General features: G+C 42.7%; 1 protein-coding gene across 3 annotated transcripts; it reads right to left on the bottom strand.

Moving 5' to 3' along the window:
• Window positions 1–15,805: 15,805 nt before the first annotated feature.
• pof1b (POF1B actin binding protein) lies at window positions 15,806–111,026 on the bottom strand. 3 transcript variants are annotated; one of them, XM_067996901.1, is made up of 17 exons: window positions 110,584–111,026; window positions 91,763–91,882; window positions 81,218–81,310; window positions 79,004–79,126; window positions 77,848–77,955; window positions 76,816–76,965; window positions 59,487–59,629; window positions 47,764–47,797; window positions 45,327–45,407; window positions 39,307–39,399; window positions 37,054–37,167; window positions 35,729–35,881; window positions 27,053–27,175; window positions 24,621–24,749; window positions 19,794–19,864; window positions 17,942–18,050; window positions 15,806–16,257 (listed from the first exon to the last, which is right to left on the bottom strand). In XM_067996901.1, the coding sequence occupies exons 1-16, from the start codon at window positions 110,785–110,787 to the stop codon at window positions 17,948–17,950; spliced, it is 1,842 nt and encodes a 613-aa protein (XP_067853002.1). In that variant the 5' UTR covers window positions 110,788–111,026; the 3' UTR covers window positions 15,806–16,257; window positions 17,942–17,947. The 3 variants fall into 3 exon arrangements, with proteins under 3 accessions (XP_067853002.1, XP_067853001.1, XP_067853003.1); XM_067996900.1 differs by having other exon boundaries at window positions 15,806–17,699; window positions 110,584–111,023; XM_067996902.1 differs by lacking the exon at window positions 91,763–91,882 and having other exon boundaries at window positions 15,806–17,699; window positions 110,584–111,014.
• Window positions 111,027–121,363: the final 10,337 nt, after the last annotated feature.

Genomic DNA, 121,363 nt, shown 5'->3' with positions numbered 1-121,363 from the left:
AGGAGTTCATTAGGGCAGTGTCCTAGGCCCAACCATCTTCAACTGCTTCATCAATGACCTTCCCACCATGATAAGGTCAGAAGTGGAGATGTTCGCTGATGATTGCACATTCTCATTATCTTTATTATCTGAGGGGTTCCATTCGCAACCCCCCAGCTAATGAAGCATTCCATATCCGCATGCAGCAAGACCTGGACAACATCCAGGCTTGGGCTGATAAGCGGCAAGTAACATTGCCAGGCAATGACCATCTCCAACATGAGAGTGTCTAACCACTTCCGCTTGACATTCAATGGCATTACCATTGCCAAATCCCACACCATCAACATCCTGGGTGTCACCATTGACCAGAAACTTAACTAGACCAGCCACATAAATACTATGGCTATAAGAGCAGGTCAGAGACTGGGAATTATGCAGCGAGTGACTCACCTCCTGACTCCCCAAAGCCTTTCCACCACCTACAAGGCACAAGTCAGGAGTGTGATGGAATACTCTCCACTTGCCTGGATGCGTGCAGCTCCAACAACACTCAAGAAGCTTGACACCATCCAGGACAAAGCAGACTGCTTGATTGGCACCCCATCCACCACCTTAAACATTCACTCTCTCTACCACCAGCGCACTGTGGCTGCAATGTGTACCATCTACAAGATGCACTGCAGCAACTCGCCAAGGCTTCTTCAACAGCATCTCCCAAACCCGTAACCTCTACTACCTAGAAGGACAAGGGCCGCAGGCGCATGGGAACACCACCACCTACATGTTCCCCTCCAAGTCACACACCATCCTGACTTGGAAATATACCACTGTTCCTTCATCATCGCTGGGTCAAAATCCTGGAAGCCCCTTCCTAACAGCACTGTGGGAGTACCTTCAACACACGGACTGCAGTGGTTCTGGAAGGCGGCTCACCACCACTTTCTCAAGGGCAATTAGGGATAGGCAATGAATGCAGGCCTTGCCATCGACGCCCACATCCCATGAATGAATAAAAAAAATAGGATTAAGCTGCAGCTCAGAGGGCCGGCCTGGCTATATTTTGCAATGCTAGTCACTTCTCCCTTCCACCCCGCCCCCCCCCCCCCCCCCCACTGCAATTTGAATACCTCCCAGCACACGAAAAATATGCTGTAGCACAGTGCCTGGGGCAGAAAGTCTGACAAGACAGCACCTTTTAAAGGGTTGCACCTCACTGTTAAAAGGTGGCAGAAAAGCTGAGTAATTGTTCATAGAATGTACAGCACAGAAACAGGCCATTTGGCCCAACAGGTCTATGCCATAGTTTATGCTCCACACGAGCCTCCTCCCTCCCTACTTCATCTAACCCCATCAAAATATCCAATGATGAGGTTCAGCATATTTCATTATCGCTACATTTCCAGTGGCACGACATAGCAGGAGCCCCGAAAATCCATTGTCTTCTTAGTGGACACTAAGGGAATCAAGGGATATGGTGATAGGGCAGGAAAGTGGAGTTGAGGTAGATGATCAGCCATGATCTTACTGAATGGCAGAGCAGGCTCGAGGGACTGTATGACCTACTCCTGCTCCAATTTCTTATGTTCTTATGTACTGATTTGAGGCAAGATCAGGATGGACAGGAGTGTGTCTTTGGGCAGGATCATTTTATGAGCATGGAACTGCTACTGCGGATTATTTTTCAACAAACATGCCCTGGATAAATTGTCAACTCTTCAGGCTCACCTTCAACCTTGCTCCTAGACATGTTGACATGCACAATCCGCCAGTGGCTATCAGTCACCACTGCTTTGCACTTTTTTTTTTGTTAAAGAATGTTTCCAGGCTGCCACTGGTAATATCTCTAATATCAGCCTGGATGTTGTGTACTACTGCATCCGTCAGTAATGGGTCATCTCTTCTGGAGAGCTGCAATTCATAAATTTTGGGATAACAGCAGGAGGAGAAGGCAGTTGGATTCTTTACTGTTGCACGTTTTCCCCAAGGTTCAGGGTGCTGTAGATGGGACTCATGTTGCCATTCAGGCTCCATCCAAGGGACCCATAAATTTCTTGAATAGGAAGGGATGCCACATTTTTAATGTGCCTCAGTGCATTTTGCAGCTGAATGTCTGTTATATTGGCTCCTTTCATCTTATGGCTCTCCAGTGTCCCAGCTCTTTTTCAGAAGGCTGGAAAGTGTTGGGAAGAATCCTTAGAGATGATGATTACCCATTTATGCCATGGATTAAGGCAACTTTGTAAGTAGCCGCCTCACCAGCAGAACAACAGATACATGCAAGGGATGTTTCTGCTGATTGGGAGCCTTCCAACAAACAAAAAGACAAACAAACACTTGCATTTATATTGTGCCTTTAACATAGCAAAGCATCCCAAGGTGCTTCACAGAAGCGTTATCAAACAAAATTTGACACCTAGCCACATAAGAAGGTAGAAGTAGGCGGTCTCGGTGATGAAGCGGGTATGTGGTTGGAAGTTCATCCCAGGGTCAAATAGGATGCCATGGTTGCGAACGTTCTGGTTCAGCCTCAGCCTTAGGTGGCCAGGGAGAGCGATGGAATTGGTGGCGAGGGAACGGAGTTTGCAGCGGGGACCAAGGACAATGGCTTCGGTCTTCCCAATATTTAGTTGGAGGAAATTTTTGCTCATCCAGTACTGGATGTCAGTCAAGGACTGTGACAAATGAGAGCCAGTGAAGGTGGTGGTGGGGTAGAGCTGGGTGTCGTCAGTATACATGTGGAATCTGACATGTTTTTGGATGATGTCGCCAGGGGCAGCATGTAGATGAGAAATAGAAATAGAAAGGATCTCCTGCATTGTGTTGGCTTGTTGTGTCTTGCACAACTTTGTCCTGCAGCAAGGATTTCAAATGGAGATATCAAAGGAGAAAGTCCAACATTGTGTCGAGGAAGATCAAGGAACCCAAGAACATAATGAGCAAGAGGACCTTGATGAGCCAGCAATAGCAGCAGCATGAAAAATGAACAATTATAACATTTAGTCAGTCCATGCATTTAATAATGGGGAACAAACTGTTTGGTGTGACGGAGAACATTTGTAGGAAAGGCATTAAATTTCAGTAATGTTGACTGTGAACTCAGGTAGGTTCAAGGAGAGGACTCACCAGGCAACCAGGGATCGGCAATAAATGCAGCCTTGCACATCCCGAGAACAAAGAAAAAACAGTGGACCCTTTTTCATACAACCAATGTGCCATGCAACTACTTTGTCTGCGGATCAGATTTATTGGTTTGTTTACAGGGTGTGCACATATTCAGAATTTCACTCCCAATCACTTGTGTATTTTTCATGTTACTTTCAATAGAGTGATGACACTTATGTCAGACTCCTTGTGTAAACTGTACAAAGGCACTGAAAAGCACCCTTTACATTATACTATCATGATTATCTGTACAATAGAAACATTTGTCACTTTCTCAGCACAAGCATATTTTGAATTGCAAGATGTATATTGAGGTCTGAATTTTCAATAAGTTACAATATTTAAGAGTTCAATGTTATTAGAATTATTAAACATATTTCTAATAATTTGCACTTAAAAGATTGAGGATGCTGGGGATGCCCCCAAACAAAATCGTTGCAGCTGTTGATGCATCATATGTACTTCTGGCACATAAAAAAACTCTGTTACAGACCACCTTTCTCCTAGTTCTTTAGATCTTGTTGATTTTTTTTCTGTCACATCCTGTGTCTCCTGTCTCATGGAGGGTGTGGTATTGCCTCTAAGATTCTAAAGTCTCCTCTTAACCTAAACATTTATGTAACAGAATCTGAGTTCATTAATTTTTCTGAGGTAGAGGTCTCTTCACCTCCTGTCCTGGATTCACAGACATCATGGCATGGAAGTGGGTCATTTGGGCTAGCTCTTCAACTGGAATTATCTACTTGACTCCCACTTTCCTACCCTTCTCCCCTCCTTTTATATTCTTTCTTAAGTGCTCATTCTTGGTAAATTTTCATTGTACCCTTTCTATGGCTCTAATATTCTTCCAAAATGGAGTGTCCAGAACTGCATGCTGTACTGCATCTGTGGCCTAACCAACGTCTGGTACATATTTAACATTACTTCCTTAATTTATATTCAATACCCTGATGTACAAATCCCAGAATCCCATTTGCCATTTTTATGGCCTTTTGCTATCTGGACTCCCACCTTCAACAATCTATGTATCTATAACCCTCTCTGTTTCATCATTCTTAAGACTCTTACCATTGGGAGTTGGTCAACCTCGGGTACCTCACCCATGGCCAGCAGGCTGTTCCTACCATGGTCCTACCATGTCACAGCTGAGTCCTATCCTGTCATCACTAGAAGATGCATACTTCCAGGAAGGATTGCTGGATAGTGATCAGGATTGGGAATCCTGGACAAATTACCCAGAGGTACCCATACTACCACTCCGGTTAAGATCAATTTACTCAGTACAGACCAAAGGTCGAAACTGGGACCTTCCTGTTCAACTACTCACTGGATAAACTCACTAAACCATTGAGGAGTGAGGTTTTCTTTTCTATGGCTTTGTAAAATTGTTGTTAAAGTGATGACAGAGCCTAGGTGGCCCATAAAAGTAGTGTGTCAGTAAAAGTGAAGACTTGTCACCTTAAAAATCACTTCATCCGAGAAAAATACATAAAACATTCTACCTCTTCTGCAAGAGAAACAAAAGTCTCAGAGTCTTTTCTGATGACGTATTTTCATTTTTGCTATTTTATGTCATTTACTAAATAAAATAAGGCAAAAATATGTTGATTACTATGTCATGCATATCAAAAACATAATGTATGGTTGACAAAAGCACCAAATATAACATTCATAGTCCAAAGAATCCTGGAAAGCTTTTTATGTAAAAATTAGTTCATTGGTATGATACAATCTTGATTTTAAAGAAAACCTTCTACAATAATGAAAAGTTTAAAGTAGCATCTTCATTGAACTTCACTTCATATTTTCTCAGGTAATTCTTCCACACTTCCACCTTTTGTATCCTTGCCAGAAAATGCATTGCTTAGCATAACCAGGGTGGTGACAATGATGATGAAACCAGGGAAAATGTGCTTTATCTTCTTGGACATTTTACCAACAGTTCACCTCTTTTGGGAGATAAGGTACATTATGTGGAGCATGTAACAGGGCAAATTAGATTTGGTCTGTTGAAAGGAGCAAGCAAAACAAGCTGAGCAGCTTTTTCTTGTTAAATGTTTTATTGGCATTCTTTTGTATCACATAACTTGGGCAAGTGAATTGTTGTGGATTTATCACTCAGGTACTGGCATTATCACTGCCTCCAGGACTTTTTCTGGCAAAACAGTAGAACCTCAACCAGAGGAAACCATGAGCAAACGGTACAGTGCTCTGGTCAGACCACACCTTGAGTAGTGTGTCCAGTTCACGTCACTGAGTTACAAGGGATACAATGATTTGGACTTGAATGTGGGGGGGCTTGATCAAGAAGTTTGCAGATGGTACAAAAATTGGCTGTGTGGTTGATAGTGAGGAGGAAAGCTGTATACTGCAGGAAGATATCAATGGATTGGTCAGGTGGGCAGAAAAGTGGTAAATGGAATTCAATCCAGAGAAGTGTGAGGTAATGCATTTGGGGAGTGCAAACAAGGCAAGAGAATACACAATAAATGGGAGGATACTGAGAGGTGCAGAGGAACAAAGGAACCTTGGAGTGCAGGTCCACAGATCCCTGAAGGTAGCAGGACAGGTAGATCAGGTGGTTAAAAAGGCACACGGGATATTTTCCTTTATTAGCCGAGGCATAGAATATAAGAGCAGGGAGGTTATTCTAGAGACATTGGTTAGGCCACAGCTTGAGTACTGCGTACAGTTCAGGTCACCACATTACGGGAAAGATGTGACTGCACTAGAGAGGGTACAGAGGAGATTTACAAGGATAAAATTATGACGGAACTAGATAGAGTGGATAGGGAGGACCTATTTTCCTTAACAGAGGGGTTAGTGACTAGGGGGCATAGATTTAAAGTTATTGGTAGAAGGAGGGGAGCAGAGGAGAATTTTTTTCACCCAGAGGGTGGTGGGGATCTGGAACTTACTGCCTGAAAGGGTGGTGGAGGCAGAAACCCTCAACTCATTTAAAAAGTACTTGGATGTGCACTTGAAGTGCTGTAACCTACAGGGTTACGGGCCAAGTGTTGGAAAGTGGGATTAAGCTGAATAGACCGGCACGGACACAATGAGCCGAATGGCCGCCTTCTGTGCCATAACTTTCTATGATCCTAAGGGAAACGTTCAAATGCTGGAGACAGTACAGAGAAGAGCCACAAGCCTGATCCCTAGTGTCAAGGATCTGAGTCATGAAGAAAGACTGGAGAAATAGGGGACTAGAAAGAAGCCATCCGAGAGGTGAACTTAGAGGTACAATGGAAAGGATAAATTTGGAACATTACTTTAAATTAAATTGTGAGAATAGAAAAAATAGACAGAGGTTTAAACTTAGGACTGATATCATGAAGTTGTGCTTCACACAGTGGCCAACACCTGGAATGGACTTCCAGATAGAGTGGTGGTGTAAACCCTGGAATCATTTAAGAAACAATTGGATGCTGCAGTGGAAAACTTTAGGATCTCTCTAGATGGATGAATTGAGTTGGGTTGAATGGCCTTCATCATTCATAATTATTTTGTGATCGTGTGAAAATTGCAGTACTCAGGCAAAAAATCATACTAATGGCAGTAAGTGGCTGGGATTGTTCTCCTTAGAATAGAGAAGGTTAGGGGGAGATTTAATAGAGGTATTCAAAATCATAAGGGGTTTTCATAAGAGTAAATAGGGAGAAACTGTTTCCACTGGCAGGAGGGTCAGTAACTAGAGGACATAGATTTACAGTAATTAGCAAAAGAACCAGCGGCGAGATGAGGAGAATTTTTTTTTACGGAGCGAGTTATGATGATCTGGAATGCACTGCCTGAAAGGGTGGTGGAAGCAGATTTAATTGAAACGTTCCAAAGAGAATTTGAAATATACTTGGAGGAAAAAACTGCAGGGCTATGGGGAAACAGCAGGACAGTGGGACACATTGGATAGCTTTTTCAAAGAGCTGGCACAGGCATGATGGGCTGAATGGCCTCTTTCTGTGTTGTATGATCCAATGATTCTAAGTTGGAATTTGCAGGATTTGTCATGGATTGTTGTGCCATGCCAAATCACTTCCTTGCACCTAATTCAAGTAAATTGGCTAACATTAGCCAAGCAAGTTAGCTCTCTCCACGAGCCCAAAAATTTGACATGCCTACTTCACTGGCAGACGTGCAGCAGAGCGGGCTGTAAGTATAATCAATGTCTGTGGTCCTGGAGCCTATCTAAAATTGAGGGTTCGGGGTCATTTGTGTAGTTAGAGTGGCCGCCCACGTTTTGTAAGAGTGCATTAGAGATACTTAGACCAATCTGCCAGTGCATGATGGAGCAACCCAAAGCTGATCCCTACACCCTTCCTCGACCGAAGATACAATCAGATTTTTTAAATTCTTCAGTTCCTAAGGCAGCCTTTAATTGTAAAAATAAAGGTAATCAATCTTGCCTTTTATGAAACTCATGCCAGCTCTCATTTGAGGCCTAACAAGTCTGTACTGGGCAGAGTTCCCAGGGTATCCCAGGAACTCCACAAGACACATCGCTTTGACATGAGGGGATGGTGGAAGATTTGCCCCCTCAGTTCCAGTCCCTGTCTGTAGATCCGCCCTCTCTCCGCCATTGGGCCCAAATAGAATTTCAGGCCCCATCTGCTGATCATATGTTTCCACAGCTAGCTTTGTTCTGAGCTCCAAGTCCTCTGATGACAATTCCAGTAAGATTGGTGGAATGGCCTTGAGTGCCACTACAGCTGATGTGCTGCCTCATTTAGATGATCCTGTGGAGGATCTTCTTAATGTATCATTCTCTCAAATTCTGTTACCAGTACTTTTAAAAATTATGTAAAATTTTGACCAATAATTTAAAAAAAATTATTCTCCAGTATTGTCCATTTTTCTCAGTCCATTATCATTTTATTTCTTAAAAAAAACAAATATTTTTCATACTCTTGCACAGGTAGTGCTTTTTATCCTCTGGATCCTGATTTGTTTAATATTTGCATTTAGAAATTGTTTTGTCTTGTGCTATATGTATTTGTGTAGAATGAAATTTGCAATGACACAACCGTCTATAGATTATGCTATCATTTAATGTGACAATAGGTGCTGGTACACGTGTCTTAAGTTGAATTACAAGCGTGACTGTTTTTCAATATCTCTCATACATTGCTTACTTTGAAATACTTTGTAGGCATTCTCCACTGGAAGAGCCATGATCTTATATACCTGTTAACCATCTGTTTCACTTCCAGGGTTTTGATTATTTTAATTAAGTTAAATACTGCTACTGTATGCTACTGATTGAAAATACTTTTGCAAGGGAATTCGCTCTGCAGTTACCTTGATAATTGCATCCTTGTAACTTCTTGCTGATTTTCTCAATTAGTAACTTATTGTGATGAAGAATAGGAAGGCCTAAAGTTTTAATGTTAGTGCTTAATTTTGCATAGTTATGTGTTGCTTTGATAGCACACTAATATATGTACATGTTTAAATCACACCAATTACTTAAATAAGCTCACTTCAGATTGTGCATGTTTTCCAAATAATCCAAAAACAGCAGCTACTTTTTGAGGAATGTTGAAAAAGGGGTAACTTGGTAGCTGAAACATTAGAGCATTAGAATCTACTTGGAGTATTTCTATTTCAATTCTATTCTTAACTGGCATTTATACTTGGACTTCCTTATCAGGTGCGTTTGCCAGTTTTGATTGGGCTAGCTTGAAAAGAGATGGGCAAAAACATGAATTAGGAAGCTTCCCTTCCACCACTTAGGTATGTACTTGTCCTATTTCTCGAAGTCCAGGTGACGGAACCTGCTGCATTCAGCTAAGTCTTGTTTATCAGGAAGAACATTCACTTGCAGCCGAACCAGACATGGGAGTGGCAAAATTAACCTGTGGATCACCGTTGGGGAGACAGAGATATATTAAAGTAACAAGAGCTTTATTATAAGAGCAAAAGCATTGAAACATCCAGAATATAGTGCACAACTGACAGTGCAATGGTTATGGTGAGTGAATAGTTTGACATGCCCCTCTAAGGAATCTTCAAAAAGGCAAGTTCTTCTAATCTTCCCTTTGAATTTTCAAAATTTTAAAGTTAAATGCTCATAAGATTGTTCCATTTTATCAGATATTTTGTTTTGTGTAAAGGTATGTAACCTTCAGAAGAAAACCATGTTTACTCATCATGGGACTAGTTATCATCAAGAGTTGAACAACGTCAAAAGAAACCACGTTAAAAGTTGTTACTTGTTACGTTAGGCAAGCCTGAACACCAGCTTTATTCTGAATAATTTTTTTTCAGCCTATTAATTTTGCAATTTTAAACAAACACAATTTTCAGTAATTTGAGTTCTGCAGAAATCTTTGTGTAATAATTTAAAAAAAAAAGTTTTGTAACATTACGGTGAACCTTGACTCAAATCACCAAAGGGAAATGTAGTTTAAAAACAATGTATTTTTACTTATCCTACTCACAAACGAATAAAAGGTTAAGGGCTGCGTTTGTTAATTTGCAGAATGTAAATTTGAAGAGTGCACAGCAGAACTTGCTCCAAGTACAAGGTACAGGATCTTGAAGGCCTTTTGGAAATGGTTGCTATATCATCTGTGGTTACTTATTTTGTGACTATAATTGTTTAAAACATAACATTTTTACAACAATTTGGGGAGGGGGAAAGGAGGTTTTTTTTATATTCGTTCGTGGGATGTGGGCGTCGCTGGCCAGGCCGGCATTTATTTCCCATCCCTAATTATCCTCGAGAAGGTGGTGGTGAGCCGCCTTCTTGAACCGCTGCAGGCCGTGTGGTGAAGGTTCTCCCGCAGTGCTGTTAGGGAGTTCCAGGATTTTGACCCAGCGACCATGAAGGAACGGCGATATATTTCCAAGTCGGGATGGTGTGTGACTTGGAGGGGAACGTGCAGGTGGTGGTGTTCCCACGTGCCTGCTGCTCTTGTCCTTCTAGGTGGTAGAGGTCACGGGTTTGGGAGGTGCTGTCGAAGAAGCCTTGGCGAGTTGCTGCTGTGCATCCTGTGGATGGTACACACTGCAGCCACTGTCCGCCGGTAGTGAACGTTTAGGGTGGTGGATGGGGTGCCAATCAAGCGGGCTGCTTTGTTCTCGATAGTGTCGAGCTTCTTGAGTGTTGTTGGAGCTGCACTCATCCAGGCAAGTGGAGAGTATTCCATCACACTCCTGACTTGTGCCTTGTAGATGGTGGAAAGGCTTTGGGGCGTCAGGAGGTGAGTCACTTGCCACAGAATACTCAGCCTCTGACCTGCTCTTGTAGCCACAGTATTTATATGGCTGGTCCAGTTAAGTTTCTGGTCAATGGTGACCCCCAGGCTGTTGATGGTGGGGTTTCAGCGATGGTAATGCTGTTGAATGTCAAGAGAAGGTGGTTAGACTCTCTCTTGTTGGAGATAGTCATTGCCTGGCACTTGTCTGGCGCGAATGTTACTTGCCACTTATGAGCCCAAGCCTGGATGTTGTCCAGGGTCTTGCTGCATGCGGGCTTGGGCTGCTTCATTATTTGAGGTGTTGTGAATGGAACTGAACAATGTGCAATCATCAGCGAACATCCCCATTTCTGACCTTATGATGGAGGGAAGGTCATTGATGAAGCAGCTGAAGATGGTTGGGCCTAGGACACTGCCCTGAGGATCTCCTGCAGCAATGTCCTGGGGCTGTGATGATTGGCCTCCAACAACCACTACCATCTTCCTTTGTGCTAGGTATGACTCCAGCCACTGGAGAGTTTCCCCCCTGATTCCCATTGACTTCAGTTTTACTAGGGCTCCTTGGTGCCACACTCGGTCAAATGCTGCCTTGATGTCAAGGGCAGTCACTCTCACCTCACCTCTGGAATTCAGCACTTTTGTCCATGTTTGGACCAAGGCTGTAATGAGGTCTGGAGCCGAGTGGTCCTGGCGGAACCCAAACTGAGCATCTGTGAGCAGGTTATTGGTGAGTAAGTGCCGCTTGATAGCACTGTCGACGGCACCTTCCATCACTTTGCTGATGATTGAGAGTAGACTGATGGGGCGGTAATTGGCCGGATTGGATTTGTCCTGCTTTTTGTGGCCAGGACTATAACTGGGCAATTTTCTACATTGTCGGGTATATGCCAGTGTTGTAGCTGTACTGGAACAGCTTGGCTAGTTCTGGAGCACAAGTCTTCAGTACTACAGCCGGGTTGTTGTCGGGGCCCATAGCCTTTGCTGTATCCAGTGCACTCAGCCGTTTCTTGATATCGCGTGGAGTGAATCAAATTGGCTGAAGACTGGCTTCTGTGGTGGTGGGGATCTCGGGAGGAGGCCGAGATAGATCATCCACTCGGCACTTCTGGCTGAAGATGGACTCTACCATCATTAGGTGACCACTTTCCTGAACATTTCCGTTTTGTCCAACGTGTGACCCTGACCTCGCCATACTAACTCCTCCCATTCTCACTGACATCTCCATCTTTCGCCTTCTACACTGTCTTCCAGGCTGAATGCAAGTGTCAGGTACAGAAGGGTTGATTCTGTGATTGGGTGCTTCCAGTACACAATGGTACTCTCAGTATTGAGTGTTGCTCAGGGAGAGCACAGGTCAGGAAATTGTGGACCTGCAGCCTGCAATGTTTCCTTCTATTACAATTAATTACAGGCTGTGGGCCTGTGAAGCAGCCCTAGTATCTTATCTGTCTTTCTTGGCCACTGTGCAGCCCTTTGGTCTGAACATTGACTTTAGACATTAGTAACCTTAGACATTAGCTATATCCTCCATTACAGCAAGCGCTGATGGGTCAGGTGGGTGGGCCTGTCGGTGTTTGGAGGAAAGAAACACAGTTTGATTTTCTCGGGGTGGGGGATGGTGGTCAATGCCCTTGGTGTTGGCCTTTTTTTTTAAAACCGCATTTCAGATTTCTTTAAGATTTGTATCTGCAGGTCTTGTGTATTCATTTTCCAATTTCCCTAATTTTTTCACCTATTTCTTGGGTGAATCACACTGTTTCAGTTTTTAAAAAATTATCTTTCCCTTTCCTCAGAGATGCGAGGTTTCGGGTCATTAAACTCATTAACTTCCTCTCCATGACTGGAGGATCTGTAGTTTTCCCCATCACTCTACTAAAATTGTTATTTATCTTTCAGTTGAGTTACGAAAAAGGGTTCCACGCAGAAGAGATGGTGACTGACCTCCTCTGCATTTCAAGCATTTTCTGTTTTTATTTCAGTTTTTACATTTAAAAAAAATGTTTAGTGGCACCCAGCCCAGTCAGTGTGCTGCACTACTCGGTAAGCCCCATGGGTGTAAGACATTAATACTGGAGTTGGGACTCTTCACAGTAACATTCCCGTTCAAGAGTATCCTGAGGGATTGGTAGTTCCCCTTGAATTTTGCATTTTTTGATCGAATACACGTCTCCCCAAGAAAATAGTTACAAATCTGAATTGTGGCACATCTGCCTGTTAGAAATAACCATGAAATATCAGTGATGTGGAGATGCCGGTGATGGACTGGGGTTGACAAATGTAAAGAATCTTACAACACCAGGTTGTAGTCCAACAATTTTATTTGAAAATCACAAGCTTTCGGAGATTATCTCCTTCGTCAGGTGAACGTGGGAATCCTTGAACGTTTCGCATTTATAGTCAGAGAACAATACCTGGTGATTACAGATAATCTTTCCAACTGCCTGTTGTCAAGGCAATCAAAGTGTTCAGACAGAGAGGTGTTACCTACAGGACCACCGAATATAGAAACAGCCAGAACACAAGACAGAGAGAGGGAGAAACATCCGAAAGAAAGAGAAAGACAGAGAATGACCTGTTGTATTAAAAACATAACTTTTATTCGCTGGTGGGGTTACGTGCAACGGGACATGAACAAAATCCCGGTTGAGGCCGTCCTCATGGGTGCGGAACTTGGCTATCAATTTCTGCAGCAAACCCAATGAGACAATCAACGATCCGGAACAGCAGACAGAGGGATCCGTGGTACAGCAACCGAAGAAGAAAGAGTCAAACTGGACTCCTCCGGAGGGTCGCTGCCCTAAGCTTGACATGTATGCTCAAGCTGTCAGGAAATGCGTCAATGCCAGATTCATCAGCCGCACTCAAGACAGTCCAGAATGTCACCCGAGCACAACGCAACGCCATCGATGCTCTCAAGACCAACCGCAACATAGTCATCAAACCAGCGGACAAAGGAGGAGCCATCGTCATACAGAACAGAACGGACTATTGCAAAGAAGCAGACCGACAACTGGACAACCAGGAACACTACAGACGGTTACCCGCAGATCCGACCAAAAGAACACACCCACCAGCTCAACAAACTGATCAAGACCTTCGATCCAGACCTTCAAAGCATCCTACGCGCTCTCATCCCACGTACTCCCCGCGTGGGAGACTTCTACTGCCTCCCAAAGATACACAAAGCCAACACACCCGGACGTCCTATCGTATCAGGCAACGGAACCCTGTGTGAGAACCTCTCTGGATACATCGAGGGCATCCTGAAACCCATCGTACAGGGAACCCCCAGCTTCTGTCGCGACACGACAGACTTCCTACAAAAACTCAGCACCCACGGACCAGTTGAACCAGGAACACTTCTCACCACGATGGACGTCTCGGCACTCTACACCAGTATCCCCCACGATGACGGCATCGCTGCAACAGCATCAATACTCAACACCAACAACAGACAATCTCCAGACGCTATCCTACAACTCAACCGCTTCATCCTGGATCACAATGGCTTCACCTTCGATAACCAGTTCTTTACCCAAACACACGGAACAGCCATGGGGACCAAATTCGCACCCCAACACGCCAACATTTTCATGCACAAGTTCGAGCAGGACTTCTTCACTGCACAGGACCTCCAACCAACGCTATACACCAGATACATCGACGACATTTTCTTTCTATGGACCCATGGCAAAGAATCACTAAAGAGACTACACGATAACATCAACAAGTTCCATCCCACCATCAAGCTCACCATGGACTACTCCTCAGAATCGGTTTCTTTCTTGGACGCACGAATCTCCATCAAAGTCGGGCACCTCAGCACCTCACTCTACCGCAAGCCCACGGACAACCTTACGATGCTCCACTTTTCCAGCTTCCACCCTAACCACGTCAAAGAGGCCATCCCCTATGGACAGGCCCTGCGAATACAAAGGATCTGCTCAGACGAGGAGGAACGCGATGGCCACCTACAGACGCTGAAAGACGCCCTCGTAAGAACGGGATATGACGCTCGACTCGTCGATCGACAGTTCTGACAGGCCACAGCGAAAAATCGCACAGACCTCCTCAGAAGACTAACACGGGACGCAACCAACAGAGTACCCTTCGTCGTCCAGTACTTCCCCGGAGCGGAGAAACTACGCTATGCTCTCCGCAGCCTTCAACATGTCATCGATGACGACGAGCACCTCGCTAAGGCCATCCCCACGCCTCCACTACTCGCCTTTAAACAGCCACCCAACCTCAAACAGACCATCGTTCGCAGCAAATTACCCAGCTTTCAGGAGAACAGCGTCCACGACACCACACAACTCTGCCACGGCAACCTCTGCAAGACATGCCAGATCATCGACACAGATACCACCATCACACGAGAGGACACCACCCACCAGGTACATGGTTCATACTCCTGTGACTCGGCCAACGTTGTCTACCTCATACGTTGCAGGAAAGGATGCCCCGGAGCATGGTTCATTGGCGAGACCATGCAGACGCTGTGACAACGGATGAACGGACACCGCGCAACAATCGCCAGACAGGAGGGTTCCCTCCCAGTCGTGGAACACTTCAGCAGTCAAGGACATTCAGCCACCGATCTTCGGGTAAGCGTTCTCCAAGGCGGCCTTCGAGACACACAACGCAAAATCGTTGAGCAGAAATTGATAGCCAGGTTCTGCACCCATGAGGACGGCCTCAACCGGATCGTGGGTTCATGTCACGCTACACGTAACCCCACCAGCGAATAAAAGTTATCTGTTTTTAATACAACGGGTCTTTCTCTTCCTTTCGGATGTTTCTCCCTCTCTCTGTCTTGTGTTCTGGCCGTTTGCATATTCGGTGGTCCTGTAGGTAACACCTCTCTGTCTGAACATTTTGATTGCCTTGACAACGGGCAGTTGGAAAGATTATCTGTAATCACCAGGTATTGTTCTCTGACTATCCATGCGAAACGTTCAAGGATTCCCACATTCACCTGACGAAGGAGATAATCTCCGAAAGCTTGTGATTTTCAAATAAAATTGTTGGACTATAACCTGGGGTGTTGTAAGATTCTTTACATGAAATATCAGGCCATAGAATTTATAGAATCATACAGCACAGAAAGAGGCTATTTGGCTCATTGTGCCTGCACCGGCTCTTTGAAACAGCTTTCCAATTAGTCCCATATCCTTGCAAATTTTTCCTTTTCAAGTATATATCCATTTTTAAAAATCTGCCAGTGTTTGGCATTCGAACATTAAACAGATGTGGAAAGCCGTCATTTTAGAATTACAAATTAGTGCTATTTTGCAATTAGTTTCAAATTACAGGTATGAGTAGGATGAAACAGTGACGGCAGATGTGCTTTGGAAGCCAGTCTTGGTTAATTTGGTTTTAAAACAATGGTGAGTGCACTGAAGTCCACACCTAAAATGTAAAACACGTAACCACAGAACAAGTAACAGAGTCAAAAGGCATTTTTCTATCTAACATTTTTATTTTCTGAATTCCACAGATACATTTAGTTTCATACAGTTAATGGGCTGTGGCCCTGGTTACCTACTGATTGGACAGGCAGCTTGGAAAAGCATCTAAGCAGAGAATTGGAAGGATTATCAAGTGATATAGAAATTCACCTATTTATATCAACTCAGAACAGAGCATTTTACTTTTCACTTATTAAATTGTACAAAACTCCAAGAGGGAATAATGGAGCTAACGTGCAGAGCTTGATGAATATAAAAGGCAGATACATGTAAAATGCATGTGATATGCCATTGGCTACTGAATCTGTGCAGTATTTTGTTTAGAAAACACAGGCTGAGTCTCATCATCCATCAAGTAAGAGACTTGGGACTTGGTTAGTTTTTTTTAATTATTGGGGATGAAGTGTACATCTACTTCTGATACGTCAAAGTTGCTTTTTGCACTATAAAAAAAATCAAATTATTTGAATTAATCAATGTAAATAACAGCAAAATGGGAATTTAGGACCAAAAAAATCAAAAATACAACTTAACACCTTTGAGTTAAGAGCAGACTGTATATAGAAAATAATTTCTACAGCCATAAAAGGGTAAACACAATGCCCAATTTACATTTCAATGCTCAGTTTGATTCTTTTGAAATCAGATTAGTTTCACTCAATATAAACAATTATTATTTTGAACAACTACAGAGGTTTGAGTAGAACAAATTGATGACAGTTTCTACAATCTTTCTACTCAAACCTACAATATTGGTCAAAGTAGGATGGTTGAAATCATCTTGGATATTATACATTAAGATGCATGAATTTTCAGGAGAGCATTGTTTAGTCCTTAACTGACATGTCATTTTCTTAAATATAAAAAGAATTTAATTAATCTTCTGAATAATTTTGCTCTGGATCACCAAGAAATTTTATACTTTTTTAAAAAGTAATATTTCTTAGGCGAATAAACCTCAGTCGTGCACATCGCTCCTCACTATACTAGAATTCTTAACCAAAAATGCCAACATTCTTTGAACAAAGTCCATCCATTTTTATAGAACACCTGATTCAGTCATTGGGTCATTGGCAATGATTCCATTCTTTGTCAAATATACTTATTATTCTAAATTCCACAAAAAAGGAACAATCACAAATGAAAAGTAATGCTGTCCTCTGCAACGCTACTTCTAAATCAGTGTTGTCCAATAGAAAGTGGTGACTAGCCACATGCACTAATTTTAATAGAAAGCGCCTTACATACACTTATACAATACAGGTAAATTTACTTCATATGTGTATATCTACTTAACAATCATCTACCACCATTCAATAACAAGGGAGTAAAGCACTCGCATGCTCTGTTCTTTGTCCAACCCTTTTGTGCGTTCATTGGTAAAGTACACATGCGTATGCCTTGCGAACATGATGATCACATGCTCAATGATGTGAAATACAATTAGCTGCTTATGGACTCCCAATTAGCCACATGTGGCTAGTGGCTCATGTATTGAACAACACTGTTCTAATTCATACCCTACCACTCTGGTTCTTATTGCAGTTTACATGCTTAAGTCTTTACACCATACACCAAACTCCTATTTAACTCCAGTGTGAAATCTTATTTCATTCTTACATTGCAAGATAAAAAGCAAACCCTCACACCCAAAACCTCCAACATTTCCAGTAAACAGCAGTAAAAATAAACGGGATTGACTAAAATAAACTGACATAAACCCATAAAATAAACGTTCAAGACATTTCACTATTTTAACCTTTTAATCACAGGGTAAGAAAGGACATCATAAAATGGAGAAAATAGTGAGTAACTTCTGTTTCAAAATAGTAAACACTGGCTACTCGAAGTTTTCAGTAAGTCTTCAATTTCACAAAACGTATTCCTAATGTGAAAACAAAAAAAAATGAATTTTATAAAAATTATTCTGCAGAACAGGCCTTGTCTTCTGTGCAAATATATAACCAGTCACCTGTATTTTCAGCATTAAGAAGTTTAAACGCTTTCGCATTTCAGTCATATTTTCCTCCCAAAAGCCTCTAAGAAAGAATCACATAGTGCACCAGCATTGTGTTGGTTATTTAAAGGGTGAAAGAACTAACTGAAGATAATATATTATTAATGTACCTGTTTTTACACTCTTCCAGTCTTTTCAATGACAACAGTCTGCATTCCTTTACCAGATGAAGTAATTTTACTATCTTTCAAAAGCCCCAGTATTGGATAGTCAAGGTACCTATTTTTTTTAAAAAAGAAAGTCAAGTTATCCTTCAAGAGCCTGAGATTGCAAATCATATCTTAATTAAACAAACACAAAGGAATTTGGAAAGCAATGATATGTTAAAATGTATATTCTTAGCTCTTATTTCATACAAATCTTGGTGGGTTCATTGGAACTATAACGGCAGCTATTACTCTGATGAGAAATGTGCAGTAATGTTCCTTGAGGCCATCAAACTCTTCATTTGTTAGTAATTTTAAATAGAATTACACACAATGTTCTTTAGGCTGCAATCATATCACTGTATACATAAAGTGCAACATGATGAGCTAGCTACTCACCTACCTATTGCTCTTATCCTGCTTAGTCTAATAAATAAAGACAGATTTGCATGCTGATTTGCTAATTCTGACAACTTTTTGAGATGCTAAATCATCCAAAAACCACAGAGACGCTGAGCTACCCCATACATACCTCAGATCTTACTCTGACACCAAAACCACGTTAAAATAATGGCACATACTGATGTACTGGCTTCAAAGCCACATCCTACATGACTAAACAAACATGGCTATCATTCACACCACTCTTTTCTGGCCACTCAATGCCAACTTGCACTCCTAAGTTTTGTTTGTTCCTCCAATTTATGGAAAAAATATATGTGCAAACATTGCATCTAATATAATGGGGTATTAGATTGAAGAAGGGTACTGATGAGTTCAGAACAAAATACAAACCCTGAACTGGGACCTCACCTTTTCCCTTCCTACATCAAACTTAGGATCAGTTACCAAGATCAACTCTTCTGCACTGAAGCACTTTTATTTTGTAAAATGTATAAGAAGCCTCTAGAAATGATCCACCCAAAGACAGTATTATTAGTTAGTAAAATCCTACAGCCAGATACCACACATTCTTTTAATGTAGCGTCAACAAGCATGAACTGAATGAAGATGTCATTTTTTTGCTACTTAGTTTTTGATGGGCCTCTAAGAGTCAAAGGCATCAGACATCGTTCAAGATTTCAAATTCAGATCATAATAAGCATCGGTTGCAGAAAAAGTGAAGCCTGTGATGCCAAAACGCCAGCTTGATGCACTGGGAGCCCTCATGTTCTGCTGCTGTACCAGTAGCGAGTGCTTTTCCTAGCCTGTACGATACCTCTTCTATCATTGAAAAATTGGCAGGGAAAGTACACTTTTTAAAAAATATATAAAAGGCTGTAAAATGCTTGCACATGCCTGTGCTTTTTTTTAAAAATTGAACCCTCCCTCCCATGCCCCCCAAAAAACTTCACACCGTTGCAGGTAGGTAATGCAACCACAGCTCCATATTCGCACCACTCTTGAAATACTCAGTGCTGCACCGGTAGCTGCAGTGTTAAGTCAGAGTCATTTCTGTCATGGTGATAGATACTGATGATGAAGCTGCATTACTAACATATAAACAACCACTATGGGTTATCTATGCATCAGTAACACTGCCTCGTCAGTACAATATCCCATGCGTGCTTCATTTGATTGCTAAGTGACAATTTGCGTCAGTGATTTTTTTATAAACTCCACAGAGGTCATAATTATTTTGGCTACAAATGGTACCAAATTCATACAAATTGTACGTTTGATTAGTTTTTACAAAATGCAGTTCAACAATTTGAAATAGACTGATTTTCCCAACTGTCAGCAATCCGTCAGTGACAGGGTGGTAATAACCCAAATAATCTTGTACTTTCTAAGCAATGTTAATAACATGGATTACCGCTTCGTGATGATTGTATGCGTCACATTCTTGTCTGTCCCACGTGAAGAAGATTTCAGTCTCATGATTTCCTAGAAAAGAGATTAAAGGGATCAAAGTTATCAGATTCAGTCTAGGCTTTGAATCACGATCATTTACACCTGAGCACTTTTAATGCTGTCTCAATGTTCAGAAGAGCACGTTCTCCTCAGAGTGAGAATTGCTATCACCACCCCTTCTGAGGAAGGTTTGCCTTTGACTTCCTGCCATAGGTACCCCTTCTAAAGAATGTTATTTCTTTTAAAAAGGAGAGCCTGGCATTTGTTCCCCTTCCAAAGAAAGAGCCTCATCATCGCACGATTTTGTTTAAATTAAGCAGCCCGTGCCAGCCTACAACAGGACTTGGATAACGTCCAGGCTTGGGCTGACAAGTGTCAGGTAACACTTGCACCTCATAAGTGTCGGGTAGTGAACATTTCCAAAAGCAGAAGGCCCAGTCATCTCTCCTGACCTTCAATGACACCGCCATCGCAGAGTCCCCCACCATCAATGTCTTGGGTTTAACATAGAAAATTTATAGCACAGAAGGAGCAATTTGGCCCATCGTGTCCACGCTGGCTGAAAATGAGCCACCTGGCCTAATCCCACTTTCCAGCATTTGGTCCGTAGCCTTGTAGGTTATGGCTCTTCAGATGCATATCCAGGTACTTTTTAAATATGTTGAGGGTTTCTGCCTCTACCACCCTTTCAGGCAGTGAGTTCCAGACTCCCAACAACCTCTGGGTGAAAACATTTTTCCTCTGCTCCCCTTTTATCCTTCTACCAATCACTTTAAATCTATGCCTGCTGGTTATTTGACCTCTCTGCGAAGGGAAATAGGTCCTTCCTACCCACTGTGTCGAGGCCCTTCATAATTTTGTACACCTCAATTAAATCACCCCTCAGCCTTCTCTGTTCCAAAGAAAACAACACCAGCCTATCCAATCTTTCCTCATAGCTAAAATCCTCCAGTCCTGGCAACATCCTCGTAAATCTCCTCTGTACCGTCTCTATTGCAATTACATCCTTCCTGCAATGTGGTGACCAGAACTGTAATCAGTACTCAAGCTGTGGCCTAACTAGTGTTTTATTCAGTTTTAACATAACCTCCCTGCTCTTATTTTCTGCGCCTCGGCTAATGAAGTAAAGTTTCCCGTATGCCTTCTTAACCACCTTATCTAGCTGTCCTGCTACCTTCAGGAATCTGTGGACATGCACTCCAAGGTCCCTCACTTCCTCTTCAGCTCTCAGTATCCTCCCACTTATTGTGTATTCCCTTGCCTTGTTTGCCCTCCCCAAATGCATCACCTAAAACTTCTCCGGATTGAATTCCATTTACCACTTTTCTGCCCACTTGACCAGTCCATTGATATCTTTCTGCAGTCTACAGCTTTCCTCCTCACTATCAACCACACGGCCAATTTTTGTATCATCTGCAAACATCTTAATCATGCCCCCTACACTTAAGTCCAAATCATTAATATGTACCACAAAAAGCTAGGGACCTAGTACTGAGCCCTGCAGAACCCCAATGGAAACAGCCTTCCAGTCACAAAAACACCCGTCGACTATTACCCTTTGCTTCCTGCCACTGAGTCAATTTTGGATCCAACTTGCCACTTTCTCTCTGGTCCCATGGGCTTGTACTTTTTTGACTAGTCTGCCATGTGGGACCTTGTCAAAAGCCTTGCTAAAATCTACGTAGACTACATCAAATGCACTACCCTCATCGACCCTCCTTGTTACCTCCTCAAAAAATTCAATCAAGTTAGTCAGACACAACCTTCCCTTAACAAATCCATGCTGACTGTCCTTGATTAACCAGTGCCTTTCTAAGTGACGGTTTATCCTGTCCCTCAGAATTGATTCCAATAATTTGCCCACCACCGAGGTTAGACTGACTGGCCTGTAATTACTCTGTCTACTCCTCTCTCCCTTTTTAAACAACGGAACAACATTGACCAGAAGTTTAACTGGACCATCCATATCAACACGGACCATCTACATCAACACTGTGGTTGCAAGAGGAGTGTAAAGGCTTGGTACTGTGATGAGTGGCTCACCTCCTGACTCCTCAAAGCCGCTCTACTATCTACGAGGCTCGTCAGGAGTGTGATGGAATACTCAACCACTTACCTAGATGGGTGCAACAATAAGCACATTCAAGAAGCTTGACAGAGCAGAGCATTTCACTTGATTGATACGTCTGCTATCCCCTCCATCAGCAGTGCAATGTGGCTACAGTATTTATAATCTACAGGATGCACTGCAGTAACTTACCAGGCTTACTTTGACAGCACCTCCCTCGGCTCTGACCTCTACCACTGAGGAGGACAAAAGCAGCAAGGCTGTGGGAATATTATCACCTCCTAACTTGGATATTTATCATTCATTCCTTCATGGTTGCTGGGTCAATATCTTGGAATTCCCTACCTAACTCTATTATGGGAGGGCCATCACCATGTGGACTGCAGCAGTTCAAGGAGAAGGCTCACCACCACCTTCTCGGGACAACTGGGATGGGCAATAAGTTCAGCCTGGTCAGCAATGCAGACATTCCAAGAACAAATAAAAAAAAGGAGGTACCATTTCGAACGAGGAGATCCTGGCATTAGCACCCCTTTTAAGAGAAGTTACTGGCATTGGTGCCTCTTCCAAAGCATAAGTCCTGCCATCTATCCACTTAATAACGTGAAAATCCTGGCATAGGAGCAGGCCAAAATACTATGGTAATTGAAGTAATGCAGAATGGCATCGGCATGCTGAATCCTGAGTCCAGCATTCCGCTGACTTGTTTTAAAATTCTTCATGAAATGCTTGCTGGACTATTCCTTTAATTAAATTAATTCTTTGACCCTGACTAACCTATTTTGAAGATGCCTGACGTCACATCTTTATTCTGTTTTTATTACTTTTCCTCTCAGTGCATCTGCTTGACTTTTAAAAAAAATTATATTCATTTTAGTACTGTTCCACTCTTTTTCAGTTGTCCACTTATGATTCTAAGTCTGGCTGACAAATGGAGTCTGATTATAAAAAAGTATCACGCACTTGCCTGGCAGGTGCACGGATAAGCTAGGTCACTCTGTTACCTGCTGAATGCTGCCTGAAATTATGCCCTCAGTCTGTAGGACAGTACTCATTAATAAATTAACAATCACACTGCATCAAGGCAGCTTTCTGGTTTTAGATGTAGCCAACTTCAACTGACGCCTATAAGGTTGTCAGTCCCTGCAATTACTACTGCTGCATTCAGCTCCCTCCGATTTAGTGTCATCATACACTGCTAAATTACAAGCTCCCCTGATCCTTGATGTTAGCAGACTACCAAGTTACCTAGTAATTATTCATCAATGACATTAGAATTTCTTTTAACCCTTTGAGGACAGGAGGCTCACCTCACAAAACCTCACAACTATAAATGCTGTTGCAAATCTCTAACAAACTTTTTCCTCCATCTTGGCAGAAGCTACACTGAGGGCAGGACCTCAAATCTTAGTCAGATGGACCTCAATTAAAAATAATATTTCCCATCCAAGTAAGGTTGAATTATAGTTTTAATCACAGTCAATTTATTAAAGTCCTGGTGGTACTGTTGGTTGGCAGCTTCCCAGTATTTCAAAAGATGTAGCCAATCTCTGATTACAAATATAGACGATGTCTATAAGATTAGCAATCCCAGGAATCACAGCTGCTGCCTTCCACTCCCATAAAATGCAGGGTGCAGCATTAGTAACATCACTGCCTTAACTGCACATCGATGGTAGGTCAAAGCTTCATACCAACAATGTTTCACACTGCAAAGGACTCATGCGATGTGCCCAGCCACTTCCCCAGCCTGACTGGTTTGAAAGAATGATCAGATTAGTCCTTTTCATCTCATGACCAGTTGTAGGGAGGTATGCAGTGGTCTGTGCACAGATTGTAGACACTCTCCCCCAACTCGGAGGTGGTGGATAGCGCGAAGAGACCTAAAGAAGAGGAAGCTAACGTACAAAATTGGAAGGGAAAAAACTCAAATGAAATTTTGATTTAAAAAAATAAATAAAATCAGAACACATTATAGATATTTTCCTGGAATTTCCACAGTGATTCTCCTGATCTCCCTTCTTAGCTTCAGGGGACATCCCAAAAGAAATGGCGTTAACAGCTGTTTACATCATTTCTGCAAAGTTTCTCCCAATCTTCTGCTAGAATCACGCGGGAGATCAGGAAAACTCAGGAGAAATTGTACCCATTTGAACAGCAAGAACTACACTTCTGCTTTGAAAATTAGTAAGGAAATCCAGTACTGAGAGGATTAAGAATTACATGTGAAGGAGAGGAAATTGAATTGGGGATAATGGGTTAAAACGCCACATTTATGTTTGCAATCTTCTCCAGGTACAGAGGTAGAAACACAGTAAAAATATAGCAGTTCCACTTATACTGTTCCTCACAGTAGGGGCAGTGGCACTAGTTAGAATTTATAGTTAGTGACACAAAGCATTGGCAAAGCTTAGACTGATGCCAGCAGGATGATGTCAGGCACATTTGATTGTACCTTGTTAGCAGTCTGTTGCCAAGCAATCACAATGTTTTGGTTGGTGATTCTACAACCAGATGCAGGAGATGCTAAATTTTGTCTTTGGTCCCGAGCTGCGTGGGGAAACTGCACAATCCCCAGCATTCACTCCATGGAACACTACAATGCTAATCCAGAGCCACAATACTGGGTATTGCTCCACAGCTGACTCTGTACTGGATTCATTCTTGCATCAATATGACAGTGTCAATGAAATCAAAGAGAAGCCACGTGATCTTACTCACCTCATTCTTCTGATTGATGATGGCATCCTTCTCACTCAGGCTATTATTGTATTGCATCAATTTCATTTTCAAGCTGCTGGAACTGTCTTGCTTTGATGATATTTCACGATTCATATCGCTGATTTGTGACTAAAAGAGACCAGTAAGTTATAAAAAAAAGTTAGATCCAGTGCTCACAGCTGAATATTGAACCCTCTCTCTAGCAGGAACTTTCGCACATAACAGCACCAGTTAACTTCAGTGTTTGCTCATTTTTACAGTATGACAGATAGCCAAATTATTACTGTTCCTGGAAGCCCTAATAATTAGATGAACTTTTTTTTATTCCAATTTCTTTACACATTTCGATCCCCAGTCCTTTACCTGCATCAATCTACCTTCAAGCAAGAGCAGAGGACAGACTGGGCTGGATAATAATCATCAACAACCTGCATTTATATAGCACATTTAACAGAAAAATGTCCCAAAGCACTTCAGGGGTGTAATAAAAAAAAAATGGAATCTGAGCCAAAGAAGTAAATATTAGGAGGGGTGTCAAAAAGTTTGGTCAGAGGTATCTTAAAAGAGGAGAAAATTGTGGAGAGGCAGAGCAGTTTAGAGAGTGAATTTCAGAGTGTGGGGCTTTGGCTGCTGAAGGCAGGCTGCCTATGGTGGGGCGATGGTATAATGGTATGCAGGTTACACAAGAGTCAAAGGAATGGAGAGTTTGTGGTGGGGGCATTGTAGGACTGGAGGAGGTTATAGAGATAGGGAGGGATAACGCCATTAAGGGATTTAAACATAAGGTTGAGAATTTTCAATTTGAGGCACTTTGGGACTGGGAGACAATGTAGGTCAGTGAGACAGGGGTGATGGGTGAGCAGGACTTGGTGTGGTAGTTGACAAGCACAGAGGGGTCAGAAGTGTTTTTTTTTGAGGCAGCGGCTAATGATGGTGGTCTTGAAAGAAAAGGGCACAGCACCTGGGAAGAAGGAACCATTTACAATGTCAGATAACAGAGGCCAGGAGCGGAAGTTGGGTGGTCTGCACTTTAGTGGGAATGGGGTTAAGGAAGCAGGAGATGGGTCTCATGGACAAGAAATGTGTACTGAATATGTGTGTGCTATAAGATGCAAAGCTGAATATTCCAAAACACAGGCTGACTTTGCATTTTTAATAAGCTTCTCCCCAAATTTCCACTTCCTTGTGGCAGTGAGTTGAGTTGTAATTCATTATTAATTAAAAAAAAGTACATTTTTAAATGTACTTTCTGGTTTATTTTCCCTATTCCATATTAACTAAGGGCACAGTTATAATGACAAAAGTGGTAATATAAATCTGGAGTTGGGTCCTAATCTGACTGCAGAAGGGAATGGTGTGAGAACTCCTGGAGAAGTAAATTTAGAACTCCAGTGCAATATCAAACCAGTTTATAAAGTTACTCATGAATTTCTGTTGGACTTCCAAGGCATTTTATAATCTTAAGCAGAGTTTATTTAAATATATTGACCGTGGAATACTGGCTCACCAAAATTAGCAAGCAAATTAGATGTTTGCAGCATGGGTGGGAGAGGGGAGGAGAGATGAGAGACGAAGGGACATTAAAACCAATGTCTATTACCCCATGAAAAAGTAATCCATGTGAAACTGTTTTACAGACTTCATATCCGTTAAGTTGTCTAATACCAAACTTCATATACACAATATGATGTGATGTATAAACAGGTGTCATGGCACCATGATCAAGGAACAGTCCTGCTGCTCACAGTGCACTATGGAACACGTAATGCAATTCAGTAGCAAAGACTCTTTATAAAGCCTCAATTGAATTTATCTTTCTAAAAGTAAGTAATAAAGCTGGTATGTACAAGTGTTGTTCATTTTTATTCATAAATATAAACCATATTCACTGTTTACACAATTACTGTTAAAGGAATCAGCTATGCATTCATTGAATAGCTGCAGGCCTGCTCTAGCAGTTAGTGAGTGGCAGTAAATCTTCATTAACTCAATGAATGGAGTACAAAACATGTGTATGCTGAACCATTAAGAGTGAATCAGTTAATTGTTAAGTGAGAGTGAGTCATTCTGGTTGGCCAGTGAATTATATAACTGAAAAATAAAATCAAGGCCATTCATTGTGTTTTGTTGTTATGATCTGGAATGCACTGCCTGAAAGGGTGGTGGAAGCAAATTCAATAGTAACTTTCAAAAGTGAATTGGATATATACTTGAAAAGGAAAAATTTGCAGGGCTATGGGGAAAGAGCAGGGGAGTGGGACTAATTGGATAGCTCTATCAAAGAGCCGGCACAGACATGATGGGCCGAATGAACTCCTTTCTGTGCTGTAAGATTATATGATTAGTATTTACAATTTGTAACGTGAGCTTACAAAAAGCATAGTGATCATGCTATATTGTAAACAGTAACAGCAAGAGAAGAATTTCCGTACCCTCAAAGAACTGATCTCCTTATCCTTTTCTTCACGCAGCTTGTTGACCATTTCATAGTAATTATTTGAGATTTCCATACTAAATATCGAACTGGAGGATTGACTTGATGGGCTCTTGGACAGCTGTAAACAGCAAATATTGTAATCAGTGTTAAACAACAGTTGTCGGAATGGATTGTTCTGTGCCAATTCGACCAGATTCATTTAGTATCAAACATCTGAATTAACACGAGCCAGGCTTTATTCTTCTGCAATACATTTTGTGCATGTTACATGCATAGTTTAAAGTGATAATACTGCCACAGGAAGTGCTTGGCAAACGTTTTCGGTTTGTGTATGTATAACAAAAATGATATCTTCAACTCACTGATGTAATTCGTATCATTCATCCTGTGCCAGCAGACTCCATTTCAATCCGCCACATTGGGTTTATTTTCACCAGTTTTGCCAGTGACTTCTTACCTCTCCCCTTCAGCCTTGGCAAAGGCTGCCAATGGGTACAATGCATTTTGTGTTTTTCCAAATGCGGCAAGAACTTTTGGCCCCCCTATTTTGTCACTTGTCTTTAACTGTCCACAGCCCTTTAAATTTCACCTGAATTGCAATTTTCCAGACCCGCTGGGTTATCTCCCCGCACCGGAAGTCAACGGAAAAATAAAAATCGGGCGGAATGTAAAGTGGACGGTCGATTCGCTATCGCCCATTTTTTGCCCGGTGATAAAAGTTATACTGCCCCCCTTCTGGGCAGCTTTGTGCTCGATTCTGGCCATGCATGGTTAAACGGCATCCTTACTGCAAATTCTAGGCTCGTGTGCTTTTGTTACAAAAAAGATTAAGATATATTAAAGCAACATAGCTACATGAAATTTACAAATAACAACAATGTACCTGTGGCCGTTTCGGAAGCACTGTGGTTCCACTAACAGGCTGTTGCAATAATTCCTTAATTTTTAGTGAGACAAATAATCTTACTGAAGTTGCTAAACTGCAATACTAATCCATTAATGAAGGCCAGAGTTAATCATCGGATATCAGAGGATCAGGGAATACTGAATTTGTATTTTAAATAATGTTGTTTCAACATGAAATATTCTCCAATTTATTTTTTTTTTAAAACCATAAAAGGTACAGACAGAGACACCTGTAACAAGGGCTGACATCTCCAATTTGCCCTTAGGAATAACTCTGAGAGGTACCAAGAATCTCATTGATGGTGCAAAGGATGGGCTCCAGCATGTCCATTGATTTGCATGACTTTGGGCCATGCTAAGTTTTTGCACAAGAGATAGAGTTTTCCTGCAGGCTGTCAATAAAGCTCTCATATTCTAACATTGGGTAGATTTGGGTGGATCACTGCCAACAAAAAAACATTAAAAATATCAGAGCAGGAATAGACCATACAGCGCCTCGCGCCTGCTCCACCATTCAATAAGGGCTGATATTCGACCACAACTCCACTTTCCCACCCGATCCCCACATCCCTTGATTCCCCAGAGTCCAAAAATCTACCTATCTCAGCCTTGAATATACTCAATGACTCAACATCCACAGCCCTATGGGGTAGAGAATTCCAAAGATTCACAACCCTCTGAGTGAAGAAGTTCCTCCTCATCCCAGTCTTAAATGGCCCACCCCTTATCCCTCAACTATGTCCCCTAGTTCTAGACTCTCCAGCCATGGGAGCAGCCTCTCAGCATCTACCCTGTCAAGCCCCCTCAGAATCTTATATGTTTCAATGAGATCACCTCTTATTCTTCTAAAGTCCAGAGAGTATAGGCCCATTCTACTCAATCTCTCCTCATAGGAATCAATCTGGTGAACCTTTGTTGTACCACCTCTAAAGCAAGTATTTATTTCCTTAGATAAGGAGACCAAAACTGTACACAGTACTGCAGGTGTAGTCTCACCAAAGCCCTGTAATTTGTAGTAAGATTTCCCTACTCTTGTACTCCAACCCTCTTGCAATAAAGGCCATTATGCCATTTGCCTTCCTAATTGCTTGCTGTATCTGCATGGTAACTTTTTGTGTTTCTTGTGCGAGCAGACCCAAGTTTCTCTGAACACCAACGTTTAATAGTTAATAGTTTCTCACCATTTAAAAAATATTCAGTTTTTCTATTCTTCCTACCAAAGTGAATAACCTCACATTTCCCCACATTATAGCCCATCTGCCCCTTTTTTGCCCGCTCACTTAACCTGCGGACTCTTTGGGCAGAATGTTAACAGTGAAAAAGAGATGGGTTGGGGACGGGAGGGCATTGAAAATCACATCAATTTCAAACCTGCCCCCAACCGCCCATTTTCAGTTTTCACTGGGGCAGGACGAGGAGTGGGTGACCAACCCACTACCAGGAGGCGGGTTGGTCACTAAAACCTCTCAAGGAGGCTGTGGGCCTCCATTTTGAAAGGTTTTGCGATTTCAACCCCTGGGGGCGGGATTCCTGGGCCTTCTCCTTCACGTCATGCAAAAGGAGGCGAGAAGGTCCGAAACTGCAGGCAAGTGCCTTTCTGGCACAGCTTGTGGGCCCGGAGGAGCAGGAGTGCTTCCCCCAGGCCCCAACAAGCCTACCTGCAGTGATCCCCCAACAATCACGAACCCCTCCCCCGCTCGCACAAATGATCGTTGTCCCCCGATCACCCCCAACGGTTGAGGACCACCGCGATGACCCCCGATCCCTCCCCCCATGACTGACTCCTTCGATGACTGACTTCCCCCCCACCCACACCAGTGACCCCCATGCCCATTAATGCTCCCAGGTGCCCCCATGCCCATCAGTGTCTCCCAACCACCCCCATCCATACCAAGACTTATCTATTCATGTACTCTTCCTTGCTCCGCTCCCGTCCAACTGAGGCCAATCTGTCAATCAAGCCGGTCAGTCGGACGGCAAACCAATCAAAAAAAACATCCTTACATCAAAATCGTAAGGACGTCCGGGAAACCTGTACTTCCGGGTTTCCCGTCTGCAATTCGATCCCCCCGCCCCCTTCCTGCCTTGGGGTCAAAATCCTGGCCTTTGTGTCCTCCTCACAACTTACTTTCCCACCTAGCTTTGTATCATCAGCAAACTTGGATACATTACATTTGGTCCCTTCATCCAAGTCATTAATATAGATTGTAAACACATTAGTTACAGCCTGCCAACCTGAAAATGACCCGTTTATTCCTACTCTCTGTTTTCTGTCCGTTAACCAATCCTTTATCCATGCTAATTTATTACCCCCAACTCATGAGCCCTTATCTTGTGTAACAACCTTTTATGCGGCACCTTACCGAATGCCTTTTGAAAATCCAAATATACTACATCCACTGGTTCCCCTTTATCTACCTTGCTAGTTACATCCTCAAAAAACGGTCATAAATTTATCAAACACGTTTTCCCTTTCATAATACCATGTTAACTCTGCCTAATCATATTATGATTTTCTAAGTGGCCTGTTATCACTTCCTTAATAATGGATTTCAGCATTTTCCCGACGACTAATGTGAGGCTAACTGACTTGTGGTTCCCTGTTTTCTCTTTCCCTTCTTTCTTGAATACCAGGGTAACATTTGCTACCTTTCAATCTGCTGGGACCATTCTAGAATCTAGGAAATTTTGGAAGATCAAAACCAATGTATCCACTATCTCTGCAGCCACCTCTTTTAGAACCCTAGGGTGTAGGCCATCAGGTCCAAGGGATTTATCAGCTTTTATTCCAACTAGTTTCTCAAGTACTTTTACTTTACTAATTTTAATTACTTTAAGTTCCTCACTCTCATTAGCCCCTTTGTTCCCCACTATTTCTGGTATGCTTTTTGTGTCTTCTACTGTGAAGACAGATACAAAATATTTGTTTAACATCTCTGCCATTTCCTTATTCCCCATTATAATTTCTCCTGTCTCAGCCTCTAAGGGACCAACATTTACTTTTGATAGAGAACTAACCTCTCAGAAGATGGTGATGTCATCGACAGAGATCATTATTTCTGATAATGAAAAAGAAAGGGATCAAGTGTACTTTCCCAAGAGCCTCTTGTGTGGGGTGTCACAAATTGGTATTTTAAGCTGTGTTTTTGGTTCAACAGCTCATTAAATGCACCACAAAAGGTCACCTTCTCAATGGGGCGGAGTATCATATAATATTGAAAGTTTAACCAGTTTTCAGTGGTTATCACATTAAATACACTGATAAATTTTAATGAGACACGGCAGTATTCCTTAGAAGTTTAATTGTTTTTAACATGTAAAATTAATTGCGTTGCTCATGATCTTCAATTCTTTGTTTAAATGAGCTCTACAACAGAGATTTACCAATTGATTCTCCTCTTCTGAATTGATAGAATCCTCAATCCATTGTAATCCCAATGCCTTATGTTCTTCAGGATTTGAGTACACCGAGTAGAGTAGTCTAAAAAAGGGACCAATATACTCCAAAAATGACCTTGATTTATATTTGACCTTTAATTCAGAAACAGACTGAGGGGAGGGGAGCATTCAGTAGGTTCTCATATTCTCCAGACAGCAGGATATAATGCATTTACAGACAAACTGTACCATCAAACAATGTATAGAATGTATAGCACAGAAACAGACCATTCGGCCCAACTGGTCTATGCCGGTGTTTATGCTCCACATGAGTCTCCTCTCTCCCTACTTCATCTAACCCTATCAGTATATCCTTCTATTCCTTTCTCCCTCATGTGTTTATCTAACTTCCCTTTAAATGCGTTTATGCTAGTCGCCACAACTACTCTTTGTGGTAGCGAATTCCACATTCTGTGGGTAAAGAATTCCCTATTAGATTTATTTTGACTATCTTATACTTATGGCCCCCAGTTCTGGTCTCCCCCGCAAGTGGAAACATCTTCTCCATGTCTACCCTATCAATCCCTTTCATAATCTTAAAGACCTCTATCAGATCACCCCTCAGTCTGCTCTTTTCCAGAGAAAAAAGCCCCAGCCTGCTCAATCTTTCCTGATACATATATAACCGCTCAGTTCTGCTATCATCCTAGTAAATCTTTTTTGCACCTTCTCCAGTGCCTCCATATCCTTTTTATAACCAGAATGGCTCACAGTACTCTAAGTGTGATCTAACCAAGATTCTATACAGGTTTAACATAACTACTCTGCTGTTGAATTCTATCCTTTTAGAAATGAACCCCAGTGCTTGGTTTGCTTTTTTAATGGCCTTATTAACCTGCATCACTAGTTTTAATGACTTGTGTATCTGTACCCCCAGATCCCTCTGCTCCTCTACCCCATTTAGACTCTTATTTTCCAAGGAGTATGTGGCCTCCTTATTCTTCCTACCAAAATTTAATACCTCACACTTAGCTATACTGAAATTCATTTGCCAATTACATGCCGATTCTGCAAGTTTATTAATGTCTTCCTGTATTTTGTCGCAGTCCTCCTCAGTATTAACTATATCCCCCAATTTAGTGTCATCTGCAAATTTTGAAATTGTATTTCCGATTCCCAAGTCTAAATCGTTTATGTAAAAGGTGAACAACAGTGGTCCCAGCACTGATTCTTGTGGAACACCACTTCCCATCTTTTGCTATTCTGAGTAACTACCTTTAACCCATACTGTCTGTTTTCAGTTTTGTAGCCAGCTTGCTATCCAGTCTGCGACCTATCCTTTGACTTCACATGCTTTAACCTTAGTCATGGGTCTACTATACAGTAGTACCTTATCGATGGCCTTTTGAAAATCCAAATATATTATATCTACTGCATTACTTTTGCCTACCCTTTCTATTACTTCTTCAAAGAATTTAATAGGGTTGGCTAAGCACGACCTTCCCTTTTGAAATCCATGCTGATTATTCTTTATGATATTTTTGGTTTCTAGATGTTTTTCTATTACATCTTGAATACTTTGTGTCTGTCTTCACAAAAGAGGGGGACGTGCAGACATTGTAGTTAAGGAGGAGTGTGAAATATTGGATGGGATAAACATAGTGAGAGAGGAAATATTAAGAGGTTTAGCATCCTTGAAAGGAGATAAATCACTAGGCCCAGATGAGATGTATCCCAGGCTGTTAGAAGAAGCAAAGGAGGAAATAGCATAGGCTCTGACCATCATTTTCCAATCTCTCTGGCTACAGGTATGGTACTGGAGGACTGCTAACATTATACCATTGTTCAAAAAGGGAGAAAGGGATAGACCAAGTAATTACAGGCCAGTCAGCCTAACCTCGGTGGTGGGCAAATTATTGGAAACAATTCTGAGGGACAGTATTAGTCATCATGTAGAAAGGCACAGATTGATCAAGGACAGTCAGCAATGGATTTGTTAAGGGAAGGTCATGTCTGACTAACTTGATTGAATTTTTTGAGGAGGTAACAAGGCTTTTGACAAGGTCCCACATGGCAGACTGGTCAGAAAAGTAAAAGCCCATAGGATCCAAGGGAAAGTGGCAAGTTGGATCCAGAATTGGCTCAGTGGCAGGAAGCAAAGGGTTATGGTCGACGGGTGTTTCTGTGACTAGAAGGCTGTTCCACAGGGCTCGGTACTAGGTCCCTTGCTTTTTGAAGTATATATCAATGATTTAGACTTAAATGTAGGGGGCATGATTAAGAAGTTTGTAGATGAAACAAAAGTTGGCCGTGTGGTTTATAGTGAGGAAGAAAGCTGTAGACTGCAGGAAGATATCAACGGACTGGTCAGGTGGGCAGAAAAATGGCAAATGGAATTCAATCCAGAGAAGTGAGGTAATGCATTTGGGGAGGGCAAACAAGGCAAGGGAATACACAATAAATGGTAGAATACTGAGAAGCGTAAAGGAACAGAGGGACCTTGGAGTACATATCCACAGATCCCTGAAGGTAGCAGGACAGATAGATAAGGTGGTTAAGAAGGCATACGGGATACTTTCCTTTATTAGCCCAGGCATAGAATGTAAGAACAGGGAGGTTAAGCTAGAACTGTATAAAACACTAGTTAGGCCACAGCTTGAGTACTGTGTACAGTTCTGGTCTCCACATTACTGGAAAGATGTGATTGCACGAGAGAGGGTACACAGGAGATTTACGAGGATGTTGCCAGGACTGGAGAATTTTAGCTGTGAGGAAAGATTGGATAGGCTGGGGTTGTTTTCTTTGGAACAGAGGAAGCTGAGGGGTGATTTAATTGAGGTGTATAAAATTATGAGGGGCCTAGATAGAGTGGATAGGAAGGACCGATTTCTCTTAGCAGAGGAGTCAATAACCAGGGGGCATAGATTTAAAGTAATTGGTAGAACGATTAGAGGGGAGTTGAGGAGAAATTTTTTCACCCAGAGGGTGGTGGGGGTCTGGAACTCACTGCCTGAAAGGGTGGCGGAGGCAGAAACCCTCATCACATTTAAAAAGTACTTGAAGTGCCGCAACCTACAGGGCTATGGACCAAGAGCTGGAAAGTGGAATTAGGCTGGATGGCTCTTTTTCGGCTAGCATAGACACGATGGGCCGAACGGCCACCTTCTGTGCTGTAAATTTCTATGATTCTATGAGTAAGAATTCTATTATCTTTCCTACCACCGACGTTAAGCTAATTGGTCTATAGTTCCCTGGACTGGTTCTATCTCCCTTTTTAAATATAGGAATTACATTAGCTGTCTCCGCCAGTCCTCTGGCACTATTACCTTTTCTAATAAATTTTTATATATATGTAACAGTGCCTCTACTAACTCTTCCCTAACTTCTTTTAATATGCGTGGGTGAAATCCATCCGGACCAGGGATTTTATCCTCTCTAAGTTTGATTAGTTTATTATCTCTCCCCTTTCCATCTTAAATGTCTTTATATCTTTTTTGATCTCTTCTTCTAATGTCATGCCCACCATGTTAGTCTCCCTGGTGAATAATGAGGCAAAGTAATTATTTAATATTTCTGCCAATTCGCTATCATTACCTGTGAGTTTATCATGTGCATCCCTTACTGGCCCGATCTCTATCCTCATTTTTCTTTTGTTATTTACGTATCTGTAGAATACTTTACTATTTCTTTTTATATTCCTTGATAATTTAATTTTGTAGTTTCTCTTTGCCATCCTAATTGCTTTTTTGGCTTCTTTCCTTACCCTTTCGTATTCCCTTTTGTCATCCTCTCTTTTGTTGTCTATGCACTTAGTGCATGCCTTTTTCTTTAGTTTCAATTTTGCCCTTATCTCTTTATTCATCCATGGTGTATCATTACTGGCTAGTTTGTTCTTGCTTTTTAGTGGGATATATTTCTCCTTGACTCTATTGATCACCATTTTAATTTTTTCCCACTGCTGTTCTATTTCTGTGTTTATCAGTAATCTACTTGTGTTAGGGATTCAGGGAATTTCTGTCAGGAAACCCAGTAAATGTTAAGATAGGCCTGTACATGGTCCAAACAGCTCAGAAAGAAAACATTTTGTTATAGAACCAGAAGAGATACAAGCACATTTCCAACGGTTAAGAGGATAACAACATATACTGAAGCAGGACTTTTCAAATGTTTTTAATCTAGATTATTTTAACAAGTTCTCTTTCACACATGGCCATTCTCCTGAATTAATGTTAAACAGGTATTGAAATGGACATGTAGAAAGGAAATCCTGTTAAAGTGGAAGAAAGTCTATTCTGCTCCAATTTTTGAATAGGTTTCATTCTCTCAATTTTACTTGAAAAATATTTAAATGCTTAGATATGTGGAAGGGATAGTGTCTGTTACTTACCTGTTGTCGGAGTGCCTCATTTTCTTGTTCCAGAGCTCGCTTGCTGTATTCCAACTCTTTCACACGGAACTCCTTATCAGCCTCGGAGTTCTTCAGAGTTAAGATCAAATCCTCAAGAGATCGGTTACTTGAACCGCTCTCCTTAATGGTACTCTAAACCAAAACACCAAAAAAAGACAAGCTAAGAGAGTATACCCTTTACTTGTCCTTTTGCCCCATCTATCCCCTCCCCCACACTGTTTCATAATACTGACACAATATGCTCATTTAACAAACACTGCATGAATTATTAAACTGTACACTATGCTATGTTAATGCAGCTGCAGTATTCTTCATGTGAAAATTGTCAGCTTGACTGTTATTGTATAACACCACTAAGTGCTCAGCATTCTTTTCACCAAAAGATGTCAAGAGAAAAAAAAAGTGATTTTCACTGCTCAGTTCATTTATTGACTAATAAATGAACAGATAATGAGGTATGATGTTTCATGGCACGGATGGAGAGGAAGATACAGCACTTATGATCCCAACCATTACAACGTAACAGCAATATTATGCTATTTTCTAGATAACACTGCCATTCTGCCTCTAGGTATACAGGATGAAGAGATAGTATTTTACAAGTCAATAAGATACAGGGGTTGAGATGTCATATGAGCCAAAAATTGTGTAACTGCTAGGAATAGCAGATTCTGTTTAATATATAGAAAAGTCTGTTACTGATGCCCCTACCAGCAAAAAAAGAAATGAAATATAGAAAGTAATCACTATGGGGGTCAAAATTATATTGTGCGATATTGGCAACAAATACGTTAACACACTTGTATGAAATTCTGCAGTCTGCTATTTTCATGGGTCAACACCTTTGTTAAAATAGCAGGTAGATGTTGACAAATGTGTTACCAGTATCACAAAGTGATTTTAACCCCCATTGTGATTACTTTCGGTATTCTATTTCCTTTTTCTTTACTGGTATGGGCATCAATGACAGATGTGTGCAATTGAACCGTATGAATTGATAAACAGCGATATTATACTTGATTTCACAGCTATAACTTTCTGAAATACGTCATTGCCTCAGTTGTCTGAAACGTGATGAAAATGATACAGAACACTTCTGGCTCCCCAAATAACAAAGGTTTTCAAAGACTTTTTAAGCGAGCGGATTAGACTATAAAAAGGGAATGATTCGGGGCCTAAAAAATGAATATCCTCATGAGAAGGTTCCTGATTAGTCATCAGCTGCTGTTGCTGAGTGTCCCCTGCTTTACTTAATAACATAAGAACTGAGTGCACTAGTCACAATCACTGTGGTACTGCTCTACCTGCAACTGACGGTTGTTCTCTCGCACAGACTCCAAGAGCTGCAAGTATTCTGCCAGCTGCTGAGATTTAAAACCCAGGTCTCTTTCCAGCATCTCCTTGTCTATTGTAAGTTTCTGTGGAAATATAAAAGGTAAACATTCCCTCAAATTAAAAAATGTCATATTTGTAGTTCTGCTCATCAGTTGACACCATAATGTCAATTTGTTTTAATAGCTTAAAAATATTTTCCAGCTGCAACATTAAGGTAGCATAATTTACTACAAATAAATAAATATATATATATATATATATATATATATATATATAACATATGATGCTGCCTGCAAAATCTAAATAACTTGAAATTAGCAATAGGTCTCTCCAGTTGTCAGATTCAACTCCACAATTTGTGCCTCAAATTGTTTGTATAAAATGTCCATTACTAAACAAAAGCAGAGCAATCTGACACATTAATATTCAAACTGAATGCTGACCTCGCTTTCTCCAACAGAAAACAGCATGGTTTCAACCAACCCCCCTATCTGAAGAGAAAAGTAATGGCACAAGACAAAGAGTATTTCAGAATTTGTGATCCAAGACCTGAAGATATTTATGGATCATGTGACAAGACTAGCAGTGGGGAGATGTAGGAATATTCACTCTCCATAGCAGTATAATATGTTCAAATATTTCTACAAGCATCCCTGTGCTATTAAACCAGTGTATCCGATTACTTCTATGGGTCCCTGCACCATTATGCTGGTACAACGAAGAGTTGCTGTGATGGGGATGGAGTAATTTTTTTTTAAACTTACTCTTGTGAATTGCAAAGATACAGTTTGTGCTAAACTGCTTGCTTTCTGAATTTCTCAAATTGGATCCAATATGAGGTTAGACAGATGAGGCTTTTCATGTCATTTGTTATCCTGTCTCCTTATTCCATGCAACTTTATTTTGCTTTAGACTCAAACCTGGCAGTTCTCCCAACGGCTCAGTTGATAAGTGCACGATATAACTGGCAGTGGGAATCGGGAGGGTGGGTGGCAAGGCGAGCGCCAAACCCCCCCGACCTCAGCAGCATGAGACCTGAGCGATTTTAACGCCTGGGCCTTATTTTGCATGCCGGTCAGCTGCCTGTCCAAAATGGATGGGAAGCACCAGCTGGCCGGTGGGCAAGAGCAGGCTCGAGGGCAGCAGGACCCTGCTGGCTGGCACCGTTGCAGGGAGTGGGTTTTGGGAAGGTCTGACAGGAGGAATTGAGGTTGGGGGGGTGGGGGGAGCCCCAGGCAGGGGAGGCACTCCTGCTCCTCCTGGCCCCACAACGAAAGTTCACAAAATACTAAATCTTACCTGTTTGGGCCTCGTCTGGCTCTGGCTCTTCCCGTCAGGTGAAGACATCAGGAAGGCCACAAGGGCCACCAGTTAAAATTGCAGGCGGGGCCTGATGATATCATCAAACTCTGATCTGCATATTTAAAGAAGGACACTGCCAGCTTCAGGCAGGTGGGTAGGGTTAAAATCACCCCTATGATGAAAATCGCACTGAGTCATACAGGATAGCTTATCCTGGGTTTGACCTCTAGTTTGTGCTGAATTAGCTGATGCTGCAATTGGCCTTAGGGTCCCTGGCCAATGGAGAAGGGGAAAAAAGCAAGGGTTTCTATTGCTGATCTCTATCCAGATACCTATCCTGGAAAGTGAGGTGAAGTCAAGGCTGGGTTGGCTGTTATGACCCTCTGGTCAAATAGCCTGCCAACTTTCATTATCTTGGCTCACACATGAAGAATGTGGATTTTGTTGAGGTATGGAAGGCTTTTCTGATGCCTGGAGGGCCATACTCTAGTACGAGTCAGTCCCTTCAGAGGAGGTGGTAAAAAAGAGATTCAAGTTTGAAGAAAAAAAATTACATTTAAATATCAAATATAATGCTGCTTTTTTTGAAATAGTGGAACAATTTGTTTCTAAAAGAATTTATACAGATTGGTACTTTTATAGTTCCCTCAATATTCAGTTCAAACATGACTATATATTTAATACACAACCTCTAATGTCTTACTTTCTTTGAGCTCAAATTTGTTAATATAGTACAAACATATTCATAATATAGTTGAGATTTGTAACCACAAATACTCAATGGGTTTAATTTTGACATATACAGGCCAACAACTTATAGTGATCATCCTCAATGTTAGGTGCACTTAAGCAAACAGTTAAGATTTAAGAAATAAATATTTCATTCCAAACACTGAATTGTTGCAAACCCTTGAACATACATTCAGGTCATCTTGCAGATGGAGCAGGTCTTCGCGTAGGCTGTTGAATGTGGCCAAGAGTAGCCGTAAGGACTTGTCCACAGTAATTCTTGTCTTTAAAAAAAATACACAAAAACGTCAGTTCAGCCATCTGTAATATTTTATGACCGAGATACAGGTTTCTTCAAGCCTAGTCACTGAACTGAAAACATCACAACTGCAGAAACCTGACAACTAACCTCGAAACAACCAATGGTAGATGTGGCAGTTTTTGTCCTATGGCTGCTCAGTAGCTAACAGAGCATAGTGACAACTGTACCGATTAACACACTGAAAGCAGTGCTAATGGATTTTCTGTAAAAATTAATAATTTACGATACTAATTATCTTCCTTTAACCTATTGCTGCAAGACAACAGTGATGATTGTTTGGAAGCTGTCTCTGTGAAATATTGACTGTTGACCTGTAATGATGATAATGTAAAATTAGCACCACTTTCAAGGGGAGAGCAAAGAACTACCTTTTCTAAAAAGTCTTCCAGCTAGGCTCTCCCACTGGCTCTGAGTTTATCCAGCAATTAGCTGAGTCATACAGACCAGCAAAGTCCCAAATTCAATCTCCAGCCTGTGATGAGTTAACTGATCTCAGCCAGGACAGTGGCTGGAGCACTATGATTGACCTTTACACTCTTGGAACAGAGCGGTAGAAATCGGCCATGGTTCTTGCTCCTATCCACTGAACAGTTCTAGAAATGTTCGTGTGAATGTCAGATGAAGAAAGGATCAAGCTTGGCCAGGATACATGATATAGTTGAATAACCTGCTACCACATGAATAATGACCACTTGGAGGAAACACAGGAGAAAAGGAGTCAATGCCTTGAGAAGGGCAGAAGAAGAGTAGGTAGAAAATTGACTGTAAATGGAAGAGGAAATAAACTTCATATTCAACTGCATTCCAGTAATGTGGAGAATTTGTGATTTGTTATTACTTTCTTCAAATGTTTGATCTATTTGCATGGGATCTTTTCAAACATTTCGCATGAGCTAGTCAAGAACCAATTAATTCTGTTGGTTTATTTATTTACGTACTGGATTGTGCTGCACCAGATACCTTCTGTCCAGCATCCACATCTGGCCCAGATGACAATCTCTAAGAGCTGCTTAGTGACTGGTCTTGTTGCTGGTGTCAGCAAACTGGCTACTTTTAAAGAAGAATGACATGAAATGATGGGTTCCTTGGGAAAAGGGAGTGTTGTTAGGGGAAGCAGATTAAAGCTGTGAAGATAGCCAACCAGTTAGGAGTTTCAAATGATTATGTGTCACAGAACCCAGCTTGTGGAGCAGAAGGGAGAGCTTTTTACATTGAAAGAACTCCCTTTTACAGTAATGATCCTGTTTCAGTACATATACAAATGGAAGCTATCAGGTACTGTAAAATAAGTACCAGTGAGTGAAGAATTCTCAGGGTGGAATTTCCTGGGTATTTGCACCTAGAGACATGTGTGATTGGGGTGTAAAACAAATACTCGCCGTAAAAGATCAAGGAAACTTGAGTGCAAGTGTGTTATGCGCATAAGTATATCATGTCAAAACTTCCTTGCTCTTTTACACCCATCTATCGATCCCTGCCCCTAAACACATCTTCGCTCATTATAATGGCTCTGTCCCTAGGCTAAAGAGCTGTGCATGAAAATTTCCTGGCATTACACTGATTTTAAACGGGTGTAAAATTAAGCTCCGAATTTTAGGTGCAGCAGGACAGTCATTTTTCTGGTATTTTGTGATGTTTTAAAAAAAAATTATCCTCCAAGATCCACACTGTAGTTTCCACTGCTTTGAGTGCCTTTCTATGAGGTGACCACCAAAAAAGATTCCTGTGGCGCAGCACTGTGTTGTGGAGCTGCAAGTGGCGGAAGTGCATGCCTTGCCTGGCGAGGCTGGTGATGTTGCTTGTCCTCGGATGTAGTGGTGAATGCAGCCATGATGCTCCCATCCTGATGATGTGAGTTTGAGGGGGTCTGAAAAGTTGTTAAATATGTGTGAACAGAAGAATTGAGTGGAAAGTTAGAATTTTCAGTGAAAAACACAAAGATCTTGCAGCCATGCTGTGGGAAACACTCCATGTTCTACCAGATGTGTTTCAGCCAGCAGCCAGTTGGACAGATGGGGAGAAAAGGTGAGTTCTTGCTGCAGGGCACTCAGTTCTTTCACACAAACTTTTGGCTGCGAGATCTTTGTGTTTTCACTGAAAATTCTAACTTTCCACTCACAATTCTTCTGTTCACACATATTTAACAACTTTTCGGACCCCCTCAAACTCACATCATCAGGATGGGAGCATCATGGCTGCATTCACCACTACATCCGAGGACGAGCAACATCACCAGCCTCGCCAGGCAAGGCATGCACTTCCGCCACTTGCAGCTCCACAACACAGTGCTGCGCCACAGGCACTTGCACAAAAGCACAGAGGGCAACAACAGAGAGAGCGACGTCGCAGAAGGCACTACCCTCGCCATAGGGTCTACAGACTGAGGCTCAGCTTCCTGGACCTCTCTGAGGAGCAGTGCATATGGAGGCTCAGAGTGAATCGTCAGCTGGACGCAGACATCTGCAGCCTCCTTCATACCGAGCTGCTCCTGGCTGTTCATCTCATTACCCATCGCTGTTGAAGTCACCACTGCCCTCAATTTCTTCGCCTCCGGATCATTCCAAGGTGCCACCGGAGACATCGCCGTGGTCTCTCAGTCATCTGCACACGTGCATAAGGCAGGTCACCAACGGCTTGTTTCAGAGAGCCTCACAGTACGTCAACTTCCCCATGGACGACCTCAGCCAGACAGAGAGGGCAGTGGGATTCCACTCTGTGGCTGGCTTCCCACGGGTGCAGGATGTAATCGATTGCACCCATATAGCAATACGAGCACCTCCACAAGAGCCAGGACTGTTCATCAACACAAAGGGGTATCACTCCATCGACACTCAGCTCGTTTGTGACCACCAAAAAAGATTCCTTCACGTGTGCGCCAGATTCCCTGGCAGCTGCCATGATTCCTTCATTCTGAGGGAATTCAACATCCCGCCCCTCTTCCACGCACCGAACACCCTTAAGGGCTGGCTACTCGGCGACAAGGGATACCCCATGACACCTCTGAGGAACCCCATCACTGAGCAACAGCGTCAGTATAACGATAGCCACATTGCCACTAGGTCTACAATTGAGCATGCTATAGGGCTGCTCAAGATGAGATTTAGTTGCCTTGATCATTCTGGGGGAGCACTTCAATACGCACCAGGCAGAGTGGGACGCATTACAATAGTGTGTTGTGCCCTGCACAACATGGCACAACAGAGGGGTGCCACTTGAGGACTCCCCATCCACACTGAAGAGGAGGAGGTGGAACCCATGGGCAGAGCAGCGGCTCACATGGCTGCTCGTGAGGCCAGGGAATCACTGATACGTGAACAGTTCTCCTAACATCAGAAAGTATGAACAGTCCAGTTCTCAGACCACCTGGAAAAAGCAGCACCCACACCAGGTCGCCCACCCCTCCCTGCACAAAACAGTCCTGCAACTACATATACACCCGCTGTAAAGTGACCCAATGGGTGGCATCAAGTGTCGCCATTCATGGAGAACCTCATGAAAGGGCCCTATCACAAAAGCCAGTCAAGAATGGGCAAGATGTGGCAATAGTGGTGACAATCAGAACATTTAATGTGACTTAAACAAAAAGCAAATATAAATAGAAAAACATGACCATCGGTCAAACACCCTTGTGCATACCCTTCGTGCTCACAAAACCTTCACCCTTCTCTCCCAACTACTTCTACGTGGTGCAACCCCTGTGGCTGCAGCAGAGGTAGTGGCAGGTTGCTCATGTTTATGCCCTGACTGCTTAGATGCTTTGGGCCTACGCCCTCTGGGTTTCGGAGCCCGTGAGGGGCCCGCCAAAGACTGCTCCACCTGCAGGGGCAGACTCGGCCACCTGGAGAGGAGGCAGCATTGCGGGTACTGGTTGAGAGGGGGGCAACGGGTGAGACGTGGGAGCGCTTTGAGAGGTGTCCCCACTTCCATGTCCCTTTTTGGCATCAACCCGCCCCTGGGCACATCACTCCTATCACTCTGCTGGACAGCAGTTTGGAGGACATGTGTGATGCCTTGTTAGGCCAGTGCTAGTGCATCTGTCTGTCTGTCTAAGTCGGCAGAATGTTGTTCACCCTGAGTCCAAATAGCCATTGTCAGGGCCTCAACGGACTCATTTGTGAGCCGTGCTTGAAGCTCAATGGAGGCTAGCCTTTTCTCCATCGCAGACATTCCCGCACCTGTGACACTATCTCAGACAGTTGTTCACGTACCTGTGACGGTATCTCAGAGATTCCCTCCCATACCTGTGCCACCATTCCACTCATACAGGAGTTGGACTCCTCCATCCTCTGCGCTATTGTGGAGAGTGCGCATGGCACCTGTTCCAGTACCTCGCAAATGTGCTGCTGTCCCTCGATCATTCTCTTTTAAAGGATGGCCCTCGGGGTTCAGCATCTGCGTCCAACTGAGCAGAGCCTGGACAGGACTGCTCCCATTGACGCGGACTCTCCACAGCTTCCCCTGCCACCAGTGTCTGCTCGTGCTCACTTGTGTGTGGTAATTCACCTGGTGCCAACTCAACTAACTGAGTACTAGAACCAACCGAGGTATGAATATCTGCGCTGGTGGATGGCTCACTAAGATATGAAGGTGCGCCCTCAGAGGCCGGCATGTCCTCCGAGGAATTGCCCTCTGCCATCACAGTGGTCGCTGAAGGCCCTGTAAGATAACAGAAGGCGATATTAAGCATCATCACAGATGTGTCATGTTGCGATGAGCATACTGAGGTGTTGAAGATGGCAAGCATTGTTAACATCAATTTATTTTGTGTGTGATGAATGTTAAAGTTGTGTCAGCAGATGTTTCTGGGGTGCCCGTCTCGGTGTCCCCAACGGACAGGCACTCGAGGGTGCGGCTAAGCTCCAACGCCGCCTGCGCGCGTCTGTGAGGACCACTACTTGTTGTGGCCCCCCTCCAGTCCTCGCCCTCTCACGTGCATTTTGCGCTCTCTTCTCCTAGAAGGGGAGAAAGAACAGATGTGCGAGTGAGTGATGGTGAAGTGGCCAACCGATGAATGCATTGGTTTGGGTGTGGCTGACCGTGAAAGAGGTGCATCAGAGGGTGAGTATGAGTTAGAGCCATCACATTGGATGAGGATTAGGGTGAGTGGTAGTGGTGGGGTGACTAATGGGGAGGTGAGGAAGTGCTGAGGAAGTGCAGGTAAGTTGAGGATGAGCCTTAAATGGGTGTGAGGAGTGATGTGATGGAGTCGTCTTGGCAGTGCAGAATGAGTTGGGGGTGTGGGGGGTGTGATGTGGAATACGGAATGCAGGAGAATCAGTACGTGTACTCTCTTTTCCTGACCTAGTTAGGTTATTGAAGCGCTTCCTGCACTGGATCCAGGGATACGTTGCTGCTGCTAGTCAGGCCTTCTTGGTGGCAGAGGCAGGGCACTTCCTCCCGTCCGCAGGGTAAAACACTTCCCTCCTCCTCCTCACCCCATCCAGTAGCACCTGGAGTGAGACATCGTTGAACCTTGGAGCAGTCTTGCCTCTGTGCTGCTCCATTGGATCTTTGCTCCAGCAAAAACCTTTGGTGCAATGGCCCTTTAAATAGAGCTCCTCCAGCTGACCGTCTGTGATGCGGGTGCGCAGTCTGCCCACTGCGCAGCTTTCCGACGGCAAACCCGGAAGCCACATTAAGTGGCACCAATTCAATTGCGATCGCGTGGGACAGGTCATTTTTTTATTGGTCTGGTTACTCACGCGCCCATTCAACCCTCCGCTGCCATCCCGCCTCCCTTCTGATATCAGGGCCATGGTATAAAGGTCATAATGAAATGGGAAATCCACACTTATCAGTAGAATGGCTGCTATTATGGTAACTGGATTTTTCCTTCAAGTACAATGACTATTCCAGTGTTATCCTCCCCCATGGCTACGTCAGCTTTACCTGCAAGAGATAGCGTAAGTGTTGTTTTGTCAATTCAGATACGCCTTTTGGTATCAAAGATTCAACATTTTCACTGGTACCCTGGAAAATAAAACACATTCTCTTTAGGGCTTGATACATTTTTTAAACACATTTACATTCTAAATCAATCAAAAAGATCTCCACAAAAGTTCTGCTTGAAAATATCTGACCAATAACGTAATTATTCGGCACCTAAAATCCCTATAAGTGAATATGGGCACTGGCAAACAGTGGCATTGTGAAAAGAAGATGAAAAACAAAAATCATGACTCCATCATCTTCTCTCTTCCTTGCTCTTCTCCCCACCCCCTAGATAAGGTCCCACTCATCTCTTTGGCCTGCGATGGGCCATAGTCTCCTTCCACAACTCCTGGTAGGAGGCATGGATCAACATAGAATGGGAAGTGTTCTTTTACACCAAGTTTTGTTCCACGTATCCACTACTTTGTCCATCTGAGAGTCTTACAGTTCCCTAGACACACAGGGCCAGCACCAGTTTTCTCCAGTACAACCCATTTTTGACTGGCTGCTACATCACTTTGTCAGCTTCCAGTAGATGCTTCTCCATGTGCTTTGCTAAGCTTTTCATGGCCTTCAATAGCTCAGTAGGAAAAAGAAATATTTAATCTTGAATCTTTCTTGAGGTTTGTTAACTTTATACTTCTGTCACCTAGATCTGAGTTTGCAATCCAAGGCAAATACATTCTCATTATTAGTGCTTTTTTGCTATTCTCTAATAAAGTTTAGTTCTGTGCATATTTTCCTCATTTTTTCGAGCCACACGTCCCAGAATCATCCTTTCCGCTTTTCTCTGAACCCACTCTAGTGCATGGGAGTAGAAATAGCACCTCTCCACTCGCCAGCCCGTGACTTTCTGTCCATTAAAGTGAATCGGTAGAAAATCATAGGCTGGCGAGTGCAGAGATGGAACATCTACCCCATGATGTGCCACAGTTCAGCCTCAGTCTTTCATTGAGCAATGGTGGGGGAGGTGCTGGGAGGTTGAGTGCCACAAAACTGCATCAGCGTTAATGTGGAGATAAGAAGTTCTATCAGGAAGACAAGCCTTTAAAAGTTTTTTTTAAAAAGAAGTACATACTTCAAAATCAGTGCCGAGCTGGCTCGAAGGGCCGACTGGCCTACTCCTGCTCCAATTTCTTATGTTTATTTATATATATATATATATATATATATATATACACACACACACACACACACACACACACACACACACACACACACACAAATGGAAAACTTTTTGGATGGACATTGTAGGTCTTCAATTACAGAATGGTTTTTAACTCCGACTCCTTCCACCATGCTGCTTCAACTAATAATAATTCAGGTTTTCACATGGTCATGCTCAGCAACTCTTTCATTTGAGATCGCTTAAGCAGATCATCGTCACAATAGTACTCACAGTTAATAACAAAAATAATCTTTTAAAACACAGCTATAATGCAGACATAAAGTGAGTCCCAAGTGAATTTTAAAGGCATACTGATGGTGTGCTTGTCTTTTTTAATCCAAATACTTCCCAAAGGACAGTACTGTATAAATAGCTAGCAAGAGGTGGCCAAAATTGTAATGTGGAAAATAGTCCATGAGAAGTCAACAATATGGCACCTGGATTATGTTGTCAAACTCTTTTGCTTTATATCAAGGCGGTCTCTGACTGTAATGTTTAAAATGGCATTTAGCTGATCCATTGTTAAAATAATGTGGAATTTGTTTAAAATCCATCTACTTTATTGCTGAATAGAGCAATAAGTACAAATACAATAACACTTAAATGAATATTTATTGATGTCAACTGTTAGGGGCATTCCTTTGTATCAGATCCTTCTCTATAAATCACCAAAACAAGCTAACAACCCATTTTGAAAAGCATAAAGAATGATTCTCTCACCTGTTTATACTCTTCCTTTTTGTTACTCATCTATGCTTTTGGAATTTTTCCTACATTAGAAACCATAATATTGTTGTATGCCTTCTTCTTGGACTACAATTTTCTAATAATCTCCTTATTAGGATTCCATTAATGAATCTTTGCCACAAACTCTATATTCCTAGTTGCAATGTTTTCAGTTTGCATCCTTCCCATCTTGTGTTTTCCCACTGTTGGTCTGCTGTATTATTTTTTCCACTAAATTAATCTGATTATGGTTCTCCTTTTATCCCACTAAAATTTGCTCTTTTCCTGTTCAATACATTTGTTTTTGCATTCAATGTTTCTGCAGTAATTTTGCACTAATGTAGACAGCATTCATTATGCAGTGTCTAGGGTTTACTTAGATTCTTTTGTCAAGGTTATAAATACTAACATTCAGAGGCAAAGGATTCCCTATAATAGATCAATAATAGTGCAAGTGTTTTCTTTATATCTTAGGTTATAAGTGGAAACTGTAGTACTTACATTGTAGTCAGTATTCATTTCCAAGCTGTTTTGCCTGTCAAAAAATGAAATGAGAATAAATATAAATTTCTTGAAGTGTCATGGACTGAGTTATGTGATAAACTGTGTTGAATTGATACAGGAACAGTTACTGTTTAATTGCATTTTAGTATTCATTAACAAGCTGGCATCTGTGTACATAATAGCATGGTCTAGAAATCAGGCTTTGTTGTTTTCAATGCTGTCACCACTTAATAAGTAACAGAATAAAATAGGTAGATTTAGGAGTTCATTAAAGTTTATCAACAAAAATGGATATTGGCAGTCAACCCCATCAATTATTGGTGGGACCTGACAGGTTGTAGAAGTGGGAAACCACACCGAGAGATAAACAGAGGTCACTCATTGAGACATTGCATCATGAGTTACACAGAACGCACACAGGGTGAATGCACCATGAGTCACACAGGGTGAATGCACCATGAATTTCATAGAACGCACAAAGCAGGAGTGCACCATGAGTTAACACAGAGCGCACACAGGGTGAGACTGTACCATGAGTTACAGAACACTCACAGGGTGAGTGCACCGTGAGTTAACACAGAGCGCACACAGGAGGGGACTGTACCATGAGTTACACGGAGCGCACACAGGAGGAAACTGTACCACGAGTTACACAAATCAATCACAGGAGACTGTACCATGAGTTACACAGAGCAGACACAGAAGGGGACGATGCAATGAGTTACACTGATCAATCACAGGAGGAGATTGTACCATGAGTTACACAGAGCATTCACAAGAGACTGTACCGAGAGTTACACTGAGCACTCATAGGAGGAGATGACCTTATCAAATGGCAGAGCAGGCTCGAGGGGCCGAATGGCCTACTCCTGCTCTTAATTCGTATGTTCGTAACCCTGGGGACAGTGAGGAAGTGGAACACTGAATATATTCCAAAATGATTCAATGATTCACAGTGACTATGTTGCCAATCTTCTCCGCATGGAGACCTGTCCACAGTCCTCCACTAGTACTGTTCACTGGCTAGTTGCTAGGTGATTGATATCACACACCGGAGCGGAGGAGAAGTGGAGGGCTATTTCTTTGATATTTCCATTTTATCCTCTGAGAAAGTTACTAGCCTCTGCTCCCCACAGCAGCTGATTGAGATTGGCAACTCGCTACATGGGCAAAGTGAACACTAGTCAATTCCATGGCATAAAGTGTTGGATTTCCACCATTGCTAGACCACCATAGTACAATGTATCATTTGTATCACAGACATAAGGAAGCCCTTTAGTACCATAATTTAATGGCACTTTTTTTTTACTTTAAGTAGATAAATCTTGAGAAAGTCTCATATTTTGGGATGGATGCAAGCTCTGCATGTATGAAAGAGTATGAGAATAGATTAGTAGCTAACATAAAGGGAACCCAAAAATCTTTTATAAACATATAAATAGTAAAAGGGTAGTCAAAGGAAGCGTGGGACCAATTAGGGACAAAAAAGATCTTCTTGTGGAGCAGAGGCCATGGCTGAGGTACTAAATGAATACTTTGCATCTGTCTTCACTAGAGAAGATGATGCTGCCATTGTAGCAGTAAAGGAGGTAGTTGCGATATTAGATAGGATAAAAATAGATAAAAGGAGATACTTAAAAGATTGGCAGTACTCAAACTAGAAAAGTCATCTGGTCCAGATGGGACGCTGAGGTTACTGAGGGAAGTAAGGGTGGAAATTACAGAGGTTCTGGCCACAATCTTCCAATTCTCCTTAGATATGGGGATGGTGCCGGAGGACTGGAGGATTGCAAATGTTATACCCCTGTTCAAAAAAGGGGAGAGGGATAAACCCGGCAAATACAGGCCAGTCAGCCTATCGTCGGTGGTGGGGAAACTTTTAGAGACAATAAACCAGGACAAAATAAATTGGCACTTGGAAAAGTATGGGCTGAAAATGAAAGTCAGCACAGATTTGTTAAAGGAAAAACGTGTTTGACTAACTTGATTGAGTTCTTTGATGAAGTAATGGAGAAGGTTGACAAGGGTAGTTCGGTTAATGTTGTGTATATGGACTTTCAAAAGGCGGTTGATAAAGTACCACATAATAGACTTGTTAGCAAAATTCAAGGATTAAAGGGTCAGTGGCAGCACGGATACAAAATTGGCCACTGGACAGAAAGCAGAGAGTAGTGGTGAACGGTTGTTTTTCAGACTGGAGGGAAGTATACAGTGGTGTTCCCCAGAGGTCAGTAATAGGACCACTGCTCTTTTTGATATATATTAATGACCTGGACTTGGGTATATAGGGCATAATATCAAAGTCTGCAGATGACACAAAACTTGGAAATGTAGTAAGCAATGTGGAGGATAGTAATAGACTTCAGGAGGACATAGACAGACTGGTGAAATGGGCAGACACATGGCAGATGAAATTTAATGCAGAGAAGTGTCAAGTGATGCATTTTGGTAGGAAGAAGGAGAGGCAATATAAACTAAATGGTGCAATTTTGAAGGTGGTGCAGGAACAGAGAGACCTGGGGGTGCACATACACAAATCTTTGAAGGTGGCAGAACAAGTTGAGAAGGCTGTTAAAAAAGCATACGGGATCCGAGGCTTTATTAATAGAGGCATAGAGTACAAAAGCAGGGAAGTTATGCTAAACCTTTATAAAGCACTGATTAGGCCTCAGCTGGAGTATTGTGTTCAATTCTGGGCACCACACTTTAGGAAGGATGTCAAGGCCTTAGAAAGGGTGCAGATGGGATTTACTAGAATGGTGCCAGGGATGAGGGACTTCAGTTATGTGGAGAGACTGGAGAAGCTGGGGTTGTTCTCCTTAGAACAGAGAAGGTTAAGGGGAAATTTGATAGAGGTGTTCAAAATCATTAACGGTTTTGACAGAGTAAATAAGGAGAAATTGTTTCCAGTCACAGAAGGGTCGGTAACCAGAGGACACAGATTTAAGGTGATCGGAAAAAGAGCCAGAGGCGACATGAGGGAACATTTTTTTATGCAGTGAGTTGCAACGATCTGGAATGCACTGCCTGAAAGGGTGATGGAAGCAGATTTAATAGTAACTTTCAAAAGGGAATTGAATAAATACTGAAGGGAAAAAAAATTACAGAGCAATGGGAATAGAGCAGGGGAATGGGACTAATTGGATAGCTCTTTCAAAGAGCCGGTACAGCCATATGGGCCGAAAGGCCTCCTCCTGTGCTGTACCTACTATGATTTATTCGTACAAGTACATTGACCTCTATATACTGTAAAATCTGGATTTCTTTCTCTACTGGTACGACATAACACAACAAAATGCAGAATTGATTTGCAGTAGGATTTTAAATTATTGAACTGTTTTTTCTGTCAAAAAGCTTAGAATTTTCATTAGTTCCATGAACAAGTATAAAACTGCTTCAAAATGGCAGCCAAAGAACTGCCTGGGAACATGGGGAGAGGTTGAGACTATAACTGGCTAGAATGTCAACTCACAGTTACAAAACCACAGTCATGAAGTTCCATTCAAGTAGGTCTGTAAACACAGTCTTCTACCTCAATGATCTCAGCGTGCCAGTGTAAACAGCTTTATGATGGTATCATAGCAGCAATATTTGTAGATTATTTTATTTCGAATGAATAGAGTTTATCAGCATTGCACAGCCACATGCAATACAGAGCAAGAAAGTAGGCCATCATCCAATTTTCCATGATTTCATTTTCTCTCACGCCCCAATCCTTCTTCATCCTATCCTGTTTGGAGAGGTTTTGTTCATATTTTGGACTAATTTCTGATATTTCCACATTTAATATGAAGAGTTTGAAAGCAGTTTGCAAATTCTCCACCTAATCACTAAACATTTTTTTTAAATAGTCCTAAGTAATAACTGTTCATCCAAACCAGGGAACCACCCCAAAAAACTCTAAATCATCTCAAAAATAAAGCTTTACAAATAGGACACTGATGAGTGTTATTCCAGCTGTGGTGTTAAATGCTGTACAGAAGGAAGGGGGGGGGGGGAAAGAGAGAGAGAGATTATATATGTGTCCTCTGCTGTAACTCTGTATGGTCAGGGGTTTGGCCTTCCGAGCTGTCAATTACTGGGGGCTCCAGATTGGACCTGCCCTTAGAACTGGGGGCTCCTTTATTTGCCCCATAAATTAAGATTTAATGATTTTCTATAAATTAGGCATTAATAGAAGTAACACTATAAGAGAAACACAAGCTTGCTCTTTGGTCACACATACAGTACCATCAAGAACCTTCACCCCAACAACCATCCTATCCAAGGTGTTTTAACAGTGCCCACCCTCACTCTGGCAACATGTGTTTCCCACTTCTAGCACTTAAGTCAAAGTCATATACAATTATCTTTAAGTTCATTCCAATTATTATTAAACAGAATTTCTAAACTAGGTCTACAAACCTCTCGGTGACTGATGGCACTGCAAACATCCTCCACAGTTATGATATACAAATGGTACTGAAATGAGCATACGCGAGCTATGAGAGGGGCGCATTTATTCAAACCTCTACAGTAAATACTCTATGCCAGTGAAAAGTTTAAATTGTTTATTGTGCTTCATCATTCTCATTTGCTTCTTGCCAAATGTGACTGCAGTTTTACAAGAAAAAACTGCTGGAGAGCTAAAAAAAAAATGAACCTAGTATTTGCTATTCAATTGCAAAAATATGTCGGGTCAAAAAGGGATAAAACCTTCGAAATATCAGACTAAGGAAAATGGCTAGATGTAGGCTGATCAACTGCAGAGAGGAGAGAAGATGGAGTGCCACTATATAAGGAGAAGATGTGATGTGGAGATGCCGGTGATGGACTGGGGTGGACAAATGTAAGGAATCTTACAACACCAGGTTATAGTCCAACAGTTTTATTTGAAAATCACAAGCTTTCGGAGCTTACCTCCTTCACTCACCTGACGAAGGAGGTAAGCTCCGAAAGCTTGCGTTTTTCAAATAAAACTGTTGGACTATAACCTGGTGTTGTAAGATTCCTTACATTTATATAAGGAGAAGGGTGTTTAAAAAGGTATAGTCACTTTCACCATGTTGGAAAAGACCAGGTGCTTCCACAAACAGTCACTTTCCAAAAAATGACTCATTAGTGTCTGGCTCTAATCATTTGCATATTCGTATGTTTTCCGTTTCGAATAGAGTACCATTTTACATTTTATCAATGCAAGTGTGACATTAATTCTGACTTAGTTGTGTACTAAAATTAAAACATGTTTTAATCACCATCAGTGGTAGTGTCAGATTTTTGTGTCCCTGTGGAAAAAACATGATCAAGGAAATTGTTGTTAAAACAGGCGAAGAGGCTGGAGTAACGAATTACTATTGTACCCTGGCAGTGTAGTGTGCTCAGCCAACGCGAGGCCCATACCACCATTCAATATAACTGCAGATCTTGAAGTGGGATTTTCCAATGGTCACATTACTAATTTGACATGTTTTCCTTTGGTAACTCGGAGGTGGAATGCAATGGCCCCTTGAACGTTCTAAACTCCTGGTGCTCCATCTTACTACCACTAACACAAAAGTGCATCAGAAATAAATGGGGAAATATTGATTCATTCAGCAGTGCAGCACCAAATTCATTATTAGCATTCAGCAATACAAAATGGACCCGGTTGGGAGAGTGAATGCAAGTACTGAAAATAACATTTTCATTTAATTAACTCATAGAAAAAATGTGAATAATACCTTTGTTACATTTCTTGATCTATATTGGCTATTCTTGATATAAATATCTACATATAGGCACTCTCAGAATGGTTCAGCTGGTTAAGGCAATGAGTAGCTGAACCATACAGATCGGGAAGGTTCGTGATTCAGTCCTTAGTCTGCATGAGTTGGCTAATCTCAGGGGGAAGAGCACTGCAGTTGGCCTCAGCATCTTCATTTAGGAGGGCGATACTGACCAGAGTTCCAGATTTATTTCCGCAAGCCCTATTGGAATTAAATACGTGCAGACACGGGGCCTAAATTTTAACCCGGAAGAACGGGTGGGTTGGGGGCGGGGGCGGCAGTAGAAATTTTTAAAAATCTAAAAGCTGCCCCCAACCCTCCCGCTTCCGGTTTTAACAAAGGCGGGTCAAGGGGTGGGCAACCAACCCCCTCTCAGGAGGCGGGTCAGTCACTGAAAACTTTCAAGGAGGCCGTGGTCCTCCATTTTTACAGCTTTTTTATTTTTAACCACGGGGGGCCAGGATTCCCAGGCCTTCCGCTTCATGTCACATGAGAGGAGACAAAAAGGCCTGAAACAGCAGGTAAGTGCCTTTATAGCACAGCTTGTGGACCTGGAGGAGCAGGAGTGCTTCCCCCAGGCGCAACAAGCCTACCTGCAGCGAGACTGTCCACCACCCCCCCCCACACCCTCACCCACGACCTCCGACACCCCCCCCACGATCTCCAACCCCCCATCGAAGACTTATCTTCTAGCATCCACTTCCTTCCTCTTCTCCTGTCTGACTGACAGCCAGCCTGTCTTCCGTACTTCCGGGTTTCCTGTCGGGAATTCCCCCACCCCCTTCCTGCCATCTTCCCGGCTCAGTGTTAAAATTTAGGCCCAGGAGAGGAAATAATTGGGTATTTGCTGCAGTGGTCCTATGGATGAATAGTCTGCCGACATGTGAGATCAGGACTCTCATGAATAATGGGTATTTAAATAAGGTATCAGAGGGCCGTGGAACCATATGCCAAAAAGAAGTCAACATCTTCGGGAGACAAGGGAGGGAGGGGAGAAAATTGGCAGAAAAAATGAAATAGCTACAAATATGCTTATAAAAGGACAAAGAAAGAAGGTTAAAGAAAAGGGAGAAAGAGCAGGGGAAGAAACCAAAACCTGGAACACAGCTCAGAATGGTGAGGCGACTGAATTTCAGAATACACAGCAAGGAAGTAAAATTCTCCTCAACCTAATTAGGAAGACGAAACAAAGCACAGTTCACAAGTTTAACTGCTTGACTAGGATTAATAAAGTAAGCGGCATCTAGTTCTATATTTCTATTTGCAACACTAAACTAAACCAAAAGCCCAACACAGTTAAATGAACTCTAATAGATGTTGCATGTTATTATTTATAATATGGAGGTGCTTCTTAATGAGGAAAGAAATGAATGCTGTCATCATGAAATAGACAAACATACACATTATTTTATTGCTTTCTAGCCTGCAGCTGTCTCCTGCTGTTACACTGATCACACAATATGAGAGAGAGCACTGTAATAGTAGCCTAATCTGAAGGGAGAACTAGACCTGAAGTTATTTTGGATTTTCCCATTGTTAGTCCACAAAGAGGTTCTTCAAATATAAATATAGGTTAATACTTTCCTACGGAAGTTTTGTTCAAACCATATAGGTGTAGGTGTATATAGGTGTAGGGTCTTCATGTGAACACACCTCATGTGGGCAATGGAGTCCCTTTATTCAATTGATCATATTAAGGGCATATTGTGTGACCTACAAGAATTGATACCCAAGTAAATGCTCCTAATAAAAGGGGATCTTTTATGTAAAAGGAATAGTGTGCACTTACATTGACAGAAGTCTTAATTCCCTCCCTTTCCCAGGCTTTCTATATTATCTCTTTTATGGAGCAAATGTGCTAGAGTGATACAGGGTAAAGATTCCCCCTCCCACAGTACATCTGATCCACGGCACTGACGACAATGAGACAACTATATTGATGATCCATTTTCGTCCACACTCCCTACTCAGTGATTATGCTAATTGCAATCATTGTGATCCCCTTGTTACCAATGCTATAATAATGGACAGCCAGCCAGCCAATTTTTATCTCCCTTCCACCCATTTTTATGGTGTGAACGGGGCAGTAACTTATCACCAGAGGCCCACCTGTTGCTAGTTTAGAGTGAGCCTCAATTTATGCAGCCAGTCCTAATGTCAGAAACGGGTGGGAGCCAAAATAATTATATTTGAACAAAAGCAAAATACTGCGGATGCTAGAAATCTGAAATAAAAACTGAAAATGCTGGGAAACACTCAGCAGGTCAGGCAGCATCTGTGGAGAGACAAACAAACAGAGTTAACGTTTCAGGTCGATGACGTTTCATAAGAATTATTTGATGAAAGATCATTGCCCTGAAACGTTAATTCTTGTTCTCTTGCCACAGATGCCAGCTGCCCTGCTGAGTGTTTTACAGCATTTTCTAATTATATTTAAATTTGGGCCCATGGCACGGTTAAGATCTGAACGCCATGTGTGTCGGATTCAGCATTGCCACTGCTGCCTCCTAAATCCTCCCACAAATTATGGCATTACAGGGTGGCTAACAGCCAGTGCCAGTGGTATTTAAAGGGGCAATCACCTGCTCAAATTACATGTTTGGCAGACATCTTGTTTGTATTTCTCAGTTGGTTTTGGGTGCAGAGTTGTCCTGTAGTGGCTGGACAACTTTCAAGAAGCTCAAGGGGATACTGGCGATGGTGCCTTTCTGAAAATGGGAATCCTTTTGGCCATTCCATTCTAGCGAGAAGAAGAGGAGCAGCAACAACAACAACAGATAGAAGGAGCACATGGAGCTGCTGCTGCAGGGAGACCACAGAGGAGGAGTGCTCGCTGAAATTCCTACCCTCCCAATAGAGTGTATGGGCCCAGAGTTACAGACCTGCACTTCTCAGAAGAGCAGTATAGAAGGAAGCTGCCCTTCTCCAAAGAGGCTATCATAGACCTGTGTCACCTTTTGCAACAAGATCTGCAATCCAATGTCACAGCTGGCATTGCACTGACTGTCAAGTCAAGACTACGACAACCCTCATCTTCTTTGCCTCCGGCTCCTTCCAGGCTGAAACAGGGGATATCAGCAACAGTCAGCCAGGCCGCAGTTCATACGGCATCAAACAAGAAATTAGAGACGCATGTAACAAGGATACTGCAGTAATCATGGGTGACTTTAATCTACATATAGATTGGCCAAACCAAATTAGCAATAATACTGTGGAGGATGAATTCCTGGAGTGTGTACGAGATGGTTTTTTGGACCAGTACGTTGAGGAGCCAACTAGGGAACAGGCTTTCCTAGATTTGATATTGTGCAATGAGAAGGGGTTAATTACTAATCTTCACAGCAGACCCTTGCACTTAGCAGAGAATGGAAGTATTCATCCCATCAGTGTAAACTGGAAGCAAAACAAGGCTCCAAAAAGAGAATGGACAAGGTGCTAAGCCACTGCTCCAAACCACCCAGTTCTTCCAGAGAATTTCTTCATATGAGAGTCAAGCTAGAGCAGCAGTCTAACAACCCCAAGGCCCCTTGAGAGACATGGGATTGGGGGCAATACATTGGCATGGGTTGAAAATTGGTTAACAGACAGGAAACAGAGAGTAGGAATAAATGGGTCTTTTTTGGGGTGGCAGGCAGTGACTCGTGGGGTACCGCAGGGATCAGTGCTTAGGCCCCAGCTATTCACAATATATATCATTGATTTGGATGAGGGAACCAAATGTAATATTTCTAAGTTTGCTGATGACACAAAACTAGGTGGGATTGTGAGTTGTGAGGAGGATGCAAAGAGGCTTCACGGTGATTTAGACAAGTTGAATGAGTGGGCAAATACATGGCAGATGCAGTATAACGTGGATAAATGTGAAGTTATCCATTTCGGAAGGAAAAACAGAAAGGCAAAGTATTATTTAAATAGTGATAGATTGGGAAATGTTGATGTACAAAGGGACCTGGGTGTCCTTGTACACCAGTCACTGAAAGCAAACATGCAGGTGCAGCAAGCAGTTAGGAAGACAAATGGTATGTTGGCCTTCATTGCAAGAGGATTTGAGTACAGGAGCAAGGATGTCTTACTGCAGTTACACAGGGCCTTGGTGAGACCACACCTGGAGTATTGTGTGCAGTTTTGGTCTCCTTACCTAAGAAAGGATATACTTGCCATAGAGGGAGTGCATCAAAGGTTCACCAGACTGATTCCTGGGATGGCAGGACTGTCGTATGAGGAGAGATTGGGTTGACTAAGCCTGTATTCACTCGTGTTTAGAAGAATGAGAGGGGATCTCATTGAAACATATAAAATTCTGACAGGGCTAGACAGACTGGATGTTTCCCCTGGCTGGGGGGGTCTAGAACGAGAGGTCACAGTCCTAAGATACGGGGTAGGACATTTAGGACTGAGATGAGGAGAAATTTCTTCACACAGAGGGTGGTGAACCTATAGAATTCTCTACCAGGGCCCTGGTACTCCAATGTAGTACTGAAGGAGTATTGTATTGTTGGAAGTGCCATCCTTCAGATTAGATGTTAAACAAAGGCAAGGATGTAGGCAGCAAATATAAAATTATAAACTCCTTCCAAGCGGTTGGGTGCCTCTGGCTGATGCAGGGGGACAGCACGATGCATAGTCTGCCCATACCTGCCCCCTTCAGCAGGCTTTTTTTGCTGAGTATCAAAATCAGTGGTTGATCGTGTCAGCACTGCCCTGAAAAAAATTACACCAAGGTCTTATTCCAATGGCTCAGGTGGTTGTTAAAGGTCCCGCAGCACTATTTCAAGAACCTGTGACTTGGCCAACATTGCTCCACAAAAAGCAGAGATACGTAGGGGTAAATTTTAACGTTGAGCCGGGAAGAGAGTGGGGGGTGGGGGGGATTTCCGGATGGGAAACCCGGAAGTATGGGTTTCTCAGACATCCTTACGATTTTGACATAAGGATGTCTTTCAGTTTTTTCAGTAGATTTCCCGCCTGACAAACAGATAGACCAGCTGGCTATCAGTTGAACAGGAAAGCAGCCAGGGAGCAGATGCCTTAGATCCGGGGAGGTGAGGGGAGGGGTGGGGGGGGGTGTCAGAGCTCATGGAGTAGGGGGGGGGGGGGCCGTGGGAGCTCGAATCCATCCAGCTGGATTATTAAATTCAATTTAAATTTTCATTAAGAGAAATTTCTTTACTCAGAGGGTTGTTGGAGCAAGAGATGCTTTACTACAGGGAATGGTTGAGGCAGAGACCATTGCTTCTTTTAAGGGAAGATTGGGTAAATATTTGAAGCAGAGAAAAAACAGGATTATGGGGACAGTGTAAGGCAGTAGACTAGCATTGGATTGCTCGAGGCCTCATGGCTTCCTTCTATGCTGTAAACTTCCATTTCACAGATTTGATCAAAATTCATTCTGGGCTATCTCTGTCTGTTGTCCGGCACATAGGCCGGAGTTTAGCTACGAGGAAGGAGGATGAATTCCGTAGGATAGACAGTGAAAGAACTCATACTTTTAAGTGATCTCGTCCAAAATAATTTTATACCTTAAAGCACTTACTTAAAGCCATAGGACCAGATGCAAGGATTTGCCAATTTAAATTCTGCTGCATTTTAAATGATCTCACTGTCTAAAAGTTAAAAGTGTGTCTACTATGCTCCTCTTACATTGCCTTATTTAGACCAGGTGAGCAGGGCAGACATCTGAAAGCAAGCACTTTGAGACTGTTTGTGGGCTTTGTGATGTGGAGGCATACACCTGAATGGAAAGGTGTGGCTGGCAGGTTTAGTGACATGGGGCTGGTGCAAATCTGGCAATCCCTACAATAACTGTCACCTCAGATTCAAAATAAATCTTAAGTCTCTTACAGGGTTTCTGTCGAGCTTTCATGGTGCAGTCTGATATTTAACAATCACTCTTATTTACTTTTTAAAAAACAAAATCCAAAATCCTTCAGCTGAAATTCGATGATTCAGAATTGCTAAACGGAAGTTTACACTTACTTTCCCTTGATTTTCTGCATGTTTACTAACAGGAAGTTATGGAGTTCAGTGGTCTTGGACGTCAGCTCAGCCAGCAGCTCACCAAAGTATCGGGGATCCAATTTCTCAGTGTTACCGCTCTCATAATCCATGGCACTCTTGATCTGGTATCAGAAAATTATCATTACACAGCTAGACAGGCTGAAATGTCATTCACAATAATAATTATTAAGTGCAGCATGGAAGATAATTTGGAAGAGAATTTAAACAAGATGCTTTTGACAATAACCTAACAGAGATAGCCACATGAACAGGACAAATACGCTCAGCTGGACTTAATGTAACCATGGAGGGCAACTCCCATGACACAAACTCATATTACAAGCCTTATGAATGATTCGTTTGTTGATTTAACCTAATTTCTAGTTTCAAAGAAACTTAAGGTTTCAGATTCCTCAGTCTGTGACAGCAACATCACAAAGCATTTGCAATATTCAGTTGGATGGAAGGGACAACATCATACACAGTTCTCCAATGATCCAGAGGATTGTACCATGTTGAAGGTTTAATGGCCTATTTCAGAATAAGCCACTACCTTCTGATTAAATAAGCCATGGTTTATTTCAGGAAAGTGGCCAAGACTTTCAGTTTACGTGTATGCACTCGATGACGGGCAATATTTTATTTCAGAATTTTTGCGTACTGCTAGCTTACTCAGCACTTATAGACAGAAACTGAACATAAAGGAAAGTCATGATGTGGAGATGCCGGTGATGGACTGGGGTTGACAATTGTAAACAATTTTACAACACCAAGTTATAGTCCAGCAATTTTATTTTAAATTTACAAGCTTTCGGAGACTTCCTCCTTCCTCAGGTAAATGTTTCAGGAGCTCCTTGAAGCCTACGCATTTATACATATAGAACAATACATGGTGTTTACAGACTGCCCCTGCAACTGCCCGTTGCCAAGGCAATCACCGTGTTCAGACAGAGAGGTGTCAGAGAGGTCTGCTCAGACGAGGAGGAACGCGATGGACACCTACAGACGCTGAAAGACGCCCTAGTAAGAACGGGATATGACGCTCGACTCATCGATCGACAGTTCCGACGGGCCACAGCAAAAAATCGCATAGACCTCCTCAGGAGACTAACACGGGACGCAACCAACAGAGTACCCTTTGTCGTCCAGTACTTCCCTGGAGCGGAGAAACTACGCCATGTTCTCCGCAGCCTTCAACATGTCATCAATGAGGACAAACACCTCGCTATGGCCATCCCCACACCTCCACTACTCGCCTTTAAACAGCCACCCAACCTCAAACAGACCATCGTTCGCAGCAAATTACCCAGCTTTCAGGAGAACAGCGTCCACGACACCACACAACCCTGCCACGGTAACCTCTGCAAGACATGCCAGATCATCGACACAGATACCACCATCACACGAGAGGACACCACCCACCAGGTGCATGGTTCATACTCCTGTGACTCGGCCAACGTTGTCTACCTCATACGTTGCAGGAAAGGATGCCCCAGAGCATGGTACATTGGCGAGACCATGCAGACGCTGCGACAACGGATGAACGGACACCGCGCAACAATCGCCAGACAGGAGGGTTCCCTCCCAGTCGGGGAACACTTCAGCAGTCATGGACATTCATCCACCGACCTTCGGGTAAGCGTACTCCAAGGCGGCCTTCGAGACACACGACAACGCAAAATCGTCGAGCAGAAATTGATAGCCAAGTTCCGCACCCATGAGGACGGCCTCAACCGGGATCTTGGGTTCATGTCACGCTACACGTTACCCCACCAGCGAACAAATGTTATCTGTCTTTAATATAATGGGTCATTTGCTGGCTCTCTCTGCCTTCCGGATGTTTCTGCCTCTCTCTGTTTTTTTTCTCTGTTTTTTTTCCCTGTTTGTTTTTTTGTTGAATGTGTATTCGGGGGTTCTGCAGGTGACACCTCTCTGTCTGAACACGGTGATTGCCTTGGCAACGGGCAGTTGCAGGGGCAGTCTGTAAACACCATGTATTGTTCTATATGTATAAATGCGTAGGCTTCAAGGAGCTCCTGAAACATTTACCTGAGGAAGGAGGAAGTCTCCGAAAGCTTGTAAATTTAAAATAAAATTGCTGGACTATAACTTGGTGTTGTAAAATTGTTTACAATAAAGGAAAGTGGCATCTGATTTCCCTTCCACCTATGTGGGGCAAAAGTCTGGACTCTGCTTACTGCCAAAATTAGCAACTTGCCATGTGGGGAGAAATTAAGGGTGTAAACTGACTTTTCAAATAGGGTTGCGACCTTTTGCCAAGTCCAAAATCTAATTTAGGCAAATTCTGAGACAGCAGCCTCTCCTGTAATGATGAACTTCAAAGAGGACACCACATACAACATAAAATGCAACAAATCTTGTAAATTTCAAATCTGTGAATGTAAATCACAGGCCACGCCACCCCGGGCTGTTAGAGGAGTTTGGCAGGAACTCAATGATTTCCTGGGCGATGACACAATTCTAAACAACAAATATTGAAATTTTGTATAAATGGGGAAAAAGGACCTCTTTTTAAGAAGTGGACTTTGGAGCCTGGATTTTCTGATCAGTGTTATTTTAACACCGACAGTAACCCATTTAATTTAATGGATGGACAATTATGGGCTGTGGGCCAACAATATCCTGTCCCAGCATTGCTGCTTAACAGCAGTGCCTGATTACTGAATCAGCCTTAATGTTTCTATTCTTCATACTTTGATCCCTAGTGACTCAATTATGAAAGTCCCTGTTATTTCACCCATGGTAATTGGAAAATTCTCTTTTTCCTCTTATTTAAGTCATCAGAGGGGAAGGGGGGGGATGGAGAGGAGAGTTCTGGGCGGCAGTGACCCGAACTATTCTTGTGGGGTCCAGAGGAGAACTCCTGCATCTCCTGGCCCCACAACAATAAGTGTTTTTTTAAAAACTTACCTTGGAGAGCCTTCACTTCAGGCCTGACAGCTTTTCCTGAGTGGAGTGTCCACCCAGTAGGCTGTGAAAATGGCTTTTGAGTCTGATCTACATAACACGACCCCAATTAGCATAAATTCTTGAGGCTTCTGCCTGAGTCAGGCGGGCGTGCCTCAGTCCCCCAGCTCTAAAATAGCTGCGGGGTGGAAAAAGACCCGTAAGTGGACCGGTTTGATTTTAACTCCTGTATCATCTGGTTTCCGCCAGGCGGAGGGAGTTAAAATCCCCACTTTTTTTATTTGCCAAATGAAGTAAACATCTGTATGTAGCATAATCACGATGAAAATGACACTGATATTCTAGCTCTTGCTCAAGTTTGCCTCTTTACGAAGACAGTGTCCCTTTAAACTGGGAAGAGGGCATTAAAACAAGTTAGAGTCTTGGATCGCAGAGCTGCCATGCTACAGGAAAGTAGCCTGTACTTTCTAGCCCAGAAGCATCCAGACTGGCGTCCAAGGCAGCAAAGAATGTCAATTATGTTACCTAATATGCAGTTGCTCACTAATGGATCCTGTAGTTAAGTCAGTGAAAACTGATAATTTGAAATAACGTCTGCAAGAAAGTGTGAAATTACAATAAATGTGATTATCTCATGCATTTTTAAACTGTGCTTCTTTACTATGATGCAGGAGATTACACAGTGAAATTACTCCTTCTCACACTTGTCTTTATCTTTAAAAATGTGTACACAAAATCAATGCATGCACAAGCATGTTAAAACCACTGAATGGGAGGATGGCACCATTGGGTAAAGGCGCTATTTCAGCAGGGCGGGAAGCAGTCAAGCTTGTCAGTGTCATATTTTTCACCATTGCATTTTCTTCCTTCCTATTGGTAAAATCAGCCCTAGTATAAAAGGGTTGGCTGGCTTCACCATCGCATCATGGTGCCTCAATGCTGAAAGCAGCATTCAATGGACGAGTGTTACCAATCAGGAAGATTTAAAGTTTGTTTCCGGCTCCCAGTTTGATGGGCCTGGCTTGTTTCAATTCCAGTTTAAGCAAGCACTAACTCATTAATCCCAACTATCATAGTTACCCACCTTATACGACTCACAAATAAGGTTGAAATATAAGAGAAAATACATTAACATAACTGTCTGGAGCCATCGTCGGAATTGAATACTAGGTTTTACCCTGGATTACTTCACACGTTAAAGCTAGCTGGTAGTAAGTTGAGCATGGGCCTTGGTATTCTACTCTAAGTGACTGCATGTCTGGATACATTGACCAAAATTAGTTTAAAATCCTTCAGTTGGTGTTCTGTGCAACCAGATTGGTAACATTCCAATTGAAACATTTCTAAAAGGTCAAAACAAGCTTACATGCAGTTTTAAAAAAATTAGGAGTGTACAGGGCCAACATTTTCTACTTTGGTAGTTTGTTTTGAGAAGCCTAGGTGAAGGGTTAAGACCCATTGCATAGGACATCAACAAGGTTGAAAAAAGGAGAGAAAAAGAGGCAAAATCAAGATTAGGCAGTACCAAGCTTGAGTTTTAAAAGCCTTTGGGTTTAGATATATAAATGCAAGTTGTTGTTTTTGTTGATTGTATGAGGACGAGAAGACTAAGGTAAGTAAGAAGTTCACTAATTTTGAGGTCCTGGGAAAGAATGAAATAGATGGTACAATGAGTCGTGATTTCAGCATAGTGAAGATAAAGAGCATGTAAGATGGTCTATGTGGTGCTTAATAGGAAGGAGAGAGGGACGTTCAGAAGATCAATGACCGTAGTCATAAAATCAAGACAAGAAAAAGAGAGAGACACACACACACACACACACACACACACACAGAAAAATAGAATGAAAAAGATCGAAGACTGAAGTGAGAAAGGGAACAACTAGCCGATGATAAGATCTTAGTCTATTCTGACCAATAGGTATGTCTGAGCAGACTCCCAGATGTGGGAGTAATATTCAATTCTTGGACAGACTTAGGCCCTAAAGGAGTTTTTAAAGGCATCTTTAGTAAAGGAGGAGATACGAACTTCCATTTGAGCTCAGAGACCAAGTATGAGCTCATCAGAAATAAGCAATAGCTGTTGGTTGGACTTAAGATTTGAGGAATTGGAAATAAACAGAATTTCAGGGCCCTACTGAAGAACATGGATTATCGAACCATTGCACTGCAAGAGGAATGAAGGTTTTGTGCACTAAGGGCATACTCTATCTCTAACCTCCCTTTCCATCCCAAGATCCTTGAATGTGTCATAACTTCCTGATCCGCATCCACCTCTCCCTATTTGAATTGTTCCAGTCAGGTGTCCACCCCTTTCATACAACCAAAACCATTCTGGCCAAAGTCACCAATAATATCCTCTATGTCTGTGACATTGTCCTGTGTTGTGCTCCTCGATAGCTCCTTGGCATTCAACAGTCAACTTCTTCTCCACCACCTTCCCTGACTCTGGCCTTCTGTGCACAACCACCCCCTCCCACCCCATGCCATTCCACCTTTGGTGGCAAAGTCTTTAGACATCTCAGCCTTTCTGGAACTCTTTTTCTAAACCCTTCTGCTGTTTTAATTCTGTTCATCTTTTAAAAGCTTCCTGAAAACCCATTTCTCCCACCAAACATTTGATTGCCTCTCAACTCTTCTATAAAAGTTTGTATCCATTTCTCTCTTATTATAAATGCAGTATAAGATGTTTTTCTCCATTAAAAGGCACCAGATAAATGCAATCAGAAGGAAGTTGCTGAATGTGGAATTGAACCATCAGAAAGAGAATGGATAAGGGTGGAAGATGAATGGAAATGTAACAGAAAGTGTCCCAGAGAATTCCTAAATTAATGCAGTTTAAACTATTGACTACATCACAGTTAGAAAATTTTAACAGCTCTAAACAAAGCCTTGCTAAAAGATTAGATAAGGATTATTTGTTCAGAATTTCATAGTGCCAGACCCCATCAAATGCTTTGGAGATGTTCAGAAGTGATGGCAGATCATCAAAGCGATGACAATCACCAAAACATTCAAGATCAGGCAGATGTCTGACACACACGGACACCTATCTCTACGCTTAACAATCTCCAAACTAAGAAAAATCCACACAGGTAGAGATCCTGTTGGCCCGATAAGGGGTGCATACTCTCCCTGCAGGAACACACATCGCTTACCCAAGTCCAGAGAGCTTAAATGTAGGTTAGCAAGTACCAAGGCTTGGGGAACCCCCCCCCCCGCCCCCCGCCAAAGTGTGTGCAAAGTTTAACCAGCTATTGCCAGGTAGCCTTGCAACACTGTGCTTTCGATTGCTTTTCCAGTGAAAACTCCCCCACCTGTTAGAGGAGTAACTTGTAAGCTTATCTATTTCTCCAGGTGCCATTAACAAGCCAGGCTGGCTGGTTAATCATTAACAGTGCCACGGAGTACTGATTGATTCGGTTCCAGTCTTTCGTCAGTAGGTGTAACATTTTGGTGCCAACTTAGCTCCAAAGAAACCCCACGGGGAGACACTAGTTTGTCATTAGAAATGCTTAATATAGCCGAGATAATCAATGGAACGGCCAGGTCAAAACTTAAACTAGTCACCACAAATTAGGCTAAAACTAACACGGTGATTTCTTCCAGCGGGGATAATGGGATATTGATCGGGGATCGGGAGCAATTTCTCTTCCCCCACCCCCCCCCCCCCCCGCACCATGCTAACTCAAGGCACTGAAAATGGCAGAACTCAAGAAATTTAGCAATTAGCAACAAAGCAGTGTTATATTTTATATTAGCTGTGACTCCTATAAACTTGAATAGCATTCCAGCACACTTAAATAAGGAAATGCAGAGTAAATGGACTTGTCACCTAATCACAGGCAATCAAAATAAAGCGTTTTTTTTTAAATAAAAAAGTTATGGTTAAAACATTTTCAACATGCCTTGTTCTCGCATTTTAGCTGTCTATTGCAAACAGGTTCTGACCTGTTAATCAAGATTCCAGCTAAACAATACGCTAATTCAGCTATAAAAAGCATTGCCTTTGAATTACTGCAAAATGCTACAACTTTTAATAGGTAGTGTTGACAAACAGTGCTGTATAAGATTCTGGTAAATCTGTACAATTTAGCAGAAGCAACAAGATTCATGGGCAAAATAGATGGGGCTAAAATCATACCCCCAGTAAAACTGCAAAACTAGACAAAGGATACATTCTCTTATTTCAAAGTCACTTCATTCAAATTATCTGATAATTCAAACTTTTTAATGCAAAAACAACATTGCTTCCCAAATTGCCCTATATTTTCCTAGTTAATTATGAAGAATGATATAAAATCAAGGTATTTTATAAAAATAAGAATGTACAAATGTGGCCTACAATGGTAGGTTCATTTACTATCAACACATTTTGTCTCATCCTGATGAACCAACCATCTACAAGATAGACAGTTAAGAGAACATTTCCAAAGCCTCTAATGGAGTCTGGCACTATGAAATTCTGAACAAATAACCCTTATGTACTCTTTCAGCAAAGCTTTGTTCCAAGCTGTTAAATTATTCCATCTGTGCTGTAGTTAATAATTTAAACTGCATCAATTTAGGAATTCTCTAGGACTCTTGATGAAGTAATAGAGAGGGTTATGAGGGTAGTGCAGTTGATGTTGCATATATGGACTTTCAAAAGGCATTTGATAAAGTACCACATAATAGACTCGATAGCAAAATTGAAGCCCATGGGATTAAAGGGGCAGTGGCTGTGTGGATACGAAATTGGCTAAGGGACAGAAAGCAGAGAGTTGTGGCGAACGGTTGTTTTTCAGACTGGAGGGAAGTGTGCAGTGGTGTGCCCCAGAGGTCAGTGTTGGAATCACTGCTCTTTTTGATATATATTATTAACCTGGACTTGGGTACACAGGGCATAATTTCAAAGTTTGCAGATGACACGAAACTCAAATGTAATAAACAGTGAGGAGGATAGTAACAGACTTCAGGAGGACATAGACAGACTGGTGAAATGGGCAGACACATGGCAGAGGGGGGAGGGGGGAGGGGGAGGGGAGGAGGAAGGAGAAGAAAATAAATATGTTTTTATTTTTTTCCTAACCAAAGCAGGCTTGCATTCTTCACAGGAGGAAATTTTTTTTGTTAAATCCAAGAATTGGAGAGTAATGCAAGCTCTGGAATGATGAAATAATCATAAATATAAACTCTTGCCAATAGCAAGTGCCACTTAAAGGCACACATTAGACTAACAGTGTAAAAGGCAATAACTGTAGCATTGATTTTATTACTTAACTCTTGAAATCTAGTTTTTACATAATGGCTCTGAGCTGCTATTGGTATTTATTAATGAAATGTCAACATTCTGCTCACATACATCGAGTTAAATACTCAGAACTTGGGCTTTCAAACTCAAAGGAATTTTCAGTTGCTTATAGGATACAGTAAGTTCTCACTAACACAACTATCACAACAGATTGGGGAATACACAATGTCTGGTGAACATTCCTTTATAATAAGCATTCTGTAAGAAATAGACACAATAGTTACATCATGCAAGAAGATCAAAAAGATTTTGTGTGTGATGCAACAGGATGTCTTGCTTCATCTCATGTACTCTAGCCTTTAAAAAGTTTACCTGGCTTTGTTTTACATCAAAATCTTTCATTCAAAGCAGATTCGATCAAGTTAACCATTTAATAAAGACCACAAAAAAAGAATTTTTCTGTACACATGAACTCTTCCTGGACCAAGTACAAGGCCACAACAGAAGTATTTGTTCCTTGTAAAGGTGTTCACAGCACTAAAATGTTACAAATCATAAATGTCTCAACAGGCCAATTGCCAGCAGCTAGAAAACTTTAATGAAAACCACACCTCCTAAATTACATCATTTTGGGCTAATTAAACCAGAACACTCTTTTGCAACTTAACTTTGTTATTTACAGCTTCGCATGGAAAAAATATGTATAATTTCACATGTCATTAACTCATTCATCAAGTCATTTTTTTTAAATTAAGCTATTTGTAATTGAATTTGCCATTTGTTAAAATGTAATTTTTAAGATTAAACAGAAAGAAGTTCAGTGTTTTTTTTAAAGCAAAGAACACCAGCTATAGTTGAACAGACGAAGCATTTAAAACATTAACATGTTTGTTTTTGCTGAAGAATGACGATGTGGCACATAAAGGCAGCTTCATGGTTTCTCTCAGAGTTACAGACATAGGGGGTAATTTTCAACCTCACCGCCCACAATCTCTTTACACCATGGCAACTGATCATAAACTGGAAATTTGTCACCAGCCTAAAGCATTCCAAGAACCACCTTTCCCCCCACCCAAAGAAAATTAGGAATTAATCTGAATTGTCATCTCTCAGAGAAAAACAGGGCTGAAAGAATTCAAGAGTTCTTGCACTCTGCAAAACTAAGAGGACGAACTGAATACAGATCTTGGTAGCTCAGCAAACAAGCCACCCAGCAATATTCTCCATATAATGTAGAAGGAATGAATATAACAGATAAACAAAACAAAATAAAAGACCCTTTATATTTGGGGTCTTTTCTAAACTTTGGCCCATGTATCTTGCCATGGTTGGAATCTGCTTTTTACAGCTTCTCCAGCAAATCCACTTAAGACAGAAAATCATGAATAATTTGCACATGTACCATCCAAAACTGCTTACTTTCTGTAAACTGAATGTTATTGTCCCCAAGATTCAGTTTTGCTCTCTCCTCCCATTGAAGAAATTGACTCCTAACTATGTATGGTTCCAGAGACATCACACATTCACTTGTACCTTGCCCAAATAGTCATGATTCACACGAGAGCCTTGACAGTGAATCTCAACTGAGCTCAATTCTGTCCTCACCTGATGTCTATATGTGTGCACCTCCAGGAGGAGTCACAGGATAGCAATTAGGGGCAGGAAATCCTGGTCATTTTCCCCTCCCTAATCTGTGGACACTTAGACCAGTCATAGCATCCCTACTACTGCCCTTGTCAAGATCAGCCAACTTAGTACAGGTTGGGAACCTTCCTTGTCCTTAAGCCATCAGGGAACAGAATATAATTTCTGAACTAAATCCAATACGTTAATTCACACTGCATTGTTATTCTAAAGATATGTGATCAGATACTAATGTCTCACAAATGGTCAAAAAAAAAAATCACATAGCATGAGATTGATAGAGTTTGAATGATGCATAATGAGTAATTAGCTGAAAAGCCAACTTGGCTTGAATTCGACTAGAAAGCTTAGCTTAGTCACATCCAACCTTCAATTACTTTGGGTGGATTTGCTGAAAGTTGATGATCGATTCTATTAGAGCAATTACAATTATGCTCATTTTAGTGAGTGTTTGCAAGATTGTATGCAGTATAGGGCGTGGAATAGGCATCTGAATGAAGGGCTCAAATTGCTGTGTAGATAAATCTGCAAAACAATAAATTATGTGAAATCATTTTTTTTTGCAGCATTTGTAATTACTTCAGCAGTGGTATAGTCGTTATCTGCAACTGCTGGGAAAATTAGGTCATGACATCACCATCTTAACTATAGCTACAATAGCTGATCTAAGCTACATTTTGACAACTGAAGTCACACTACCCAACGTCAGCCATCTCCTCCAAACTGGAGCCACTGCATCAACCTCAGCCATTTCCCCCAAACTGGAGCCACTGTGTCAACACCTTCTCCAAACTGGAGCCACTGTGTCAACACCTCCTCCAAACTGGAGCCACTGTGTCAACACCTCCTCCAAACTGGAGCCACTGTGTCAACACCTCCTCCAAACTGGAGCCACTGTGTCAACACCTCCCCCAAACTGGAGCCACTGTGTCAACCTCAGCCATTTCTCCCAAACTGGAGCCACTGTGTCAACACCTCCTCCAAACTGGAGCCACTGTGTCAACCTCAGCCACCTCCTCCAAACTGGAGCCACTGTCAACACCTCCTCCAAACTGGAGCCACTGTGTCAACCTCAGCCATTTCCCCCAAACTGGAACCACAATACCTATCTCTCACGAATTTCCCTTTCAAAACTGCTATCTTTATTCCCCTCCACCCTTGCTAACTATGGCCAATTGCATACCTCCCTTTCCTTTTCAAGGTTCTGATGTTGTCATCTCCAAGCTCCATGTCCATCTCCCCTGCAATTCCATTTGAATCCTTCCACTCCAGCTTTTGCCCCTCCAACAGCACTGAAGTAGCCCTTACCAAAGTCATGAATTACATTCTCTGAGATTGTGACCAAAGTGCATAATCCCTTCTGATAGTTCTGCAGTCTCTGATATGGTCGACTATGCCATCCTCCTCCAGTGCCTCTCCCCTATTGTCCAGCTCTGTGCAACTGAAATTGCTTAGTTCCACTCTCTGATCATCACCTCAGCATCTTCAGCAATGGCTTCTCTTCTCACCCCTACATCTCACCTCTGGAATCCTTGAAGGAACTATCCTTGGATCCTGCCTCTTCCTCATCCACATGCAGCCTCTTGGTAACATGGGGTCAGCTTCCACAGGTAGACAGATGACACCCAGCTCTATCACTCCACAACTCTCTCAATTCCTTCACTGCTGCTGTGTTATAAGACTGCTTGTCCAACATCCAGTCTTGGACGAGTCTTAACTTTCTCCAGCTTAACACTGGAAAGATCAAAGTTATCATCTTCCGCCTATTACAATCTCCGCTCCCTCACCACTGACTCCACCCCGTCCCAGGTAGTGGCTGAAGCTAAACCAGATCATTTACAACCTCAGTGCCCTGTCTGACTCCAAGCTGAGTTTCTAAACCTATATTCTCCATCACAAAGAATACCTACTTCCACTTCTGCCCATCCACTACTGAATCCCTCGTACATGTCCGTGTCAACTCCAGACTCGATTATTCCAATGCTCTCCTTGCTGGCCTCCTATCCTTTACCCTCCATAAATTTCAGCAGGTCCAAAACGCTACAACTTATACCCTATCCTGCACCAAGTACCGCTGGCCCGTCATCCTTGCCTTCGCTGACCTATAATTAGCTCCCTTTCATCCAAAGCTTCAAAATTAAAATTCTTGCAATCTTTAAATATCTCATGGCCTCGCCCCCTGCAGCCTCTTACAACCTTAAGCCCCCACCCACCTGCCCACCCTCTGAGCTTTCCAGTCCTCTGACTCCAGCCTCTTTTAATTCTCCCTCCCTTTGTACTGCCATTGGCAGCCATGCCTTCAGCTGCCAGGATGCCACATTCTGCTCGTCTTCCCTAAACCACTCTGCCACAATCTCCATCTTTAAAACCCCTCTTAAAACTAACCTTTTCAACTATGCTTTTGATTACCCCATCTAATCTTTCCTTCTTTGTCTTGGCACCTGTTTTCTTCATGCCTCGGGTCACTTTTCTGTGTTAAATGTACAATATCAAAGCAAGTTGTTGTTGTTGTTGAATTTCCCATCCCAAAACAGTGGGCTATAAATTGGGTCGTGTAGCACCCAAATGGGTCCTACGTGGCCTCCTAAGGACCCAAAATGGCTTCCGCAATGCACGTGCACATTTCTAGTGTGACGTGCGCCGGACGCCATCTTAGTAAAGGTGTTCGCGCACACGCAGATAACTAATGCCAGCAGCACGTAATGGAGGGAGAATATGCGGTAGATCAATGTGCAACGCTGATTTAAAGGGACAGATGCGATTTTGGAACTCAACGCTCCAGTCAATCCACTGTCTTAACTTCGCACAGCTGAACAGGTCTTAAACAACATGGTGGCACCCCCCCCCCCCCCCAACCCCCCAACCCCCCAACAAGCGCTATTTAAAGGGATCATGCAGGAGTTACAGATTAGTTGCTGGATTATTAGTTTTGGCTGCTGATGTATTTGTATCTGTTTTAGGAGGTCTCCTATACTTGAATACTAGGACTAGGGGACATAGCCTAAAAATTAGAGCCAGGACTTGCAGGAGTGAAGTTAGGAAACGCTTCTACACGCAAAGGCTGGTTGAAGTTTGGAATGCTCTTCTGCAAACGGCAGGTGATGCTAGCTCAATTGTTAATTTTATATGTGAGATTGATAGATTTCTGTTAACCAAAAGGTATTAAGGGATATGGGGCTAAGGAGGATATATGGAGTTAGGTCACAGATCAACCATGATCTCACTGAATGGCTGAACAGGCTCGAGGGGCGAAATGGCCTACTCCTGTTCCTATCTTCCTATGTTCCTATAATAAAGTTTCAATACTCTACAGGGAGTGGGCTGGCCAGCTAATAGGCAACAGTAAGGGCACTGGAAGAGTGGCAGGGGTGGGACAGGAATGTTGTCACCCTGAGAGAGGACAGCAGGTTCATGTTCTATGGAGCCACTGCCACTTGCTGCCTCCTGTTGTGCGCCACCTTTTCCTGCAAGAAAGCGGGAAGTGTGTCGGTCAGTGTCCTACAAGATGTTTGGGTGATGTGGCTGTCATGGTTGAATAGCTGCCTGTATGTGACCTGAGTTGTGGGTATGTGGCTTGCAACAGTGGTAATGTGTGAGTGTGAGAGGAAGCATCTGATTGGAAGAGTTTAGTACTGATTGAAAAGTGTTTGTTGGTATGTGGGTGATGGGGGAGGGGGGGCGGTGTAGTGTGTGGAGCAGTGGATGTGGCTTGTGGTGCAGTTGGTAGGAGATGCCACTTGACAGTTGACCTCACTCACCTTGACCACTTGTGTCAAAGCATTGAACCTCTTCCTGCACTGCATCCATGTTCACGGTGCTATGCGTCTGGCATTGATTTTGTCTCCTACTGCCTCGGGAACATATGTCTGGGGGGCCTCGTGCCCCCCCCACCCCTACGGATATAGGATACCCCTCCTTCTGTCCACCTCTTCCACCAAGGTCTCTAGTGCATCATCAGAGAACCTTGGTGCGCGCTCTCTCGCAGGCCCGGTACAAACTCAGATCGGCAGATTGGGGAGATCTGGTGTGCAGATTGGGGAGATCTGGTGTGCAGATTGGGGAGATCTGGTGTGCAGATTGGAGGATGTGGGATTCAGTAGTGCACAACATTTATTTAATGTTTTAATATAACTCAACAGTTTGTAAACATAGGGACGGGACCTGCATCTGTGTTTTGTGTGTGTGATGTCTGATCTCTGTTCAGACTGCGTGAGGACCTGTATCTTATATTTTGCAAATAAGAGGTGCAGGCTGCCTTTACAGAATAAATAACAGAACTGAAACAGGCCATTCAGCCCAAATTGTCTATACTGGTGTTTATGCTCCACACGAACGTCCTCCCACCCTCCTTCATCTAGTCCTATCAACATAACCTTCGATTTCTTTCTCCCTCATGTGCATATCAAGCTTCCCCTTAATTGAGACTGCCAATTTGTACTGAACTGTGGGCAATTTTGTGCTGTGAGCCTACACCCCTGGGAGCTGGGTTAAGACTGTCGAAATTGATCTCACTTAGGATTTTTACAACTAGCAGAGAGAGAGAAAACAATAGTTTCATCTACCAGACTGGGCTACAGTTGAAGGCGAAAAGGTAATATGTTAAACCAATATGCCACCCAGTCACTGAAATAGCTGCTCATAAAACAAAAATCATCATAAGCTAACAAAATTAGATGAATGGACAGTGCAATGATAATGGCAATCTGGGCTATTGAGTTTGAATCTAGACACTGGGGGTTATATTGGATAATCCCCAAAACCAGGCGCAGGGGTCTTGATGCACGATTAACTCGCGCCCAGTCGTTGAGATGCAGGCAGCACGTAACAGTTGTGCTGCCAGGTGATTTACCTGATTGCTGCATCCAGCCAGCGCTACCTGCACTGTTGAGTGGCTGCTCACCAGCAGGGGGACCCCGATATCGCGAGTAGCTAGCATCTCAACAACTGGGCGCGAGTTAATCCTGCATTGCGACCCCTGGGCCCGGTTTCGGGGATTATCCAATATAACCCCCAGTGTCTAGATTCAAACTCAATAGCCCAGATTGCCATTATCATTGCACTGTCCATTCATCTAATTTTGTTAGCTTATGATGATTTTTGTTATATGAGCAGCTGTTTCAGTGACTGGGTGACATATTGGTTTAACATATTATCCTTTCGCCTTCAACTGTAGCCCAGTCTGGTAGATGAATGTCTCATGTTCTCTCTCTCTCTGCTAGTTGTAAAAATCCTAAATGAGATCAATTTCGACAGTCTTAACCCAACTCCCAGTGGGTGTAGGCTCACAGCACAAAATTGCCCACAATTCAGTACAAATTGGCAGTCTCACTTAAGGGGAAGCTTGATATGCACACGAGGGAGAAAGAAATAGAAGGTTATGTTGATAGGACTAGATGAAGGAGGGTGGGAGGAGGCTCGTGTGGAGCATAAACACCGGTATCGACCAGTTGGGCTGAATGGCCTGTTTCAGTTCTGTTATTTTTTTATGTAATCACTCAAAAGGGTATATATTCATGATGGTGCAATACCCAGTCCTTCTCGCAGGTTGGCAAGTGAGACAATTCAAACCATCATATTATGGAGTGCTCATTTGATTTTGGGTTTAAAAGCTATAGTGAGGGAGGATTTCCTCTGGTCTCTGCATTCACAACATGGGAACACGGCAACAAGATTGCCTCTGATCACCAATTTTAGTAAAATGGTAAATAATACCTTTTCAAAATCTTAAAATTTCGCCAGAAATAAGAAATCATCCCACTGCGTTTACAACATTACTAATATATAGTGAGCAGAGGAATTTTTTCCCACAGCTCAGATAGAGTAGAGGAAGTTTTACTCTTGTATCTGAAGCATATTATACCTGATATGGGAGTTTGTGATGTTGATACAAGGTGACTAGAGAAGAAAAGAGTTCCCTTTCCCAGAACTGACATTTCCATTTTAATGCAGACTGGAGCAGTACAGCAGACATGGCCTTATGTAGATTATATCCTTCTGTCACTAACCCTTTACCTCCATCCTCAGAATTTTCCTACCCATCAATGCTACAGGCTAAACTTCTCCAAAATGGAGGACATGATCCTGGCCTGGGACATTCTGAAACAAATGCAGGAAGTCTGCCCTATCATGTGGGCAGAGAAGGGTTTTATGTACCTTAGCACAGCTGTGATGTCCAACCTCTCAGCCCTTTACAAGAAAACTCGTCCCAACATTTATACAGACCTGAACAGTTCGAACAGTCTGCCCATCTTGCTGCTGGGTAGTGCAAGGCCTATGAAGATGAACATTCTTCCCCGTCTTCCCGAAAAAGTGTACAAATATTCTGAAATTTCCTTACATCTGGTTATTTTCTCTAACAGTCTGGCACTGAGTAAGTATCCAATACTGACCTACTTAGCAGGGATAAGACTGAGAGTGCCAGTCAGAGAGGGTTGGCCAGTTCTGGTGAAGAGTTACTCTTGAAGTGTCAACTTATTCTTCACATTTAGATGCTGATTGATATTCTCTGCATTTCCAGTATCTTGTGTTTTATTTTTATTTTAAGACTTTGTTCCCATTCATAAGTTCTTTGTGAATACATAGGATTCGGGCCTCCAAGGCTTTAACCCAAAACAATACCAATTCTCAGTTTTAATATTTTCAGGATGGACAATACAAAATAATGTAGACACTTACTTTAGTTAGCCTGGAAATTTGAGGTTAATTTGTATAATTGGAAAAGGACTATACATACATATTAGTATGCAATTTAATTGGAAAAATAATACACATTATATACCAAGTATGCTACTTAATGTGAGAAATACCACATATTCGGTACCAGTATGCAATTTATAACACTGTAGTAAGACTTGCAGATACTTACTTAAAATTGTGATTATGTCAACACTCATTCTGATAAGGTAAAGGCCAGTTTTAGTATTCCATAGTTGGGGACGGGTGAATCCAATTGCGATTCCCAATTGCTCGGTAGGTTGATCGCTGACATAACAACCAATTATTATCAAGTCATAAATTGTTCATCTTACTATATAAAGTCTGAACAGACTTCAGCAATGGTTTAAGGAGAATGCCTTACAAGCCAGAGATGTTTTACTGCTACAGGAATTCAATGTCATCTACCCTATCCCAGGACCACAGCCACAGTACCTGACTTTATGCATCGTCACCCCTTTTGCCATCTTGAAATGCAGCCACAATACCCAACCTCTAAAATACTCGCTCTAAACCCCAACTACAATATCCAACCTCTAAAATGCTCTCTAAACCCCAGATGCAATATCCCATCTCAAACATCTACCCTCCAAGCTGCAGGCACAGTACTGAACTGAAGGCAAAAACACTGCTTCAAATGTCCTCTTATTTTGTTTCTGATTCTTATACGGAATAAAGAAAACCTTTTTCTGGAATAAACGGTAACAGTTTAATACAGTCTTTAAATATCTAACACAGTAATGTGAAACAGACTGTATAGTTAGAAACCTCCAAATGTAATTATAGTACCTGGGTTGGTAGAGGACTCCTGACTGGTGTAGGACTCGGTCTTCCTGAGTTTCTCAGCTGGGTTTGATCACAGTTCACATCAAATTCCTGGGAAGTGATGGAGCTCCGTGCACTCCGAGACCGTATGTATTCACTTGGAGAGCTCACTATCTGCAACAGAAACAAACACTAGCTCAGACTTGCATTCTTCATCCCCAGCCCTCTCCAGGCAGATTATAAGGATCCAGACTAGTAGCCACTGGTTGCATCAATTTTGTCATTTTACAGTTAATTTATTGGATTTTAATTTTGATCTTCAAGTTAGCAGCTTAACCTTTAACCTTTCGATAAAATACTTTTAATCTATTTGAAAACGTGCACATCCACTTTTAGCATCAATTAACACGAATATGCTTATCCCATTTCAAAACAAAGTACAAGTGACAGAGTCATATTTGGTAAAGAAGTTTTAAAATGCAGATATTTAAATAGTTTTTGAATAGAAAACCCCAGCCCAGATTATTTATACCAAAACAATGCAAATGGAGTCACATTGACTAAAATGTGACATTGAATTAGATCACACCCAACCTTTAATTATCTCTGTCTGGATTTTTGGAAAACAGATTGAAGTCCCAAGCCTCTCCCAACAAAATAAATAATTTGAACTGAAGCAAGTTTTTCCTCATTATTTTACGTACACCAACGTTCACCAAGCTGGGGAAGCCACATATCCTTACTTCAGAGTTGGCCTCAATTTGCATCAAAAAGAGAAAGCTCTAACCTAGCTCAGCCAAATTAAAGGAAATCCACAATTTGTAAACGGTGCACCTACCCATCTACCTCTAATCCACTATTTCATCCATTTCTGGTAATTTGCAACCAGCACACATCAGTCCTGGATACATAGAACATAAGTAGGCCATAACCAATGGGAGCAACTATTACTCTTATCATAAACAACTGCAATATAAGATAGTCCTTAAAATTCTCACCAACTAGTGTGAAAAACTGCATTATTAAAAAACTTGAAATACGTGTAGTCGCTTATACCTGTATAGGACTCTGCACATTTCTGATGTGGCTTTGGATGTTTTGCCAGTTAGTTTGCGAGCATCCCATGTCCTGACACCATTGGAGATCCTTTGAGTTGTTGTATGTCTAACAGAAACAAATGCCAGTTAGACTTGACTTCATCATCCCAGGATGACTTCAAAACTCAGACCTCACCATCGCAGACTATATCCATCTTTTAACTTTACTATTAACGAATATTTAAAATTCAATTTACGTGGTTAACTTGTTCAAAAAGCTTTCTGAGGAATTTTTTATCATGCTCAAATTTAGGGATATGATTGCTGACAACTTTCTTCACTTCTGGCACCCAGTGTTCGCATTGAACCCTTCCAGATCCGGTCAGTACAGCACAGATTAGATACAAAGTTAAACCTCCTCAAACCTGTCCTGACAATGATGCTAACTTTCACCTTCACCACCTGCACAGTAATATCTGGCGCAATAGATTACCTTGCCCAAACTAGAACCCGCCTGATTTATATCCCAATGCTTTCAGAAGAATATTCCATATTGCACCATTTTTCATACCAATTTTCAGGGATTGTGACTCTGAAAATCAAAGATTGGAACTGCCAATCTCACCAATAAAAACACTGGTTTTGGAAATAACAAAATTTATCTTAAGGAGCATTTACACTTTTGCAGACTTGTCTAAAATCGTTGGATGTTGTTCTTTGTATACAAATAGATTTTGTCCACTCTAAAGGGCTTTCATTTATACTTAGCCTCAACAACAAAAAAACCCAACAAAATCATAAATCTTGGTGGGGACATGGGGTTGGTTGGTGTGAACCAAAATGCAATGGGGGAAAAAAAGAGGGACTGACTTCATTCTGACTGGAGACAACAACAAAAGCTCATCAGAGCTGTAGTTGACTCACAGGCTTTATAACGAGTACAAACAATTAAAGGGATAAGTTTCGATACGCCAAACTGCCTAACAGTGGCTACAAATGAATTAATCTAATGATTCAACTTTATTATAAAAGGTGCAAGTGAACAGAAATTAATTTTATTGGAATTAATTCTGTCACTTTTTTACTACTTCAATTTCTAAGAGAATATAAAAATATTAGCAGGTGATATCCAAACATGGTTATAAAATTGACAATCACACTGTGATAATTCATACCTGCATTGGAGAGGTTGGATCAATTGTCACATAGGTTTTATGCACCACGACTTCAGAATTTTTGGGAATATTTAATCCTTTCATGCTTTGAGCCAGTATATATTGATGCTGTTTGTTCTGCATCTGTACCAGAAACAAATGGAAGTTTAGATAAGATTTTAAAGTGATGAACTAAAACCTCCTCCTTGCCCATAACACAGCAAGGCAAGGCTTCAGAAGCCAGAATGCAAACCACATCACTCAATTAAAACAAATTACTGTGAAAGAAAAGAAATAAAAGGAAAGAAAAGAAAAAGAAGGAACTTGCATTTATATAGTGCTTTTCACATCCTCAGGATGTCCCAAAGCACTTCACAGCCAATATGAGTTGACCCACGGGCTGCACAATGAGTACAAACATATTGGAAGGATAAGCATCGATAGACTTAATTGCCTTTTCTCATGCTTTTATGTAAGCGTAACTCCACAATAATATAGAGAGCCTAACAGTGGATGAATTAATCTAATGATTCAACTTTTTGTTTAGAAGCCACATTGATTAAAAATTTAAATTTGTAACCAATTAAAATTTTAGTCAACTTTTAAGGGGACATATATTATAATGTGTCCACTGGTGTTCTCCCAATAGGAGCAGGTAGCGGCATGAATTCAAGTGGTCAGATATCCACTGCCCTTATGATTCAATGGTTTTTGATTTGTGAACTATGAACAGTTGGCAAAGTTCTTAAACAATTGAATCTTGAGGCCCAAACACATAATGGAAAATGAGTTCAACAAAAATAAAAATGCAATAGGGCATCGTTTATACAGTATGTTCTACAACTTCTGAGATATCCAGCAGTTTTCAAAAAGAACTTTGCTGTATCTACTTTTACTATCTTCAATTTACCTCAGTTCTAAAGTATGAGACCAAGAAAGTAAAGTCCAACTTTAGCTGCAGATACTATTTTAGATAGATCGGTCTATCAACCTCTACTGAAACTAATCATCATACACCTTTATTTCAGCCCATTTATATTAAACCAGGCAACCAACTATAAAATAAATTGGGAAAACCATACATTGCCCTTAACAAGAGATGTAAAGAGAGGGTCTTACCATTAGTATCCCTGTTAAAAATAATTATGTTCAACATTCTCACATTTCCTGTACTTTTGTTGAAAATATTGTTTAAACTATAGTGCAGGTCACCTCAGGAAAGCTTGTCTGGCAGCATACAATCTTGCTTTAGGACAAGATGGTCATTCACAAAATTGAGCTTTAAGGGATCAGACAGTATGAAGAGAAGAACATCCAAGAGGAATCTTGGACGTAGATATGTTAAGAAGAGGGGTAAAGGAGTCTGAAGATTTAGTAAATTGGAGAGACAGAGTTTTTTTTTAAAAAGTAAAGGGGGGGAAATAGGAAACTAGAAAGAGTGCCATAGAATCCACCTTTAAATGACTGCAAACTGAAGTTATGATCTCCGAACAATTGAACAGGCAGCTGGAGTTATATGAGAATCACAAGTGCTAATACTTTCATGTCAATGGAAAGTAATTTTGGGTGTGCATTGATATGGAACTGGTAATATAATTCTGGATTCAAGTCCTGAACTGACTCCCAAAAGCATTAAAGCCAATCAGTGTGGGCCCTTTCCAGGAGCAGATGTATTACTGTTTGGATTTTGTACTCGGTGGTATATGACTTCACACCATTGGGAAGCTGTTGGCAGCTCCTGGGAACTTTAGTCTTTTTCATGTCATGACAAAGCAATGCTGCCACCCATTCTCTCCTGTGACAATCACAGGGAAGCAAAGCTTCACACATGCATATAACTCCGCTCTTGGCAGCTGTGGTTCACATTCTGAGGTTACTTGTCTCAGAATAGTAGTGTAGTATAGCCACGCCCTTAAGCAGAATTGAAGATATGCAACTGTTGTTATCAAGATTGTACTGCAATAAACACAAATGGTTTTGAAAATGAAACAAATCTTCAAAAAGATCATTTCATATATTCAGAGGAATTACTTTCTCGGTAGGTTCTACAAAAACTCAAACAAAGGAGAATATTTATAAATTAAATTGAACTTTATTTTGTCACACACAACTATCATTAAGTGAACTGGGATTAAATCTGCCACTCTATCATTTGTAAATTAGTATGGCAAAATAAAAATGTCAAGATAATAACAGGTTCTGTCTGGACATGCTTGTGAAAGTGATTACTCATACCTCTGTGGGGCTTGGCAGCCCCATTTGCCTCATACTGCTCTGTTCATAGGTGACATCATTTCCCCGTTGATATTGTTGCTGACCATCCTGCACCTGCACAAAAAGAACCACCTTAGACATAAGCTATTCAGCAACATTTTCTAGTCCATAGTGGCCACACCCTATTCCGTTGAATTTTATGGTTAATGAGTATGCTGTCACATTTTTAAAATTGTGTAGCATTTTTGATTTATTGGCTGCAGAAAGGTTACTTTTACAAACAAACCCATCGCACCATTAAAATAACCTATTGCCAAGATTTAAAAGGATTCATCAAGTACACAGGATCGTTGGCGGCCCCAGCAACATGTGCTGCTCATGGACTTTCAGGCTAATAGTTTACACTTGTGGTTCCCAATTTGGCCAATTCAATGTTGGACATGTCATTGGAGCAGGAATTGGGGGAGGGGGAGGGATGGAAGACAATAAAACTTGAGCCGTTCTCATGCATCTCTAAATGGCTGATTCAAGATGAACTATGGTAGAACCCTACAAACAGGTCACCGGCCTCAGTCAGGAACAGTGCTTGATGCAGGTGGGAACGATGTTTATAGTAATTGTCCACATCACATGGAAGGATTATTGATTATTGGAAAAATTAAGGAGCGGGGGGGATAAGAGTGGCTAGTGGTTGAAAGAACAGGGACAACGGACTGGTCACCTCTTGCAGTCAACTGTAAAAATGAACTCTCGAAGCAGTCAGTGAGAGTTTGCACCCGAGTCCGAAGTTACCCCATACAACAGGGATGTATGATGTGGAGATGCCGGTGATGGACTGGGGTTGACAATTGTAAACAATTTCACAACACCAAGTTATAGTCCAACAAATTTATTTTAAATTCCACAAGCTTTCGGAGGCTTCCTCCTTCCTCAGGTGAACGGTGTGGAAATGAAATTTTCGAATCCTTCGCATTTGAAAATCACAGAACAATGCCTGGTGATTACTGCCCGTTGCCAAGGCAATCACAGTAAGCAGACAGAGAGGTGTCAACTAAAAGGCCACCGAATATACAAACCCCCAAAAAAAGAGAGAGAGAGAGAGAGAGAGAGAGAAGGAAGACAGTCAATGACCCGTTATATTAAAAACAGATAACATTTGTTCGCTGGTGGGGTTACGTGTAGCGTGACATGAACCCAAGATCCCGGTTGAGGCCGTCCTCATGGGTGCGGAACTTGGCTATCAATTTCTGCTCGACGATTTTGCGTTGTCGTGTGTCTCGAAGGCCGCACCCATGAGGACGGCCTCAACCGGGATCTTGGGTTCATGTCACACTGCACGTAACCCCACCAGCGAACAAATGTTATCTGTTTTTAATATAACGGGTCATTGACTGTCTTCCTTCTCTCTCTCTCTCTCTCTCTCTTTTTTTGGGGGTTTGTATATTCGGTGGCCTTTTAGTTGACACCTCTCTGTCTGCTTACTGTGATTGCCTTGGCAACGGGCAGTAATCACCAGGCATTGTTCTGTGATTTTCAAATGCGAAGGATTCGAAAATTTCATTTTCACACCGTTTGCCTGAGGAAGGAGGAAGCCTCCGAAAGCTTGTGGAATTTAAAATAAATTTGTTGGACTATAACTTGGTGTTGTGAAATTGTTTACAACAGGGATGTAGGCAGAGGGATTCTCCAGTGTTTCAACACTCAAACCTTGCAGTCGGCATATGTAAAGTGTGGTGCAAATTAGTCAATTTGTGGCATAGGGAACTCTGAATCTCCACTAATAGGACTCAATGGATCAAGGAACATCTATAGAACATGGCAAAAAGTCAAAGATCAGAGAAACATTTTCAATAGATTCTGTAAAACAAAAATTACAAATTATGCCATTCCCAGTTATACCAGTAATCACATTTCTGAAAACATACCAGGTGGTGTTAAAAGACTTTAATAATTTATTAATGGTATTACAACTGAAGTTTCATTTGCCAAACAATCTGGTTAGCAACATTTCAAAGGGCACTCATATGAACAGATATTGGTGTGAATGTAATGATTTTTAAATAGTATTAGGTCATCTTTAGTTCAAATCATGCTAATTCAACTTATAACTGAGGCTCTGGGCCTCGGCCTGATTATTGATATTGATTACAAAATGGTAGAAATAACATCCTAGATTATTCAATTTGAACATATTAAATTTAACAATATCAGAATATTTCACTCAATCCATGATTCATACTTTTCCAGTAGATTAAAAAATATACAAATAAAACACTGGATGCTTTGCAGTGGATCATTGCCGCTCTGAGGAAAGATGGAGACCACTCTATGTCTTATACTGAGTTTTTCCAGTAAGTTGCCTCTATCCAATGATACAAGTTAGTTATTTAAATTCTTATTTAAAAATGCAATTCTTTTCCATGTCAGTTAATTAGCTGTTCATTAGCAGCTTCTTAGATTTGGGTTACAGTTTGGCTCTCAGTGATTTAACCAAGGATACTCGCTAACTTGTGGCTGAGAAGCTTAATTCCAAGCAGCGACTTGGTTTAAGGGTCCAACACAAAACTCATTTTTAACAGAACTTTTTCCCTTATTTCCAGAAATGCACTCAATACTTTGCCATGTTTTTTTCTTCACTCTGTCCTAGCAAAAACCTTCAGCTGCAACCTCATAACAGCACTCCATCAATCCATTTCCATTTCTCATAATATCATGTGATGTCTCTGTGCGTATTGCCAACTGAAGAAGAACAGTTTTGTGCTGTGGGTCCATGCCCATTAGGAACTGGATGGAGACTGTCCCACTTCAGGTAGCACCACCCTTACACCCAGACAGAGGAGACTTTCATCCCAACAATCTCAGCTAGAGTTCAACCAAGATCCCAGAGATCAAAGCAGGTAACTCACTGCACCACCCAGGTGCATTCATAGTGTTTTAAAACAGAAACAGACACCTGCCTTTTAGTTTTTAAAAAAAAGCAGGTGAATGTTTGTTTTAAAAGCACAAGTATGCACAGAATTCCACTTCTTGTTGGAACAGAACAACCGGCTAGACAACTTCTGATTCACAACAGCCAACCTAACTGCAAATTACGAGACATCCACTAGTAAGCTTGGTGATCTTTAGTCTTTTCACACAGAAGTGGTTATTTTCCCCTCAAGAGATTGAATTTAAAGTTGGTTTTAACAAAAATACAGCTAAAGTGATGAATGGTTGTTAGAGTGGGAGCAAGAGATGTAATGCACTTGGAAGAGTGGAACTGGCTCAAATCCTGCTGAGAGCGGCAACAGAGGCTTGAGCACTGACTTGCTTAAACCAGTACAAACCACACCTTGTAGCTAATGTAGCTAACTCCAGCTGACGAGCTAGCAATGGCACAGGTGCAATGGGCTGATTGGCCTCCTTCTGTGCCTTGTTTTCTATAATTTTTCGATGTGATAACTTGCTGTCATAAGATACAGGACCTACCAAGTGGGTAGAGAACGTAGCACATAATTTGGCAGACCCAAAAGGGCAGAACTGACCAAAATGTTTTTTTCATTGAGAAACCAAAGTTGTAGTGTAGGATATTATCAAGAATGAAGAAAGTAAAAGAGAAGCCAAGATAGTAGTGATTAGGTAGTGCAAAGCTTGGAGTTTAAAAGCCTGAAGATTGTATGAGGAAGGAAAGATTGAGGGAAGTAAAGGAATCCTACAGGTTTTAAGACCTGGAAAAGAAAATGCTAGAATAGTTGATTACAAAGTGAATTTTGATTTCAAGACTGTAGGAATGCAAGGTGCAGAAAAAAAATATAGGATTTGGAGCTTAGTAGAGGAAAAGTTCATGATAGTGTTCAAAAACAGAGTTCCATAGGTATCCAAGAGAGGAAACAAGATCAGCAGTGAAGTAACGGTGCTGAAAACCATACTGCCGATTACAGATCAGACTAGAACTTTCAAACCAATGGATAATGAACTTAAAAGGCAACAGAGCAATAGTTGGAGGGGAAAGAGGGATCACCTGCCTAAGAGATCAGGTACACACAATAAATTTCCAGGAAGATGGCAAAGTGGACTGAGAGCAAGAAAGATTGAAGAGACAGTAAAGTACAGGGTTAAGACAAGAAAGCAGAAGATCTGACAGACCTGAAGTTGGTCAGAATGCATGAGCAACAAAGTAACAATGATGATGTTGGGTTTGTCCATTGAGAGCTCATTTGATGGCTTGGTTAGTAAAGCCCACGTGCAGCTTAACCAAATGAACAAGGCGGCCCTGTTTTGAATCCTGGTCTGTGTTGAATTAGCTTATTTCAGCCAGTCTGCAGTAGAGGTGCCTAGAGTGGAAAATCAACCAGGCTTCCTACTCCCAGTATTAAGGTTGCCAATCTTCCCTGATTGCACGGGGGTCCCACGGAATTGATACTGAGGGGGTGATTTTAGAGGGCAATTGCGGGTGCGTTGGGGGAGGGGAGCTCCAAAAATCGTGGAAATCTCATTCGGGTTTGGAAGCCGGCTCCAACCGGTCGACTTCAGAGTTTCCCAGTGTGCGCACGGGCAACCCGAAAACAGAAGTCCCACAGGTAATTAAAGCCGGCGGGATGACAGTTAAAGAGCCAAATGTACCTCATTGAGGTACTTAATCTGTCGCAGGTAAAATGCCTTAGGTCCTTAGAAATTAAATTAAAAAACCATGGAAGTGAAATCACTAAATGAACCCACCTTTGCAACCTGCTCCAATGTCCCCCTCTTCACCACAACCCACCCCCTACTACCCCCCCGGTCTTCCCCTCTCTCTTTCACCACAACCCACCCCCTACTACCCCCCCGGTCTTCCCCTCTCTCTTTCACCACAACCCACCCCCCACCCCGGTCTTCCCCTCTCTCTTTCACCACAACCCACCCCCCACCCCGGTCTTCCCCTCTCTCTTTCACCACAACCCACCCCCCACCCCGGTCTTCCCCTCTCTCTTTCACCACAACCCACCCCCCACCCCGGTCTTCCCCTCTCTCCCTCCCAACCCCCGCCCCCCCCCACCCCGGTCTTCCCCTCTCTCCCTCCCCATCCCCCCCCCACCCCGGTCTTCCCCTCTCTCCTCCCCACCCCGGTCTTCCCCTCTCTCCTCTTCCCCCCCCCACCCCGGTCTTCCCCTCTCTCCTCTTCCCCCCCCCACCCCGGTCTTCCCCTCTCTCCTCTTCCCCCCCCCACCCCGGTCTTCCCCTCTCTCCTCTTCCCCCCCCCCCACCCCGGTCTTCCCCTCTTTCTTACCCCCCCCCCCAACCCCGGTCTTCCCCTCTCTCTCCCCCCCCCCCCACCCCCAGTCTTCCCTTCTCTCTATCCCCCCACCCCTCGCACCTTGGTCTTCCCCCCACCCCACCCCTCGCACCCCAGTCTTCCCCTCTCTCTACCCCCCCCCACCCCAGTCTTCACTTCTCTCTATCCCCCCACCCCTCGCACCTTGGTCTTCCCCCCCCCCACCCCTCGCACCCCAGTCTTCCCCTCTCTCTACCTCCCCCCACCCCAGTCTTCCCCTCTCTCTTCCCCTCGCACCCCAGTCTTCCCCTCTCTCTACCCCCCACCCCTGTCTTTCAGTCCAGCGCCGGATCTTCCATTCTCCCTGACCCCCCCCACCACTCCTCGCACCCCAGTCTTCCCCTCTCTCTTCCCCCCACCCCTCATACCCCAGTCTTCCCCTCTCTCTTTCCCCCCCACCCCAGTCTTCCCCTCTCTCTACCCCTCGCACCCCAGTCTTCCCCTCTCTCTACCCCTCGCACCCCAGTCTTCCCCTCTCTCTTTCCCCCCCACCCCAGTCTTCCCCTCTCTCTTCCCCCTCACCCTAGTCTTCCCCTCTCTCTTCCCCCTCACCCTAGTCTTCCCCTCTCTCTTCCCCTCGCACCCCAGTCTTCCCCTCTCTCTTCCCCTCGCACCCCAGTCTTCCCCTCTCTCTTTCCCCCCCACCCCAGTCTTCCCCTCTCTCTTCCCCCTCACCCTAGTCTTCCCCTCTCTCTTCCCCCTCACCCTAGTCTTCCCCTCTCTCTTCCCCCTCACCCTAGTCTTCCCCTCTCTCTTCCCCCTCACCCTAGTCTTCCCCTCTCTCTTCCCCCTCACCCTAGTCTTCCCCTCTCTCTTCCCCCTCACCCTAGTCTTCCCCTCTCTCTTCCCCTCGCACCCTAGTCTTCCCCTCTCTCTTCCCCTCGCACCCCAGTCTTCCCCTCTCTCTTCCCCTCGCACCCCAGTCTTCCCCTCTCTCTACCCCCCACCCCAGTCTTCCCCTCTCTCTACCCCCCACCCCAGTCTTCCCCTCTATCTTCCCCCCCCACCCCTGTCTTCCAGTCCAGCGCCGGATCTTCCATTCTCCCCGACCCCCCCCCCCCCCCCCCAAGGCTTCCGTTCCAGCGCCTGATGACGTTTCGCTCTCTCTCTTTCACGCACCCCCACACCTCGCGTTGCAGCTCATGACGGCAGCCAGTCCGTCAATCAGGCTGGCTGCCGGACGCAAAACCCGGAGAGGATGTTAATCATCATCAATCAACATGCGATCGGGTTGGAAATGGTAAGTTTTGTTCATGCGGGTTTGCCACGCGCACCTTCACCACCCGCCCCTCCCCCTCCCGCTGCCAACCCGCCACCATTGTAAAATCGAGCCCTTAATCTCCCAGGCGCTGCTGCTGGCGACACAGGAGAAAAGTACTTTGTATGCGCAGTTCACACCTGCATACCTCCATGACCCGGACTCTCAATTCCCGCTATTTCAAAATGTTAAACTGTCCATTTAAAAAAAACGTTTAATGTATCTCGAGTTTTATTTCCAAAAAACAACCACATTGGATTGTCAATCCAAACAGCCAATCAAACATTACACAATCCAATATAGTCATTAATAGCCAATCAACACCAGAAAGAAGTGGGGGGGGGGGGCGGACTGACAATTTGTCAATTCACTCATAACCCCCCCCACCCCACACCTCACATCCCCCCCCCCCACATCTCCTCCCCTGTCCCCCACCACCCCTCCCCTGTCCCCCACCACCAACAGAAATCCAGAGCAAGCAGCTGCACTGACTCACAATTTACTGCTTTTAAATCAGGAGGAAGATTCAGAAGTTCAACCAGCAACATAATACGCTCTTAAACAAAACCCACAAGGATGTAACTTTAAGGTATGTGGCAGTAAAAAGCATTAAACAGATGTGAAACAATCAGGAAATGAAAGGTATTTCTGTTAATTTTCTTTTTAAAATGGTCCAACCTGTTTAAAATTTCAAATGAGATTTCATCCCAGCAGGGACATACCTAACTGTCCTCTGCCTTTCACAATTTCACTCCGATTATCTTTCACTTTGCGAGGAATATCAAGTTTTTAAAAAAACACTGAAAACCATGTGCATACTGTTAAAGGAATTAATGTATAGAAAAAGGGTTGTTCTATCTTCGTCGGTGTAATAATGCAAACTATTTCGGTTCCACTCATTCCCATTGAGAGTATGTTAGACAAAGTGAACAAAGTTTGGAAATTCCAGTGGTGCATGTGAGTTTTTCAAAATGTCACGCCATCGAGCGTCACATGATCGACCCTCCAGGAATACGTACAACCAGAGTTAGCAACCCTACCCGCTGGGAAGTATGCACGTGTGGAAATCGGGAGATGACAGGATCTGGCTCAGCTGTGATGTCGCAAATGCCTCCAGAGGATCACTGTCTCGGCTTATACATGAGAAGTCACTATTTCAGCAAGGAAGCAGAAGCCAATCGGGCCGTTATAACTGTACATCAAGCATGAGTTAAATAACATCTTCATGAAAGGAAGAAAGTTAGCAAAAAAATGGTTTGCCCATTAGATAAATATATCTGACAGGTCTCAGGTATATTTTATACTGATTCAGGTGGTGTGGAATGTAGTTCAGTCATATGCAGTATCTTCTCAAATCAGTGAAACAGGCCATTAATTCTGTGGTTGTCATGGCTGGTAATGCAGGAAATGTGTAGTTAGCTTAGCGGCAGTGGTTGCCTGGGGTTTGATACGCAGCACATAATTTTTGCTAATTGTGGTTTCAGAGGATATAGCTGTTAAATGGTAAGCATGTTCTTCTAAGCCCATATACAGATCCATTCAAAAAACTCATTATGTCATGGGCTGAGATGTTCTTGACACACAAAGGATGGTCAACAGCTGGAGCAGGTTGACAGGAAGGGTGACTGATGCAAGGAACCTGAGCACATTTAAGAGACATTTAATGCTGCAATGAGAAGATGGTTGAGTTGGTATTCTGCAAGGATGAGATCATCCCATCTGATCATGTATAGCTGTGAAATACCAGCAGACCAGTTGGAGCATTAACAAGTTACAGTTTGAGAAAGCACATCCGGAGTTACATATCTCACACTGGATAGATGCCTGAATATTGCAGATATCCACTGAAAAGGAGTCCTAGATCTTTCAGATTAATTCTATAGACAGTTATAACAATCAGGAAGAATCCTGCACTGATTTTACCATTAACTTTCAAGTACTAAAGCTGTTGGTAATTTACATGCAAAATACTTGAATACTTATCAAGTATGTGACTGAATCATGGCTGCTGAGATGACGGATGGGAATTTAGTAGTCGTAGTAATATATTTTTTAATTAAACCCACTAAACAATAAAATTATTGAAACTAATCAACAATTAAGTCATAAAATTAGAAAATCAAGTGCACTCAAACAAACAAAAATAAAAAAAGGCCACTCCATCCACAGACCATGTACAAAGTGCTCCATCGTGGACATTAACCCACCCATTTAATCTCTTGAGAAAATGTTACACAAAGCTTCTTCCCATCTCCCTAAAGGTGACTCAAGCAAACCATAGGATATATACCTAACCTTCCAATCTACATTATACATTCTAAATCAATTACTTTCCTTAGTACAGCAGTTCCATAGTCCCAGTAACTCGGGAACCAACATGTCCCACAAATAACTTGATCTGAACCTGCACTTTTCATTTCAGTCCTCAATCCCATTCCTAACTCACATATTTATCCAGCTCTTTTTTATTAAAAAAAGTGCTAATTGCTTTTATCTGGGGATCTATTTCACATATCTATTACACTGTGGGGAAACTGACCAGTGTTGTTTTGAAGGTAAGGTGCTCAAAATTGCAGATAATATTCCAAATGTGCCCTCACTGGTAATCCATCACAGTATCATAGTAGCATCAAAGTACGATACAGCATAGAGGGAGGCCATTCGGCCCATCGTGCCTGTGCCGGATCTTTGGTAGAGCTATCCAATTAGTCCAATTCTCCTGCTCTTTCCCCATAGTCCTGTATTTTTTTTCCCTTCAAGTACTTATCCAATTCCCTTTTGAAAGTTACTATTGAATCTGCTTCCACCACCCTTTCAGGCAGCGCGTTCCAGATCATTACAACTCGCTGCGTAACAAAATGATTCCTCATGTCACCTCTGGTTCTTTTGCCAATTACCTTAAATCGGTGTCCTCTGGTTACCAACCCTTCTGCCACTGGAAACAGTTTCTCCTTATTTACTCTATCAAAACCCTTCATGATTTTGAACACCTCCATCAAATCTTCCCTTAACCTTCTCTGTTCTAAGGATAACAATCCCAGCTTCTCCAGTCTCTCCACATAACAAAGTCCTCATCCCAGGTATCATTCTAGTAAATTTGTTCAGGCCTTGACATCCTTCCTAAAGTGTGGTGCCCAGAACTGAACACAATACTGCAGATGAAGTCTAACCAGTGTTTTATAAAGGTTTAGCATAACTTCCTTGCTTTTGTACTCTATGCTTCTATTAATAAAGCCAAGGATCCAATATGCTTTTTTTAACAGCCTTCTCCACTTGTCCTGTCACCTTCAAAGATTTGTGTACATACACCCCCAGGTCTATCTGTTCCTGCACCCCCTTTAAAATTGTACCATTTAGTTTATATTGCCTCTCCTCATTCTTCCTACCAAAATGTATCACTTCACACTTCTCTGCGTTAAATTCATCTGCCATGTGTCTGCCCATTTCACCAGTCTGTCTATGTCCTCCTAAAGTATGTTACTATCATCCACATTATTAACTACATTTGAGTTTTGTGTCATCTGCAAACTTTGAAATTATACCCTGTATACCCATGCGAGGTTAACATAATATATTTGAGATGTATCCCAATACATGATCAGCTAGCTGAGAATGGCTTCGCACTGACTATTCATCGAAAGTATTCAGTCATAATCATCCCGATCTTTTTCTTCCTATATCCCTCTATTAATAAAGCCAAGGATCCAATATGCTTTTTTAATAGCCTTCTCCACTTGTCCTGTCACCTTCAAAGATTTGTGTACATACACCCCCAGGTCTCTGTTCCTGCACCCCCTTTAAAATTGTACCATTTAGTTTATATTGCCTCACCTCATTCTTCCTACCAAAATGTATCACTTCACACTTCTCTGCATTAAATTCATCTGCCATGTGTCTGCCCATTTCACCAGTCTGCCTATGTCCTCCTAAAGTCTGTTACTATCATCCACATTATTCACTACATTTGAGTTTTGTGAAAGTATGGTAATATTACATATTACAGTGCAATTGCCCATACCTGGATGGGGCCTTGCACATGCAATACTGTTGTGCGACTGGGTTCATACAAGACATTGTTCCCCCAGGTAACACTTGAGCCTTTTGTGCTTGGAGATCGTCTGAATTCTTGTTGACCATCCTGTATCAGAAAGAAACATCAACTTAAGTCCTGAATTAGTCAGGATATCTTTCTTAGCAACATTTCACAGATAGACAAGTGTTCAATCCTATCAGCCTCGTTTCAATGAAAGCTTAAAAGATTTATATTTAGCCAAATTTATAGCCAAATATTTGACTCTGTGACCATTTTAAGTGACATCTGCAGGGTAAAATCCCCTTTTAGTTACTTGCATGGGAGTGCAGTACTGCCTTTATATCTTAACATAAGGCATGGTTTGAAATGCAGCTTTTTAATATGCATTTTGAACAGGAGTCATTAACCTCAGGCTGAGGATGTTGTTACATTAAAAACAGGCAAATTATTAATCTTGCCATCTGAAAATAAACGTTACTATGGGAAAGAAGAGATTTCACCAAATTTAAAGATCCTAACTATCATATAAATTTATAATAGCATTAAATGATGACAATGCGTTCAGAGGAAGTCAAGTTAATTTGTTTATATAATAAATGTAGACTATGTAAGTCGCCACAGCACCTCTGGGCAACACCAATACATTGATGCAGTGTGACGAAAGAATTTGCATTTATACAGTTCTTTTCACGTCCTCAGGACATCAAAAAGTGCTTCAGAGTCAATGAATTACTTTTGAAGTATAATCACTGTTGTTTTGTGGGCAAATGGAGCAGCCCAATTGTGTACAGAAATTAGATGAACGACCAGTTAATCTGTTTTGGTGGTGTTGAATAACAGATGAATATCAGCCAGGACACCCGAGGAACTCCCTGTTTCTCTTTGAAAAGGTGCTATGGGATCTTTTACATCCACCTGAACTATGAGGATTCCACCTGAGGATTCTCAACCCTCCCGCTTTGGGCGGCAGTCTACCGGAATGGGCGATTGGTCTCCCGAACGCTGTTGCTGGAGACTTGGGAGAAACGGTCCTTGTAAGCGTGGCTCATGTGACTTGCAACCAAACCATGCTGTCTAGGACCTGCTGATCTCCCCACTATTCAGAAATGTCACTTCATTAACAGTTGTGAGAACGATGGCATCAGGGCTATCGAAAATCGCCTGAAAACTCGGTGAGCTCTAAGAGACAAACTGGGGGGGGGGGGGGGGGGGGAGGGAGGAAGAGAAAGAGCACACAACACAAACTGGGGGAGGGAGAGGGGGAGGGGGCGCACAACACAAACTGGGGGAGGGGGGAAAGAGAGAGAGAGAGAGAGAGAGAGAGAAAGAGCGCAACACAAACTGGGGGAGGGAGGGAGAGAGAAAGAGCGCAACACAAACTGGGGGAGGGAGGGAGAGAGAGAGAAAGAGCGCAACACAAACTGGGGGAGGGAGGGAGAGAGAGAGAAAGAGCACAACACAAACTGGGGGAGGGAGGGAGAGAGAGAGAAAGAGCGCAACACAAACTGGGGGAGGGAGAGAGAGAGAAAGAGCGCAACACAAACTGGGGGAGGGAGGGAGAGAGAGAGAGAGAGAGAAAGAGCGCAACACAAACTGGGGGAGGAAGGGAGAAAGAGAAAGAGCGCAACACAAATTGGGGGAGGGAGGGAGAAAGAGAAAGAGCGCAACACAAATTGGGGGAGTGATATAGAGCGCAACACAAACTGGGGGAGGGGGTGAGAGAACGAGCGCAAGCAACACAAACTGGGGGAGGGAGCGAGTGCAAGCGACACAAACTGAGGGAGGGAGAGAAAGAGCGCAACACTAATTGGGGGAGTGAGAGAGCAAGTGTAAGCGACACAAACTGGGGGAGGGAGGGAGCGAGAGTAACACCATCTAGGGGAGGGAGCGAGTCCGAGCAACACAAACTGTGGGAGGGAGCAAGCAAGAGTAACACAAACTGTGGGAGGGAGCAAGCAAGAGTAACACAAACTGTGGGAGGGAGCAAGCAAGAGTAACACAAACTGTGGGAGGGAGCAAGCAAGAGTAACACAAACTGTGGGAGGGAGCAAGCAAGAGTAACACAAACTGGGGATGGGGGGAGGGAGAGTAACACAAACTGGGGATGGGGGGAGGGAGAGTAACACAAACTCAGGGAGGAAGAGGGAGAGCAGCACAAACTGAAGGGAGAGTTCATGTCGGCTTGTGATGTGCACTGTTGTATAGTGTGTTTTATTATGGGAGTCAGGCAGTTTTGGTGCTCTCTGAGGACTGAGCCTCACCTCCCTGAAGCTGGGCTTCAGTGGTGGGATGTGGAAGTCAGTGAATTGAACTAGTTTTGGTTTTGGTTTTATTTATTATTTTTACAACTTGCTGTGTATTGTAAAAAGCCATAACAATTTACGAAAACTTTAGTTAGAAGTTACTTCTCTCAATGATGTCTTTGTTGAATTAGTGGTATTTACTTGGTGTTTCTCATCGCAGTTGATGCTGTAGAAACTTCACAGAAGTAGTTTTTACTTAAACATTACTTATCCATAAATATTTCTATTCTTTTGTGTTCTTTCTTTGATTTATAAATTATGTTATTCATCTTCTATGGCTTGGTGATACAGAGACACTCAACTAAGGTATATTCAGTAACATTTGCAAACAGTGGGCAAATGTCATATGATTAAGCATCACATGAACAGTGTCACATTATCAAATGTCACATGATCAAATCTCCAGGAATACATCAAACCAGAGTTGGCAACTAAAGGAGGTGCTTACGTGCCAGCTGAGGTAATATCTCATGTGAACAGGCCGATGAGGCCTCCATTTAACCTCTCATCTAAGAGAGGAAACTTCTGACAATGTAGCATTTCCACAGCACTACACTGAAGTCTCAGCTTAGATTAGGTGCTCAAGGAGTAGGTCTTGCACCCACAATCTTCTGACTCAGCCAAGAGAGTGCTTCCAACTCAACCAAGCTGACACTTGCTGAAAGCTGAACATTATAACAGCAACTTGCATTGAAATAGTGCTTTTAACGTAGAAAAACATCGCAAGGTGCTTCACAGAAGTGGAATCAGACAAAAATTGGTGCCAAAGAAGATATTAAGAGGGGTGACTAAAAGTTTGCTCAAAAAGGTGAGTTTTAAGAAGGGTCTTAAATGTCAGTGAGGTGTCAGTTTGGGCTTGGTTTAACAGTTCATGTGAAAGTCTGCACCTCCCACAATAAAGCATTCCTCAGTGCTGCAGTGAAGGGTTAGCCTGGATTAGGTGCTCAGGTCTGCAGTGGGACTTGAAGCCATAACCTTCTGAGTTTGAGAGGAGAGTGCCACCAACAGAATGAAGCTGCATTTGTTAAGTAGGAACAAACGTTTAAAATATAAAGTGGTTAATTTGAAAATGATAAATGGAGAGGATTGTCGATAAAATGGAGCAAATACCCATCCCTGTATAGATTAAAACAATGCAACATCCATGTGCATTGAAGGGTCCAAACTTCTGAAACAAAATGCACCAAATAATGACTTATGATTCACTGGGGATCCCATCTCCTCCTTCCCCCACAGAAAATAAATCTTGGCCCCGATATTACCAGGGAGGCCAGATGACAGCTGGGGGAGCGACTGGGCGCGTGGGTAATCTGCCCAGTGAAATCGGTCCGTTCCCAACCCCCGATCGCGGGTAAATTGAAGCCACTTACCGTGGCTTCCGGGTTTCCCGTTGTCAACCTGCGCAGCAGGTGGACTGCGCACCCGCATCACAGGCTGTCAGCTGGAGGAGCCCTATTTAAAGGGGCAGTCCTCCAATGCTGCTCCTGCAGCAAACAACCAAAAGTACAGCATGGAACAGACCAGGGGAAAGGCTGCTCCCAGATTTAACGATGCCTCATTCCAGGATGGGGTGAGGAGGAGGAGAGATATTTTCTACCCAGCGGACGGGAGGAAGTGGCCTGTCGCTGCCACCAAGAAGGCCTGGCTTGAGGTGGCAGAGGAGGTCACCAGCAGCAGCAGCATCACCCGCACATGGATCCAGTGCAGGCAGCGCTCCAATGACCTGACTAGGTCAGCCAAAGTGAGTACACTTACTCATTCTCCTACACTCCGTCTTCCACATCACCGCCCCCACCCCACAACTCCATCTGCACTGCCAACACAACTCTATCATCACTCCTCACACCCACTCAAATCTCATCCTCAACTTACCTGTACTTACTCACCTCCCCAGTACTCATCCCACCACTACCACTCAACCCAATCCTCATACAATGTCCTGGCTCTGTCTCATACTCACCCTCTGATGCGTCTCTTTCACGGTCAGCCTCACCCAAACCAATGCTTTCAGTGGTTGGCCACGTCACCATCCCTCACTCACGCCTCTCTACTTTCTCCCCTTCATAGGAGGAGAGCCCAAAATGCACGGGAGAGGGCGAAGCCGCAGCTCAATGTGGATAAGTGGAGTGCACTTAGGGCACGCTGGCGAAAGGTGGCCAGGAAAATCAACCCCTGCATTACATGTACATTGTAACTGGACAGGAGGGAAAGAGAGATTTATTTTTCCAATCACCAATACAGGGTAGAGTTCTGGCCATTCGTTGGTGTCTGCAGTTAATTTATTCCAAGGTACTCAGTGTGTTAGACAATGGGAACTGTTTCCAGTCAATAATACAGCATAATGGTACATTGAGGAATTCCATGGACTGCAGGGCAGGATCTGTCTCTAATGTCAGGATTATGTCTATGCGCATTGGGAAATTTCATTTTGAATCAAACAGCAGTTGGGCCTGCACTGTTTGAGAATCAACCAATAATTACAATGTCACAGCAAGTTTTTGTTTACTTAATTTAAAAATTATAAGCATAATTTTGAAACAACCAACAATTTGCTCCTGAGAACAAAAGGAAATGGAGGAAGATTAGTGCCTGTGTTGGCTTCAATTTAATGGTTGACAACAGCAGTACAATTTGCACCTGTTCCTCCGTATGATTCTCGGGACAGGTTGGAAATGTTCTTCTGGACCTTGAAAAAGGAAACATGAAAGGGTGATTTCATTTGATCTGAGCTCAGCCTGCGGGTCATTGAAGGACACACTATGTTCATATGGCTCTAGCCTCCATTTTCCATCACAAAATCCTGTCAGGGAAGTCTTTGATGAATTGTTTTGAAATGTCTCTCTTCTCAGGAACTCCAGTGGTTCAGCATGGGCTCCCATAAATACTTCTGAATCATTGAGGATGCCTCGCCTGAGCCAATGAGCTCAATTTTAAAATGGAACTGCGGGTGCGTTGGGGGCGGGGGCTACGAAAATCAGGAAAATAAGGTGCGGGAAATGAACCCGGCTCTAACACACTGACTTCCGCAACTCACAAAGACGTATCTGGGTGCGCACGCCATTCCCAAAACCGGTGGGACGATATTTAAAGAAGCAAATGTGCCTCATTGAGGTACTTAAGGTACTTTATTTCTTACATATTAGGTAGTTAAAACGATTTTCAACTTACCTGGGCGGCTTTCCCACGGCTTCCAATTTATGCCTGGTGAAACCAAGCGTGAAGGGCCGGATCAGGCAAAAGTAAAGTAAATAAATGAAATAAAATAACATTTCACGACGTTAAAAAAAAAAAAGCCTATCTTTGAAACTATGTCACCTGCAACCCCTGCTCCAACGTCCGATGTCTCCCTCTCCGATGTGTTGGCCAGATGTCTCCACCCTTCGGATGTCACCCTCTCCAATGTCTCCCCACCCCATGTCACCCTCTCCAATATCTCTCCGAGGTCTCCCCCACCCTCCTGCTCCAATGTCCGATGCCCCCCCCCCCACTCTCTCTTCCAGCTGTGTGTGTGTGTGTGTGTGTGTGTGTGTGTGTGTCTCTCTCTCTCTCTCTCTCTCTCTCTCTCCGTGCTACCCCCCCACCTCAGCGTTGCAGCTCCTGTCAGCAGCCAGCCTGTCAATCAGGCTGGCTGCTGGGCGCAAAACCTGGAAACAAGATTAATGAGCATCAATTACTTTGCATTCACGTGGGAAAAGGTAAGTTTTTATTTTTCAGGTTTGTGTGGCCCATTGGCCCACCCCCCCACCGCCACCCTTTTAAAATTGAGCCCATTAAGTCGGGTGACCAAACATAATGTTAAGTTACAAGACCTCGTGACCTCCATGCTGTTTTCATCCAAGTGCAACAACAAGCAAACGAGGTTTAAATGGATCTGTTGGAAAAAGTATGATTTGAAATCTTTTTCACACTTGGCTAAGTTTCCAAACACACCTGCACATCTTCAGACTTGGCCTCAAAGAGTGGTTGAATCCTGATTATGATTTTGATTAGAAAGAGTCTGATCAAAATGGTGTTTGTGTTGAACTGATTTAAGTGCTTAGACAGGCATGACAGCACCTCAAGCTTTAGCACCTCATTATTCTCTGTTTCCCATCAGACAAAGCATTGCACTTGTCCAGAAGATTTTTCTGCAATAGGGGGAACTCCAATTGTAATGTTCCCCAGAGCAGCTGGGCAACTGCAGTGGTATAAAGCAGACATGGAAGCAATCTGCTCACCAGGGTGTCTGTCAGCTGCAGGTACAAAGCCAGTAATGATTTTCAAAGCTCTTCGAAGAAGGCAGCACGGTGACTTTCTGACACTCTTGTATAATAAGGATGAGAGGTGTGAGCAGTACAATCCCAGTCAGACTAGGGCCAGCATACCTCCCCATTGCTCTGGCCAGCAAAATAACCCACTTGTGGTACTTGTGTGGGCTCATCACCTGGTCCCAGCCTCCACTTTCCATCATGAAATTTACCACTTCTTCATTCTTTGCTCGACCCAGAATGGCCGTTAGTCTTCCACGCAGTTTACATAGATATCTCTGCTTCTAGATGTTTGAGGGTCCGCTGGGAATTCTCTCTATTTCGATTCACAGGGAACAAAACCCTTAGGCAGACTGAATGGCCTACTACTGTTCCTATTGCAACCAGAAGATTGGATGCAGATTCCTGGCCTTCAGCATATAGTCCTGTTAACTTACTCATCCACAGTGAAGCCAGAGATAATATTCTGAGTTAGTGCTTGACTAATCTGATCAAGGAGGTTCTTAATAATCATGATTATGCTCTCCAATATTACACTCTGCAGCTGGCAGCATTGTTACATTGAGTTTACAGCACAGAAACAGGCCATTGGGCTCAACTGGTTTATACCAGCGTTTATGGTCCACGCGAGCCTCCTCCCTCCCTACTTCACGTAACCCTATCAGCATACCCTTATATTCCTTTCTCCCTCGTGTGCTCATCTAGCTTCCCCTTAAATGCATCTATGCTATTTGCCTCAACTACTCCCTGTGGTAATGCGTTCCACATTCTTACCACTCTTTGGGTAAAGAAGTTTCTCCTGAATTCCCTATTGGATTTATTAGTGTGGTAGGACAAATAGTTATGGCAGATCGTAACACTATTTCTGGGTGGTGATATCCCAGTTTATGTAGGGTGTTTGATATCTTCTGCTGAGAACTTTTATCTTCATCAGCAGTCATCTCCACGAAGGCAACTGAGAATGAGTTCACGTTGCCATATATTTTAGGAATCTTTCCACATTCTTAGACTCAAAGGCTAAAATTGCTCACTTCAGTACTGGAGATTATTACTTCACTCTCACTAAGGACCTGTTCTTTCAGAATTGAAAACCTGAGCTATCTGATATACTCTAAAACAGCTCAGTCTTGCTTGTTGCTGAAAGTTCTAACTGCTGCTCTTCAATCTGAAAAAAACTTCTCTACTTTTTAACCAAATACTTTTTGTGGCTAATAATCAATTGAAGACTGTCTTCATTGACTCACTCAGTCTGAAATCAAATCTCTCCTTGGAAGACTCTCTATCTTTACTCTCTGACTGTTCTTTCTCTCCAGTGATTAACACCGTTGCTTTACACAGCATTTTCAATCCGCTCTCCAGTCATTTTCCCAGATTTAGACACATTTGAGGAACTCTTTTTTTTAAGCTCTCCTTGTTTTTCTCACACTTGCAAATACGCATTTTGTGCCACTTTGCTGTTTTATGTCCACCCCTCGTGTCTTTAGGTTATGATTTTCATTGTGAAGCCAGGTGACATAAACCAGAAGACAGGTGATATGGGCCCTGTGTTGCATGTCCATATAAATCCTGACAGCTGTTTGTGGCAGTTTAAGGTACTGGTGAGGATTATGGCACAGACCGGAGATACAGAACATACTGACAAGGCAACAATTGCCAGTCATATTGATTGCATAGCTGTTTGTTCCTAATATAGACCCTACTGCACCACAGGCTTTCAAAGCAGTTGTGCTAAAATATGTAGAAATGGGATCGTAAGACAGGCATTTCTAGTAAAATGCACCAAAATTGAGATGTTCATGTGACTCAAATCAATTTTAAATACATGACAAACAAAAGATCTGCCCTCACACGCCCTTTCATAAGTTAGAATGTAGAAGCATAATTTCCAGCCCCTGGCAATATGGAGGAACAATAAGGGTCCTTCACTCCAGTGGGGTAGTCCCAAATAATATGGAAAAAGTCAGGTGCCATTTGTATTTGTCTAGAAAGGGTGATTTATAACTCTCAAACAACACAATTGTGGTTTGTATGTACAGTACATTACAGTCTAAACAAATGATTCCCCCTGTTTTTATTTGTATGCTTACAGGAAGTAAACTCTGGAGACTGAAGCTGCTCATGATGTTGTGAGGAAATTGCTGTGACATTAGAAAAAATACCCTGTTTTATTATGTAAAATGGAATCTTGAGTTTTGGAACCTAAAATTACAGAGAACATTCGAGGGCCAATTTTCCTCTGCTCTTCCCTCCCCACCCAACCCCAAGTATGTCTATTTTTGTGGCACAAAACAGAGGAAAAATAGACACAGACCCATTACACAAGGTCTCTGCTCCGATTGAGTTCCCATTGTACTTCACACCCTACTTCTCCTTTGATCACTTCATCTTGTTTCACCCCTCTCGCAATTAAAATATGAAACAAATCATATTTCATTTCATGGATCAAATAGAAATGCTCCAGTAGTGATTAGAAGGCTGCATGACAGTGCGCACTCAACTGTTCCATGGCACCCAGCAGCCGAGAAAAAATTTGCCAAGAAATCGGCTCCACTCAATTTCCAGTGTAAATTTAGAGTATGCAAATACATTCTGGAGTAGCCCCCCTTGTGAGGAAATGCATTGCCTCCATTCTACAGCTTTCTTGACCGTGCACAAGATTTAAAATCAGGAAGGAGTGGAAGATTTACATTCTCCGACTCGACGTAGCTTCTATTTAACAGACAAATCATTTCTCCAGTACCTTACCCTTTAAGCTCACTAACATCAGAAAAATAAGTTCCAAACTAGACATTGTGTACAGATTGGTTAACAGATACCTTTTTCCTTTTGAAATCAATTCTAGATGAGGTGTGCTGTCAGCAGGGATTTTTTTTTAAAAAGAATAATCCAGCTCAATCAGCATGCATCTGCCACTGTCTACTTCAAACATGTAGAGCTTTACACAGGAAGCTTTAGAAGAGCATTTTTGGGGTTGATAATAATGATTGTAAAACAAAGACTATGGGACACAAATATAGCTAAATGCAAGACATAAAGTATTTTCCCCATCAGTTCTAAGCAGCTAATCTTTTAAGAAAGTGAGAGATGGAAGGAGGACAGAAAAAAAAGAGAAAAGGGAAAAAGTGAAGGGTGGGAGAGTGAGAGAAACAGAAGGTAAGGAGAGCATGTTAAAAACAAGTGAAGAGACAGAACGTTTTTACAGACTTAGAAAACATCCATCTTTTTAGTTAGAGGGGTTTGAGAGATTCAGTCAGCTGTAAAAAGTTTTGAGAATTACTGAATTGGATTATTTTGCTTATACTTATTGCCAAGGATTACGCATTGAATCAGTGAGCTGTGACCAAACATGGGCTTAAAAAATAAGAAAAAAAAACTTGAATTTACAGGACATCCCAAAGTGCTTCGCAGCCAATTAATTATTTTTGAAGTGTAGTTGCTGTTGTTGTGTAGACAAGTGCAGAAATACAGCAAGGTCCCACAAACAGCAATAAAAATGATCGGTTAATAAGAACATAAGAAATAGGAGCAGGAGTAGGCCATACATCCCCTCGAGTCTGCTCTGCCATTCAATAAGATCATGGCTGATCTTCCACTTCAATGCCGCTTTCTTGCCCTATTCCCCTTTTCCTTGATTCCCTTAGTGTCCAAAAATCTATCAATCTCAGTCTTGAATATACTCAACAACTGAGCATCCACAGCCCTCTGGGGTAGAGAATTCCAATGATTCACAATCCTCTGAGTGACGAAATGTCTCCTCATCTCAGTCCTAAATGGCTGACCCCTTATCCTGAGACTATGCCCCCTAGTTCTAGACTCTCCAGCCAGAGGAAACAGCCTCACAGCATCTAACCTATCAAGCCCTCTCAGAATCTTATATGTTTCAATGAGATCACCTCTCATTCTTCTAAACTCCTGAGAATATAGGCCCATCCTACTCAATCTCTCCTTATAGGACAACCCTCTCATCCCAGGAATCAATCTAGTGAACCTTCAGCACCGCCTCTAAGGCAAGTATATCCTTCCTTCGATAAGGAAACCAAAACTGTACACAGTACTTCAGGCGTGGTCTCACCAAAGTCCTGTACAATTGCAGCAAATCTTTCTTACTCTTGTACTCCATCCTCCTTGCAATAAAGGCTATCATACCATTTGACTTCCTAATTGCTTGCTGTACCTGCATGTTAACTTTCTGTGTTTTGTGTACAAGGACACCCAAATCCCTCTAACCACCAACATTTAATAGTTTCTCACCATTTAAAAAATATTCTGGTTTTTCTATTCTTCTTCCCAAAGTGAATAACCTCTCATTTCCCCACATTATACTCCATCTGCCACCTTCTTGCCCACTCACTTAACCTGTCCATATCCCTTTGTAGACACTTTGTGTCCTCCTCACAGCTTGCTTTCCCACTTAGCGTTGTATAGTCAGCAAATTTGGATACATTACACTCAGTCTCTTCAATAAAGTCATTAATATGGATTGTAAATAGCTGAGGCCCAAGCACTGATCCTTGCGGCACCCCACTAATTAAAGCCTGCCAACCTGAAAATGACCCTTTTATTCCTACTCCCTATTTTCTGTCCTTTAACCAATCCTCTATCTGCGCTAATATATTACCCCCAACCCCATGAGCTTTAAATGATTATCTGTTTTGATGGTGCTGGTTGAGGAATAAATGTTGGCCACCCATATTCAAACTGGCACCCTGTCAGGGCAGCAGGAGTGCTACTCTATATTAAACTACTGGTAATTAAAACAGGTTCAAAAATTATACCGCTTTTGATAAATGAAGGTGGGGGAAAACACCTTAATGAGCAGACCATCTATCAGGGAAATAAGACACCTTTGTGTATCTCTTTTCCCACTGTGAGACTGACTAGCCCATTGGCATTGTAAAACATCTACATTCATTGGACTGGATCTACTGCTTTCAGATACACACTTATGCCCACGCACAAATAATTGGTGGAAACTGGTTTTGTACCTATAATTCTTAGCCTGTCTCAGTATTTGAACTAGAGCCAGGATTTTCTTGAAAGTTACATTGTGTGCTTAAAGATATCATATCTGCAAATAATCTTTCTAATTCTGGACTTTGTACAAAACACATTTCATCAAATATCATAGAACATATACAAGTTCTTGTTGACAGATTTTCCATAGAAGCAAAAGGTGATTATTCATTTCATTAAAAAGTTCCTTGAATACATTCGAGGCATGTACTTTACTTTAAAAGTTGCTGGTGAATAAATTCCTCCAAGCTGCTCCTGATCTGCTGGCGTTACTCCGCTGGAAGTTCCGGTGAAGTAAGAGCGGGAGCAGATCGGAGGAATTTCCCGGCCAGTGTCTCCATTACGATGAGTAAGTCCATTACTAAATCCTTATGATTTTACCAACAACCACCTACTTTGAACACGTATGAGGCAAGTACTTTATATTCAAAATTATTGGGGAAGAAATCAGAATGCATTGCACCTGTTTTTTGGGCGTAAAATGGGCACAAAGCATACCAATTTAGCTGTGAGGTGACCTGTGCCCAATATGTGCAGGTTTTGGGCCCGCTGCCAAATTCGATGGTTCCATTCCTGTCACGGGCCTAAATCTAGGCCCCCTGAATATGTAAATTAGGAGCCTACAGCCTGTTAAAGGACCCCTTTGACAAACTGGTCACCCAATGAGGCATCAGGCCTGCTCTGCTCAAGATTCTTCCGCGACCTCCAACAACCAGAGGTAAGTTTTTGAAATGTTGTTTTCAAAAAACACTTTCCTATGGAGCCAGGAGGAGCAGGAGTGCTCCCCGACTTCACACCCAACTCCCGGGACTTACTCGAGGGCCTCTGCCGCAAGGCAGGCACCCGAAATTGGTATCTCCCATGGGGCGAGCTGCCAGTGGAGGCATGACCAGTGCCGGAAGCTCACCCCGAGTATGTAGATGAGGCCCGAGGATCAATTTTTAAATCAATCCTTGGGCCTCTTGTTTCTGGTGCGCGTTGCGCCTGTGAACAGCCCCTGACTGATTTATACCCCTTTGTCTCCTTCAAGATTTGTACGGCCATTACTAAATCCTTATGATCGCAACAACAGCAAATTGTATTTTTGTACCGTCTTTAACATAATAAACTGTCCGAAGGCACTTCACAAAGGAGGCAGCTGATACCAAACAGCAGTAGAAGAGTTAAGGAAAGAACTTGCATTTATATAGTGCTTTTCATAGCCTCAAGATATCCCAAAGTGCTTTACAGCCAATGAAGTACTTCTGAAGTGTAGTCACATTTGTAATGTAGGGAAATATAGTAGCCAATTTGTACACAGCAAGGTCCCACAAACAGCAATTAAATAAATGATCATATAATCTGTTTTAATGGTGTTGGTTGAAGGATAAATGTTTGCCATGACACCAGGAGAACTCCCCTGCTGTTCTTTGAATAGTGTCCTGGGATCTTTTACACCCACCTGAAAGGACAGATGGGGCCTCGCTTTAACTGAAGTGTCAGCCTAGATCTTGTGCTCAAGTCTCTAGAGTGGGACTTAAACCCACAACTTTCTGACTCAGAGGTAAGAGTGCTACCACTAAGCCACGGCTAACACCTAACATGAAAAACTCCGCTCTTTGATGGCTGTAAAGTTTAAATTAGTTCACCTCAGCTAAATTCATTTTAGTGGGTGTGAATCTATAACACAAAACTACCTGAAATCTTGGGGTGAATTGGTCTTGAACGTACACTTTCAGTCAGAGAGGGCACAAGGATGGCTGGGTAGAAAACAGAAGTATCACATTGGCACATGAAGGGGTGACACCACACTGGCACATGAAGGGATGTTCTGAGATTGAATTTAAGACGCATTGTTGGGTATAACAGGAGATGCTTTACTCTATATCTAATCCAGGCTACAACTGACCTGGGAGTACTCGATGAAGTGGAAGACTGTTCAATTTATTAGTGCTGACATCCTTCAACTTGATGGGCACAATATTTATCCTCCCCACAAAATAATCATCCCGGTTTTGATTTGATTATTAAAATATTTCATCCTTGGCTCAGTGGTAACATTCTCACCTGAGTTAGAAGGCTGTGGGTTCAAGCTGGACTTCAGAGACTTGAGCACATAATTTAGGCTGGCATTCTAGTGCAATACTGAGGGAATGCTGCACTATCAGAGGTGCCGTCTTTCGGATGAGACATTAAGCCGAGGCCCCATCTGCCCTCTCAGGTAGATGTAAAAGATCCCATGGCACTATTTCGAAAAGAACAGGGGACGTCTCCCCAGTATCCTGGCAAATATATATCCCTCAACCAACACCTGAAAACAGATTATCTGGTCATTATCTCATTGCTACTTGTGGCACCTTGTTGTGCTCAGATTGGCAGCCATGTTTCCTACATTACAATAGTAGCTACACTTCAAAAGTGCTTAATTGGCTGTAAAGTGCTTTGGGATGTCCTTAAGTTGTGAAAGGCGCTGTACAAATGCAAATTCTTTCTTTCTCTCCTTGTTGGCCTCCTTGCCTCCCCTACCTCATACCTTGGTTTCCACTCACTATCCACCAGCCTGTAAAGTAAGTATTTGTTGTTGCTAAAGAAATGTTTATTTAAGCACAAAATTCCTTTTGATGCATAGTTGAAGGAAACATGAGCATTAGAAGTTAAACAGATAAGCATCATCTGTTCTGCCCATATATCAAAATGAAAATTGTTTCATGAAAATCAGCTACCATGGGTGTTAACTCGTGGGCAGAATGGTGCAGAGACTTTCTTTAAATCTGCTGAAAATACATTAAAGCCTTGAGCAAGTTGGGCTAAAGGTGTGGAAAGAGATTACATAGAATTAACAACACAGAAATAGGCCATTCAGCCCAACTGGTCTGTGCCAGTGTTCATGCTCCACACGAGCCTCCTCCCACTTTATCTGCATATCCTTCTATTCCTTTCTCCCTCATGTACTTATCTAGTTTCCCCTTAATGGCATCTATGCTATTCGTTATGGGTGCTGTCTTATTTTCACAACTGATAAAAATGTTTCATAAATAAAAACAGAAAGTTCTGAAAATGCACAACAGGTTGCTTGTCTGCTGAAGTGTCACACTGAAACATTAATCTATCTTTCCCTTTCAGCTGTTGGTTGATCTGCTGTGCACGTCCAAACATTGATGCTTTTCCTTCAGATTTCCAGCATTCACTCTTTTTCTTCCTATCTCTATAATGTAAGGAATCTTACAACACCAGGTTATAGTCCAACAAATTTATTTTAAAATCATAAGCTTTCGGAGATTATCCCCTTCGTCAGATGAATGAGTGAAAAGGTTCTCAAATCGCATATCTTATACTATGTTGGGACAGCATCACACCAATCAAAAGGTGTCGTTGTTATTCAAACAGGCCAGTCACGGAGAACAGCACGTCCCAGTACACTGGATATACATTGTGTCGATTACACAGGCAGGCAGAAAGAAACTCAAAATGGCAGAGAGAGAGAGAGAGAATATTAAAAAACATATAATTTTTTCCCCCTTTTTGCTGGTGGGGTCACGTGTAGCGTGACATGAACCCAAGATCCCAGTTGAGGCCGTCCTCATGGGTGCGGAACTTGGCTATCAACTTCTGCTCGACGATTTTGGTTTGTCGTGTGTCTCGAAGGCCACCTTGGAGAACGCTTACCCGAAGATCGGTGGCTGAATGTCCTTGACTGCTAAAGTGTTCCCCGACTGGGAGGGAACCCTCCTGTCTGGCGATTGTTGCGCGGTGTCCGTTCATCCGTTGTCGCAGTGTCTGCATGGTCTCGCCAATGTACCATGCTCCCGGGGCATCCTTTCCTGCAACGTATGAGGTAGACAACGTTGGCAGAGTCACAGGAGTATGAACCATGTACCTGGTGGGTGGTGTCCTCTCGTGTGATGGTGGTATCCGTGTCGATGATCTGGCATGTCTTGCAGAGGTTGCCGTGGCAGGGTTGTGCGGTGTCGTGGACGCTGTTCTCCTGAAAACTGGGTAACTTGCTGCGAACGATGGTCTGTTTGAGGTTGGGTGGCTGTTTAAAGGCGAGCAGTGGAGGCGTGGGGATGGCCTTAGCGAGGTGTTCGTCGTCATCGATGACATGTTGAAGGCTGCGGAGAACGTGGTGTAGTTTCTCCGCTCCAGGGAAGTACTGGACGACGAAGGGTACTCTGTTGGTTGCGTCCCGTGTTTGTCTTCTGAGGAGGTCTATGCGATTCTTCGCTGTGGCCCGTCGGAACTGTCGATCGACAAGTCGAGCGTCATATCCCGTTCTTACGAGGGCGTCTTTCAGCGTCTGTAGGTGTCCATCGCGTTCCTCCTCGTCTGAGCAGATCCTGTGTATTCGTAGGGCCTGTCCATAGGGGATGGCCTCTTTGACGTGGTTGGGGTGGAAGCTGGAAAAGTGGAGCATCGTGAGGTTGTCCGTGGGCTTGCGGTAGAGTGAGGTGCTGAGGTGCCCGTCTTTGATGGAGATTTGTGTGTCCAAGAAAGAAACCGATTCTGAGGAGTAGTCCATGGTGAGTTTGATGGTGGGATGGAACTTGTTGATGTTATCGTGTAGTCTCTTCAGTGATTCTTCGCCGTGGGTCCATAGGAAGAAAATGTCGTCGATGTATCTGGTGTATAGCGTTGGTTGGAGGTCCTGTGCAGTGAAGAAGTCGTGCTCGAACTTGTGCATAAAAATGTTGGCGTATTGGGGTGCGAATTTGGTCCCCATGGCTGTTCCGTGTGTTTGGGTAAAGAACTGGTTATCGAAGGTGAAGACATTGTGATCCAGGATGAAGCGGATGAGTTGTATTTAAGAAAGAAGGCTACCGTAACTGTTCTGGTTCCAATGAATGTTCTAACATGTTTTTGTGCTGAGACAGGGATAGAGCTGATTAAAGCAGAACTTGAACCCAAGTATTTGGATCCCTAATTTAAGCAACATGCACACTGGAATAATAAAAATAAATTACTCAACATTCAACAACTAATTTTTTTTTTATTCATGAAAAAGAGCTTTACTCTCAGCTACAGGTAGTAAATCCAAAAAAGGGAAAATAAATATTATTTTGATATTGTCGAGAAGCTAAGTCATCAGGTTAAGTAAACAGGCCAGACTGGATAGAGCAGGAAAGCGGAGAAACATGAAATAAACAGAATAAAAATGGCTCCTTTTACTATCACAATAAAGCTCTTAGCTGGAGGTTTAAAAAAAGAGATTGGAAATGGAGCTACAACACACTAGCTGGCCTGAGAGTTTCTTTCTACGTCAAAGTGATTCAATAACGTAGATTTTCTGAGCCCTTGCCTGTAGCAAGATAACTCACCCACCGTACAGCATGTATCAGAAATCAAAGGATGGACAAATCACAGGCAACATACCTGCAATTTCACAATACACGTTGGTGTTGAGAGGACTTAGATATCGACCCTAATACATCTATTCCCCCAGATACTTAAGGAATACGTATTCAATAATTAATTAAAAAAAGAACAAAATTGAGTGCTGCAATGCATAGGTCCTGATCAGTATTGGTGTGCAGTACCACATTTGCTCAACTATGCTCATTTTCCAAAGCTAATGCCAGTGTTTTGTCAAAGAAGATTAAATATTTCCATTTATTTACTCATTATAGAGCAGAATAAAGATTTTTTTTTAAAAGTGAGTTTTTTTTTTAAGAGGAGATGTCACTTTCAGCATAATCAGCAGCAGAGCAAGATCTCTCTATTCTACTCCAATAAAATGCCTACTACAAAAGGGCATCACCAATCACATCATCCTGACTTTTTTTTCCCCCTATAACTTTATGGCCTCTCAGGAGTAAGACTAATTTACAGCGAATTGTGGCCAATCTTCTCGTGTGAGCCTGTAAACACTAGAAACTGGATGGAGACTACCCAAGGTCTGTTCACTTAGAACTGTGACAGTAAGCAGGGGAAACTCCTATCCTTCCAGCCTGGGCCCGATTCAGACTAAAGCCCACAGGTGAAGGAATGTGGCGCCCAGTCCCTAAAACATGTTCATAGAGATGGGGGATGACCAGGCCGTCGATACCAGGTGAAGCGGAGTACTAAAATTGAGACTGAAATGTAAAAACACCACTCGTGCACATCATCCCATGTTTTTCCGATTACATCACAGGGTTTTACAATTCAAATATTTCAGTAGATCCAGTGATGTTGCAATTTTAGAAGTGAATATACTGTACTTTAATGGGAGGGAGGGAGGGGGAGAAGAGGGTCAGGGTGGGGGAGAGGGGAGAAGAGGGTCAGGGTGGGGGAGAGGGGAGAAGAGGGTCAGGGTGGGGGAGAGGGGAGAAGAGGGTGGGGGAAAAGAGGGTCAAGGTTGGGGGGGGGGGAGAATAGTGGGGAAGGGTGTAAGGGAGTTGAGGAAGAAGAGAGTTGGGAGGATAGGGAGGGGAAGTGAGGAGGGGGGTGAGGGAGCGGGGAGCGGAGGAAGAGACTGGGGAGATGGGGAAAAAAGGGGAGATGGGGAAGAAGAAAAGGGGAGATGGGGAAGAAGAAAAGGGGAGATGGGGAAGAAGAAAGGGGAGATGGGGAAGAAGAAAGGGGAGATGGGGAAGAAGAAAGGGGAGATGGGGAAGAAGAAAGGGGAGATGGGGAAGAAGAAAGGGGAGATGGGGAAGAAGAAAGGGGAGATGGGGAAGAAGAAAGGGGAGATGGGGAAGAAGAAAGGGGAGATGGGGAAGAAGAAAGGGGAGATGGGGAAGAAGAAAGGGGAGATGGGGAAGAAGAAAGGGGAGATGGGGAAGAAGAAAGGGGAGATGGGGAAGAAGAAAGGGGGGGGGAAAGACAAGAATGTTGGGGGTGAAATAAAAAAAATTGGAGCTGGGTGAGTTACATTCAACCACCATTTATGATTATCAGCACAAATATAAACTGCGGACGAGACACCAAGGGATTGAGAAGCCACACACAAACATAGAGGTAAATCTACCAGTAACTTCACACTGAGAATTCAGACAATTGCAGCTCAAGTCTTATTCCTAGCTTCTTGCTGTCACTTCTGAAAACCAAGACTGTTTTAAAAATCTGTAGGGATGACCCAGTGCATGCATTAGTGTATTTTCTACGGATAGTTTAGGCCTTTGGACCCACCTGTATATAAATCTTAAATATTAATAAGTTAAATCCAGAACAATATGCTAAGCTAGTCTATTAGTAACTGATTATTTCTTTAAATGTACGAGTAAAAACTTTCATTAAAAAAAAGTTGTAATTCAACTGAATGCTGAATGTTGGAGATGTGACTCACCTGCCCAATGATCAGGGTGGTGGTCTGCGGGCTCACTCCATGCTGGAAGACAGTGTTGATGTCGGTGGGACTCCGGACAGCGAGGTACGATTTCTGTTCGTTGGTACCGAATACTGGATTTGGAGAGCTGGCGCATCGCATACTCTCGTAATAAGAGCTTTCCGAGGCTGTGGATGTACTTCCTGGCCGAAATCCCGATGACATGTTGGAAAATGAGCAGCCTGGGCTGAACACCGCACCGGCCACCTTGCGCAGGAGGAGAGCAGAGACCTGGCTGGTTGGTTGTGGTCGAATTGACCCGTCGAGCTCGATAGTCGGACCAGTACGCAAGTGAAACCTAACGCCGAAAGGGTGCGGAATGTTTAACTTTCAAAGGAATAGGCGTGCCCGAGCCCAGCCCTGTCAGACACACCTTCCCTGAGTGACAGCTCTCTGGCGACACCTCAGAGGGCGCTGCCAGCACATTCACAGCACGCCCTTCTCAATCCAGACAGGTCTTTAGAAAGGAAACGCTTCACTTGTTGTTAGGTTTGAACTTCCCTGATTTCTTGAGTGGTTGAAAGTCAACATCCCTGTGAATATTTTTCATGCGTTGAACTCCTGAATTTCTGTAAGTTTACGAGGTGAGCCTCTACCTCTCTCCTCCTTTGAGACGCTCCTTAAAACCTACCTCTTTGGCCAAGCTTTTGGTCACCTGTGGCTCGGTGTTAAATTTTGTCTGATTACACTCCTGCACATTGAGAAGTTTTACTGCATTAAAGGCGTTATATAAATGCAAGTTGTTGTTGCAAAGTTAATAAAACTCTAAATGCCTTTGACAACCCAACTTGCATAAACTGTTCAGATGTGTGGTGTTAAAGTGTAAAATATTCGTAGGCTGGTAGCACCTCGTGGGAGCAAAATAGAGAAAATAACATTAAAAAATTGTGATACTGATCTTCTAAGGGAAGATGATATGGATCTTCTAAGTTTATATAGGAAATGAAGTTACAATTTCTGGAGTGCCATAAATTGTTCATTTCGATCCAAGTCTCAGAGACTCATTTACATACTGCTGAGTATGCCAATTGGTGACCTGTAATATTAAAATATAAGGAGGAGGCCATGTTTATTGTATAACACCTAAATGACTAATTCAGCCTACTCCATTTACCCTCAAGCAGTTTATCAAAATTCCTGTTTATTTCATTGCGTATGCTCAGAGCACTTCTGTTTTCTTTGTATTTTGCACCACTGCACTATTTCACTCTGAGCCACTTAAACTAGAAAAATAATGTAGCACCTAGACTTTGGCATTAAAGTCGGATGAAAGTAATTCTGAGGCCAATATTGGACATTGAGTCAGCCAATGAAATCAATCTATATGGATGACGTCGCCGTCTTTTGCTCGGATCAGCTGTCGGTCCGCAGATTGATGAGCATCTGCGACCAGTTCGAACTGGCCTCGGGGGCCAGGGTAAATCGTAGCAAGAGCGAGGCCATGTTCTTTGGGAACTGGACCGACCGATCCTTTGTCCCCTTCACCGTCAGGTCGGATTACCTGAAGGTGCTGGGGATCTGGTTCGGGGGGGCCGGGGCGTGCACCAAAAACTGGGAGGAGCGTATCTCCAAGGTTAAGCAGAAACTTGGACTGTGGGATCAACGATCCCTCTCGATCGAGGGCAAGAACCTGGTCATCAGGTGCGAGGTGCTCTCGGTGTTGCTGTACGTGGCGCAGGTCTGGCCCATTCCTCGCTCCTGCGCCGCGACAGTCACCCGAGCCATCTTCCACTTTGTCTGGAGATCAAAAATGGACCGTGTCCGCAGGGTCACGATGTACAAATCTCCAGAGAAAGGGGGGAAAGGCGTGCCCAACGTGGCCCTCATCCTGATGGCCACCTTTGTGTGCGGCTGCATCAAGCTGTGCATAGACCCTCAGTACGCAAACACAAAGTGTCACTACGTGCTGAGGTTCTACCTGTCCCCGGTGTTGAGAAGGATGGGCCTGGCCACGCTGCCACGGAACGCTCCGTCCAGTTGGACCGTTCCGCCCCACCTGTCCTTCGTGGAAAGGTTTGTGCAGGAAAACACCTTTGACCACAAGGCGATCAGCAAGTGGTCCGCACGTAACGTCCTCGAGACCCTGCGGGAAAAGGAGATGGTGGATCCTGTCGGTTGGTTCCCCGAGCAGACTGTCAATGTCATTTGGCAGAACGCCTCATCGCCAGAGCTTTCAAACAAGCACCAAGACCTAGCTTGGCTGGTGGTGAGAAGGGCCCTTCCCGTCAGATCCTTCATGTACTCCCGGGCTCTCAGCGCCACCGCGCGCTGTCCCAGAGGAGGCTGCGGTGGAGACGAGACCGTCACCCATCTCCTTATGGAATGTGCCTTTGCAAAGAAGGTCTGGAGAGAGATGCAGTGGTATCTGTCCAGGTTCGTCCCGAGCAGTTCCGTAACACAGGTTTCTGTGCTCTACGGGCTGTTCCCGGGGACGCACACTGAGACGGACATCGGCTGCTGCTGGAAGACCATCAACTCGGTGAAAGACGCCCTTTGGTCTGCCCGAAACTTGCTGGTCTTCCAGCACAAGGAGCTGTCCTCGACCGAGTGTTGCAGACTGGCACATTCCAAGGTCCAGGACTACGTGCTGAGGGACGCACTGAGGATGGGTGCGGCCGCCGCAAAGGCCCTGTGGGGAAAGGCAACCGTTTAGAGCCTTCCCGCCATTGTAAACCGAGGGGCTGCAATCAGGGAAAAACCCCCTCGGGCAGAATGTAAAATTCAAATTGCTGTAATGTACCTGTAATGAATCTGAAATGGACCAGAAATGAATCTGCAAGCAATAACCTGTGTTGAGTATGATGCAATGAGACACCCTAGAGTGTCATGAACTGTAATTATGTCCAATGTGTTCATTGTACTGCACTTAACGTAACCTGCAAATTGTATAATCTGTATTGTGTACGTTTGGAAAGTGATATGACAACTGTATTGTATGTACTGCTGCAAATTTTATGAATAAAGTATATTTTTTGGAAAAAAAATGAAATCAATCTATAATGACAGCATACCTTGCTCCTGCGCCGCGACAGTCACCCGAGCCATCTTCCGCTTTGGAGATCAAAAATGGACCGTGTCCGCAGGGTGACGTACAAATCTCCAGAGAAAGGGGGGAAAGGCGTGCCCAACGTGGCCCTCATCCTGATGGCCACCTTTGTGTGCGGCTGCATCAAGCTGTGCATAGACCCTCGGTACCCAAACACAAAGTGTCACTACGTGCTGAGGTTCTACCTGTCCCCAGTGTTGAGAAGGACGGGCCTGGCCACGCTGCCACTGAACGCTCCGTCCAGTTGGACCGTTCCGCCTCACCTGTACTTCGTGGAAAAGTTTGTGCAGAAAAACACCTTTGACCACAAGGCGATCAGCAAGTGGTCCGCACGTAACGTCCTCGAGACCCTGCGGGAAAAGGAGATGGTGGATCCTGTCGGTTGGTTCCCCGAGCAGACTGTCAATGTCATTTGGCAGAACGCCTCATCGCCAGAGCTTTCAAACAAGCACCAAGACCTAGCTTGGCTGGTGGTGAGAAGGGCCCTTCCTGTCAGATCCTTCATGTACTCCCGGACTCTCAGCGCCACGACGCGCTGTCCCAGAGGAGGCTGCGGTGGAGACGAGACCGTCACCCATCTCCTTCTGGAATGTGCCTTTGCAAAGAAGGTCTGGAGAGAGATGCAATGGCATCTGTCCAGGTTCGTCCCGAGCAGTTCCGTAACACAGGTTTCTGTGCTCTACGGGCTGTTCCCGGGGACGCACACTGAGACGGACATCAACTGCTGCTGGAAGACCATCAACTCGGTGAAAGACGCCCTTTGGTCTGCCCGAAACTTGCTGGTCTTCCAGTACAAGGAGCTGTCCTCGACAGAGTGTTGCAGACTGGCACATTCCAAGGTCCAGGACTACGTGCTGAGGGACGCACTGAGGATGGGTGCGGCCGCCGCAAAGGCTCTGTGGGGAAAGGCAACCGTTTAGAGCCTTCCCGCCATTGTATACCGAGGGGCTGCAATCAGGGAAAAACCCCCTCGGGCAGAATGTAAAATTTTAATTGATGTAATGTAACTGTAATGAATCTGTAATGAACCTGTAAAGAATCTGTTACGTACCTGTTATCAAAAATGTGTATTGAGTGTATTGCAATGAGGCACCCTAGAGTGTCATGAACTGTAATTATGTCCAATGTGTTTCATTGAACTGTACCTGATGTAACCTGCAAATTGTATAATCTGTATTGTGTACGTTTGGAATGTGATATGACAACTGTATTATGTATTGCTGCAAATTTTATGAATAAAGTATATTTTTGGAAAAAAAAATCAATCTATAATGACAGCAGTAATTGCCTTAAGAAGTGTATTTTTTGGATAACTAACAGGGTGAACCAATGCCTGTATCTTTCTATGTGCATAACAGTCAAGCCTGCCATTATATAACAGTGGTATAGATAAGATAAATTAAGGATACGGTAGTGTAGTCGTTGTGCTGTGTTGACAACCCAGTGGTTGTGAATTCAAATCTCATCGTGGCAAATTGGAAAGTGAATTTAATTAAATAGGAACATAGGAACAGGAGTAGGCCATTCAGCCCCTCGTGCCTGCTCCGTCATTTGATAAGATCACGGCTGATCTGTGATCTAGCTCCATATACCTGCCTTTGGCCCATATCCCCTAATACCTTTGGTTGCCAAAAAGCTATCTATCTCACATTTAAATTTAGCAATTGAACTAGTATCAATTGCCGTTTGCGGAAGAGAGTTCCAAACTTCTACCACCCTTTGTGTGTAGAAATGTTTTCTAATCTCGCTCCTGAAAGGTCTGGCTCTAATTTTTAGACTGTGCCCCCTACTCCAAGAATCCCCAACCAGCGGAAATAGTTTCTTTCTATCCACCCTATCTGTTCCCCTTAATATCTGATCGAAGTTATAAACTTCGATCAGATCACCACTTAACCTTCTAAACTCTAGAGAATACAACCCCAATTTGTGTAATCTCTCCTCGTGACTTAACCGTTGAAGTCCGGGTATCATTCTAGTAAACCTACGGTGCATTCCCTCCAAGGCCAATATGTCCTTCCAAAGGTGCGGTGCCCAGAACTGCACACAGTACTCTAGGTGTGGTCTAACCAGGGTTTTGTGTAGCTGCAGCATAACTTCTGCCCCCTTGTACTCCAGTCTTCTAGATATAAAGGCCAGCATTCCATTAGCTGCCTTGATTATTTTCTGCACCTGTTTATAACACTTCAATGATCTATGTACCTGAACCCCGACGTCCCTTTGAACATCCACTGTTTTTAACTTTTTACCATTTAGAAAGTACCCTGTTCGATCCTTTTTTGATCCAAAGTGGATGACCTCACAATTGTCTACATTGGGCAAATGGAATTCATTCACCTAATCTATCAATATCACTTTGTAATTTTATGTTTTCATCTACACTGCTTACAATGCCACCAATCTTTGTGTCATCGGCAAACTTAGATATGAGACTTTCTATGCCTTCATCTAAGTCGTTAATAAATATTGTGAATAATTGAGGCCCCAAGACAGATCCCTGCGGGACTCCACTAGTCACATCCTGCCAATGTGAGTACTTACCCATTATCCCTACTCTCTGTCGCCTTTTGCTCAGCCAACTTCCTGACCAAGTCCGTACTTTTCCCTCGATTCCATGGGCTTCTATCTTAACTAACAGTCTCTTATGTGGGACCTTATCAAATGCCTTCTGGAAGTCCATATAAATAACATCCATTGACATTCCCCTGTCCACTACTTTAATCACCTCTTCAAAAAATTCTATCAGGTTTGTCAGGCACAACCTACCTTTCACAAATCCATGCTGGCTCTCCCTGATTAACTGAAAATTCTCGAGGTGTTCAGTCACCCTATCCTTAATTATAGACTCCAGCAATTTCCCCACAACAGATGTTAGGCTGACTGGTCTATAATTGCCCGGTTTCCCTCTCTCTTCTTTCTTAAAAAGCGGAGTGACATGTGCAATTTTCCAATCTGGAGGGACAGTTCCTGAATCTAGAGAACTTTGAAAGATTATAGTTAGGGCATCTGCAATCTGCTCACCTACTTCCTTTAAAACCCTGGGATGGAAACCATCTGGTCCTGGGGATTTGTCACTCTTTAGTGCTATTATTTTCTTCATTACTGTTGCTTTACTTATGTTAATTTTATTGAGTCCCTGTCCCCGATTCAATATTAGTTTTCTTGGGATATCGGCATGCTATCCTCTCTTTCTACTGTAAATACTGACGCAAAGTAATTGTTCAACATGTCTGCCATTTCCCCCTTGTCAATTACAATATCCCCACTTTCAGTTTTTAAGGGGCCAACACTGCTCCTGACCACCCTCTTTTTCCTAATATAACTATAAAAGTTCTTCGTATTGGTTTTGATATCCCTTGCAAGTTTATTTTCATACTCTCTTTTTGTAGCTCTTACTATCTGTTTTGTGACCCTTTGTTGATCTTTGTATCTTTCCCATTCGCCAGGATCTGTGCCATTTTTTGCCTTTTCGTATGCCCTTTCCTTATGTCTTATACTGTCCCTTACCTCTTCAGTTGTCCATGGCTGTTTTTTTTGGCAAGTAGAGTTCTTGCCCCTCAGGGGTATAAACCAGTTCTGTATCTCGTTAAATGTTTCTTTAAACATTTCCCACTGATCATCAGTCGTTTTGTCCATTAACAGATTTGCCCAGTTTACTGTGGACAGTCTCTGTCTCATCCCATTGAAGTCGGCCTTACCCAAGTCTAGAATCTTAGCAGCTGATTCACTTTTTTCCCTTTCAAACACTACATCGAACTCAATCATGTTATGATCGCTATTGGATAGATGTTCACACACAGTTAAGTCGTTAACTAAATCTGGTTCATTACTCATTACTAAATCTAGTATGGCTTGCCCCCTTGTTGCCTCTAGGACATACTGCTGTATTTTATGAGCTAGCACTAGAAAAAAATGATACAAAGTTTTGGCAATTGCATGTAAAAGTACTGTATTTACTAATCAAGACTGAAGAGAAATCCATCTCTCTCATGGGCCTTAGCAATATGCAAAACCAGCCTTACTTGTATGCTCCATATGAGATAACAATTTCAATGTGTAATTTAAATTGAATAGGTACTTACTGTGGCATGAAAACTATTATTTCCAAACTGGCCCTTAAGAAAATTATAACAGTTTAAAAAGGTTAAATATTAATATAGAAATTAAAACCAGCGAAAAAGGATGAACAAAATATGTAAAAGTAACATACACAGGGTGCCCTAAATACTATACAAATCCAGTGGCATTAACATGCTTCCATTTTTCAGGGTCTATAGCCTTGAGAACAGACAATTTAGACTATTTCAAACACAGAGTTTAGCACTTTTATCAATCAGCGATCACACAGCCCACATGGATACTGCCAGAACTCTCTCACTCAAGGAGTATTTAATCTCTGATGCTGTTATTCAAATGGGATTTTGAAGTATTTATTTTAAGAAGCATTATCTTCACTATAAGCAAGAACTTGCATTTTTATAGTGCCTTTCACAACCTCAGGCATCCCAAAGCGCTTTACAGCCAATTAAGTACTTTTGAAATGTAGCCACTGTTTTAGTGTAGGAAATGTGGCAGCCAGGAAGCGCACAGCAAGGTCTCGCAAACAGCAATGAGATACATGACTAGATAACCTGTTGTAGTGATGTTGGTTGAGGGATAAATATTGGCTAGGGTACCAAGTAGAATTCCTTTGCTCTTCTTCGAACAGTGCCATGGGATCTATTACTTCCACCTGAGAGAGCAGACGGGACCTTGCTATAACATCTCATACGAAAGGTGGCACCTCCAACGGTGCAGCACTCCTTCGATACTGCACTGAAGTGTCAACCTGGATTATATGCTCAAGTCTCTGGAGTGGGCCATGATCCCACAACCTTCCAACTCAGAAGCAAGATTGCTACCACTGAGCCAAATGGATGTTGAGCATGAGATTGCTATACAATGTTCAGCATGAGATTGTATAGAGTGCAAAGGCTTTGCATTTCTAGGCTTAGCCCGAGGTGGCATCAGGGAAGGATGATGAAGTTGAGGTTGGAGAAGTGTAGATGTTTGCAGGAGAATGGCTTTGGTTTTGCTGACATTTTGCTGGAGGAAGTTTTGGCTCAGCCAGATTTAAATAGAATAGGCAGCTTGGGGGAATGGCAACAGCCCTAAGGTCAGTGAGGTTGAACTGAGTACCATCGACGTACATGTGAAAGCTCCTGGATGATGGCACTGAGGGGTAGCATTTAAATAATTAAGACGGACCCAAGGAGTAAACCAATGATGATTATTTGGGCACAGGAGGGGAAACCTAGAGATTGTTTCAGGTAATGTACTGTCTCTGATGCAACAGGTAAGAGTGGAATCATAAAACAGCAGTTGGACTACAGAAGAGAGACAGTCAAAGAGCATGGAGTGGTCAATGAAGTCAACACATGAAGAGGTAAAGAAGAGAGATACACTTGCATTTATGTGGAACTTTATTATGTCTCTGAGAAACATCTCAAAACACTTCATACAAATTATGTTTTGTCATGCGGTCTTGGTTATTATGTAGATAAATGTGACAATTTGCACATAGCAAGATCACACAAATCACAATGAGATGAATGGACAGTTAATCTGTTTTGGTGGTACTAATTGAGGAAAGAACATTGGTTAGTATATGAGGAGAACTCCCTGCACTTCAAATATTACTGTGGGATCTTTAAATCCATCTGATCAGGCAGATGGGGCAGCTGTTTAACATCTCATCTGAAGGATGGTATCTCTGACAACGCAGAGTACTGCATTGAAATGTGAGCTTAGATTATGTACTCAAGTCCTGGAGTGGAATTGAACTCAAAACTTTCTGACTGAAGAGCAAACTGCTCAGAAGTCACACAGAAAGTCACTGGTGAATTTGACCTGCGTAGTCTCAGTGCCACAAATGGGGCAGAAGCCTTTAAACAGTGAGTGGTGGAAGAGATGAGACTATAATTGTAAGGCAACAATGCATTTCAGGACTTTAAAAAGGAAATGCTGGAGATGGGACTGCAGTTGGTAAGAACTGAAGGGTTGAGAGTAGGTTCATGAGGAGGTGGATGTTAGCAGTGGATTTGAAAGGTGCAGGGGCCATGTCAGAATACAAGTCATTAACTGATATCATCAAAGCGTAGGAGGGGAAGTAAACAGGAGCTGGGATGAGAGGAGGTTGAAGGAGCTTCATGGACAAGACACTTGTAAGCATGGGGGAGTAGGTAATACTCCAAAAACAAATATGTGGTGATTGATGGTTAAATAGAGAGCCCCACTCTTCTATTGAGATATTTGGATAACTAGCAGGATGGGTTTGTACTCACCAATTTTCTCTCTTCCCCGCACCCCCCCCCCCCCCCCCCACACACACTAACACCTCTCTCCTCTCCTGAAGGCATTGACTTCTTGCTAAGATACAGTTCCATGGCTGCCAGTTGCCCTCTGGTATTTCATCTACGTTGCCATTATTAAGTTTGAAATTTGAGAGTGAGTATGGACAAAATATTTGATCATAGTGGTAACACAGCAGAACCTGATCTTTTTCTCATCAAACATCCATACCCATACACTTCCAAAAGAACTGACAAAGGGTCATCAACCTGAAATGTTAACTCTGTTTCTTTCTCCACAGATGTTGCCTGACTTCCTGAGTATTTCCAGCATTTTCTGTTTTTATTTCAGATTTCCAGCATCCGCAGTATTTTGCTTTTAGGAATTATCGGAGAGAGAACGCTAGTCAATTTTCCTCACTGAAACACTGGGATGCTGAGGCCAATTGTAGAAGTCCTATCTCTGCCATGGCTGGGATTAGCAAACTCAATGCAGGAAAATTGGCTTTAAAGATTGTGTTTTAAACTATGCTGAACTCCGGGAAACCCCTAAAAGTTAATGCTAAACATTGTGGGAAGTTCAGGCAGCACTTTTAGAACAAAGGATTCTCACAACTGGCAGCTGGCTGCAACTAATGACTTGTGCTGGTAGACCTGAATTGTCATGGTCACAAGCCCAGAGATAACAAACAGGTTATAGATAACATACAGGTTACACTGCGTAGATAAGATATGTGAGACTGGGGAGTGACTCAAAGGAACACTATATTTATCTGGTATTGTCCATTTTTTTCATGATTTAAGGCGAGGAAAGTAAGAGGAGATACCAGCCAACAGGCAAGCATTAGGCTTTAGTGAACAATTACAATTTGCTCATTATAAATCCTTGACATGTATCTATTCAAGGCAAATCCTTGTAATAAAGTAAGTGACCTTGATTGGTCAGACATCTAAATAGTTGAGAAAAGAGGTATTACTCTGTGAAAATAAAAGTATAAAAGGTTGTGAGGGAGAATTTCTGTGGGGTTCTCCCGATCTCCTGCATAACTTCATCTTGGCAAGAGGAAGTTAGCTAATTTACTCAGTGGTGTCCAACATACCAGGTGTGATTGTTTTGGTTCATGTAACTACTTTAAACTGGTTAATTAATAAACCTTAGACTTGGAATATAAATCTCTAACCCTATTTTTGGTTGAAGGAAAAGGGCTAAAGATTTATCTGACATCCCTTGACCCATACTCCTTACTTGATTTATGGATTTACTGCCACAGTGTTATTCTTACATCAGCATTGACCAGAGATTAAACCAGGGACCTTTCTGGTATGCATAGCTCAGCCACTCACTGAACTAACTCCTTGAGCTATCAAA

The sequence above is a fragment of the Heptranchias perlo genome, chromosome 15, assembly GCF_035084215.1.
Source record: "Heptranchias perlo isolate sHepPer1 chromosome 15, sHepPer1.hap1, whole genome shotgun sequence".
NCBI lineage: Eukaryota > Metazoa > Chordata > Chondrichthyes > Hexanchiformes > Hexanchidae > Heptranchias > Heptranchias perlo.
The sequence above is the reverse complement of the archived record's forward strand: the minus strand, read 5'-3'. Positions and strand labels throughout refer to the sequence as shown.

Bases quoted from the DNA above. Each gene is read 5' to 3' on its own strand.
- pof1b (XM_067996901.1), bottom strand. From the start codon at position 110,787: ATGTCATCGGGATTTCGGCCAGGAAGTACATCCACAGCCTCGGAAAGC. The intron at 91,883-110,583 runs GTGAGTCACATC...TTTCTGATACAG, and splicing joins CCACCCTGATCATTGGGCAG to GATGGTCAACAAGAATTCAG. The intron at 77,956-79,003 runs GTATGAATTATC...TGTTTCTGTTAG, and splicing joins ATCCAACCTCTCCAATGCAG to ACATACAACAACTCAAAGGA.